This window comes from Camelina sativa, chromosome 11 (assembly GCF_030686135.1).
Source record: "Camelina sativa cultivar CO46 ecotype springtype chromosome 11, ASM3068613v1".
NCBI classification, from domain to species: domain Eukaryota; kingdom Viridiplantae; phylum Streptophyta; class Magnoliopsida; order Brassicales; family Brassicaceae; genus Camelina; species Camelina sativa.
Window position 1 is genome coordinate 43,549,341 of NC_141890.1, and position 101,604 is coordinate 43,650,944.

Sequence of the window (101,604 nt, forward strand, 5' to 3'; positions counted from 1 at the left end):
GAACACCTTTTGGGTGCGGAAATGTCTAAGACCTAGTTCCAATTGATCATAGAGAAACTAGTATTTCTAACTCTAGTCCAGAAGGGATCATACAAATCAAAGCTTAAACACTCTACATCCTAAGATCCCCCACCTAATCTATCCCATCCTCAAGAACTACTACACTACTCAGATCCGAAAATCATCATCAAGGATGCAAACCCAGAAAACATTGAAACAAGCATTCTTAGATAGATAAAAATTAGATGAACAAGTTTGTAGAAGAAATCAAATGCAAAAACTCAATGAATTAAAAGATATTTGTATACAAAGTCTGAGAACGTTTTTGGAGGCTAGGTAAAACCTTAAGAACAAAATGAGATAAAAGATAAGATGTCTTAGCAAAGACTTAACAAAATGTATATATAGTAGTCCAACATGGAAAACCCTAAAACTTAAAACGACAAGGTAAAGCGTCGGTTCGGTAATCTCCTGAAGAGTGTGAAACCAAACGTCTTTCTTCCTGACATGTGCGATCGAGTTCGTGCGCATCGAATGGAATGCAATGTCATCATGGCTCGGACGGACGCTAGGGAGCATGGCTCGGACGGACGCGCTGGGGAGCATGGCTCGGACGGACGCGCTGGGGAGCATGGCTCGGACGGACACGCTGGGGAGCATGGCTCGGACGGATGCGCTGGGGAGCATGGCTCGGACGGACGCGCTAGGGAGCATGGATCAAACGGATGCGCTGGGGAGCATGGCTCGGACGGATGCGCTTCCAACGTCTCCTCAATACCTGAAATACTCCGAAATGCACAATGTATGCAAAGATGATGCAAAAACTACCGAGAAATGCAAAATGAAAGAAAAGAGTAGAAAATGATGCAAACCAATGAGTTATCCTAGCTAAATGAATGATAAATATATGCTAAGGAGAGACAAAATATAGACATATCAGTACTTTTCCTTCAAACATCATGGATAATCCTAACTCAACAATATGTTTATGCTTTCTTTTTGCTAACCCATTTTGATGTCGTGTGTGTGGACAAGATATAAGCTGTTGGATTCTGTTTGCATGCAGATGAGTCATAAACTGCTTGCTAGTGAACTCACCACCACCATAACACTGAAAGGTACCAATCTTGCGTTGATATAAATTTTCCACAAGAGCTTGAAAACCATAGAATGTTTGTAGAAAATATGACTTGAGTTTGAGAGGATGGAGCCAACAAAATCTTGAATAGTTATCAATAAAGATCACATAATATTTGAAACCTTGAACTGACATTATTGGTGAAGGACCCCATAGATCACAATGAATTCTTTCCAGGAGTCTAGTTGATACAAAAGTTGAAGCAGAAAAAGGTAATTTAGCACTTTTCCCAAGTTGACAGGCTTCACAGATCTTGGTAGTACTCTTATTGTTGATAACTATAGCCTTTATTGCAGATAATTGCTGGAGAACTTGCATATGTGGATGCCCCAATCGCTTATGCCAAATATCTCCGGTAGTTGTTTGTTGTCTTGACGAGAAATTGACTTGGAATGAAGCTCCACCACGTAAGTTTCCCAGTGTATAAAGCCCATTACTGTGTCTGCCCTTTGTTAACAACCCCCTTGTTGCCTTATCATAGATACACATATCATCATAGTCAAATTGAAAGCTACAAGGATAATTGGTGCAGATGATAAGGAGAACTGGTCACATGAGAGGTCGCACCAGTATCAGACACCCATTCACTTCCATTTTGATCAGTGACATCTGTTATCCGAAGAGCAGCTAACGCTTGAGGCAGATTGTCAAACTGATAGCTGTTATCGAACCTATGCTAACACTTTGAAGCAGGGTGGCCTGGTTTACCACAGATTTGACAGATCACCTTGGTAAGTCCGCTTACGTCTTGAGAAATCTGCTGGTGAATCCCACGACCTTTTGTTGTAAAGTTGTTTCTTCCACGATTACCACCATTTCTTGAGTTTCCCCTTCGTCTGTTGTTGTTGTTGTTGTATCCGGAGGAACATGGGGCGATTGGGTTGAAAGCCATGTGTGGAGAAACCTCTGAACCACTACTGTAACTTGCAAGACGGTCAGAGTAGCTGGTAAGGCGTGAGACCACATCATCTAAAGTCAGGGAAGGTTGAGTATCCATGGACCCTTCCACTGAGGTCTTGATAGGTTCATACTCTCTACCTAGACCTTTCAAAGATCTTCATTTGTTCACTAACCGGACTACCTATTGAGGCAAGTTGTTCGCAAACTCTCTTTACCTCCCTAAGATAATCATCCATTGATTTGTCTAACTTTTCGACAGTTTGAAGCTTATGTTACAATTCAAAATGTCGTGAAGCTGATACCTTATTGAAATGTTGTGCTAGAGCTGACCAGAGATCTCTTGCAGTGGTGGTATGAACGACATCACGAAGAATATCTTCAGAGAGAGATCCAAGCAACCATGCTCGGACAACCTGATCTTCTCTATCCCATGACAGGAAGTCAGGGTTTGGGACATAACCGACTTGACCGTCGATAGCAGGGACTGGTATGGACGCTAGCGGTTGAATGAAATCACCATTGACGAAGCCGAGAATATTTTAACCTGAGAAGAAGGACTCGAACTGAGTTTTCCAAAGAAGGTATTTCTTCTCCGTTAGTTGCACAGTAACACAATTTGAGATATGAAGTGCAAGAGGTGAATAAAGTTGGATAACTTGATCCATGGCTCTGATACCATAAAGAATGAGCTCAGCGGCTCTTTAGGTAAGAAATATTTTACACTTTATTTCCTTGACTTGATAAGTTACATCACTTGTTCTTTTATAGTCATTACAGTCCTAGGGTTTTCTCTAGAGACACATCATCAATCCAATCATTAGTCACATGAGTCCAAACACTGAAATTTGTTCTGCAGTAGTATTGGCTCTGTTACGGTCCATCGTTCCTTTTGTTTTGTTGACTGTTTTGTCTATATGCACATGTGGAGTTAGCCGTTGGAACCTTGGAGAAGATGGAACCGAAGTGAGCTTTTCTCTGTTGGACTAATTTGGGGAAGCCTTGTTGATCTTGACGTTAATGGGCTTTTTAATGGGTTTGTGAGAGATAGAGCCCATTAACCCTTTAATTTCTTCATTCTTCGAAGAAGCCTTTTCATCTTTTTTCTTCAGCGTGTTGCTTCGATTTCTTTCCTGGTCCAATTCACTTGCGATCTTGACGGAGGAAGTCGGAGCTGTTGGATTCCTCCTGATAGTAACTACGTCACCTTAGCTTTTATTCCGTTCTCGATCAGTTTAGAAACCGATCCATTGGTTCCTCTATTGAAAGCTAAATCAATAATGGATCGAATGAAGCACTCTTTTTTTGCGGCTGTGCATTATTCAATCATCAACGTCATCCTTAATATTTTCGGACCTGATGCTAAGGTATATATTGTGATAACAGAACTCAAGGTTTGTTTGCGTTTCAATGTAAGGACGACATTATTTCCTCATACGACACTCATGGCATTGTAGGTAGTCAAACGAACATTTTCGAACACAACAACAATCTTATCAAACATCGTTGGCCCTGTTGAAAAAGTTAGTTTACACGGCAATCATATAACTTACATCGCTCTAAGTGCCTATGGACACTCGCAAGTACGTGTTTCTTCACAATAATTGAATTGATAAGTTTTGAAATTAGTATTCGTGGAGAGAGCTCTTTTCTATATTTCTTCTTACTAGTTAATATCCATATATGTAATGTGTTTGGTAGGCATTGGGGATACATTTCATAAGTTAACGCTGAGAAGATGGTAATTTCGATAGCCGTTGATCCTGCGGTCATACCAGATCCTCACAATATTTGTGATAAAATGGAGGAGTCTTTGAAAGCTATGAAAGACGCTCTATAGTGATATGATCGAATTGTATAGTACATAACTGAAGCTACTAATCTCCATCTGTTAAAATTTGATATATGCATGGGTGATTGTGTAATTAAGTGTGAAATAAATTTATGTGTAAAAGTTTATATTGTGTGTGCAAACCTATAAATATCGGTATATTGTAACAAAAGCTTTCATCTTTTCATTTTCTCTTCTTCCCACAAAGTTTATTCTCGTTCTGATTTGTTGCTGAGTACGTTCTCACAAACTTATTCAAAGATGAAATTCGCTTTCGGAAGTGAATTAGTATCTATTAAAATGTCTAGTGAAATCTACCAAGTAACTAAAAAAATATCATCTTAACCTAACAAAGTCATCGACCTGCTCAAGAAAACTTATAGTCTTACAATTTTCATATATATGTATCGATATGTCTAATTGTTATAATAACATCGTAAGGTATTAATTCAGAGTAATTATGGAGGGACCATAGTACATAAAAGAAATGGAAGAATCCACAGTGTGACAAAACATAAGAGTTTTAACTAGACCTCAATCTCATATAAACCTCTTTCTAGGACAGCGGATTTAATTATCTTGAGAGACTCCACCAAATCGTCACACATCTTGTGAGGGTCAGGAATGACCGTTGGATCCGCCGTTACTGATATTATGACCTTGTTCGCATAGCTCTGGAAATGTATAGTAAGAGCCTTCAAACACATACAAAGAACATAATTAAAAACAGGATAGTCAGAAGATTCTATATGATGAAGTTTCTCTATTGTATATATACTTACATGTGGGTGGCCAAAAACACAAGGGGCGATATAAGATAGTGGGTGACCATGGAATGTAATTTCTTCCTTTGGACCGACCACATTTGAAAACGTCAAAGTCGTGCTATGGATCACTTTCCTTACAAGAATTACACTTGCCTGTATTTTGTTTCTCCATTAGACAATATTCAACCATGTGTTTATAAATAAACAAAACCTATGCATGATTAAACTCTGTATAAAATCGAATTTGGATGTCACCTTGAGACCAAGAACTTTTAATATCAATTTAAAGAATGCCATGGAGAATACAGCTTCGAGAGAGTGTTTTTTGCGGTCGATCGTGGCTTTAGCTCGGCGGACGTATTCTAGAGGATCAGTTTCTAGTCCAACAGAGAACGGGAGGAGAATGTAGCCGAAGAGATTCCCCCATCTGCATTTTGATTTCTTGGCCATCATATCCGCTAGAGCCTATATTGCATCATTGAACAATAAATGAAACCACACAATCTGTTTAAAAATTCTTTGGTCTCAAAATCTTCCTAGGCTAAGTATATAAATTAAAACCTCAATTCCTGCGTTTGGTCTCAAGTTAATCATAATCGCTGAACGAAGTCGGATTCTCCTCATCGACTCTTTCAATTTCGGTGTTGCTTCTTGATCTATTTCAAAACATATGAAAGTATAGTTTCTTTAGATGAGACTGAGCTCTAAATTAATATGTATAACACTGTGAAGTAAAAACAACTTTTACCATATCTTCGGCTAAGATACCGTGAAAGTCCGGCTTCTGTTACTCCAAGAAGAACATCATTTACCGTCTAACAAAAATAGATTAAAAATGTCATTGATTATTATACATGAAAAAAAAAAAATCAAAAGAATTCTAGTAAAATTAGGAAAATAGAACAAATTTACCATTTTCAATGCGTTTTTCACCAGCTTAACATCGTCAAAGCTGATAATCCTGTGTACGAACCGCTTAGGGTTAAGTTCACTACCGGGTTTGGCCAAGAGAGGAGTCTCCGTATCCCTCACCAAAAATATTGTAAGAGCAAACATTAAGATATCAACAAAAGTGTTGAATAGCAATCTTATGATGAACCAGAGCCCTACACATAACCACCAAATCTTGTTGAAAAATCCACTGTTGCAGCTCGGTCCAAAGCGCTTCTTCTGAACCGCTACAGTAGGCAAGGCCTCGGGGTTTGATGTTTTGCGGGTGCAAGCCAGGAAAAGAGACATGAGAGACATACCATCACCCAAAGAATGATGGATCTTGAGAAGAGCAATGGATTCAGCGTTTGATGTTTTGAGGTGTATTATGTGAATTTCCCATAATGGTTTAGACAAATCCATAGGAATGGTTGTTAACTTAGAGATATAGTCTTCAAGATACTGATCAGGATTTTCGATTTTGGGATCTATTTCAGGCACAATCACATGATCTTCTACTTTAACTTTTGTCCGAACCCAACACGGTTTCCCTTTCTTCCCATTGTTCATCTCCTGAGTTCATCATGACGAGAAAAGATTAAAGAATCATATACATAAATAACAAAAGGTAAAATTAAACTAGATGATTGTTTCACCTTTTTCAGAGTTATTATAACTCTAATGATACAAACACGATAAGAGAACACGTTTTTACTATTGGAAAATTCTGAACTTAGTGGTGGTATATATAGAATCCAAAGCTTTGGTATAATTAATATTCTTCTTCTAACTCCCTTTCATTTTTACTGTGTAAGTTGTGTGTGTGTGTGTTTGGACTTACTAAAATGAAAATATATAATATGGTTTTTATAAATATGTGTGTTTGGGACTTACTAAAATGCTGGAGAAGCGAGGGTGGTTTACAAGGGTGCGTTTAAGGCCGTCGATAATGGCAGGTGTGTTTCCTTTGACTCGACATCCCATTGTGACAATTATCGCACAGTTAAAATCCGGCGAATTGAACAGCCGTGAACATGGACTGAGCGGCTCCTCCTCCACCACCGTCTCCATCACGGTGTTCTTCTTCTTCTCTCCACCCATTCTTTGACTTATTTGTGGCTCTTTCCAAGTTTTGTGGGGGTGTTTTTTTTTCTTCACTCACAGTCACTTTATGCTCTATCCTCCCTCTCTCTCTATATATATAATAAATAAGTTACACGATTTTAGTTATGAACTCATGGTCCCTTTAGTTAACATAGCTACTACATGCTCATGTCAGTATATTTTATGGGGCTTTTTAATGACATCATCAGATGGACATTATGCGTTATACATTGTTCTATCGTGTGCATAAGCATTTTTTTTTTTACTGAAGACAAATATTTTTAGAACCCAAAATCTAAAGTTATCTCAGAAGTTGCCACTATTATGCAAATACTGTAGTGGTCAAATCATCAGAATAGAAATCAACTCCTCGGGACACGAGAATTTTAAATACTAACTTCTCCAACAGAATTTAATTACTGAGACTACACTTCTTTCTTTTGTGTTGTGCTCCCTGACACTCTGTAATTTATGTTAGAATTATATTTCAAATTTTGAAAGATAAATTAAGTAAGACTAGTGAATATATAGTGAGTGCAATTTGATATCCAAGAGGATGTATATCAGTATATGTGCACTATTGTTATATATATCTCTAGTGTTAAATTGTCAACTAATTTTACAATTCTTCATGAGAGATCAATGGTTTATCACTTGCCTTAATTCTTTTTTTTTTTATCTTTTATTTTCTTTGGTTAATGTCCTTACATATATCATTCTTTCACCAATCCTAGTCCTTTTATATCCATAGACGTAATAATCATTGATCACTCCAAATGTCAGGAATACATTGGGTAGGTACTACCCAATTTATTTGGGCGGCCAACCATATCGACCAGAGATTTTATTTGTACTAATTCATTTAATGTTACCTTTTAACGTAAACCTAATATAAATTATCATTTTACTAAACGTAGAAGTTGTTCTGACCATCTTTTTGACCATTCAATCAAATAATGAGCCTCTTCTATGTTACAAAAAGACGAGAAATGAAGTCAATGTCGATCAATACACAAGTACAATTTATTGCATGTATGCAGAAAGAGACAAAACCTTTTCTTCTTATTCTTCTTTTGTTGGTTATAAATCTTGATCTTTTTTTTTTTTAATAATTAAACGGGTTTATTCTGCAAATGTATACATCTTAGTTGAATATTCACACAGCTTCTTTCGATTAATAAATGACTGGTGTGTGCACTTTTATTACTCTCTCTGTGGGAACGGCAAACTTAACTTTTATCTTTCAATGAATATGTTGTTTGTAACAACCAACTACACGGTTCGGGACTAGCCTATTTTATTGATTACTAATCGTAAAATTTAATGTGCATGTGAAATAGTTGGAAAATTACAACAGCAAAAAAAACAAAAACAAAAAAACAGTTACCACCATTTTTTCGTCTGATTAGAAAACGACTTGTAAAATTAGACGTCGAACCAACTTGATTTTATTGATTCTCCAACTAGAGTATTTATACAAGAGACTCTATACACATGATAGACTTTAGACCCAAAAATACAGGACAACAAGTTCTTATCAACTTGAAGAAGATAAACATAACACATGATACGAGTCTATCCGCAATACTCCCCTTCACGATAGAGTATGAAGCTCAAGAACGCCTAACGTGGACAGGATGTAATGAAACTGATCACGACCAAGCGCCTTAATAAAAATATCGGCGAACTGCTCAGTTGTACGAACATGTTGTGTGACAATACTGTCACGAACCGCATCACGAACGGTATGACAATTGTTTTTAATATGCTTGTTGCACTCATGAAAAACTGGATTTGTAGCAATATGAATAACATCTTTACCTTCGCAAAACAATCAAGCTGGCGCATCTTGGATAATCAAAGTGATTTGATAATCGTTTACAAAAGGGATGGATACATTAGATATGGATACACATTGTTTTGTCTTTTCCTGCTTTTTTATAGAATAAATATTTATTGTATTGTCTAAATCGTGAAATATCTACCACGCCACATAAAAAGTTGTTTATCAATCGGAACCGTAACACAAAAAAAAAAAAAAAAAAAAAAAAAAAAAAAAAAACAAATACAACTACTATCTGAACATGAATTTATCGTTCACAGAAAAATATTGAGATAAATTAGGGTCAGTTTAGACCAAAACTTGAATATTTTGATTCCTCTCTTCCCTAATTAACTGTTGGCACCAGTTCTACATTTGGTCTATGTAGCGGAGTTGTAAAATAGTTCCATGTTTATGAGAATTCATCATTTGCTATAGAGTACTCTAGACCAACATGATGACCTTTTAGTTAAAGTCTTTAATAAAAATCAGAAATACAACTTAGTTATATTTTATGATTTCTACACATGAAATGATATAAATATCAGAAATATTATGTTCTGTAACTGATTTTCTTATAATGTTAAAAAGTTTTGAATCTTGGGTGTATAAACTGAAAACTAGTGTAGGGAGCCAATGCGATCGAATGTAATATATTCACGGCTTAGTAGCTCACATAGAGTGGTACCCATTTATCTGATCTTTAGGTGAAGAATCTTCGTTTAGTTCAAAATCTGATGCAATTATGGCTCTCCTCTCATTGCCATTCTCAACCTGCTTGGTTACCGGGAGATATATAGTACGAGAGATTGATTCCGTGGTTGCACCTATTACTCATTCTTATTCTGAGTAACATTTAATATCAACTTAGTTTGTATCTGTTCTAGGTGGTGGGCCTTTTTGCCCTCGCTTTTTGTTCTTTTGTTTTTTATAATTTACCTAAAAGTTCTAACGACACGAAATGGCTTTGTTTCTTTTTAATATCAAGTTCTCTCATGTTACAATTTACCGTACAAACCTATTTAACTAATATATGAAATATGCTTAGCTTTTGCTTGAGGGGTGATATTGGATATAGAGACCGGTCTAGTCCTATAGTGTCATACCGGTTTAATAACAATTGCTAATGAAACTAACAAATCGTATGTACCAGGGCTGGCCCAGTGAAATTTGTGGCCCAATACAAAACAATTACTTTTTAATGGATTTTATAGATAAAAAAATAAAACTGAAACTAAATCTTAAAATTTCGGAAAATGAGGCATATATTTACAATAAAAAAGTAGATAAATTTAAAACTTGAGGCCAAATCTATAACTTTCATAAAATTGAGACCTATTTTTGCAGTAAAAATATTTTTTGAGGCCTATTTTTGTTACTAAAAATCTCAAAAAATATGGAGGTCCAACACCCATGTATCATAAGAATGGATGAAGGGCCGGATATGTACACTGACTGCATCATATGTTCACAAACTGTGTGTAGATAACGGAATCGATTTTTTGTCACAGTGGGGAAATGACATAATGAATAAGACAAAAGTGTAAATAAACTTCGTTGGGCCTTATTGGGCTATGCTGGTTTGATCATTCTAAATATTTGGTCTGTGCCAAACTTTAGCGCAACCCCATGTCCCCAAAGAGAGGAAAGATATGGAGCTTAGTAAATTGCTAAGTTTTGTAATTTTGTTTTATTGATTTACTTTTACACTAATACATTTTCATTTAAAGATTTTTTTTTGAAAAATAAAATTTAAAGATATTTTTATTTTTGTGTTTTTAAACTATGGTCAATAACATCAATTTAAAGACTTATCATCAGAACAAGATCAATTCCACATTTAACGGAAGGTTTGAAAGGTAACATATCTTATGTTAGATGTTGGAATAAATTATTCTTGAACAGTAACAAATGAGACGAATATTGTCCATTTTATTTCCTGCAATGTTAGATTTAGGAATTATGACTAGGTTTGACCACGTGGTACACCACGGACAATTTAAAAAAAAAAACTTTTGAATATATTATAAATAGATCAAGTTTCTTTGAGTTTTAATATAAATGTTACATTGTTATATATGTGTGTTCTCACAGTAATTAATGAAAAGGTTAAGATAGATATTCATTATATATTAAAATAACTCAAATGTGAAATAATCTATATCCGAATATACTTGTTTGGTTACAAAAAACCTAAAACGATTTTTAAAATATATATCCGTTTATAAAAATTCAAATTACATCATATGCTGAAAAAAATCTAAAATTTTATTAACTTTATGTATTAAATAATAATTTAAATAATTAAATATAAGATTAAATAAAAGTGAAAAGAGAATTATATTTTAATCTAACATATTGCTTTAAATTAGGTAGATAGATTTTTGGAAATTAATATTATCAAATAAGGAAATCATTGTGTTTGGTTGTAATGATTGTAGAGAATTTAGTTGAAACTTGTTTGGATACAAAGATAAGAGAGGATGACACAAAAATGTACTCCAAAAATGTTAAGATATATTTAATCAATGGCTGCATCAAATCTTAAAATCTCACAAAATATCAACAATCAAAGTAAAATTATTATCTTCGTAGAGTGGTGTGGTTCTAAATCAAATGTTACTGAAAATTAAATATCAAACATTGCAACACAATTTTCGAGTTTTTGTGAATTGGGGTTTAGATTTTATAAATAAACGAATTTATATACTAGTTTATAAAAGTAAGTTAAAGTTGAGATTTTATAACTAAATGAGATTATGTGTCGGTTTGGATTTATTTAAATTAATATATTTTAATTTTTGGTTAATGGTTTTTTAAAATATTTTTAATGTATATTTTATTTAATATGATATAATATTGTTTAATTGGTTTAAAATAAGAGAAGTGAACGAACAAGTTTATCTCTAAAGGTCAACTCAGTATCGTCCTATTGAAAAAGTCTTTAGGTGTGAATAGTTATAGCGGGTGAAATGGACAAATTCATCTGTGCATTAAATCTTTTTATTTACCATCTATTAAATATTCGCAGTAGTGCGATATTAGGATATAGAGACAAAACTGCAGCGGACCAACTGTGTACCGCTTTTGCTTACAAATAAAGCGGATCATCAGATATTTCAGTATTAATTTGAAAATATCTGATATCATAATATTGTATAATTACATCAAAAATAAACAAACAAATAAGTCACTTCTTCTCGAACCTTCTCGATTTCATTTTCCCAAATCAAACAAAGTGAACAACTTTCATCTCCAGAATCGAATCTTGTAACAACATCTCCATTCCACAAATTCCCTCTCTTCTGTATCTCAAACCCCAACAAAAGTAGACCAAAACCCTCACAGCCCCCCCCCCCCATGGCGATTATCTCTGAGGTAGAAGAAGAAAGCAGTAGCAGCCGACCCACGATGCTACCGTTTAGGGCGACCTTCGATTCTTCAAACCCTTTAGGGTTTTTGGAGAAAGTTTTCGACTTTCTTGGAGAACAGAGCGATTTTCTCAAGAAACCTAAAGTAGAGGATGAGATCGCCGCCGCGGTTAGGGCTGCCAAGGAGAAGTTGATGAAGGCTGAGAAGAAGAAAGCTGAGAAAGAGAGTGTTAAGACTGCGGAGAAGGAGAGTGTTAAGCCTGTGGAGAAGAAGGCTGAGAAGGAGACTGTGAAGTCGTCTGTGGCTGCTTCAAGTGCTGAGCCTATGGAAGTTGAGAAGCCTAAGGAAGAGGAGAAGAAGAAGGGATCTGGTCCCATTGGTAAAAATCGAGTCTTTTTCTTTTAACTAACTTTGATGATATTGAATCTGGAAACTTGGCATGTCGTTGACCTTAGGGTATGGTTTAAGGTTGGAAAGTTTTGATCTTGATCAAGTTTGAAGATTTGGTTTAGGGTATGTGTTCTCTTAGGATTGGAAACTTTTTGATCTTTTATCAAGGTTTGTATCCTTTTGTTTAACTTAGTATAAAGACCTATGATAATCGAGAGGAGTTTTTAGACTTTGAATCAGTGACGGTTCTTAGATACGTGTTCTATGAGGTATTAAGCATCAATGCGTTCTGTTAGTGTTCACTCAACACCAATTTCAACATCAACTTTGTTGGATTAGAGTTGTAGAACTTGATGTCACTCTAGTGAAAACAAAACATCATGAATTCTATACTTGATTGTAGATTTGCTTTTTTATCTTATACTCTATAAAATCCTTTGGTGTTCTCTTGTTATCTCTGAGTTAACTTTGTGTATGTTTATTTGCAGTTCCCAACAAAGGTAATGGAACTGATCTTGAGAACTACTCATGGGTCCAAACTCTCCAGGAGGTTACTGTTAACATTCCAGTGCCTAGTGGGACTAAAGCAAGGTCTGTTGTATGTGAGATTAAGAAAAACCGTCTCAAGGTTGGTATCAAAGGCCAGGATCCGATCATCGATGTAAGTTTCATCCTCTGCTATTGTTTAGAATAAACTATTCTAATTTCACACTAGTATCCTTCTAATAGTCTTACTAAATTTGCAAACTTCTAATTATTATAGGGGGAGCTTTCCCGATCTGTGAAACCTGATGACTGCTACTGGAATATCGGTATTTACCTAATTCCAAACTGAACAGTTATCAATATAATCTGAACTTCTTTGTTGGTTAAGAAGAGAGTGCTTATTGTTGTTATATAACGCTCAAAATGATACTTTGCAGAGGACCAAAAGGTGATTTCAATTCTCTTGACTAAGCATGATCAGATGGAGTGGTGGAAGTGTTGTGTGAAAGGTGAGCCTGAAATAGATACTCAGAAAGTTGAACCAGAGAGCAGCAAATTAGGTGACCTTGACCCAGAAACTCGTCAGACTGTTGAGAAAATGATGGTACTTTGTCTTCTTAGAATCCTTTTGCTTTGCATCCAAGTTGCTCAAATCATCAGCTTTTCTTGTTTGTTGTGACATTTAAGTGATTTTGTTATCGTTGTCTTTTTATCTACAGTTTGATCAAAGGCAAAAGCAGATGGGTCTTCCAACAAGTGACGAGCTACAGAAGCAAGAGATTCTCAAGAAATTCATGTCTGAGGTAAACATTATATGCCTCCTATAGCATCTCTATTTTCAATTCTTATCACTTTGTTTTCTTATATTGAACGAGTCTCTTCTTCTTTCGTTCTTTTCACGCAGCATCCAGAGATGGACTTCTCAAACGCAAAGTTTAACTGATGCTCATGTCCTCTGGTCTCCCCTGCCAAGAAAAAAAACATTTTTGCGTCTTCACCAACTTGTTTTTCGTTGCATCTTTTAAAAAACTTATTCTCTTGTTACTGCCTCTGTTTTGTCTACTTTGAAAGCAAGTTTCATCCTTTTAGCTTTATGGTTCCTTAGATACATGTTCGGTTTAACGTCCTTAGGTTTATGGTTTTGTTTTTGTTGATTGGTACTATTTTAAAAACTGGTTATCGTTAATTCGTATGTGTCAGACTTGACCCGGACCAAAAATTGGTATCATTGTACTTCTCCTTTGTTCGATTACGTCCTGTCTAAGAGTGATTGGTCTTAGTGGTCTTAGTCACGTGACCGTGTGGTTGACACATGAGGTCTTCTTCAATTCGTCATTGTAGCAGCCGTTTTCAGTAAAAAGATAAACCGGGACCACGAGACACCTTTGTGGTCCAGACCGGTTAAGTTGGGAGTGTGGTCCACTTTGTAGTTGCTCGACAACCTTCTTTCTTCAACTTCACATAAGGAATCAATCTTAGTTACGTAAATGCAAACCCAACGTCCCTCATTTGTGTAAATGCATTTCACTTCGAAAGTAAACGATTCTCTCCGCTCATTGTTGTTGACATGACCTGTGTTCAATTTTTTACTGCAAGGTTTACGCCGCTGCAAATGGTTTTTTATGTGTTATGCGGTTGTGCTGCTCTAAGATTTATAAGTGAAATCATGGATAGTGTTTTTTCTAGTGGGTTAAATGGGAGAGACATTTCATATCATTTTAGTGTAAGCAGGAATATAGTGGCTAGAGCCTAATTGGCTATATATGGCCTTGTCGATATTCATCAATTATTTGATAGAGACAAACCCAGTATACACACCTAGTCAGTCTTATTGTTGATTATTAATTTCATCAACCATTTATAACCCAATGTTAGAGCTCCCTTTAGTAAGATCCATCAGTCTCAGTCTCCTTCCAAAAAAAAAAAATGTTGCAGATATAACCAAAGATATGTATATAGACTGATTCGATTAGCCATGTGAATTGTAGCAGTCCCCCATTTTGAGGATGACACTAGTGTACACTGAGACCAATGAACGAAAACATGTTTCGCATAATAATTGGTTCGTTACATCCTTTAATCACATCGTCGTAATAAGTTAATAACATGTACAATATTACTAGAACTTTTTTATACATAAGATTTCAACATTTTGCTTCATTTCCTATCCGGGTTGATGACAAATTGCTGATCGTACTTACCAAGTCATAGTAGTTGGCTTATATATGTCTTTTAAAAAATAAGTTCATTAAAGAAAATTTTATTATAACGTTATTAGAAAAGAATTATTTTATAATAAAGATTAGTTACTATTTATGATATTTAGATGACCACTATATATATAGTACTAGAGCGATAAGAACTATGACATATATATTCATAAACCACATTATATTAGACTTAATTTGTTTGTCGAGATATAAGACATACGATGATTGGTAAGTACAACTTTATTATAAATCAGTTATCAAATCACTAGCTCTCTATATAATTCAACAAAACAAAAGGTACCATTGAATCGTCTATTCGTCTTTATAGTAATAATACATTGTTACAATAATGGCATTAGAGAGAGAGTGATTGTAACTATGAATTCTTAGCCAAAAAAAAAAATTGTAACTACGAATGTATGTTTTGGTAAAAATTTATACAATAATCAATAGTGAGATGCAATTTACGTCTGTCTAAGTCAAAATATATCGTGGAGATTGACTAACTTGATCATGTTGGTCTATTATTTTTTGTGTGAAAATATATTTTTTAATGGATATATATAATTTTATTCAATGAAAAATATATATTTTTACAATATATGCAAAATCAAAACATGGTGTTCTATTGATAGTTTAGACTTTAGAGTCTGAGATTTTAGTCTTGGTTTGTCACTTTACACACACTTACTACTTAACAAAGATCAAAATTCTTCTATTGGCTCTAGTAATTAGTTTTTTTCTTCTAAATTATCATCATATCTTAAATAGGATAAGCTAGGTCTTTAATATATTATAAATAAGATTTTATATTATATAGTTACATGGTTTAAGAAAAAAAAACATCTAACATCTTTTCATTATTATTTAGTACTCCATTCCACTTTTGAATTAACAATACTAAAGCATGTTATATATAAAATGAATTATTTCTTCATATTTTTCATTTTTTCTTATTTTTACGGAAATCAGCCTATGAAAAAATTAATCATATTATTTAACTAAAAATATTAATCATTCTGATCGCAAGCTTATAGTATAAAATAAGAATAACGAAGATTGTGAATGAGTTGATGTGGTTGGACCCAATAGGCCAACACCAATGACCAACAACACACCTTGGTTTCATTCTTGTTTAGTATGATGATGTGGTAGTCAAATCGGAAAGAAAATAAAAATAAAGAAATAGATTATTGTAAGTATACAATTTTTAAATTATATATGTATCCCATATTTTAATATATTTTATTTAAATTTTTTTTGAAGAAAAGACGTATATCCCTCCATATTCCGGAAATGAATGTAAAAATAGAGACCCTATTCTGAAAATTACCGAGTGGGTTGATGAGTCTCGTAGGAACAAAGTAAAAAAGAGGCATCCATTGATTGTATCAGAAACGCCAAATGTAGCAAATATTCATTATCGTGAAATGAAGAAACGACAAGACTCAATAAATTTATAAATAAAAAAAGAAAGGAAAATGATAAAAGTGTCCATGTTAATAAGAAACTAAAAGACCCAACATGATGGGGGCTCAAACTCAAACCATGAGTCAAAGCAAAAAAAACAAAAACCAAATACACCCACTTGCCACTTAAATAAAAGAAATAAAAATGATCATTTCCACATACTCAACAAATTTGGACCAAGGACCATCTATATATATAATTATGTCAAAATAAATATATAGCTAATGTCAATTTGTCTACATTCATATAGCGAGAAGAAATCATGGCTCTTCTTTTAAAGAGTTAAATGAAAATAATTTCTAGAAGGAAAAAAACTAAATAATAATGGCTGATAATGGCTTTTCTTAATCCTCTTTTCATTACTACAACATGTACAAGTTTAAGATAATGGTTGGGGCCTTGGGGGGTATAGCTGTGCCTTGTCATAAGTATAACTCTAACGGTAAATTCTAAAAACAAAGATATATTTTCTTGGTAAATTGAAAGTCTTTACATTGGTGTATAACTAGAATTTGTGTGTTAAAGTCACTGCACAAAACAATATTGTGTATTTTTTGTTTCTTTTATCCTCAAACAATATTGTGTATAGATATGTATAATCCAAATTTTAACCATCTAACTAACTTCTTTATGGTGAGTTGTAATCATCCATTAGTTTACTTATGGAGATTTAAAACATGATACTATTTTTAATTAGCCAAAAATTAAGAGTAGTTATATGTCGAAGAAAAATTGACTGCTGACTAAAATTTACGAGACAATTTCTATACAAATGAAATCACTAAAGATTTTGAGCTTTTAACATACAACTACAGTTTTTTGCCAAAAAAAACACACATACAACTACAGTTATTAATTTGTGTACTTTTATGGAGTTGTAAAATAAGTTTTTTTTTTTTTTTTTTTTTGGCAAACGGAGTTGTAAAATAAGTAGGAAGACAATTCCAGAAAAAAATAATATATATATATATATATATATATATATATATATCAATAACGATGTATGTCAAAGTGCAAATATTATGCACTGAATTATTGTGAGAAATATCCCTATCAATATTATTATTATTTCTGTTCGTTTAATTGCACTCACACTCACACTATATATATAGTACAAGTTAAACAGATACAATTTTTATTTATAATGTTCAAAATTTCAGATACATCTTTTTCTAATTTGTTCATAATAAAACATTATTTATTTTTGGGCCATTTTCAAAAATACTTTTTTGTCTATGTTATTTTTCAGAAATACCCTTTTATGTTATCTATTTTCAAAAATATTCATTTTCTATGTATAAAATAATTAAACTAAGTCCTAAACTCCAAATACTAAATCATACCTCCTCAAAACTATATCCTAGATGTAAAATAGAGAATCCAAACATTAAAAAAATACTAAAAATTAATTTTCCATATTGTATTGTGTAAAAAAGGGTAAAAATAGAAATATTCAAAAAATGGTATTTTTGAAAAAAGGTATTTCTAACAAATTCGATTTATTTGACTGAATATTACAAAATATCAAATATTCTTTTCCATTTATATTGCCTTGTTTCTTTTTCCCCTTTTAACTATTCTGTCCAAACAAAATCTATATCTTTTCCTTTCCATTTTTCTGTTAACCATACTTTATTTTTTTAATTTTTTTTTGTATGAAATTTTGTGAAATAAATTCTTTTATTTTTTAAATCGTTGGATTGACAAGATCCGAATGAAGATGTTAGATTTGTAGGTACAAAACATTACTCCCTCTGTATTAGAAAAGATAATTTTTAAAAATTTCATATAAATTAAGAAAACAGTTAATCTTTAGATATAAATACAACTTTTATTTATAATAACATATTTCTCATACCTATTAACCAATAGAAATTCATTAAAGTACTAAATTCTCAATTAATAAATTTTAAAATCTATAATCTCCTAGCATTTATTGAATAAAAATAACAGAAAATCAATCATTTTGATACAAAAAAAATTCTAAAAATCATCAATTGTAATAGAGAGAGAGTAATATATATATATATATATATATATTATCAATTGTAGCTGAATATATTTATTTTTTGTAAGAAAAATATTGAGTAAGTAAATCAGAAGAAAAAAAGTAGGTTAACTGAACTCATTCTTCTTCTTTCTCGACAAAAGGTAGAACTTACTTTGGGTTTTGGACATTCGAATAATTAAATTCCGACAAAATCAAATGGCCAATGAGTGGCCGGAGAACACTTTTGTTCTTTGTAGTGTGTTTGTCTCATCTCTTCTCTCACTGAAATGCGTCTTGGAACTAGTGGAAAGTTGCAAATTCGGGTTGCTTTTAACAAATAAATTAATTTAGTATTATCGTTGTGGTGTGCTATATGTATAGTGAGTTTCTGAAATGAAAGAATTAATACTCCATATGTGTAGTTGTGTATCAATAAGAAAATTCTATGTAGTATATCACAAAATTGTCCCCATTCATTTCACCTTATCATCACGTATGACGTCTCTTCGTCAAGCTGGTTGGTGGGTGATCGAAGAACTCAATCATCCTCATAAATTTGGGTGTATCATAAATTTACATTTTTTACAAAACACGTCAATTAAAACAAGATTCAAAGTTTGAAAACAATGGGTCTCAACTCTCATGTTGGTTCGCGATCGGGAAGTGATTAGATGTATTTCGATTTAAAAGAAGATATATTCCCATCTGTTTACATACTTACATATACAATATGAACAAGAAAAAGGTCTGGAAACCGTAAAGCGAGTGGCTAGGCAAGAAGGTCGTATCTGGCATGAACTTTTTAGCTTTATTCGCAGATTTATTTAGTATATATTTCTATTTTTTTATATAATTTTATTTCCAGAATAGGGAATGTTAAGGTTTTAGTGTTGCACTTTGCCTTTATTCACCCAAATTCAGCTTTCTGATGATTGTTTTATTTTTATTTTTCTTCCACGGGAGGCAATTAAACTAGGAAGAGTCTAGGACCTCTATTGATGGAGATAAGAATATCAAAAAAGTAAATAAATATATTTGTTTTGGGTTTTAAGAAATATATTCTACGTCACAAGTAGGAACAAAAAAAGAATTATAGATCACAAGTAGAAAAAAACAATATATACGTCATAAGTAGAAAATATTATTTGTTGACAAAGAAAAAAGTAGAACGCGTATAATATTTTTTTCCTTCTTGTGACTGCAAATTCTCTTTGTTAAATAGTTTTATAGAGTTGAGATTCTCTCCATAACTTGATTGAAAGCTATTGTATATTTTGTCCATTACCTCGTAAATGCATTGGTTAGAGACAAATACAAAACAGAATTATTCGACAAAGCTGGTTTTCATAACTAATGTAACCCATGGATTCCTCCTATTTTCAACATTTTGTTGAATAGTCTTTTAGATTCCTACATAGTTTTTCATGTAGTTTTTTTCTAGCACCAACATATATACGTAGATTGTTTTACATAGTATATAGCTAATTTTCCGAATTAGAATAAACTAGGAAAATATTATTTGTGTTTAGTTATACCAAGCGATAGGATGGTCGAAGTCATTTTTATTTGTTCTGAAATTACGAAGTTATGTTTCTTCAATCCAAAGGTTCTCGTAACTAAACATATACATTCTAATTAATAGAATAGTATTTTGACATTTTTACACATATTAATTAGAAAATATTACAATTTTATTTATGAATCAATTTATAATTACTATTTGGTAGAAAAAAAATATAAACTGATAATATGTGAGAAAAAAACATAAAATGAAAAAATTTTATTTTAGTTTTTTAATCTACAAAATCGAAATTTTAAAAAGAAAATAAATCCCAAAACATGGAGTATTCCGGATCCAGTGTACGTATATGTTGTTTAATTTTAAAATTTCTAGTATAAGTAATGTTAGTTTCTTGGTAATTGAGTGTTTTCATTAGCTTCAAAGCCCATAATTATTAGCTTATATATGGTTTTACAGTACTGTAGTTCAGTACTATATAAAAGTAGTTATAGTCTTTTTTTTTTTTTCTTTTCCGATAAAAGTAGTTATAGTCTTATAGAGACTGTTTTGAACGAATCCATTATTGGAACCACTTTTGGGTGAACGTGTATGCGCGTGGATACCTCAATACACTCACACAGGCACACACGTAAATTGCATACAATTCTATAATTATAAATGTATAAATTGTTTTTCTTTTTTATTAACAAAGACTACGACGTCGTTGTTCCATATTCATTAATCAATCGTGAATGAAAACTAGGTATGGGCAAATAAACCGAATCCGAGGGACCGATCCGAACCCAATCTTAAAATACCTGAACCCGACCTGAACTAATTCTATCTAAATAATCAATAGGTTTTCGTTTTCAAATAATTACAGGTATCAGATATTATCCGAACTGAACCCGAGGAACCAAGATACATGTTTATACCCAAGAACAGTTATACATGATATCACACTATCACATATGAATTGTTTTGCGAGACAGAATATGCTCAGTTTCATTTGTTTAAGATTTCATGGTATGCTTAGTTTCATTTGTTTAAGATTTAGTTCATTGTTTCTTGTTGAATTTGTTAGATTATACAACTGTTTGTACAGTTATATTTCAGGTTTTTTGGGTTTTGTAAGTACATTTCAGGTTTTTGTGGGTACTTTGGATATGTTCGAGTAGGTATTATCCATAACCAAATATATTTTGGATACATTACAAGTTTCTTAAAGTTAATATCCAAATAATCTGAACCCGATAGGAACTGAACCTGAACCCGACCCGAAATTATATGAACACTTGTTCGGATCCTATTTTAGTAAACCCGAAAAATCCGAACCCAAATTACCCGAACCTGAACCCGACCCAAACACCCAAATGCCCATGCCTAATGAAAACTGTATTTTAATACTCCTAAAAGTATTTTACGAGACTTGATTATATCTACAGTTTGACATACGACTTAATTTTATGTCAACTAACGTGGAAGTTTTATCAATAGCCAGACCAAATTTAGGGTTTTGTTAAACTTACATAACATGTACAAGTTAATAAAAATGGCTTTGTTTTAATAAAACAGGTCATGACTCATAGACAGTAAAAGACACAATTTTTTTATTTATTCGGCTCCATTTTCTAATACCACGATATTGTTGTGTATCAAATCCGATCGAATTTCTTATTCTTAAATGACGAACACATAGATTAATGAAATTCCATAAACTTTAGTTGTTGTTTTTTTTTTTTTTTTTTTTTTTGGTTAAATAACTTTAGTTGTTTATAATTATAGGTATCAGTTATAATCTCTTGATACTTAATTAGCTGCACTAAGCTCTGTACTATCCAGACACTTTCCGATAACTAAAATCATACAATTATTAATTAAGAACACCCAATATTTTATGACAAAAAAAAAGTTGTATCATGTAGGTGCATGTGTTAAAGTTATATTTTCTTGTTAAAAATTACACATATATATATATTATATTATTAAGAGATTTGATTGTGAATTATCATCACATTTGGTTGCCATGACTAAGATCGTGACGAAAGAACAACAAAACAAAACTGTGTCTGCATCGGGAAATAAGTGAACAAAGACAAAAATATCTCTGTCGTCTTTTATCATCAGTGTGTTATTGTGCTATCTTCGATTCGAATATAATAGAGAGCCAATAAATCATTTTTTATTCCTACTGTCATAATATATTAGTATATTTTATGTCACTGATATTTATTTATTTTAAACCACGTAATCATTGTACTTCTTTCACAAATTAATTGAACGATTAAGAACCTTAATTTTTGGAAATGCGTAAAGAATGTAATGTAGTGATTAGTGAACTTAACTCACTTTCAATTGGTTATAATATGGAAGTTTATTAACCATTCAAAATGTTACCAGCAGGAGTAAACAATACTATTATTAATATTTTGTTAATATTATTTTCTTCTTTCATGCAAAAATACAATTTTTTTTTTTTTAGAATATTTCATGGTTCACATGCTCACTCGCGAGCGTGGAAAAGTAACTGAGGAAGTGGCAGAGGAACAGAGCTATGCAGAGCCCACACGAACATGTGCTTCGTGTTTTGTGTAACAGTCAGCTACACAAGTTGCAGCCGTACCACACCATCGTCTATTTTAATCCAACCTAATTATTCTTTTAATAATCCTCTCTTATTGCTTAGTTTCCAAAAGCAAAAAAAAACTGGTTTTAAAGTCTAATAATCCCAAAATAAAAGCAAAACAAAGATTGACAAAAATCTAACCTAATCAACATCAGTCACTTGTTTAATGTTAATTTCAAATTGCCAATTCTTATCTATCTTAATCTCATATGATATATCATAATTCTTTTGTCCTTTTTATAACTATATGTGTATTTTATCTAGATTGAACTAGATTCTTGAAATGATGTACTCGTAAAAATATCTATATCTAATGTCAAGAATTTTGGGAGTAAATTAAAATTTATTTGAAAGAAACAGATTTAGGAGATAAAATTTAGATTTAGATTTTATTTTATTTTTTCTGTAAAATTTTCATTAAATAAAATCAATTTTAATTCTAAAAACAATAATTCAAGGCATGATTTTTCACATATTATTTTTAACAATTTTAAAACTTCAAAAGTCGATGTTGTTGGCAAAGTATATAATACGTAAGCGCGTATTAGAATAAAAATACAGTTGTAACAGTGTTTTTTTTTTGTTATAAAGAAGAAAAGGAACCATATGATTGAAACAATCAATGGAATATATATAAAAAGGACATGTGAAAAAATAAATAAAATAGGAAATATATACGACAAGAAAGCTTAATGGATTTTTTTCTTTCTTGCAAGTCGTCATGCACCTGTTCTAATTGCATGCTTACATATCTTACTTTTTAGTCTTTATATAAAATAAATAAATCAGAACTCAGATATTAAAACTTTTTGGATAAAAAATTTAACAGGTTTACTTCCATAAACTTGCTAAAATTCAGTGGAAATGTCATAATCAAGAAATTAATTTTATTATATTTTAAAATAATATTAATTGTTATAAGTAATAAATACAATACCAAAAACTATGATTCTTATAAGGAAAGATGGAATCAAAACTAATGTTCAAATTTCAAAATTTATTAGAAGGAGGTATTCAACTTAGATTTAAAAAGATTTGGTAGGATTTTAACATTTTAAGATTTTGGAAGATTTAGGTGCTAATGTAAAATCAACAAGAGATGAATTGGAGAATTTTTTCCTTTTCCTTTTTTTTTTCTTTTTTTTTTACTATGTTTAGCTATAGCTAGATTTATAAGATAATTAATCACTTATAGACAAAATCATTGAGTTCCTGTTTTAGCATACTGATATTTTAACCAATTTAGCCAAAATTAATACGTTTGAATGATTTTGATTGTGTTAAGATTTATTCCAATTTTTTTTCGTTTTTTCTCCAACATACAATATGTAAGGGGTGTATTGAACTGATGATTTTAGGAGATTAGCTGAAATTTTAATATTTCAGAATTTTAGGAGATTTGGGTGTACTTTTAAGAGATTTGATTAGAGTTTATAGAATTTTGAGCTTTGGATTTTGGAATTTGGTGAGATTTAATTATTGAATTTTATTTTAGAATATAAAATTAAAAGAACAACTTGATTCAACGTAATGTGAAGAAGCTTGATCTCTTGTTTCAGTTGTCGGCTCCTTCAACTGATTCTTCCACAAGAAGATGATGATAAAGCTCATCTGTCCATGTATTTGATTCTTGGTTGTGTTGTTTAACGTGTTAAACAAGATCCAGCAAGAACAAGATCAAGTTGTTGGCAAAGTCAATACAATTAAACAATCACGTTTACTGAAACTTCACTCACACTTCCGTTCATGCACTGTGACTAACTTTAATACATATTGGCTTAAAAAAAGTAAAATACTTTCATAAAAATCATAACTTTTGTCTCTTTGGAATCAACTATAACGTTTTCCAAGCTTCTTCAAAGCCCAACAAAAACAATTACTTCACATCAACAAATTAGACACCACTAAAGGGTACATGGTTCATAAACAATTTCATCGTCCAAAAGACTTGAGGGTTGACAAAAAAGGCAGTCACTAATTAGACTTGAAAGTTGTTCACTTGTAAGGTATTTGATAGTGAGCACACCAGAAGCTACATATGCAGTTAGGCTAGGAGCTACATATGCAGCTGGGTAATGAATGAATGATAAGTGGGTGTGTTGTGTAAAGTATGGCGATGGTAACAAACTATTATCTCACATAACTATCTGCGTTTCTATTCTGATTTCATTAACACAATTCGATACGAATGATGCAATCTGTTTTCTCGAAGATTCCTTTTTAACTAAAAAAAACTGGAAAATAACATTAGAAACAAAAGCAAAGAGAGACTTTCGATCAAGTTTTTTTTTTTGGTTTTTTGATATAAAAAACAGAGTTTGCAAAATCAAAAGTACCTAAAGAAATAGAGTTTGCAAGTGAAATTGAGCCCTAGTGTGAACGGATCAGCAGATTTGCTCTGCCATGAAAGGAGGACATAAAACAATTGAGCTTTTGAAAGTAAAAAATATCAAGAATCCTTCACTGAGCTCCTGAAAGTAAAAAAATTGAATCCAACTTTCAATTATCTCGAAGCTAATATAGGATTTAGGGGATGATAAAAGAAAAGGGGAAATTATTGCCCGAGAGAAATAGATGGAGAAGTTTGAGATTTTTCCAGAAAGAGAGAAGAGAGAAAGAGAGAAAGAGAGAGAGAGAGTTGAAAATAAAAATTGCAACCACTGTAGAAAAAATCTGTTTAACAAATATTTTAAAATTTCACTTTTAAAAGTGTGATTTTGTAAGACATATTTTTGAACTAAAAATGTTGAAAAAGTTCCCTAAAATCCCATTCAGTAGATTTTTTCATAAAAGTGGTGATTTTTTAAATAACAGTAGGTTTAAAGTGAGATTTATAAATTACTGATTGAATAACAAGAGATTGTAATTGATTTTTATAAATTTCACATGATTTTTAAAAATCACCAATTAAATAACAGAAGATTTAAGAATACTCCAAAATATCTTAAAATCCTCATTTCAATACACCTCCGGTATAGATTTAAAATTTACACGGTAAAAAATTTACGATATTAACACAAACCATTTTGCTAAAGTTCTAGTCGGTGTGTAACGTATATAAATATGAAAAGGATAAATTATTGAATAATTAATTATACACAACAAAAAGACATTTCTATGCACTTGGACACTTTTTTCCTTTACATTTTTAGTTTTTATTATGTTGGAATATATATATATATATATATATAATATAATAGCAAAGGCCTTATGGGCTTTTTAACTCCATCGTGTCCACAATAAACAAATAACTGTAGTGACTCTCTTTCATAAAAAGGCAAGAGGAGAGCTAAGTACCAAACTTTTCCCCTCAGGGTTTCTCCTCTCAAATCACCAACTTGGCCTCTCTGATTGTTTTGCTTTCTTATGTTCTTCATCCATTTCTCCTCCTCTTCTCCCAAGAAACCAATTTCTTACTTCCAAACTACTTCTTCTCTCCCAAAGATCAAAAAGTACTCAAAATGTATCAAGATTCTGGATTAATGCTCCGTTACATGCAAAATTGTTCCACTGATATCCAACAATTCGAAGACCTCTTCAAATCATACAAAATCCCCGATGAAAAGGTTTGATTTTTTTTTTTGTCCATTCACTCTTTATCTCACTTAGAATACAGATCTTTTCTTGAGATGAGTTTTTCTAATTTCTTGGCTGATTTTATAAAACTCACTTTCTTGGTTTTGGGGTTCCTCTAAAGATTCTGATAGGTTCTTTTTTTTTTGTCTTGTGATGATGTAATTAGTCTTCTTTTTTTTTTTTTTTTCTCTTGGGGTTAAAAAATTGAAGTGTGAAGTGTTTTTTTTCGTGGTGTTTGTGTGAAGTAGCTAACTTGATTTCTTTGGAAAATTTTTGTGGCCACTAGATGAGATATTTTGGTTCCGCTGACCTTACCAAAATGTGTTTTTGGCTGCTGAGAAAGTTGAGTAAGAAAAAAATTAGGTTTTATTTTTTTTTCTTTGTCCTATGGAATGGAAAGGAATAAAAACGGAATCTTTTCTTCTGCCTGCAAGAAGCCAAAATTTTATTTTTTTCCATTGAGAAAGTAACAAAGGAGTTTTCTCGGGAACCCAAAAGAAAAGTCTCTTTTTTTTATTTGTGGGTTTTGATTTGTGGTAATGGGAATTTGCCTCTTTTTTCACATGAGATTCCGTGTTCTTCAAGACTTGTTCTGTTCTGATTTTAATTACTCTTAAAACTAGAATTTTTTTGCTTTTGTGTTGTTGATTTCATTGGCTCTCTCTCTCTCTCTCTTTGTTTACAATATCAAAAACCTCCACTAGTGAAAAAAAAAAACAAGAATCTCTCTTTTTCTTTGCACGCTTTTTTGAACGAATCCACTCAACAAAAAAAGATTTGTGTTTCACTGTCTGAATGTCTCGAACTATGTTCTGTCTTGTGTGTGGTCTTTGATTCGATGTTACTTATGATTGTGATATTTTCTTTCTTTTCTTTTTGGTTGCAGAACAACACTTTTGTTGAGTCATCTAACATATCTGAGTATGATATTGGAGAAGAAAGTGATCTTTTCAAAGCTCCTGATCCAGTTCTTGAAGAGCCACTCTTAGCCGTTGATCCACTCTCTGCTGCTTTGACTATGATCTCTTGCGGTGAAGACACTTCACAAGGGCTTTGTGAGCTTCCTGATCTTGGATCATTGCAGAGTGGTCAACAGCTTCTGGACAAAGCTTTCTATGAATGTGAGCAAGATCTTTTGATGAAATCAGCTATGGAGTCTCCGTTCTCTGATGTTTTAGACATCAAGAACATCTCTGTGGTGACGACGATCGACGAGAACCAGGATATGCAGAAGAGCGTAAGCTCGGGGAATTTGAGCTCTATGGATTGGTCACATGCACAGCAAGAGACTGTAATGATTCAGAACTTCCCTGATTTCGATTTTGGTTATGGGATGCGAAGAGCCTTTAGTGAAGGCGACATACAGGTTCGACAATCCGAAAAGAAAAGAACAAAAAAAAGACATAAACATTTGAACTCAACTGAAATGTTTGAAACAAAGAGTTGTGTGTCCTATCAAGATTCTTGAGATGATGAATATAAATTTGTTGATTTTGAGTATATTTTTGTTTGTTTTTTTGATGAGCAGAAACTAGGGACAGGTCTTGTTCAATCTCCATTGGATAGGATTATTGTGAGCTGTACTTCAGAGGATCGCCGAGAGAAGCTTTCTCGATACAGGAACAAGAAGAGCAGGCGCAATTTCGGGCGTAAAATCAAGGTATATATACAAACAAAACACTTCAAGATCCTGATCTTAATGATTGAGTATCAAGTCTTTTAGGCTAAAAAGTGACTGAATTCTCATTATGTTGTTTGGTTTTGGTTTCAGTATGCTTGTAGGAAAGCTCTTGCAGATAGCCAACCAAGGGTCCGAGGAAGGTTTGCGAAAACAGAGGAGAGGAAATAGAATGGTTCATTAAAAAAGGGCTCTAAGGAAGGAGTAGACTGAGCAAAAAGGAAGAATAAAGGAGACAAAGCCCATCTCATTAGAAGAAGCTAGTTTTGTTTTATAATATCATCTATGTATAAAACTTAAAAATCTTTATAAGCATCCAAATTAGTTGTTGTATATAAAGGGGGTTTCTCTGAATAAGCTTTTAAGGAAAGAAATTGTAGCTAAGAAAAAAAGTTATATGTATTATTGTAGTTTAAGTAGTAATGTACTTGTTGTGAGAGAGAGATGTAGATACATAATCTATATAAATTCTACATATTTATAAATATATTAGATCATGTGATCATTAAAAAAGGTGTTTGATGTTTCTTTGCTTGTAAGCACTGCAACAGGTTTTGTTATTTTCTAAAATGCTGAAACGTCATGTCATGTAACTACTGGTTCATACCCTTAATGATTTGGTTTCTATGTTGGCCATCCATAGTAACGAATGCACAAACATTCCCCAAATTAAGAAGTAAGAAGTACGGTGCTTTCCTAGTTCTGATCAAAACCCATTTTTTCGACCTTCTTTCTTGAAGAAAAGAAACCAAATCGGTCCTTCGCAGAAATATCCTCGGAAAAAGCTGCCTCACGGCAGCGCTAGGCCTCAGCTCGGAGTCGGAAGGTGTGGACAATGATAAACACTACACTCCGGGTGAAAGATCACTAAATGATACTGCAGCTTCTTTAACACCCGGCTATTCTATCATGCATTGGACTTGGGACAAAAACTAATTTAATACTAGAAAATGTTATTCTTGTGTTTATTAACAAGTTGCACATGTTTCTTGTTTAATAACTACTTTTAGCAAATATTCTAGGTGTGAAAGAAACAGTGAAACTGTTATAAGTGCTTTTTTTACTTTATCTAGAACCTACATAACATAAAACAAAAGGCAGTGAAACACATGACACATCAGTTTCACCTTTCTTCAAAAAAAGGCATTCTTTTGGTGTTTTCAAACTACTCATCTCTTTTTACTTTGTACGAGTCAATTGAACTGTTGTATATCTTTCTCAAACTCTAATATTCAATCTATTTGGTATAAATCTATTAAAAAAAAACACTGAAAAAGAGTAACGAATTCGAGGAAATAACTGTACCTACCAAAAAAAAGTTGACTTCAATAAGATCATGAAATGAAATAAAATAATAAAGAAAAATATATGAATGAATGAATGACCAAACAAAACACAAAAGAGCTCTGTGTCGTAATCGTACCCAAGTAAAACTTCCAGTTCCAGAGTTCCATGGTTCTTGGAGCTTATTACATATATATCAACTACAAAAAAAAACCAAAACACACAGGAAAACAAAAAGAAGTTCGATTTCGAAATCGAAAGAAAGAAAAATTAAAACAAAAACATGAAGAGAATAATAATAATATGTCTTGAATTGAAACTCAAAACCAGAAGACACACGAAACAAAGCAAGGAAGAGAGAAAGGATAAAGCGCAAGTTAGCTCATTTACATCATTCGCCGGTATAATGTGCACACGTCCGAGAACACACACACACATAACCAAAAACAAAAAAAAACGATCTTTTTTTTATTTTATTTGTCTCTTCCTTCATCGTCGTCGTCTTCTCTCTCTCTTAAAAACTCTGTCACGCTCTTCTCTCTCTAAAATTTTCCTCACCGAAGCAGAAAAAAAAAAGGTTTCGTCTCTGGATTAAACAAAATTCAGCATTCTGTTTTTTTTTTTTTTTTTTTTTCCCTTATCCAAAATCAAAAAACAAAAGTACGCAATTTTTGTTTCTTATAACTTTTAAGACACACAGAGAGAGAAAAGTTTGGATTTTTTTTTTTTTGTTTTGTTTGAACAGATCTCTTTTTCATCTGTCTCTCTCTCTGTGTGGCTCTGTTCTTGATTTGTTTACAAAAGAAACAAGCTTTCTTCAACAATTCTGCTACTTTACTACGATCTCTCGACAAAAGTGGGTCAAACCCAACCGAGGATTGTTCGGTTTTGTGTTCGTTCAAGAACCTGGAATTGGGGGAAAGATTAGGGTTTGTGGAATTTGAAAGAGAAAAAGGTTTGTTTTTTTTTTCTTCTTCCAAGTGTTGTGTGATGCAGTGATTTGGGTAACTCGAATCAGAAGATATGATAATCAAACGGAATTTGAAAACTCGAATGCCGAGTTTGAAACGATGCAACTCTGTAACTGAGGAAGATGATAGAGCTCCTAAGAAGAAGAAGAAGAGAAAGGTCAACAACTTCAATGGTGGTGATTACTATTACCCTCTTAATCTTCTTGGAGAGATTGGTGCTGGGATTGTTCCTGGTAAACTCAATGGCTGGTGTAAGGAGCTCTCATGTTCTCCTCAAGTTGAGGTTGAGGAAGAGGAGCAGGAAGAGGAAGAGGAGTTAGAGTCAAAGAGGTTAGTTTCTGATTCTAGCCACCGTGGGAGGGAGGATAGGACAGCTGAGGTTTCTCGTCCACCGGTAGTGAGGACATCAAGAGGTAGAGTTCAGGTGCTTCCTTCTCGGTTTAATGACTCGGTTATCGAGAATTGGAGGAAAGATAGTAAAAGTAGTGGCGAAGAACGCGAGGAAGAGATTCAAGAAGAAGCATGCAGGAAGGAGAAAGTCAAAGCTAGTTTTAACCATAGTTTCAAGACAAAGCAACAGGACCCTAGGAACTATAAGTATGGTAGTGCATTGTTTGAAGAAGAAGAAGAGAGAGATGATGATGAGGATAAATGTGAAGAGATTGTTAGATATAATAATAGTAAGATGAGTTCGAGGACCTCGCTTGAAGATGAGTCTCGTCCTAAGAAGGAAGGTGTTTATGGACCAGAGGATTTTTACTCTGGTGATTTGGTTTGGGGTAAATCTGGGAGGAAGGAGCCGTTTTGGCCGGCTATTGTTATCGATCCAATGACGCAAGCACCTGAGCTTGTGTTGCGTTCTTGTATACCTGATGCAGCTTGTGTCATGTTCTTTGGTCACTCTGGGACAGAGAATGAAAGGGTATATTGTATACTATATTGTCTTCTTATTTGATTCGAAAAGCTGTTTTGTTAGAGTTTTGACTGTTGTTAACTTGATCATGTAAGCAGGATTATGCATGGGTTAGAAGAGGGATGATTTTTCCTTTTGTGGATTATGTAGACAGGTGGGTCGCCGTTGGATCTTACTATACGAAATTTTGTGTTTTTTTTTTTCTCTTATATGTTTGCTTAATAGTGTAGTTGTTATGTTAGGTTTCAAGAACAGTCTGAACTGCGTGGATGCAACCCTGGGGATTTCCAGAAGGCACTTGAAGAAGCTCTTATGGCTGACCAAGGATTCACAGAGAAACTGATGCAGGATATCCACATGGCCGCAGGTAACCAGACGTTTGATGATTCTGTCTACAGATGGATTGAAGAAGCTGCAGGCTCGAGCCAATATCTTGATCATGTTGCTCCAAATCAGGCAAGTTTCTCTTTGTTTTGGAGTTCCTTTTTGAGCATGTTTAGTTTATTCTTTCATGGTCATAGAAATTTGAGTTTGTATAATTCAGAACGTGATGAAGAAATATAGAAATCCAAGAGCCTGTGTAGGATGTGGAATGGTTCTTTCTTTTAAGACGGCAGAGAAAATGAAAGCTCTGATTCCTGGAGATCAATTATTGTGTAAACCTTGTTCAAGGGTATGTTAAAGTTTTTGCTATGCTCCTTGTTCAGTTTCAGTTCGATGAAGTCTAACTAATTATCGTTGCAGCTGACAAAACCAAAACAGGTTTGTGGGATATGCAAGAAGATATGGAATCATATGGATAGTCAGAGCTGGGTAATAAAGCATACAAATTTATGTTATATTTGTAGTGTAGAGTTACATAATGTTTTTTTTGTAACTTTACTGTTTGATTACATACGGTGATTCAGGTGCGTTGTGATGGGTGTAAAGTGTGGGTTCACTCAGCGTGCGATCAAATATCACATAAGCATTTTAAGGTAACATGTTCGTGTTGCTCGTTGTCAAGGTTATCATTCCCAATTACTCTCATGTATTAAAATAAATTTTTATTTGTTAATCTGAAGGATTTGGGGGAAACAGATTACTACTGTCCCACATGCAGAACAAAGTTTAACTTTGACCTATCAGATTCTGAAAAACAAGACTCAAAATCCAAGTAGGTTCTCTTCCCTCCAACTGTTATTTTTTAATTCTTACTAACAATTGAATTGTGAGCAAATTATAAATTGAAAGTTTTCTGGTATAGACTTGGCAAAAACAATTCCCCGATGGTGCTTCCTGATAAGGTTATCGTTGTATGCTCTGGAGTTGAAGGCATATATTTTCCAAGTCTTCATTTGTAAGCTGTCACTGTTTTATCTCTGTTTTCACTTATATTGCCTCGTAATTATCCTAGACTTTGTGAAGCAAAAGCCTTTTGACCTCTTAACTTATCCAGACTTTTAGGTATATTTGTTTAAATATATATAGAGTATTCTTATTCCCTTTGGTTTATATACAGAGTCGTATGTAAATGTGGATCTTGTGGCCCTGAAAGGAAAGCACTTAGTGAATGGGAAAGGCATACTGGTTCAAAAGCAAAAAATTGGAGGACTAGTGTTAAAGTGAAAAGCTCCAAGTTGCCTCTAGAAGAATGGGTTTGTTCAAAATTTTCATAGTTTCTCTTTAGGGATATGATCTCTTTCTTTTAAGTCTCTCTGATCATTGAATGCCATATTCCTTCACACTGCAGATGATGAAATTAGCAGAGTTTCACGCAAATGCTACTGCAGCAAAACCTCCTAAACGACCTTCTATAAAGCAGAGAAAGCAGAGGTTACTTTCCTTTCTTAGAGGTAGTAAGCAATTCGGATCTCAGAACCTATCTAAAAGTTTCTACTTCCTTAAAAGCTGCTTATGCTGGTTTGTTCTTTTCTTTCACTATTGGCAGAAAAGTATGAGCCTGTCAACGTGAAATGGACAACCGAGCGATGTGCAGTTTGCAGATGGGTTGAAGATTGGGACTACAACAAGATCATCATTTGCAACAGGTGCTGTTCTAAAATGCGTAGTTTCTCTACATTTTAACGACAAATCATAGATTTTGATTGATAAGTATTACTTAGTTCCCATAGTAAACTTTGTGCATGCTTGATCTTACGTTTGCTGCAAACGGTTTGCATTATCTTCTATCTTTGGATCTCTCGTAATATTGAAGTTCATCGCTATTATTATTAACAATAGTTATTTCTTGAAATATCTAGAGGAAAAGTATCTGAGGTGTGAATATTTTTGTCTTTTGTTGCTTTTACTCTTCAGATGTCAAATAGCAGTTCATCAGGAATGCTATGGGACGAGAAACGTTCGTGACTTCACATCATGGGTCTGCAAAGCCTGCGAGACACCTGAGATCAAACGAGAGTGTTGCCTCTGTCCTGTAAAAGGTATGTCTAATTCCTTTTTGCGTTTCTTATTTGGTGAAGCATATTTAACATGGTCTTGTCTTATTTATCTGTTACAACTACTGCAATTAGTAACAGGTGTTCTTCTCCATATTACTTAAAAGAGTTTATTTGACTATACATACCCCTCCGAAATTTTAGTTTCATCCAGAATTTCACAATTTTGTCCGTCAACTAAACTTGCCAATTTTTGTTTACTGATAAAAAGGAGGTGCATTGAAGCCAACTGATGTGGAGACACTGTGGGTTCACGTGACATGTGCTTGGTTTCAGCCTGAAGTATGTTTTGCAAGTGAAGAAAAAATGGAACCAGCTTTGGGTATTTTGAGTATTCCATCAAGTAATTTTGTGAAGGTACATAACCTGATTCCTGTTCCTAACCTTTTGGGAAGTTTCACTATGTGCAAAACTAAAAAAAGCCGGAAACCTTATGCTGTTTTTGATATATTCCAGAATTGTGTAATATGCAAGCAAATACATGGCTCATGTACTCAGTGTTGCAAGTGCTCTACATATTATCATGCCATGTGTGCTTCCCGAGCTGGGTATAGAATGGAGGTAAGCCATATTATTTCTGAGTTTTCCTCGTTTCATATTTGACCAGTATGGAATCAAATTGCTGTAACAAATTGTATTTGAACTGGTATTTAGTAAACTATGTTCAATCTCTACGATATCATAAATTTATTTTGATAATATATGCACATTTTGACTGTAGTTGCACTGCTTGGAGAAAAATGGTCGACAGATAACAAAGATGGTGTCGTATTGTTCTTATCACAGGTAAATTATTCTCAATACCTTTTGCTTGCAAAGTCCTTTCCATCTGATTTTGGTTAATGATTTTGTTTTTCTATGCTGTTTTTGGTGTAGGGTTCCGAATCCAGATACCGTGTTAATTATACAAACGCCTTCAGGGGTCTTTTCTGCAAAAAGTCTTGTTCAAAACAAGAAGAAAGCGGGTTCGAGGCTTATTTTAGCAAATAGAGAAGAAGTTGAAGAGTCCGCAGCAGAGGATACCATTCCAGTTGATCCATTTTCTTCTGCTCGTTGTCGACTATATAAAAGAAAGGTTAATAGCAAGAAGGTATCTTCAAAAGTTCTGTATGCATTGGTTAAAATCCCTTCTGTTTGGTAGACTGATCCCATAATGTGTGTGTTTGTGATTAATAGAGGACAAAACAAGAAGGTATTCCTCACTACACAGGAGGACCTCATCATCATCCTTTAGCAGCGATCCAAACTCTGAACGCATTCAGGGTAAGAAAAAATCATTATGTAGGGTCAATAAGCAGAATGTACCAGGAAACGCAACTTGGGACTGAGTCTTTTTTGTTAAATATAATGTGTAGCATGTGGCAGAAGAACCGAAATCATTTTCCTCGTTCAGGGAACGGCTTCACTACTTGCAGGTAAGCATCCCCAATATGTTGGAAAGAGATTGTAATGTATGTAGTTGTATCAAATATCTGATGAGTTTTTGTCTTGTGGCAGAGGACAGAAATGGATCGGGTTTGCTTTGGTCGATCTGGTATACATGGATGGGGCCTTTTTGCGAGAAGAAATATTCAAGAAGGAGATATGGTAAGCAGAGCCTTCTGAGCATACTCCTTTCCTCTGTCGTGTTGAAGAATGTTGAAATATAATTTCTTTTCAGGTTCTTGAATACCGTGGGGAACAAGTGAGAGGAACAATTGCAGACTTGAGGGAAGCAAGATATCGTAAGGAAGGGAAGGATTGCTATGTGAGTTGAAATCATTTTCTCCCTTGTGACAGTCTTTTTAGCTTCGGTTGTGTAAATCGATTTGTTAAACTTTATATTTGTTTAAATTTGTTGCAGCTGTTTAAGATTAGCGAGGAAGTAGTGGTGGATGCTACAGAAAAAGGAAATATCGCTCGACTAATAAACCATTCGGTAAGCAATCCATCATGTATATAAATTGAGTGTTTACCGACAGAGAGAGAGTCTTATGTCCAAAACCTTGGTGTGTTGTGTGATGCAGTGTATGCCAAATTGCTATGCAAGGATTATGAGTGTAGGAGATGACGAAAGTAGGATTGTTCTGATTGCCAAGACCACTGTAGCCTCTGGGGAGGAGTTAACGTATACACATCACTCTCTTGAACATGATTCAAGTATCACCCTTCGATTCATTGATTATGACATGGTTGTGTGTTTTTGCAGATATGATTATTTGTTTGATCCAGATGAGGCAGATGAATTCAAAGTGCCATGTCTATGCAAATCTAGCAATTGCAGAAAGTTCATGAATTAGAGAAAGTTGTATGTAGCTGCTCTTACACATAAGAAGAAGAAGAAGAAGAAGAAAGCAGGGCAATGTTTGTCCTCAATTACAACTAACCCAGGAAGCTTGAATAGGAAACGTATGGAGCTTAAAGCTGATGTAACTTCTGAATAAGACACTTCTAAGCTCCAAGGCATTTGTTTTGTAGGGTATAGAGACTGAGAGTAGTTTGTAGCGAAGTCCTTATTTTATGTATAGCTAATTTCCAAACATTTTCCGTTTTAGGGTTTCAATAACTCAAAAGTTAAGAAAGCAAAAAAAACGAAAAACACTGCAAAGCATTTTTTGTTTCTCTAATGATATTTCTTTTATTATTTCTTTCGGCACGAAATTGGTAAATATTGCACAAAACAAAAGGAACATGAGAAGAAAATAAAGATATGAATTTTGAGAAGGAAAAAAAATTGCATTGGAAGTAAAGATTTTGAAAAAAACAAAACAGATATGAGATGGAAATATAGAAATGTCTTAATGTGTACTTTGAGGAGAATCATGTATCCGACTTATTACTGACTCATCAGATTCATGAACTAATGGTTCTGTTACCTTTGGAGATACATCCCCAACAACTACATCACCAGCTTCCTTCTTCTCTTCTGCTTCTTCCATGTTCTCGTCTACATACAAATCTTTCCGCTCATCGACATCCATAGCCACGCGTGCCGGTGAATCTACTGACAAGGTAACTGGATCATCTTCTGGAACACCATCATGCTCGGGAGCCGGTGAAGCTACTGACAAGTAGGTAACTGGATCATCTTCTGGACCACCATCATGCTCGGGAGCTGTCTCCATTGTTTGGTCTACACCAGCTCCATCATCTGGCTTCGGCTTCGTCTCTTGCTCATCACCTTCAATGTTGTCTGAAGCCACAGCTTGCACATAACCTTCAATGTCATCTGACGCCACAGCTTTTAGGGACTCAGGTGACTTGTCTGGGTTGGGAGACAAAGATCCTGCGTCTAGTGTTTCTATCTCCATTTCTGTACCAACATGTGACGACACTTTTTGCAGTTCATTTTGGGATGTGTCTGAATCTGACACATCCGCAATTTTCACATCTGATGTCTCCGTTGAACTAATTACTTTCACTTCATCATTAAGATCATCAGTGTTTTCGACTTTAACCAGATTGGAAGGAGAGACTTGAGAAGGCCCGTGACTTTTGACATTTGGAAGACCCTTTATTTCAAATCGTTGCTCCTTATAGAAGTCCATAGCTATCTGCAAGTGGGAAAGCTCACATTAATGTATCGAAGTCTCAAACTGCCAGGAGCTACTACCAGAGTTCCTTGTCTTAGTTAGGGTATTACCTGAAATACTGAAAAGTTCTGAGATGGTAACAGTGAAAGAGCCGCCAAGGAAGTACTGTTACTTTTGGGCACTCTCTTCCCACCTTCCTGTCATTTAGAGAATGTAGAGATATAAGAAAAAAAATCTCTTAAGTTACAAACAAATGATTGATGTCTTCTAGAAGCTTTTGCTTCATCAGTTTAATATCAGAGCTTCATCTCTTTGATATCATGTCTGAGGATAGAAAATTTTACCTTGAGATTTACAAACACGGCAGTTCCATCGTCAGCTGTTAGATGTTCTTCACCTATCAATAAGCTAATGCATTTACGCAGCTCGGAATCAGTAAGTCCTGCTGATATATCAAGCTTTGAGAGATAATGCCGGCGATAACGTTCAGTGTTATCAATTGTTTCTGAAACAAGATCTTCAGCTGCAACTTCCGCCATCACTTTGGGAGAACTTGCATGCACTTCTTTTGCTGGAGATGTTAGATTTGACCCAGCTTCAACGCTTTTTGCCCTGTTATTATCAGAGTGACTTGTTTGGCCACCAAGAGACTCATCATCAGCAACCTGAGCTGAGTTATCATCTTTAACAGACATTGATGAGACTTCCATGCTCGCATCTCCATTTCGAGTTTTCCATTCATCTGCACCAGATTCCCAGCCCCGGCCTTGCATCCGCCTGTTATGGTCCCACTCAGATCCCCCATACATGTTTGATTCATCCCTGAAACCACTATTACTCATATCCCCAAAAAATCCATGCATGTGAGAAGCGCTTGAGGCATCCATCATATTCTGCCACCCGAGTGGACGCATGTGACCAGAGAACCTGTCAGCATCAGGTATATGGTAAGAGATTCCCTGATGGTTCATTTCCATTGAAGGCCTCACCCCAAAGAGAGATGGAGATGGGAATTGCGGCATCATAGTTTGGAAACCTCCATGAGGTGGAACGTGTTGAAATGGAATATATCCATTTGGAAGTGTAGATGGCCAGCTTGGGACACCTCTCCACATATTACCTTGCCCTCTGCCCATCATCCCATCAACGCCTCTCTTATAACGTCCACCGGTGTTGACCCTGTTATCTTCTTCTCGAGGACCCACTCTAGGACTACTAATGCCACTCCTAGATTCAGGTCGTGGAGGGAAAGAAGAATGGTTCTGGTTGGTTTTATTGCTAAACGATAGTTCTGCCTGTGACGTCTCATCAACCAGAAGCCTTTCCTCCTCAGTTGCTGAATAATCCCTACCATTGTTCCTATGACCTGATTCTTCAACCTCAAGACTCCGTCTTGTACCACCCCGATTATTGTATCTCCGGTCAAGACTAGTCGCAGAGGGAGATCTTTCAACCATTGGTCGCGGTGAAGCTTTGGCGGCAGAGGACCTTTCAGCCGGAAACTCGCCCAAAACACCATCTTCCATCTTTGAAGTTTTCTCAGAAACTTTATGTCTTATACCTCTCTCTGATCCGCCAGACAGCTCAGCCGCCTCCCTTGAAGAACCACCTTTGGTTATCTGATCCGACACATTCCTGTTTCACCATAACAAAAGCTTTGATCAATCTCAACTTTCAATTGTCTTCAAAAGCTTACCACACACTATTAAATCTGAAGTTCAGGCCGTAACCCAAATCTACATTAGAATAAATAAGAACACACAGAACCAATCACAACACACTAAAATAGACAAATCATACCCATTTTCATCTTGAACCACCGCACTGGAAAGTTGGCGCTCTGATCTTATCATATCACCATCAGGCTCTGCTCTGTTGCTTCTAGAGCCTAAGGTTACCTCCTGATAATCCTGATAATCTGGAGACCTCCTACCTTCCCTCCTCTCCTTATACCGACCACTCTGATCATCTAGACGAGACACATCACGATCATTATCCCTTTCACGGTCGCTTTTACTTCGTTTCCCATCATGATAATAGTCACGACTACCACGGTCTTTTTCTCTGTCATGGGTCCTGTCCCTATCATGATCCCGGTCCCGATCTCTACTCCTATCACGGTCCCAATCACGTTCATGGTAACGATCATGCTCATAATCTCGACGATCGCGATCACGTTCCCGATCCCTATCACGGTGGTCCCTATCTCTTTGGTAGTCACGATCACGATCACGAACTCGTTCGCGGTCCCGATCATTTCGATCACTTTCTCTCTCATAGTCTCTATGGCGTTCACGGTCATGATATCCTTCAAGTTCACTGTCAGGCTCATGACCATGGTCAGTATCCTGAATTTTAGATTTTTTTTTACTTTCATCTCGGAGGAGCTTTTCATCAGACTTAGGATGCTCTTTGGTAGGTCGGTCATCTCTCTGCTTGTCACCTTTCTGTTTGATGTCTTCTTCCTTGTCTTCCGGATACTTATCTCTTTTCTCTCCCTTTTGCTTTCCATCTTTAATGTAGTCATCAAGCCTATCACCAACATCATCACTGTTATCTTGATGCTTGTCTCCAGCACCATGATCATCCTTCTTACGCCTTGATCGCTTCTCAGTATAATTTTCCGTACCAGGACTCCTTGCATGATCCTGAGCTTTTGATTCTGAATCCAAAAGAAAGAGAAAGATTAGCAAACCCAATGCAAAAACAATTTTGCAGCTTTCTAAACTATCCAATTGATCTACGAGCAATCTTTACCAAATACAACAACGATTGGCGAATTAACATAAATTTTCCCAGTTAAATGCAGCCTCGAACACTAATACAATAGCAAGCAAAGCAGCACTAACTCCATCTATCTTGTAAAAGGCAGAAGAATACAAGCAACTTGTATAAATACTGCAAATGTTATTGACAATAACTACTTCAAAAGTCTACACTTATAAATACAAAAATGCTAGATCCCCATTCCAAGGAGAAGACATGTAAGTTCGTCTTCGAGAAAGCTTTATACTTCATTTCCAAATCCAACAATGGGCAACGAGAAACATGTTTTGGCATGGAATCAAGTCAATTTAAAACCAAAAGAGCAGTCTTTTCAAAACAACGCTAGTAAAGGCAATGTGTTCATTATCAAGGCTCCTACGAAAATCAAATCATTTGAAGATATCTTACCAGTTTTATCAGAACCACCTTTAGATTTATGATGATCATCACCATCATAAAGCTTGTCACTTTTCCCTTCTTTATACTTCCTATCTTTCTCCCTCTCCCTCTCCTTCTCAGACTCCTTACTCTCCCTTCTACTAGACTCCCTATGCTTCCCATCACTCTTACCACTACTCTTCTTCGTCTCCTCACCATCCCCATCATCTCTCCTCCTACTACTCTTCTCACTAGACGACTTCACCTTCTTCGAACTCTCACCTTTCTCATCATCTTTCCCATTCCACCTATCACTACCACCACTATCACCACTCTTCCCTTTCCTCCGCTTCGACGAAGAAGAAGTATACTCCTCATAATACTCACCATTAACCGAATCATAATACTCTTTACGCTTATTATCACCAGAACCAGACTCTTTCGAAACCCTAACACTAGAAGCAATCTCTTCTTTACTCTTCTTCTCCTTCAAACTCGACTCTTTCTCCGAATCAGAATACTCCTTCGCCACCGCCGCATCCTTATGCTTACTCGATTTATGCCTCGTACTCCTCGGCATCTTCTTCCCCCCTCACAAGTCTCTCACAAAAACCCCCAAAAAAAACGATTTCAAACCCTAAAATCGAGAAATAAGAAGAAAAAAAAAAAAAAAAAAAAAACACCAGGACGGAGGTTTTTAGGGGACTTTGGATTTTTGATTTGATCTTACACCGTATATAATACAAAAATAAAAGACTCCGATTAGGTTGATCGCCGCCGCCGGCGAGATTTATAATTGGAGAAATTTACGAAAGAACCACGGAGCGGGAGATATAGAGATAGAGAAGGGGGAGAGAGAGAGAGAGGCTTAATGCCCTTTCAATGTTGAAGAAAACGAGAAACTTTTTTTTTTTTTTTTTCTCTTCGGACAAGGGGAAGACTAAAGGGATAATTTAGTTAATGACTATCTTAGCCTTTAATCGTGTGTGTTATTTACGGTTTTATGCCACTGGGGGGTTATCAGATCGAATTTTGCTTTCTTCGTCCGGTTCTTTTTAGTGTGCGCTTCGGTTATTTCCACGTCACACGGTTAAAACAAAAACTGGATACAGCTGGAGCTCATAAGGCCCAGTATAGGCCCAATAGCTATTAAGGCGCAATTTTGAGAGTTTTTTTTGTTAAATGACTATTTTAACTTTTCATCGTGGGTAATAATTACGGTTTATGTAGTTAAGAACTGACAACTAGATCCCCATCAAGGCCCATTAAGGAGGTTGTGGGTTCAATAAGGCCCAAAGGGTGTTTTTTTTTGGTTGGGGATGAGGGAGAGAGATATTTGTAGGAGAAATGGAGTGGCGGAGGTAGACGTGGGTCGACCTCGAGGCGCGATGCCTCAGGCGTACTTCATCACGCAACTCTCACGAGCCACTTTGTATTTGTATACAATTTTATACTGATTTAAGAAAGACCAAATTTTTTTGAATGTGAAAGTTGCCTTCTTCTTTCGTCTCACCACCAGATCCCTCTCTGTTTTTGATCGGTAAGTTTTTGATTCGTGTATAATGATTGTTTGAGGGAGTTATGATGTTCACGTAATCTCTATTTGTATAAAGGTACTGAATTTAATGATTAATTGGGATATAGTATTGGTGGATTTGAGTTTCCTGTAATAGTAATGTCAAACTAGCTGTGTTTGATTTTGGTTTGTGTGTTTGTATTTGATATAAAGTTGATTACTTTTGGATTTTTATGTAGAGGGTTTTTGTGTTGATGGCACTCTGTGGTGTTTGTTCGACTCCAAATCTGCCGAATTTGCAAGTATTGCGTAGCTCCAGCATTGTTGGTTTGAAACGTAACCGTAGTCTATGGCAGCCCACAAGTTCGTTTCGTGCAAAGCCTGTCAAGTTTCGTTGTTCATCTTCCTTAAAACCTTCATCATCTGATGTGGAGGAGACAGACGAGGATGTTGGGAATACTAGTTCTACGGTTTCTGTGGATGATGGATCAGCACATGTGAAGCAGTTCATGTGGTCTGATTTTAAGATTCTTGATCGTGTTAGCATTGGTCATGGCGGCAGGGTATTTAAACCAAGTCTATGTTTTCTTTCTATGTTGGTTTTTTTATTTGTCCCTATGTTTTCAACTGATTGGCTTTACTTCCTTTTTGCAGGCGGATGAGCTTGTGTTTGAAGCTATAGTTCAGGTTCCAGATAGGTCAGTATCTACTTCATATGTATTTCAAGATTTCAAGATGATGATTTCAGTTCAGGGCTTCATCTGTGGTGCTTCAATTTCACAGCCCTTTGTTTAACCAAGGAGTTGTCCTTCGGAAATTGAATACCACTCGAGCTCAAAAAAGGGGAAGAAGAGCCATTGAAGTTCGTCCCTCCCATTTCAGTTTCTTTTGTTGCTTATTGCAATCTTTTCAGTATGTTAACCAATTTTTTACTACTCTTTCAGGTATTGAAAAAGCTAGTTCGTCGTAGGCTTTTGTACCATTCTTACTCAATGCAAGTTCACGGTTATATCTTCAATACCTTGAGCGATGATCCGTACTCATTTACCCTCGTACATGGGGTAAGTGCCTCAAAATGGTGCAGGTATACGGTTTGGTTTAGTCAAAGGTTTCTACCATTCATTAATCTTTATCTCTTCTTGTAGTGCCATGGAAGTTTCTCGATTAGGCACTGGCTTCAACAATCTGATTGGCTTCCAACATTAGAAGCTACTCTTGCATTGGATGAAGAATCCTACAGAAGGGTGGGAGATGATACAACTGGAGGGCCTGCAGTTTCAAGGCAATTAAGACTAATCCGTATACTAATGAGAGATATTTTAATCGGAGTATGCATTGTCTCCTTCAAACAAGCATAGTACTTATTTCTTTTTGTCATGATTTTCTTAACATTTCTCTATTGGTGGTCTTTTACTTGAAGGTCAATTACTTGCACAGCCATGGTCTTGCTCACACAGAACTGAGACTGGAAAATGTGCACATTAGTCCTGTGGATAGACATATCAAAGTTAGTATATACTTTCAGTAGTGAAGTTTAAGCTAGCTTATTGCTTAGTTACAGTATGTTTCAGTTCTGTCAATTAATTTCAAGTTTGTTTTTTCAAACTTATAGGTAGGGATTCTCGGAAATGCTGCTGACTTTTACGGGGATGGTGCAAGTACTAGCAGCGCTTACGGTACAATGGACAGAAGACAAATGATGATAGCATTCGACATGAGGTATTTTGAGAGAGATGGTAATTATAGTTCTGTTTGTTTACATTACTAAGCCTAATTTTACATTTTCTTTATGGTCAAAGATGTGTAGGATTCATGATGGCAAAAATGGTACTTCAAGAACTGATGGATCCATTAATCTTTGCGAAATTGAAGTCCTTCCTGGCAAAGGTATTTAACTGGGCTGCAGAGTGATGAGTTTGATGTTATAAACTTATGTTGATTTCCTAATATCCTTCTAAATGTATATCTAGGGGAATGATCCTTCCTCGCTACGGGAATTCTTTGTGACAACGCTCAATACAAACTCCGAATCTGGAAATACCGGAGTTCAAGTAAGTACTCAGAGCTATGTGCTATCTTCTCAGTATAATTGCTAGTTCGTTCACTCGTCTCAAGATAAAACAGTTGCTTACCATCACCCCGTATTTGCTGTCAGATACTTGATAGAAACTGGGGAGCAGGGTGGCACCTTTTATCTTCATTAATTGCAACCAGACCTTCTAAAAGAATAAGGTAACATAAATAATATTACCAATCTATGGAGGCGTTAAATGGGGTAAGAACTAAGTAGTTACATTGACATAATCTGTTGGTGTTTGGTGCAGTTGCTTGGATGCTCTTAAGCATCCCTTTCTATGTGGACCAAGATGGCGCGTTGCCCCATCAATGGATATCATCAGATGGGGTCTTGGATCAACCGCTGTAAAGATTTCAGAAGAATACATTTACCGCATGCCTCAGGTATATATGAGATATTTTGCTGTTAGTTTAAGAAGTTTGAACCTTTACTCTCAGTCTCCGAACTAAAAGACTATCTTTTGCAGCGCCAAAGACTTGCCCACTTCATTGGACTAATGGAGATGCTAAATCCTTATCCAAAACCAAACGTACGAATTACCACCTCTAATGATCCTTTAGCTTTGATATATTGCACATTTAATTTGTTATAACTAGTGATATCTTGTGTAAACACAGTGTTGGTTGGAGCTTTTACCGGGGCGATGGCGTCTGTTATACTCAACGGGAAAGCACATAGGTCTAACTTTGCGCCAGCCCTCTACACGAGCCTTAATAGGCAATGTTCACTTAACAATAACCCAAGCTTCAGAAGCAGCAAACAACACTTCACTTTCCTTTACCTCTGATATTGGTTTCACTGCCATAACCAGCAAAGACTGGCCACACAACAAAACCGGCGCCACTGGAAAATTACAAACGCTCTCCCAATTCAGACTAGTGGCCGGAAAAAGACTTTATCTCAAAGAAGAAAAAAAGAACATTGGTAAGTTCTCAATGGGCGAACCAGACGCTGAAGAAGGTTTAGCCGAGAAGCTTGAAACCGAGAAATGGAAAAAAGTAGTGCCCTTTAAAAAGTTTCCGTCGAGTCTTCCTGTAGCGAAACTCGTCTCTGGAGAGATTGAAGTCACAATGAGCATGAATGATCGTATAGAATCACCTGAGAACGTGATTGGAGAAGTTAGAAAGCAGATTCCGCAGGAAATGTTTGATCTTTCTAAGCTTGTGTGTGGGACTTATATAGACGGTAGGTTACTTGTACTTAGGTGTGTGAATGGTTCAGCATTGTTGTTTACAAGGTCTAGCTTCAACGATAAGTCTATGTAGCCACTTGCCTCGGTTCTTTATGTATATAACAAAGGATCATTCTTTTTAGAACTAAGACCCTGTAGTCAGTCTCTCTGTGTATGTTGTGGTAATGTTTGCTTCTTGATTGAGATTGTAATAAGAGCCTTATTAGTAAAAACAAAAACAAAAAAAGCCCAAGATTTTAATATGGTATCATCAAATCATGAAGATACCATTTCATGATTGAAACAGAAACACAATGATTTGCAAGACATCTGTCGACTGTCTAAAGATTCGTCCTGAAGTATCATTTATATTCTAATAGAAATGGTATTTCGTACATTTTTATTCATTTTGTAAAGATGAGCATCCACAAAAACAAAGTATCATAAGAATTTTTTAGGTTGGATCGAATTTTTATTTTCTTTATAATATGCTTTAACTTTTTCGTCCATATCCTAATGAGGTTTGGAGATTTAAGATAGAAATGATACAATGATTTCGAATATTTTGGGAGTATATATATGTTATTACTTTTACTGTTTAAAATTTGATAAGCTTATCAAATTTTCAAAAAGGAGAATATGTTTTGTCTTTTACAGTGAGCAGTAAAGAAACACGTGTTGTAGAAGTCCACCTAACATGGCCGAGGGGACATGATTCTTGATTTCTTTTATAGTATCGAATAGGCCTAAATAATAATACCTGAATTCGTTTTACTATATGTATTTAAATGGACAAACAAAATTAACCTTAAATCATACTATAATAAATCAAATGCAAAGTTTTAAATACAGCCCTAAAACTAAACCAACATAAAACAGAGTACTAGTAATAAACAAGAAAAAATACACAATAACAAAGACACAAAGTTCCAAGAAATGCAGTTTATATAGTTAAATTATAAGACCAAGGGCCCTATAGGGAGAGAGCTTTTGACCCTTTGAATCTGTGAAAGGAGAGGAAAGACTCTTTTAACATGTGGCCATTGATTGATACAAAGACTCCTCAACTATCCAAATGGCCACATTTGACTCTTCTCCCCATTCTTACTCCAAAAACAAAAACAATACCTTCCAAAACAAGAAAAAAAAAATCATTTTTATTGCCAAATGGCTCGTCATGGTCTCCACCATCCCCGACACATTGACATGACAATGGTTCGATTCCACTTCTTTCACTAAACGTGGCAAAAACTACACTTTCTCTTGTTTGGCCTCGTTCTGATACGTATGTTATTGAATGCATTATTCCATTGAGACAGGATTTGATGTCCATGACTTGACAAAAATAAAAGTAACACTTTTGTTTAATTTGAATAAAGTTCAAATTTTTTTATTCCTTCTCATCTAGCTAATGTGTTTATCTTGAACTTAGACACGATTGAGACATGATTCTAGTTCGCATTAGTATCATCACTAATTTTGATTTTGAATTAGCATGAAATGTGATCAAATGTTTATTCATTCTCATTCCACATTTTCATTGTTTAATTTGTCCACCTCTATCTTTTCCATGGCTTAATATGTAAGATGCTAAAATTGTGTAAGATGTGCTAAAATTGAATAATCACCTAGTGATGATAGTGGAGCTAAAATCTTAACAAAATCATTGGACTACAATCATTTGGATTAAGCAAATAATTAACTAACGAGAATAATATATAGTTTAATGATCAGTACCTAATGGGTAGTGTAAGATAGTCCAAAAACATGAGAGTAACCTAAATAATTAAAAAAGGATTTGGTATATAAGATTACGCCGCACACATGTGATGCGGAAGCACATGGACGCACAAAATGGTTCGTTGGCCTCGATCTGCTCCGAGAAGTCGCGTCTCTTCTCTTACTTTCTCTTTCTTTGTATTTAAGTCTATTCTATAGGCAAGTGCTAATTTGCTTCTGTTGTCTACTTGTCATTATAACTACACTAATGTTCGATTTTTTCTATCTTGTTGTTTTAATAAATCTTGTAAAATCAAATTTGTAATACTTGCTGAGTAGATATTATGCAGTTAGTGATACTAAGCTGCGTTGACGTTTGAGCTGAAAACCCAACTTAGTATCAGCAAAATGGTGTAATAATTGCTAAGTTTTGTTGGTGTGAAAGAGATTTTATGGTTTGAATTCTCATTTTCTTCATAAAGTTATCAATCAATGAAAAGGTATGAAAAAGACAGCTAACATAGCAAGAAGGCGACAGAGTTTACAGCAGCAAGTCCGTTGCATGTATTTTTTAGGCTTACATACTCTTTTTTTTTTTTTACTCAATCTTACATAAAAAAAAAAAAAAGCTTACATACTCTTTTTATTTGTAATTTTTTGGTCTGCTATTATGATTATGTGAATCACTAGTATTTTAATATTAATGTAAACTAAATTAACTACTCTAACCGCTAGAAGACTCGAAATATCACCGATCACAATTATTATTGAGGTTTTTTTTTTGGGTTGGATCGACGTAAATATTTTTACCATCTCATCATTTCTTAGGTCTTACTGTGGTTATCATCGGGCTGTACTACAACTGTTTTTTTAATCATGCCGTTGAAAGTTTGGTCACCTCCATCCATATATTTTCAAATGACTGATAAACTTTATGGACGGCAAAATTATTGTTATTTTACATATTTTGACAACTTCGAAAAAGGAAAACAAATAGTATGAACTCTCGTTGAATTTTTACATGTTAGCCTAATTAATGTGGCATTACATTAGAAGGCTTTTATGAAATATTTTTATTGGACTCAAAACTTATATTTTAAGCAAAGACGAGTTTGTGTACTTTGCTTTGTTTAAAATTTTAAAATAAATCATATTATTATACTAGTTTAAAGAAATGAATTAAGAATCAAATATTAAATGGTGCAGCACGAGACGCTGCATAGCGTCAAAACGACAGTTGATCAGTTTGAAGTTGTGCATTGGGAATAATTAACAAAGAGGAAAATAAAAACTGTGCTGTCCACGCTCACTAATAGCCAAACTCAACCAACCGTTTTTAGTACTTCTATATAAACTCCTGCATTAATTTATTCAACTTTTCTAAAATTATTTAAACAGAAACTACTTTTCATTTATTACGTTTAATCCTGTCAAACGCATTGTTTTTTGTTGATGCGAATTTATTTTCTTATTTATTGCTACTTGGACTTGATGACAGTTATAAAAGTGAATTGATCGTGTTTATTTTTATTGGTCATTATTCATTAATTATGATCTGTTTATCGTAAACATGGAAGCGTATTACTATAGGCACAACTCATAACCATTGGATGCATGTTGTTCAAACAAAAAAAAAGAGAAAAAACCATTGGATGCATTAAACAAAAAGGAAAAAAGAGAGAAACGGAAATCATTTTAAAAAAAAAGTACAGAATGTTTCTCTGTTAAATTACAAGAATTTCAAGAAAGGCATGATGTTTAGTAGCATGCATTAGCAAATTCTATTTTGCAATTTTGTCTAGGATCATATAGTTTAAAATTGATAAGTCTCCTATTATTATTTGTATTTTCGAAGTGCCTAATTTTAGACTCCTCTAACTTATCTTGTATGATTCATTTTGAGTAATTATGTCTTCTTAAGTTCATACTATACTTTACTGTTTCAAACAAAAAAAGGTTCATACTATAATTTTGCTAAATGTAGTCATATTAATTAGTCATGTGAACTACACAATTACCAAATGAATGTATCTCATCAGATCCCGATTAAATAGAAAATAAAACATTGACTTTTGGTTTAGACATTTTGATACGACTTGAAAAAAAAATTATACTGACACTTAGTGTAATTGGTTTAAAATATAAGTATACTTTAAGTGTGTGCATTCCACTTTCACGAGAAAAAAAAAATAGAAGTAGAAAAGTCTATTAAGACTACCTCTTACCAACCATCATGATGCATATGTATTGTGTTTTTGTGGCCTTCTGTTAGTGGAATTGGAATCTTTTAAAAAATATAAACGATTAATCAAACGAACAACTCATTAGATTCACTTCTCCATGATGGGTTATTGTATCATTAGCTCTGACTTTATTAAAAGTGTTAATTATAAGATTAGAGAAAGAAAAACAAAACTTAATTGTATATTAAAATGTTTGGATTGTGCGTTTCCCTTGGGTGCGAGAGTACCTGTTTCGTCTGGTCTTATGCTGAATGGTCAAATAATCTGAAACCCTAATTGTAGAAAAAGTGATGTTTTAAAGATTACTCCTGTGACTCTGAAGGCTGTTTACAATTTTAGATTTCTATCACACAAAATAATAATAATAAATAAATAAAGAGAGATCTCAACTATACAAGTCATAGCATACATATGATTCATATATATTTGATAAGATTCTATTTTTTCTAGAAAACAGTATATGTTGTCAAGTGGACCAAGTGGTTACAATAAAGGTCAAAATTTATGTACATAGAGAGACTAGAAGATATATTGTAAACAAAAAATTGATTCGAGCTTTTGGAAAGGTTCAACATGCTTATAATCTATTCATTTAAATGTCATCTTGTATTTTTACTGATTTAATTGTTTGTCCCATTAAATGTTATATTATCGATAAAATATATATTTTTTTTTTATGGTGATGTCATTGTTTTGAATTAGATTGTCTACCACAAATGATTATAAGATTTAAGTTTTTTTACAAATATGCAGAAATAAGAGGTGATGTAGTTGTCAAACTGTGTGCTTAGGCCATCTGATTTTAAAATAATTATAATAATATATAATTAGATAATAATATTATAATGAAGTAAGAGAGAGAAAGAGAGAAAGAGAAAAAAATATATATATAAGTCAAGATCAATGTTTAAGACCAGATCTTACTCAACACCGTTCCTCCGCTTGTTACTGTTTGAGTTTTTTCTATTTTTTATACTCAAGATCAGTGTAAAAGATGCTGGGTTGCATATGGCCTTAGTGGCTGCTTATTAAAAAACCAAAAAAAAACAGTTCGCAGCTTTTTGCTTATTTGTTTCGAGTTTTGTTTGCTCGTCTAGTACGCTTTACCATAAAGTAAAAATATAGTACTTGGTGAATTTAGCTTCTGACAAAACAGAATAGAACCAAACCAGTTTAGTTACTTATCGCACGTTTCTTTCACCTTTTTAGAAAAATATAAAAATTTGCCAATTACTTTTGAAATAGAATAGTCGGTGTCAGGAAAGCATAATTAATAGAACAAAAAAATGTGTTTCTTTTCATTAGAAAGAAGGGGAATTGCCCTATAACCAACAAAAAACTATAATTCAATAAATAACTATTTAAATTATATATAAGTAATATATTTTATATAAATTATAATATATAATATTATCCATATCCTTATTATCACCACCTTCCTACTACCACCATCTCTATCTCTCTACCACCACCCTCTCCACCCCCTAAAACCACTATTCTCACCTCCTACAATCACTTCTGGTGGCCACCATTACCACTATCTCCGGCGACCACCACTGCCGGTGACCACCACCTCCGGCCACCATCTCCAACCGCCATTTCCGTCCATCCTCTCCAGTCGCCATCTCCGGCTACTTTCTCCGATCGCCGGCTTCCGGCCGTCACCTCCGACAACATTCTCCGGTCGTTGGCCTCCAGCCGCCACTTCCGGCGACCACCACCTCCGGCCACTCTCTCCAGCCGCCACCTCCAGCCTCCCTTTCCGACCACTACCCCTTAAACACTAAAACAGTAATTTTGTATAACCTTCATCCTATTTATCAAATTTATTCAAATATACTGCTATATTCTTAATTATATTACTGATTTTGGTTATACAGCTAATTCACCTTAAAAAGAACGACTAATTCTTATTATTATTTTAAAATTAAATTGTTGCCATGGAAAAACAATTTATTTAAATTATGCATCTACTAATATACAATTTTAAAATATACCTTTTTATTAGTGTTTTTTGATAGAATTTTAATTTTTACGGATTAAATAAATAACTATTTTTATCTTTTTATATCTGTTTCGTCAGAAATATCTGAACTACGGATGTGACTAATAAAAACTGTACTACTGTAGAATATATAATTTATACTTTACAGCTTTTTATAATTTATTTCTGCCAATTTTACAGCCTTACCTTTCCGTCAAATTATGCGCGTGTTCAACGAAACCTTTTTTTGTGTGTTGGTCGTCCAAACGCAACATTTATCGATTGTAATTTTTTACTTTAATTGCTCATTTTTTGTCATTGTTTACTTTGTGAAAATAAAAAATAAAGAGCGGAGTGGAGACGAGTATGTTGAAAATGACGTCATAAATAAAGTTGTCGTTTTAATTGGTGAGGTGGACAGATTCGTAGGAATGGTCACATTGATATGTTTTGCCCATATGATGGTGAGTTGGACAGATTCCGAGATTCGTTTTCGTAGTTAGGCCACACTCTCCTCTCTTCTCTTCAATAACTCTTTTGAGTTGCCTAACCTCTTCGGTCTCTTCGTCAACTGCTTGTCGGAGTTTTTTTTTTGTTAATCATGTGTTTATGTATTATTATACTGTTATTTTGTTTACTTGTGTTTGGTCACCCATAGATATGTTTTAAGTGGCCAAATTACCTATAAATTTCGTATTACAAACATTAAACATCTTTGGAACAAATCCCTTAACAAAATGCTAATAATATTGTAACGATTAATGGATCTCATGGAAAACAATCATATATTTATACGTTCTAATACAAATGACATAAACTAGTTACCTTTAATTTATTGTATATTTGTATATATTAGTTTTTTTTTTTTGGTTTTCAGCTTTCACCATTTGTTCTACCTACCTAACATAGAAATGACATGTGGTTGGTGGCAGAATTGATATAAAGCTTTATTTTGGTTAGAGATATACGTTGTATGATCTAGTTAACTTTGGGATAGACATACCATGTCCATTCATTCTAGTTAACAAAATTGTTTATAATTAGCTTATTAATTACTGGTGGTAAATCACTTGTTCATATTTTTAAACGTGATTTTAATATCTTTTTACAATTCAAATTATTCCATTAGTTTTTACACTTTCACGCTTTGAAAACCTGAGTTTGTTCAGTTGACAATTATTATTTTTTTTTTTTTGGGCAAACGACCATTATTAAAATAATAATTACATTATTCGACTATTTTCTGACATATACCAGTTGTAATTAAGAAATTTAAAATTAATAAATCTAAATTGTTTGTCGAAAACATGGTGATAGATAGTTCAAGAGGGAGGACATGACATCCAAGAGCCATAACTGATAAATTGACGAGAATAAGAACACCTTAAAAGAAGAATTGTATTAGATTCTTGTAATCATAATGTTATAATTTATGTTCTCTTATATACACAAAGTATTTTTTAAACTAAGATAATATAAATGTAAATAATATATTTAGATAAATGTAAATATTCCTAAACTATATCTTGAAGATTCTTCTCAAGCTTCATCATTTACATATCTTTGGGTTTGTCATCACGACCTTCGATCTCAGTGTTAGTTAGGTAGTTAAGATCTTATGTGATTTTGCACAGATGTCAATATAATATATCTCTAGAATATCCCTCTAGCATATATATGATTTTGGATTCAATCTAATTTGTATATTGTAACCTATATATACTTTGCTATCGTGAATAACATTCCCCACGGAGTTCCAATCATAATATGCTATTAGAGCTTGCTTACTCGATCCATCTCCGCTCTTGTTTTTGATTTCTCTTCTCTCCTCTTTCGAAGCTCTCTTCTCTCATTTTCTCTTCTCTCTGTTCTTCTATTTCCTTTCTCCGCATTTATAGTTTCTCCACCTTGTTTGCGCACCGTGCCTCACTATGGCCGACGCAACTCAAAAATCCAACAAACCGTTTGGTATCTTACAGATCAAGGCGTACATTCCCATTACCCTTGACATGACCAAACTCAATTATGACGTGTGGAGAGAACTGTTTGAGACTCACTGTCTCAGCTTTGGTGTTCTCGGCCATCTCGACGGCACATCCCCTGCAACTCCGGCGACTCAACAACAGTGGAAAGAACATGATGGCCTCGTTAAAATGTGGATATACGGCACAATCTCTGAATCAATCCTCGACACCGTTTTCAAAACAAAATCCACCGCCCATGATTTATGGCTTACCATTGAAGAACTTTTCCATAATAACAGAGGCACGAGCAATGGAATATGACACCGAAATCCGAATCCTCACCATCTATTGTTGATGTCCAAATCGGTCACAATTAGAATGTTTTAGTTCGGTAAAAAGGAGGCCGAAGTTCTCTTTTATTGATCGGTGTCGGGGCACGAAAGGACGGGTTACAACGTGAATTTGACGAGAGACCTCCTCGGACTCTAACGATGTCGATAGGCCGAGTCATGGTGGGCCGAGTTCGTCGCCGTGCCCCCATTCCGATACGTCTTCGGACTCTTCCTTTTTGGACGAACTTTAACGTCGGGCTTTCTCCCATGCGGCGGCTACGAGTTCGTCCCAACTCCCTTGCGCAATCCCCTCCTTGATTGATGAGGACCTGGACGACTCTGATATCCCCGAGAACCATATCGTTGTTCGTGGGTCGTTGCCAATTATCTCTCGTGTTTCCGGGGCGAGGAGGCACATCCTCTCACATGCTCCTCAAACGAGTATTAAGCTTGATTCGGCTGAGAGAGCGGTTAGGATCGGCGGATTATCCCCTCTTCCTCCTATTATTATTCCGGACGCGAGTCAACATACTTAGGATGTTTCGGACGGTTACATCTGTCTCTCGGAGAAGCTCTTCACCGAGTGTGCGATTACATTTCCCCTTCCCGCTTTCTTAATGTTGTACTTTGCTAAACGCGAGATGGCAATATCTCAATTTGCGATGGCGACCTTTCGGAATGCAGTTGGCATTTCTATCCTAGTCGAGTCAGCGGGGATCAATCTTTCGGTCGAACTCCTCGAGGAACTTACTCTATTTATTCCCATAAATCGAAACAAGACTCCGGGCACCTATTATGTTGGTTCGAGGAGGCCAATACTTGTTGAGGGGACAAAGAGGAAGACTTATAACTGGGCCGGATCGTATTTCTTTATGAAAGTAGTTCCAGGGGTCGTTGAAGATCCTTCAATTCCCTTATACTCTGGGTGGGATATTTCTCCCGGTAGACGACTTGCTCTGTATCCTCTTGCATTGGTTTTCTGTTATCGTAATTAACCCTATTTTTTTTGTCTTGCAGTTTCTGTGCCGAGGTGTTCGCTCCGCTATCCTGCTGCTTTTCGTGCCGAAGTTGACAAGATCAAGTCGTCTGGTTTTTACGTTTGGCCAGGGACGACTCCTGCAACGGGGAAGAAGACCTCAGTGAAGAATACTTCATCGTCGAGAGCAAAAACTTCCAAACCATCAAGTGAGTGTCTGAGCGAGTTACAGGTGGCCGAGCTCATCTTTTTCTTTTTTTTTGTTTTTTTTAAAGAGTCTCGTCGATTGGCAGGGATGGAACGTCTAAAATTGGAGGTTCCTGATGTGTCCGCTCGCTTTTGTTGACCTACTGGGGCGCCGACCACTCCGCTTTTTGACCTTCCTTGTCCACGTGATCACTCGAAGGAGCCGATGCCTGAGCCGCTAGCGGGTAAGAAGGCTGCTTCGTCATAAGACACCCGTCTCGCCAAAGCACGTGCTGGGAAGAAGGCCGTTGTTCTTCCTCCGCCTCCTAAGCGTCAAGTCGGCTCCGCCAGAACTCTGTCTCTAGGGAAAAAGAACGATTTGTCTGGGCGTTCAGATGCCGTTGGACGAGTTGGGGCAATTACTCCGCAGAAGAGGAAGGATGGTGTGGGCTCGTTTGCTCCTGACTCGTCCAAAAGGCAAAAGGTGTCGGACTACGAGTGGGATTCACGTTATTCCACCGCAGCTCACGCTTTCCTGAACGACACTCTCTCTTGTGCTGAGTTATTCCGCAAGATTCGCTTCAGCACATGGCTCCTCATACCGGTCGATCGGTTGAGGGAGAAGGATTCGGTCACAGACGTCGCGAAGACGTCGTTCGACCTGTTCTTTGGACGTGTCTGATGTTTTCATCCTGTAGAATATTTTGACTGAGTTTTTTTTTTTTTGGTCTGCAGCTTATTGCGATAATCAATTGGGGTGTGTCCCGTTACGAGCGCAACATCCGCGAACTAGAGGCTGCTGCTGCCGAGCGTCCTGACCCTTCTGCTGACAAAGTCAATTGGCTCACAGATCAATTGTCGGCGGCTTTGAGTTTGAACCGAAAGCTGAAGGAATAGGCCTTGAAACTCGAACATGGTTATGGCGGGTTATTGGCTGAGAGGGACGAGCTACGTGCCCAGCTGAGAGCTGGAGTCCGAAACGAAAACATTGCAGGATCATTACGTGAAAATCTCTGTCTATCGCCATCTCACCGGTCGTGTTCAGAGGCTCTTATCGAAGCATAAGAGTTATGCTGATGCGTTCGAGTCGTCTCGTCCGAAGTTCTTAGAGTATAATCAGGCCATCGGAAATAAAGTATGCGGACTGCCAAATCTCTCTCCTAGCTGATGGGGTTATCGAGAGGGTCTAGAATGTGGCTGGTCAGCTTAAGGATGAGGTTGAACAGGTCTTCATTCCTGATATCATCGACGACGATTTTGACATGTCCACATGCTTCGCTACTTCCCTCCCAGAGGCGGAATGGGTCAAGTCGTCGGGTTTTAATGAAACTCGGCATGAGTGTGAGGGTGGGGCGTCCAGCGATGAGGAGGAGGTGCAGAATGACGAGCCTGTCGCCCAGGAGGAAGGACAAAACGTACAAGTCGTCAGCCAGGCAGAAGGGGAAGATGGTCAGGTCGTTGCTCAGGCGGAAGGGGAAGGTGGTCAGGTCGTCGTTCGGGGGAAGAGCAAAACGAGCCAGTCTCCGAGATCGTTGGTTTGGTTTGATTAAGTTGTAGCCGTATTGGGGTCGGCTCCCAAAATTATCTTGTTGCCGTGTTCGGGGTCGGCTCCCTTTTGTTATTTGTTTTGGATTGCCGTATTTGGGGGTTGGCTCCCTTTGTTGTTTGCTTTGCTACAAGTCGCCATCTTCAGGGGGCGGCTCCTTGTGAACTTTATCGGTTTATTGCATTAGTCTCTTTATCGGATAATCTCTATGATTCGTGTTGATCATTTAATGGGTGCAATTTCCGACGTCCCTCTAAATGGTCGCTTGTCTTCGGAAATTGTGTCTTTCATTTTATAAATAAGCCTCCAAACTCTGCACATCTCATTCTATGTTTTTTTTTGAATAATTCATTATTTTAGAACGACGAAGTTGCTTTGATGCCTGTAACAAGGAGGTCGACATGGCTACGAAGGGCGCGAGAGCGACTTGCTGTGAGATCTGACGAAGTAATTCGTTCGGAACTCGAATACTACCACGCTCGTATCCAGAGGCTGAGGGCTTACATCATTGCCACTCGTCGTTCGTGCGAGCCCTATTTCCAATTCTGCCGCATAGATAGAACCGTGGAGTGTCTCAAAATGTTGATCGATGGAGGGCTCTTTTTCCCGAAGTAGAGGTGGGATCGATTGCTAGAGGAGCACTTTTATCGCGAGGCGTCATTTGCTGAAGTGGGGATTCTCAACCTTGAACAAGGCGACCTTGAGGTTATTGGTCGAATACCGTGCAGAGATTGGTGTCTGCCGAGTTCGTATCGACGTGTTGCATCGTTACATCAATCAGCTGGAAAGCACGAGTCACTACTTCTGCGAGAGCTGTCGTGCTGAAGGGATTTGTGCGTATCTCGAGGAGATAGTTGCTGGGGGTGCTCATGTTCCGATGAACGTGCTAAAAGATGTGAAGAAGTTGTGCTGTTACTGGCAGGCAATGCTCGGCGAGTGGGAGTTTAACGAGCCTTCCAATGCCGATCTGGGAATTGAATGATGAGCTCGTCGAGTTTTACCTTTTGTTTCCTCCCTTCCCCCTTATTTTTCTTTTTGGTATGTGCCGTAATGGGGTCAGCTCCCGAATCGAACTATTGTCGAGCTAAGGATCAATATATTTTGTTGATTTAACCAAGCTTCTCCCCCCCCCCCCCTTATTATTATTTTTGTTTTTGTCGTTGTTTAAACTGCTCAGGTACAACGCGTGATGGTTGGTTTATCCTTATACTCGATTAATTTTTCTGTAAACTCAGGTGTGACTCGTGATGATCGGCTTACCCCTATTATACGAGTTGCGACTCGGTTTTTTTGTTTTAAAATCAGGTGCAACTCGTGATGATCGGCTTACACCTATTATGCGAGGTGTGAGTCGGCTTTTTTTGTAAGATCAGGTGCGACTCGTGTTGATCGGTTTACCCCTATTATGCGAGTTGCGACTCAGCTTTCAGATAATATGTCGGAACATTGAGTCGTTATCGGGTCAGGATAACGATTTATATAGTTTGTGAAGTCATTTGCGAATCATAACAATTCAAACTTGATAAGATAAAAGATAGGAAAAATATATTACTGGCAGCTGTGTCCCGTCTAACGAGACTGCCTACGTACCTTCCGATCATGAGGGAGCAAGCCGCTCGTAGTTCACATTACATGATTGTTCAAAATTGGAAAGAACGAGCTAGACATAGCCGAGCTCGTTGTTGTTTTTTTTAGTAGTAACGCTTTAGATGCATGGAGTTCCAAGATCTGGGTACTGGCTCGCCATTCATTGTTAAAAGCTCGTACACACCAGGGTAGACGACCTTGGACACCTGATATGGACCTTCCTAGTTGGCCTCCAATTTTCCAGCGTTTGGCTCGGCGGTGTTTTCGAAGACCTTCCGGAGAACGAGGTCCCCTTCGTCAAAGTGTTGATTGTGGACTTTCTTGTTGTCGTATTTGGCCGCGGCGAGCTCGTAATTCTGGATTCGTAGAACTGCCCTATCTCGTTCCTCTTCCAACTCGTTAAGTCTGTTTAGAAGCATTTGACTGTTAAGTGTGGTATCGTGGACGAGGATTGCTCGTCGAAAGCTCTTACTGCCGTCCTCGGCAGGGCCATTGCTTCCATCCCATAGGCCAAGGAGAACGGAGTTTGGTTGGTGGCCTGTCGTGGGGTCGTCCGGTAGGACCAGAGCACTCCATCGAACTCGTTGGCCCATGCACCCTTCTTGGCATCCATTCTTTTTTTCAGGGAGTCGAGTATTGTTTTATTCGTCGCCTCAGCTTGCCCGTTCCCCTGGGGGTATCGCGGCGTTGATTTCTTTAGCTTGATTCTCCACGTAGCGCAGAAGTCTTCGAACTGGAGGGAGATGAACTACGAGCCGCTATCAGTAACTATTTCGTATGGCAATCCGTGTCGGCAGATAATGAATTTCCAGACGAACATTTGCACATCCTTGGCTTTGATCATAGCGTAGGACTCGGCTTCGACCCATTTTGTGAAATAATCGGTGAGGACAAGGATGTAGCGCTTCTGTTTTGACCTGGGTAGCGGCCCAATAATATCCATTGCCCAATGCATGAATGGGTACGGGACTATTCCGGCTCATAGCAGTTCGGTTGGCTGGTAGATGGTCGTAGCATGACGCTGGCATTTCTCATATTTGGCGACGAATTTCTCACAGTCGGATATCATTGTTGGCTAGTAGTGGCCGTGCTTCTTGATTTACAGTGCCAATGTTCGGCCTCCTGAATGGTTGCCTCTGGCTCCTTCGTGGGTTTCCATCATGACTCGCTCGGTGTCGTCGCCGTGTAAACATAGCAAGAGGGCGCTAGATGCGGTATATCAGAGCACGTCGGCATCTGCGAGATATGCGCGAATCTCGACTCGCCAGTCTGTCTTGTCGTCGTCCGAAGGTGGCTCGAACTGTCGTCGCGAAGTCACCGTTCTCCAGGTGGTTCTGATTCCGTTGGGCTGGTGAAGGGCAAGGCAGGTCACTGCTCGAGTTTCTTCTATGCTCGGAGTGTCGATACTTTCCACTGAAATAATCCGTCGTAGGTCGGGTTCTGATGTCGAAGCGAGGGTTACTAAGCCGTCGGCTGGAGCGTTGTCCCCTATGGGGATCTTGATGAATTCGAACTTGTCGAAGCGTTTGGATAAGATCCTGACGACGTCGAGGTATGCGGCCATTGGCTTGCTCTTTGTGTCGTATTCGCCGCTAAACTGATTGGCGACAAGTTGAGAATCGTAGAAAGCTCGGATTCGCTTGAATTGCATTCCACCGGGGAGCCTGAGTCCGGCGATAAGTGCCTCGTACTCGGTGACATTGTTGGTCGCCTGGAACCGAAGACGGAAGGACTGCTCCAAGATTTCTCTGGTTGGAGAAGTTAGTGGGATTCCTATGCTGGAGGATGCATCGTCAACATGTAGGGTCCATTGGTCGTTTAATGGATCGGTTGGTGTTGGCTCGGCTTCGCCCAATGGTAGTTCAATTAAAAAATCGGCCAATACTTGGGACTTGGCAGCTGGGCGGATGCGGTATTTGATGTCGTACTCGCTAAGCTCGATTGCCCACTTCGTCAACCGGCCAGATTGATTCGGACTGTGCAATATGGATCGCAAGGGCAGGTTGGATAGGACGGCGATGGTGTGTGACTAAAAATACGGTCGGAGCTTCCTTGCCCATGTGACGACTACCAGGGCGACCTTCTCGACTGCTGGGTAACGAGTTACTGCGTCATCAAGGGACTTGCTCACATAAAAAATAGGTCGCTGCTCTCTTCGGTCGTCCTTGACGAGCACTCCACTGATCGCCGACTCGGAGACCGCGATGTAAAGGAGCAAGACCTCTCCGAATTCTGGCATGGCGAGGATCGGGGGCGTTGATAAGTAACTCTTCAATTTATTGAATGCGTCATGGCAAGCTTCGTTCCATTCGAACTTCCCTTTGGTCTTGAGGAGTTGGTAAAATGGCAAACACTTATCTGTTGACCTTGATATAAAGCGATTCAGGGCGGCAATTCGTCCAATCAGCCGCTGCACCTCTCTGGCATTGCTTGGTGATGGCAGGTCGACGATTGCCTTGATTTGTTTTGGATTCACTTCAATGCCTCGCCGAGTTACCAGATAGCCGAGAAACTCCCCCGATTTGACAGCAAAGGTGCATTTGACTGGGTTTTAATTTCATCCTGTACTTGTTTAGAGTATCAAAGCACTGTCGGAGATGGGTGATATGGTCGTCCGCACGTTGTGATTTGACGAGCATGTCGTCTATGTATACCTTCATGGTCCTGCCGAGGTGCTCCCGCATTCTTTAAGCCAAAGGGCATGGCCTTGTAATAATAGATTCCACTATCTGTAATGAATGACTTCTTCTCCTGGTCGTCCTTGTGCATTAGGATTTGGTTATACCCTGAGAAAGCGTCCATAAAGGTCAGGAGTTCGTTCCCTGCAATTGCTTCGAAGAGCTGATCGATCCGTGGTAATGGGAAGCTGTCTTTTGGACTCGCCATTTCCCGTTCTTCTTTTTGACGACTACCGGGTTAGCTAACCACTCGGGATACTTGACTTCTATAATGGATCAGGCGCCGAGGAGTTTTCAGGGCCTAGGTTGCGTCATTTCTGTTTGACTGGCTTATGCGTTGGATCGGCGTTGAGCTCGTGGGTACGGTCGGATCGATTCCTTTTATGTCATTCAACGTCCATGCGAATGCCAAGATGTTTGTTTTGAGAAAAAGGATCAGCTTGTTGCGCATGGCCGGAGTTATCTCCGTTCCGATGTTCACACATCGCTTCTTATCGGTTTCGTCAAGGCTTACCTCTTCTGTTGCGGTGATGCCCTGCTGGATCGGAGTTAGTTTTCCTTCGGTCGGTGACGAGCTGTTTTCGTCGTCCCGCTGCTTTGGTTGCTATAACTTCTTTGATGTGCGAATCTTGTGTTCAATCAGGAAGCAGGTCCTCACAGTCTGTTGGTTGCCGCGCAACGTAAACAGATCTTTTTGGGATGGAAACTTGATGCACTGATGGTACGTCGATGGGAATGCCTTTATCTTATGAAGCCACAGGGTGCCAAGGATGACGATATAAATAGTTGGCTTGTTGATGATGGCGAATCGGGAATACCTCGCCATTCCCCCGACGAATATTGGCAGATCAATGGTGCCGACTGACATGATATGATCTCCGTCGAAATCGGTTAAGGAGTGACACTTTGGCTTGATATCACTCTCGCTGACCTCCATCTGTGCCAGGACGTTCCTGAAGATCACATTTACCGAGCTTCCGGTGTCGACCAGGATTCTCGTAATTTCGCTTTTGCCGATCAAGAGTTCGACGACCAAGGGATCGTTATGTGGAAGATCCAAACCTTCCAGATCGCTATCGTCGAAGACTATCAACGTGTTTTCGAAACTGATCCTCGATGGCCAAGATTTCTTCATCTAGGCTTTCTTGGTGTAGTCTCTTATTGATCTGACCGAATCGTTGCACCCTGCTAGCCCACCCATGATCATGTTTATTCGTCTCATTACTTGGGGACGGTTGTCGGGCTGATGATCTGTGCGCGGTCTTTTTTCATGATTGACGTCATTTGGAACTTCTATCTCATCCTCATTTTGGTCAGCAAGTGTCTTGGAGTCTTTTACAAACTTCCGGGCGATATTTTCAGCTCGTTTGGTATTGTTTTTTCTGGGTCGGTGTGTCTTGCTGCTGTCGGACTCGACGACTATTGCCCCCTTTTTGTATCGCTCCATCAGGATCGTTTGGAGGTAATGACACTCTTCGGTTGCGTGGGTTGTACTTTGATAGAAATCACAGTATTGAGTTGCACTATTTTCACCCATTTCCTTCCTGATGTACTTATTCTTGCCGATCGCGAATGTTCGATGAGTTCGATCTTGGTTCCAGGAGAAGTGTTGTCGTGGCTCGACGTGTTCAACTTTTGGAGCTACGACTATTGGTTGTTTGGTCGTGACGCTTGTTTCTGCGGCATGCTTCCTAGCGTTGACCACATTTTCTTCTTCGACTCTATATGCTTCGCAGCTCGCAACAACGCGTTGGCTATGGTTTCTACATGAGTCAAGGACAGTTCTTCTTTAAATCGAGATTCGTACTATAGCGCATTTTTGAGTGCGACGATAGCTGCAGCGTCTGGAATCGAGACGTTAACGACGACTTCTTTAAAATGTCCAATAAAGGATCGAAGCGATTCGTTACGTTCCTGAGTTAGTGCGTACAAATTAGCATGGGAGTTCTTGTTTTCCATCAGAACGGAGAATTGCGTCAAAAACTCGATTATCAGATCCTTGATACTGTCAATCGATTCGGATGGGAGTCATGAAAACCAACTCAAAGCGGCACCCATCAAGTTGTCGGCAAAGACTTGACATGCCCCAGCATCATATTCTACTGTGCTGAACTGCAAGGGACCGAGAGCTACCCCAAAGGTAAGTAAAAAGTCCCGTGGGTCGGCTGTTCCGTCGTAGTAGCCCAGCCTCGGCTTGACTGCTCGTTTCACTGGTGTGGTTGTGAGCCTTCTAGAGAATGGGGTTCGTTACGTCGCTTCGAGCATGAGATCTACCTCAGGTGCTTTACTCGTTGCTTTATGGAATATCGTTTCCATTTCTTGCATTTTCTCTCTAATTTGCTTCAGCTCGGCATCTTTCACGTCGTCGCTTTGCTCTTCAACGCGTGAGATGCGGTTACACTCGAACCTCCCAGTTTGCGCATGCGATCTTGGCATCGGTCCTGCTGAGAGGAAAGTTCCCGGGCCTTGTCGGACGGTTTGGAGATGGTTGATTTCTTCCTGAGAGCCGATCTGTGCTGCGGTAAGTGCGTCCAACCAAGTATTGGTTCGTTGTTCTTGCTGGTCAAGGCGTGTTAAGATCCCGCGGAATAGCTCGTCTATAGTGGAGATGGGCTGGCTGTTGAGCAAGGTGAGTTGCGCAGGGTTTTGCGTCAGCTCTGTGGTCGTCGGGCTTGCTAGGTTTGTCGCGATGACGAACTTTTCTGGGCTTTCTGCTGTTACAGCCTTCCTTGGAGCGTCCGGGGTTGGAAGGACTGCTTGTTCCACTTGATCCGTTGTCAGAGTTATTGTTCCCCCCGACGAACCGACTTCCTTGCTTCCTTCTCTGGTGATTATAGTCATCTCGTCTAGCTGTTGTAGGTCTGTTCTTCAAACTTTCAAAGAAAATTTCGACTTGGCTCCCCCTACCTGGCGCGTCAAATTGTTGATGTCCAAATCGGTCACAATTAGAATGTTTTAGTTCGGTGAAAAGGAGATTGAAGTTCTCTTTTATTGATCGGTGCCGGGACACGAAAGGACGGGTTACAACGTGACTTTGACGAGTTACAAATAATATACGAGAAACAATAGACGAGCCGTGAACTCATTCTAGTTCCGAGTGAGTGAACGCTTGTACTTGTTATCCGTATTCTTTCCCTTTTCGTGCAACCCCTTTCTCGAACGCCGTACGCCCGTTCTTATAGGGAACTGTGTCGGTTCGTCCCCAAAAAGATCAAAATACCCCTCCTTCGTTGAAGGTTTATTTGAACCTTTTCTGGGCGAGGCTTTTTGTTGGGGTGAGGACCTACCCCTAACATCGGTGACACCACCGTCGCCGACTACTGCAAGCGTCTCAAGACACTTGTCAACATTGATTCTCCAGTGTCCGACCGTCAACTTGTCATGTACATGTTGAATGGTCTCAACGATAAGTTCAACTCGATCATCAACGTCATCAAGCACAAAATTCCATACCCTTCATTCAATGTCGCCCGATCCATGCTGCAACTGGAAGAGCCCCGCCTGTCCAAACATGTGAAACCCGCTCCCAACCCACCGTCAGATATGTCTTCTCCAAATATCTTGTATACCATGTCGGACCACCAATCTTCGAGAGGTCATCCGTCTGGTCAATTTTCAAAAATGCTCCAAATCACTTTAAATAGATAATCTTTTGATTGTTTTCGCAAGGATGATTATCTTTTGTGATTTATTACGGTTGGCCGCATATGGAAATTTAAAATATAAACTTGATGCGGTTCAGTTCAACAAAATGATTCATCATCCATGGCCTGTCCAATAATTCACTTCACATTACTACTTTACAGTTATTCCTTTTTATAACCAAAAAGCTTTGACCATGAACCAATTATATTTACTAATTTAGCCTTTTGACTAATTTTATGGTTTAGCCTGATATCAAAAATGAAAGATTGATCATGCCCATAGCCTTTGGCAGCTGTTTAGACATTTAAGTTGAAGCTCCCACAGTAAGCAGTTTTCTCGTTTCACATATATATGTAGTCTTCAATACTTCAACCCCACATATATAGATATCCAAAGATGTATCCACTTGTAAAATGGTCTTTTTTTCAAAAAAAAAATGTTTTAGTTCAATGCATTTAGAAATTTCTTTCTATGAAACTGTTAATTTTTTATATGATTTTATATGTATATTCGTTTACCAAGATTTTAAGGCTAAATATTTCATAATGTCTATAATTTAATAACTTGAACTTTTTTTCAAAGTTAATAACATGAATTATAAGTTAGATGTTTTTAACCAGGATTATTTTTTTTAATCATAATTTGTGGTAGATAGTAGACTATAATGGTTAAAAAGATCTTGTACTTGATTATATGAAGATTTTTTTTTTGGTTATCATAGACCAAAACCAATCTCTCTCTCATTTGTAAATATATATGCCTTGGTTCCTAATAGAAACAAATAAAACTCACATATATTTCCAGTCTATGATCAAAATCAAATTAACTCAAATAAAATTAAATGATTTTGAAAAAGAATAAAAACTATTTTAAGGAAATTACATAATATTTAACAATTTTTAGAATATATTATATTTACATACAATTAATTACTAATCATGTAAAGAGTTAACTAAGGAAAAGAAACTGTAAAGAGTTAAAGAAAGAAATTATAAAGATTATTAAAATATATAATTTAGTTGTATTTGCTTTAAAGATGGTTAAACTATAACATTACTTTTTATTTCAACAAAAAACTAGAACATTAATTTAAAAGTTAAATAAGACAAAGTTTTGTCTTGTTTACATGAAAAATACACAAATTAGAGAACACATGTTAAAAAACTTAAAATACATGAAAAACACACAAATTAGATAAATGTTTGAATTAAAATGATGAAATATATAAAATGTACAAAACACACACTTAACTACCAATATTTAAGAAAATAATTTGTTTTTTTCTAAAAAATTTCTAAACAGTTGAAGTGTACCTTACCACTGATACTAAGTATAAAAAGAAATAAAGAATGATCATGCCCATTAGTTTCAACAATTTAGATATATTACCTTTTCAATTTTAGATATTTTACCTTTTTAACTGCGTATCAACAATTTAGATATATTATCTTTTCAATTTTAGATATCTTGCTCAGAAACTATTAATTATTGTATTATTAAGAAAAAAATCCTAAATTATACATATACGTTAGTTCAATGTATTTGGATTTTTTTCTGTCTATGAAATTCTTTAGTAAGATTTTTCTGTATTCAACATATGAAGATTCTTTGACCAAAGTTTTTTTAGGCTAAAAATTTAATAGCTTGAATAAATTTAGTGACAACCAATAACATTAATTAGTCAAACATTTTTTTACTTCATTTTTTATTTACACTTTATACATGATTATATGGAAACTCTAATAACAATAAAAATATGAATGATAAAGATCATAAGAATGATACAAACTGGTAAAACAAATTAATTCCAATAAAATGAAATAATTTTTTCTTAGTTTTTTTTTTAAATTATAAAAATAAATATTTTTTAATAACGTAAAAAGATCTGCCAAAAAATAAAATTCTCAGCTTCAATAGTTTTATGGGCTAAGACCTAAGACTTAAAAACAATAATACTCAAATTTACATATTCATTAAATAAGCCAATGGCTAAGTAATACTAATAAAAGATTAAAGTGAAAAAGTAAAAAAATGAAGTTATTTATTTCTATTAAAGCTCTCTCCTATTTAGATATAAACGCACACGCCAAAGACAAACAATTCTCAGATACCTATTTACCATATATATTATGCATTTATTCGCCGCTTCAGTCTGCCACACGCTTTTCTTTCTTTCGTTTAAAATTGTTATTGTTGTTTATCCAAATATGAAATTTTCATATCAAAGATTTAAGGCTACATATTTAGTAATGTGAATAGAAATAAAATTGGATTCTAATATTAAAGAAGATTTTGTATTTGATTATATGAATATTTTAATAAAAATATATGAAATTTTTTGATTTAGAATTTATTTTAAACAACGTAGATCTGACAACAAATGATTTTTCGTAGCTCTCATATTTTCATGGGGTAAGAGTTAACAACAAACCACTAATACTCAAATTTACAATAGTGCGGTGGATAAAATAACAAATAATAAGAATAAAAATGAGAAAATGAAAACATAAAAAAAAAAAAATTCTCTATCTACAAAGAAAGCGAACAACAAGATTTTCTCTCTTTCCTAAAGCCTATCTCTCTCCTCTCTATATAAGTAAACATCTCGCATCTGATGTAAAACATATAAACTCTTTACTCTCGTAGTCGCCACACGCCCCACTGCCTCTTTTTTTGCTCGGTCCGCCACGCTCTTTCTCCTTCGGTCCGCCATGCTCTTTCTCCTTCGGTCCGCCACGCTCTTTTATCTTTTGTTGTTTATACAAATAATTTCTTATTTAAATGACGTAGATCTAACAACAAATAATTCTTTTTAGCTCTCATATTTTTATGGGGTAAGAGCGATGTTTTAGAAATCGTTAGGTGCTAGTCGGATGGTCAGAGTGGGCCTAGAGCCTAGCAAGAAAATCGGAGATTAAACGGGGACTAGTTTTATGGTTATTTTATTAAATTAATAATAAAATAAAAATCTATAGTACTAAATATATATAATTATATTTATGTTAAAAGAAAACATCAAATAAAATATAAATATAGTATTGTCTTCAAAATCACGGTAAATACAGAAAGACATAATTTTAAAATAAAATTTTATGATTTTCATTATAAGTTTATACATTAGTTATTGTAAAATATCACAAAATCTTAATTTAAATGTCTAAATAACAAAAATAATAATTTATTGGCTAAAAATAAAAAATAATCAGATTAGACGAATTATAATCAAATTCAATATATATAATTAGATAATCGATGCTAGGTGGAAATTAGTCATTAATCAAGACGGAAGTGAACCTAGCAATTTTAGGAAATGGAATCGGTGCTAGCCGATGATTTTTTAAACAAGGGTAAGAGTTAACAAGAAACCAATACTCAAATTTACAATATTAATTAAAGAAAAAGTCTTGGGTTCACTTCTAGGGGTGAACCTCTTTTATTCACCCATATTAATTAACAAATCAAAATACAACAAAACGCCATGTCATATCATGTTTATAAAATAAATCAAAATTAAAATAAAAAGACAAAACATATTAAGGAAAAAAATTATGTAGATTTTTAATAAGAAAATTATGTCGGTTTGGTTTATAAAGGAATGCTTAGAGTGTAGTTTTTACAATTAAACAAAATTATATGTCGGTTTGGGTTTACAAAATAGTGATTAAGGTTTAGATTTTATAATTAAACGAAATTATATGTCGGTTTGGGTTTACAAAAAAGTGGTTATTGTTTAGGGTTTAGATTTTATAATGAAACGAAATTATATGTCGGTTTGGGTTTACAAAAGAGTGGTTAGGGTTTAGGGTTTAGATTTTATAATTAAATGAAATTATATGTCGGTTTGGTTTATAAAAGAGTGATTAGGGTTTAGGGTTTAGATTTTGCAATCAAAGAAATTTATATGTCGGTTTGGGTTTATAAAATAGTGGTTAGGGTTTAGATTTTACAATTAAAGAAAATTATATGTCGGTTTGGATTTATAAAAGAGTGGTTAGGGTTTAGATTTTACAATTAAACAAAATTGTATTTCAATTTGGGTTAATAAAAGAGTGGTTAGGGTTTAAATTACACAATTAAACAAAATTATATCTCGGTTTGAATTTATAAAAATGTAATTTAGATTTAGATGTTATAATTAAAAACTATAATATAATTTTTATAATTAAAATTGAATTATAAACAGATTTTGTTTCTTTAATTAATAATTTATTTCCTTAATTAAGAGGGGTGAATAAGAGAGGGTGAATCCAAAAATTGTCTTTAATTAAAATAGCGAGGGTATAAAATAGGGAAAAATGTCAATTAAATCATGAACTTACACAAAAATGCCAATTAAACCCTAAACTTTCCCTAAGGCCATTTAAATCATCAAATTGCGTTGCCAAATCTAATTAAACATCACATTTTATTTTAAACGCCGAAATATACTTCGCGTAAAATTGGGTGACGGAGTAAATAAACTCCGTTTAACGCCCGTTCACGTCTGTTAGAGCCACCCGTTAGAATAAAAAAAAACTCGAAAACCCCAAATTATATCGATCTCTAACCCTAAATCCCCAAATTCAAATTGGACAATCCCTAAATCGATTTCATCTTCTCTTCACCTTTTCTTCTTTACGATTTTGAGATATGAGTTGCAAGTTTGGACAATCAAGTTCTGAGAACAGAGGACGGGGTTGCCATGGTTTTCCGGCAAAGTGTCATTGCGGCTTAGATGTTGCCATCTACACATCAAGTACGAAGCAAAACCCAGGAAGACCTTACTTTCGTTGTCCAACCAGAGGAGATGTAAGTAACTAATTTTGTTATGAATTTGTGTTTTTTAGATTTGTTGATAATAGTTTATCAATTTACGACTGTAGGAGCATTTGTTTAAGTGGGTGGAAGAAGGTGTGTACGAAGAGGTTGTAGAAGCATTACCGAAAATGTCCATAATTAACAATGAGATAAGCAATGCAAGATATGAGGTTGTTGTAGAAATTGATGGGTTAAAGACTCGGATTGAAGAATTGAAGGAAGATGCAATATGGAGCAAAAGAGAACTTAACAAATGGAAATTGATGTTATTGTGCTTGGTATGCCTTTGTGTTACTGTAATTGTCATGGTAATTGTAATTCTAATGTGTAAAACCTCAAAAGGAACATTTGTTCTTGGTTACTAGTGTCTTTGTGTTCTGTCTTTGGTGTTGGATCATCGTTTGTGTCTTTGTTGTGTGTCTTTGGTAATGAAAATTTTTGGCACTCGTTATGAGTTAAACCCAAAAAAAAGGGAGGTAGAAAACAAAAATCATTCATAATGAAAAACATTTGGTCCACACAACTAGCTGAACCATAACATCCATCCACGTTCAACACACTGAACCAAAGAAGACAAAAAACAAACAAACCTAATGAAAAACATTTGGTCCACACAACAACAAAGCACTCATGAACACTCAAACCAAACAAAGTAACGATTCATTCATAAAGGTAATCTAGGAGGAACACTCAAACCATGATGAAAATCGACCAAGTCCTTGCTCATCTTGTCCTTGTGACCCAACCGCTGGTCCTTGGGATCCTTGTTGAGCTTGTGACCCAACCGCTGGTCCTTGGGATCCTTGTTGAGCTTGTGGTTCTTGGTTTTTCCTTGGTCGACCTCTTGGTCTCTTTGGGACACTAGCAACCACAGTAGGATTTTTGCAGCCATGCTTGTTGTGGCCTTGTTGGAAGCAGTTAGAGCATGTCATGACTCTCTTTTCCCGTGACATCTTATTTGACGAAGATGAAGATTCATTTCTTCCTTTCCTCCTTGCATAGTTAGACGGCCTTCCTGGGTTCCCTCTTCTCCATGGTGGTGGCAATACAGCCAGCCTATTCAATCTAGGCCACACTTGCATCCCTTCGACCTCAGCCTCCGAAGCTCCAAATCCTTTGATTACCTCAACCTCTACAGCTCCGACTCCTTCGACATCAGCCTCCGAAGCACCAAATCCTTCTCTAACCTCAACCTCTACAGCTCCAACTCCTCCGATTACCTCAACCTCTGCAGCTTCATACATAATTACACTATTCGATTCGTCTTTCGGTGGATCTTCAACTCTTTCTCCAACAAACGAAATCACGCCCTTGTTTTTTACTTTTGGCATCGAATCGAAAACAGGGTTTCATGAAAATGATTTGAATTTGAGGATTTAAGGTTAGAGATTGATATAATTTGGGGTTTTCGAGTTTTTTTTTATCCTAACACAAACGTGAACGGGCGTTAAACAAAGTTTATTTACTCCGTCACCCAATTTTACGCGATGTATATTTCGGCGTTTAAAATAAAATGTGATGTTTAATTAGATTTGGCAACGCAATTTGATGATTTAAATGGGCTTAGGGAAAGTTCAGAGTTTAATTGGCGTTTTTGTGTAAGTTCATGATTTAATTGACATTTTTCCCGTATACAATAATAAATAATAAAATTAAAAAATGAGAAATGAAAATATAAATAAATAAAAATTTCTCTATCTAAAACAACGAAAGCAACAAGATTTTCTCTCTCCCAAAGCCTATCTCTCTCCTCTATATAAGTAAACGTCTAGCATCTGATGTAAAACGTATAAACTCTCTCGCAGCCGCCACACGCCCCGCCGCCTCCTTCCGTCCTCCACGCTTTTTTTGTTGTTGTTGTTGTTTATACAGATCAGATCGTGATTCCTTGTCTCACTTTTTTCTTTCTGAATAGACAAAAAAAAAACCAAATCTGTTAACCTGATCATTCACTGTTGATTCCTTGAGAAAAAAAAAAAATGGCGGCAGCTTCGTCTAGCTCCGTTCTTCACCTCCGAACCAACCAACAATTGTTATCACTCCGATCTCTGAAAAACTCCACCGTCCCGGCATCCCAATTGGCCGTCGCGCCAGGTGTCGGCCGTAGAAGGACGTGTACGACGGCGCGATGCTCTGTGAAGAAATCGTTGGCGACGACGACTCCTGAGAGTCCTTTCCTAGGGACTCGTGTGAGGAGATCCGGATCCGAGACGCTTCAGTTCTGGAGATCGGACGGTCCTGGACGGTCTGCGAAGCTTAGAACGGTGGTTAAGTCGTCATTTTCCGGTGTTCCGGAGAAGCCTCTCGGTCTTTATGATCCTTCCTATGATAAAGACTCTTGTGGTGTCGGCTTTGTAGCAGAGTTGTCCGGCGAGACCAGCCGCAAAACGGTACTACTCGTTCTGTTCATCATACATGTATAATTTAAATTGCTCATGTGTGTGATGTGATCAGTGACATGGTTTTTGATTTTGAAATTTTCAGGTGACTGATTCGTTGGAGATGTTGATACGGATGACTCATAGAGGTGCTTGTGGTTGTGAGAGCAACACTGGTGACGGCGCTGGGATTCTTGTTGGTCTGCCTCACGATTTCTATGCTGAGGTTTGTTTTTTTTTTTTTTTTATTCTCCATGCAAACAGATTTTGAATCGGTTGGTAAAAATATAAAAAGATCTGACAAGATCTAAACCGTTGTAAATCTTTTTTTTTTTCTTTTTTTTTTTCCTGGTAATGTTTCAGAGTAGTTATTATTGGTTCTGTTAAGTGAATTGATGTGTTTTTTTTGTCTATCAGGCTGCGACAGAGCTTGGCTTTGTACTTCCTCCTGCTGGAGAGTATGCTGTTGGTATGTTCTTCTTGCCAACCTCTGAAAGCCGGAGAGAAGAAAGCAGAAATGTTTTCACTAAGGTTCGTTTGACGTTTTTTTTTCCTTATATTTTTTTGAATAAGTTTCATGAACATGGATTTTAATGGAGAAGAGTTTCTATCTTTTTTTTTCGTGTAGGTTGCTGAATCACTTGGACATTCAGTTCTTGGATGGAGATCAGTGCCTACTGATAACTCTGGATTGGGAAAGTCAGCTTTGCAGACTGAACCAATTATTGAGCAAGTTTTCCTTACCCCTACTGCTAATTCTAAAGCTGACTTTGAGCAACAGGTAATTTGCTTGCATTTAAATTTAGTCATGTATGTGTATCATTGGCATGCTCTTGGATATGATGTTAATGATACTCTTATATGTGACAGATGTATATTCTTCGAAGAGTATCTATGGTTGCTATTCGGGCTGCGTTGAACCTCGAACACGGTGCAATGAAGGACTTTTACATTTGTTCTTTATCTTCTAGGTATTTAGCTGTTTTGTGAAGAATTGTATTTTTTTCTTAAAGGAATGAAATTATTTAATCTAATGAATTATTTTTTTTTTGGTGATTTAGGACTATTGTTTACAAAGGACAACTAAAGCCTGATCAACTGAAAGATTATTACTACGCGGATCTTGGGAGTGAAAGGTTTACGAGCTACATGGCCCTGGTAAATAATTTTTCTATTCACAATCTCTTTTTTTATGCTGACTCCATGCTCCACCAAACAGCATGTGAACCAACGGGGTAACCGAGGAGATGCGAGGTTGAGGGGAATGACTTCTGAGAGGCATTGAAGTTTGAATGATCTCTTAAGTTCCTCCAAACCCTCTTGATAAGTATTTTAAATATTGGATGCTGGTGAGTTGGTAACGTCAAGTGAGTCCAGAAACTCGTTTGCCTTGATATGTATCATTAGTTATCTTAGGGTTGAGTAATCACAAATCTAAGATTTTGTTGGTCAAGGTAGTTAGCACAATTCAGCAACATTAGAAACTTGCTCCCAACTATAATGCTGTTGAAGTATTGTCTAAGACCAAGTGGTAAAGTTTTCAGTTGCATACATACACATTTTCATATTTTAATAACTTATGATTGACTTTACTCGGTTAAATGTTATTGATGGTTTAGGTTCACTCTCGGTTCTCTACCAATACATTTCCCAGCTGGGATCGTGCTCAGCCAATGCGCGTTTTGGGACACAATGGAGAAATCAATACTCTGAGGGGAAACGTGAACTGGTGTGTTGTCAGAAATATAATACATTAAGCTGTCATGTAATTTAAGTAACCTGTTTGGTTCATTTTTAATTAGTGCGTCATCTAATGATTTCTGATTTTATATTCCTCACAGGATGAGGGCACGTGAGGGTCTTCTGAAGTGCAAGGAACTTGGATTATCAAAGAAGGAGCTGAAGAAGCTTCTGCCTATTGTGGATGTTAGCTCTTCTGACTCAGGTAACTTTTTATCTCGGTTATATGCCTGTACGATGTTCAACTACATGTGGATCAGAGCTTTGCTTAGATTTTATGGACCTTGACACGTTTCTGTATTGTCTTGCTAACCTTGCTAGGTGCTTTTGATGGTGTTCTTGAGTTGCTTGTCCGAGCTGGCAGAAGTCTTCCTGAAGCTGTTATGATGATGATCCCTGAAGCATGGCAGAATGACAAAAACATAGATCCAAGCAGGAAATCGTTTTATGAATACTTATCTGCACTAATGGAGCCATGGGATGGACCTGCTCTCATATCATGTAAGTTTTATTCCTTAGTTATGCACAAACTTCCCAACCCATTTCTTTATATGTGGTTTTGAAATTTTGATGTAACTCTCCATCGGATGTCTTGCAGTTACTGATGGTCGCTACTTGGGTGCCACATTGGACCGTAATGGACTTCGTCCTGGTAGGTTCTACATAACCCACAGTGGAAGAGTTATCATGGCTAGTGAAGTCGGGGTAGTGGACGTACCACCTGAAGATGTGATGAGGAAAGGAAGACTTAACCCGGGTATGATGCTTCTTGTTGATTTCGAGAAGCATATTGTTGTTGATGACGACGCCTTGAAGCAGCAGTATTCACTGGCAAGACCCTATGGTGAGTGGCTTCAAAGGCAAAAGATTGAACTTAAAGACATCATTGAGTCAGTTCCAGAGGCTGAACGGATTGCTCCTTCAATTTCTGGTGTTGTACCGGTAAGCTGTCGCTAAAGAATCCCCATTTCCTCTAATAGATTGTACTCTTCAGTCATCTTTACAATGGTTAGTTGACTTTTTTTCTTTGAAACCTAGGCCTCAAATGATGATGACTCAATGGAGAGCATGGGAATTCATGGTTTATTGTCTCCACTTAAGGCCTTTGGGTATGTTTGTTTTTTAACTTGCTAATGTGTATTCCTCTGTTTTTTCTTTGAAATTTGCCTCACGCTTCCTTATGACTTATGCATGCAGTTATACAGTTGAGGCGTTGGAGATGCTTCTGCTTCCGATGGCTAAAGATGGCTCTGAAGCACTTGGTTCTATGGGAAATGATACCCCTCTGGCTGTTATGTCAAACCGAGAGAAGTTATGCTTTGAGTATTTCAAGCAAATGTTTGCTCAAGTAACAAATCCGCCAATCGATCCTATTCGTGAGAAGATTGTTACTTCGATGGAGTGCATGATAGGTCCAGAAGGTGATCTAACTGAAACAACTGAAGAGCAATGTCACCGTCTCTCCCTAAAAGGTCCTCTTTTGAAAGTCGAAGAGATGGAAGCAATCAAGAAAATGAATTACAGAGGCTGGCGGACTAAAGTTCTTGATATAACTTATCCTAAAGAACGAGGTACAAAAGGGTTAGAGGAGACCTTGGACCGAATCTGTGATGAAGCTAATGAAGCGATAAAGGAGGGCTACACATTACTTGTTTTGTCTGATCGAGGTAATCATTTGGCATCCTTAGATGATCTGTAAGCGTATTTTAATTTTTGACCACTTTTGCCATGTTCTTACTTTTTTTTATCAAATGTTCTCACATTTCAGCTTTCTCTGCAACGCGTGTTGCTGTGAGCTCTCTCTTGGCCGTTGGTGCCGTTCATCATCATCTGGTTAAGACACTTGCGCGCACTCAAGTTGGTTTGGTAGTGGAATCTGCTGAACCACGTGAAGTGCATCATTTCTGCACTCTTGTCGGATTCGGAGCAGATGCTATTTGTCCATATTTGGCGGTAGAGGCTGTTTATAGATTACAAGTTGACGGCAAGATACCACCAAAATCTAACGGGGAGTTCCATTCTAAAGAAGAGCTGGTCAAGAAGTATTACAAGGCAAGTAACTATGGAATGATGAAAGTTCTTGCCAAAATGGGAATTTCAACTCTGGCCTCATACAAGGGTGCTCAGATATTTGAAGCTCTTGGACTTTCATCTGAAGTGATTCAGAAATGTTTTGCGGGAACCCCAAGCAGAGTGGAAGGAGCGACATTTGAGATGCTTGCACGAGATGGTCTTCAATTGCATGAGATGGCCTTTCCAGCCCGTGGCTATGCACCTGGAAGTGCAGAAGCCTCGGCACTTCTCAACCCTGGAAACTATCATTGGAGGAAGAATGGGGAAATTCATCTCAACGACCCTCTTGCGATTGCAAAATTGCAAGAGGCTGCACGGACCAATAGTGTAGCTGCATACAAGGAATATTCGAAACGCATCAACGAATTGAACAAGCAAAGTAATTTGCGCGGGCTCATGAAGTTCAAAGAAGCAGATGTAACCATTCCACTAGATCAAGTAGAGCCTGCAAGTGAAATTGTTAAGCGGTTTTGTACGGGCGCTATGAGTTATGGATCTATATCACTAGAGGCACATACAACCTTAGCAATGGCCATGAATAAACTTGGAGGAAAATCAAATACTGGTATATTTCTTTTTCTCGATGATTTTTGTATATTTTCTTGTTCTTTGCAAAGAATACTAAGACATTATTTTATGATCTGCTTAAGGTGAGGGAGGGGAACTGCCATCCCGTATGGAGCCCCTTGCAGATGGTTCAAGGAACCCTAAAAGAAGCTCCATCAAACAAATTGCTAGTGGAAGATTTGGAGTTTCAAGCTACTATCTTACAAATGCTGACGAGCTGCAGATAAAGATGGCTCAGGTGACTTCAAATTTGGCTTTGCATAATGTTTTCTCATTCTCGTACCTTTTGCACGTCTTTGGGTTTCTACATACTACAGTCCCTATGATTTTTATGCTCGTAGCAGATAATGCTTTTTACACAGTATTTATAGGTGCCTCGTCAAAAGTTTTTTGAATGTTGGATCTTAATACTGGTCTATGTTTCTAACTAGTATCTCTAATACCATACAGGGTGCCAAACCTGGGGAAGGTGGGGAGCTACCAGGCCACAAGGTTATAGGAGACATTGCTATCACCAGAAATTCCACCGCTGGTGTAGGGCTAATCAGTCCACCTCCTCATCATGACATCTACTCTATCGAGGATCTTGCCCAGCTAATTCACGATCTTAAGGTATCCATAAAGTCTTATTTCATCTTGTCTAGGCATTTCTAATCGTCACTCCTCCATTTAGTGTAACATTTGTTTCTGTTATCTCGTGTAGAATGCCAATCCTGGGGCCCGTATCAGTGTTAAACTTGTATCTGAAGCTGGTGTCGGAGTTATTGCTAGCGGTGTGGTGAAGGGCCATGCTGACCATGTTCTGATAGCAGGTCATGATGGAGGTACTGGTGCATCTCGCTGGACCGGTATTAAAAACGCTGGTCTTCCGTGGGAACTTGGTCTAGCTGAGACACACCAAACTCTTGTTGCTAATGACCTTCGCGGCCGTACTGTTCTTCAGACTGATGGTCAGTTAAAAACTGGCAGAGACGTTGCAATTGCAGCGCTTCTTGGTGCTGAAGAGTTTGGTTTCAGTACTGCTCCCCTTATTACACTTGGGTGTATCATGATGAGAAAGTGCCACAAGAACACATGCCCTGTGGGAATTGCTACTCAAGATCCAGTTCTCCGTGAAAAATTTGCTGGGGAGCCTGAACATGTTATTAATTTCTTCTTTATGCTTGCTGAGGAAGTTAGGGAGATCATGGCTGGACTTGGTTTCAGAACTGTCACTGAGATGATTGGTCGTGCAGATATGCTTGAACTTGACAGGGAAGTTGTCAAGAACAATGATAAGTTGGAGAACATTGATCTCTCTCTTTTGCTCAGACCTGCTGCTGAGATTCGTCCTGGGGCTGCTCAGTACTGTGTCCAGAAACAAGATCACGGGTTAGACATGGCTCTGGATCAAGAGCTGATTGCTTTGTCAAAATCTGCTCTGGAGAAAGCTCTTCCGGTTTACATTGAGACTCCTATCTGCAACGTTAACCGCGCTGTTGGGACAATGTTGAGCCATGAGGTAACCAAACGTTACCACTTGGCTGGGCTTCCAAAGGATACAATTCATATTAAGTTCACAGGAAGTGCTGGTCAGAGTCTTGGAGCTTTCTTGTGTCCGGGAATTATGTTAGAACTTGAGGGCGATAGCAACGACTATGTTGGAAAAGGTCTCTCCGGAGGTAAAGTTGTTGTCTACCCTCCAAAAGGAAGCAGCTTTGATCCAAAGGAAAATATTGTTATTGGTAATGTAGCACTTTACGGGGCCACTAGTGGTGAAGCATATTTCAATGGGATGGCTGCTGAAAGGTTCTCTGTTCGTAATTCTGGTGCTAAAGCCGTAGTTGAAGGTGTTGGTGATCACGGCTGTGAATACATGACTGGTGGTACTGTTGTGGTTCTTGGAAAGACTGGTAGAAACTTTGCTGCTGGTATGAGTGGAGGGATTGCTTATGTCCTTGATGTGGACGGAAAGTTTCACACCAGATGCAATCCTGAACTAGTTGATCTGGATAAAGTGGAAGATGAGGAGGACAAAATGACACTCAAAATGATGATCCAGCAACATCAACGACACACCAACAGCCAACTTGCTCAAGACGTTCTTGCAGACTTTGAGAATTTGCTACTCAAGTTTATCAAGGTCTTCCCAAGAGATTACAAACGTGTTTTGTCGGCCATGAAACATGAAGAAGTATCCAAGCAAGCAATAGAGCGTGCTTCTGAGGAAGCTGATGAGATGGAAGAGAAAGAACTCGAGGAGAAAGACGCCTTTGTTGAGCTGAAGAACATGGCAGCTGCTTCTTCTAAAGAGAAGATGTCAGGAAACGGAGTGGCAGCTGAAGCTCCGAAGAAACCTTCTAAGGTAGATGATGCTGTTAAACACCGTGGTTTCATTGCTTATGAGCGTGAAGGAGTTAAGTACAGAGATCCCAATGTTCGTCTTAATGACTGGAACGAAGTCATGGAGGAATCAAAACCTGGACCGCTCCTTACAACTCAGTCAGCACGATGTATGGATTGTGGAACTCCATTCTGCCACCAGGTGAATATCTGTTAGCCTCTCTTTTTTTCCTTTCTAAGTTGTCTTCTTACAGCTTATATTTTAGTAATTTATGCGCATGGTTTCTTTTTTAAAAAGCTTATTGTATTTGCTTTCTTTTTTTGCCTGATTTTTGGTTTGTTTTTTATTTACATGACCCGCAATTTTTTTTTAAAAAGCTCATTATTTTAAAGATATCTAGTAACTGAATATCATCATCGATGGTAATTTGGTATTCAAATTATATGTAAACACAAACTTATTTTTAAAAGTAAAATGCAACTTGGCATTTTATAAATGGATGCTCTCTAACATTTTTTGTTTTTGAAAATTTACAGGAGACCTCTGGATGCCCTCTTGGTAACAAGATTCCTGAATTCAATGAACTTGTCTACCAGAACAGATGGCAAGAAGCGTTGAATCGTCTACTTGAGACAAACAACTTCCCGGAATTTACTGGGCGGGTTTGCCCTGCACCATGTGAAGGTTCTTGTGTTCTTGGAATAATCGAGAATCCTGTTTCCATCAAAAGCATTGAATGTTCTATTATAGATAAAGCTTTTGAGGAAGGATGGATGATACCAAGACCTCCTCTCAAGAGAACAGGGTATACTTCTTGAGTCTATTATCTTACCAAACACTTTTATCTTTTACTGTTGTGAGTCTTGATTTTACATATTTTGCTTATTGATTTGCAGGAAAAAAGTAGCTATTATTGGAAGTGGACCGGCTGGATTGGCTGCGGCTGACCAGCTGAACAAAATGGGCCACTCAGTAACAGTGTATGAGCGCTCTGACAGAATTGGTGGGCTTATGATGTATGGAGTCCCAAACATGAAGACCGACAAAATTGACATTGTTCAAAGGCGGGTTGATCTTATGACCAAAGAAGGTATCAACTTTGTGGTCAATGCAAATATTGGAAAAGACCCGTCTTACTCACTTGATGGGCTTAAGGAAGAGAATGATGCAATTGTTCTTGCTGTTGGTTCCACAAAACCAAGGTACTTTTCTTTTTAAAGATTGGAAATTCCTATTTGTATGACCAGAAATATAAACAGATTATAATCTAACTGAGACATTGTTGGGTTTCAATTTTGCAGAGATCTTCCAGTGCCTGGTCGTGATCTATCTGGTGTTCACTTTGCCATGGAGTTTCTTCATGCAAACACCAAAAGCTTGCTTGATAGTAATCTTGAGGATGGCAATTACATTTCTGCAAAGGGCAAAAAGGTTGTTGTAATTGGTGGAGGTGATACCGGCACAGATTGTATCGGAACATCTATCCGCCATGGATGCAGCAACATTGTAAACCTAGAGCTTCTTCCTCAGCCACCTGTCACGAGAGCTCCTGGAAATCCTTGGCCACAGGTTTGTTTCAGATTTCTATACTCGAATCATTTTAGCAACTTTTTCATAGGTCAGAAAACTTTTGAGTTGGTATGGATATTGTGTTTTTACTGAGCTTCCTTGTATTGGTTATGACTACAGTGGCCTCGTGTATTCCGTATTGACTACGGACATCAAGAAGCTGCCACCAAATTTGGAAAAGATCCTAGAACTTATGAGGTCTTAACCAAGCGGTTCATTGGAGATGACAATGGAAACGTCAAAGGGCTTGAAATTGTGAGAGTGAGTTGGGAGAAGGATGAAACCGGGAGGTTCCAATTCAAGGAGATCGAAGGTTCCGAGGAAATAATTGAAGCGGACCTCGTCTTCTTGGCCATGGGTTTCCTTGGACCTGAGCCAGTAAGTGATTGTCATTGTCTTTACCCTCTTCTTCTACATTGTGGTAATGATTGTGAACCAATGGCTTTGTTTTTTTTTTGTTCTTACAGACACTGGCTGAGAAGCTAGGACTCGAATGCGACAACAGGTCGAACTTTAAGGCAGAGTATGGCCGGTTCTCAACAACCGTGGAAGGTGTTTTTGCAGCAGGAGATTGTCGCAGAGGCCAGTCTTTGGTTGTTTGGGCCATCTCTGAAGGACGTCAAGCTGCATCTCAGGTTGACAAATTCCTCAGCAAAAACGATGATGACGAAGACGCCAAGTTACGGCAAGGACTTAACCAAATGAAGCACAATATCAGTAACTGAGGTAAAAGAAGCCTTTACTCATCTGAAGCAAAAGTCGAGAGGAAAGACCACAGATTTTGCTCTCATTGAGACAGAGAGGCGAAAAGGACCGACTTATGGCAGAGATGATGAAGGGAGAAGAGTTGCAAAAAAAACCGAATTTGATGGTTTAGAAAGCTTAGGTTGTTTTTGTTTATTATCGTCCATAAAAGTAATAATGATTTCTAAGTACATTATTCTCTTAGTAGGATTTTTTCAGTAGCTTTGTTTTGGTAAAGCTTTCTGAATTGAAGGCCCTTTGGCTTTTTTTGTTCTACGGCTGTTTCTGAGTTTGAATTTTAAAGAATGGTAATGCATAGTTCCTTTTTCTTGCATTTGCTCTCTTTGTTTTCATTTCGTGTTATTATGGTGTGGAGGATACTGTAAAAAAAGTATGCAACTATTCAACTTAAACATAGCAAGCGTAATTTAACACAGCTGAGGTTAAGAAAACGATCAAGATACGTAAATACAAAAAGTGAAACTTTTATAAGTCAACAATTTAAGGTCTGGGTTTGGGCAAATGGGTCTAAAAATCTTACGTGTGGTTCCTCTTTTGTTGTATCTCGTCTTCAACAAAAGACAATCCCAGAAAGAGAAAACCAAAAAGTGTAATTAAAAAAAAAACAAACAAACAAATTGAGGAGTGAAGCGGTGAAAACAAGAGGAAAAGGTGGCTCCTTTTTGTTTCTGGAGATGCGTTTTGCAGTGACTCTTCATTGATTTGTAGGGCTTCTCTACTCAGATTTCGAGTTGGGTTTGTTTGAATCTCAGTAAAGTTTTCATCTTTATTAGAAATTTTCCGATTTGGGGGAAATGGATGATTGGTATCAGCTTGCACAGTCTGGAATCATAGGTTTGATCTTCGCTTACCTTCTCGCTAAGCTAATCTCTATCCTCGTCGCGTTTAAAGGCGAGAATCTCTCACTCACTCGCGACCACACGACTGAATCGGAGTATGAGAGCTTGCGCAAGGTCGAATCTTCAACCGGGATTGGCGGCGAGACAGAGTCTCTTGTGGCTGAGCAAGGTAGTTTGAGAGGTGATGATGAAGACGAAGATGATGATTGGGAAGGTGTTGAAAGTACAGAACTTGATGAGGCATTTAGTGCTGCTACGGCTTTTGTCGCTGCTGCTGCATCTGACAGGCTTTCTCAGAAAGTATCAAATGAGTTGCAGCTTCAGCTTTATGGATTCTATAAGATTGCTACTGAAGGACCTTGTACTGCTCCTCAACCATCAGCTCTCAAAATGACTGCTCGGGCCAAGTGGTTTGTCTCAGACACACTCTCATTTCTATGTTTTGACTGCGAACTTGATTGATTGTCATGTTCACTTGTGATGTACTGATGATTCATTATCTATCTTGATGTCACCAAGTTCGTATCTTGCATTCCCTAAGTGTCGAAAAGGATTGCTTTTGTTGTTGTATTGATTGGTAATCTGATTTATATTTCTTGACTTGTGATGTACTGATGATTCTCCATCGTAGGTGTATCTTGCATTGTGAAAGCATAGAAAAGGATTGCTTTTGTTGTTGTTACTGATTGGTAATTTATGGGTTATGCTGCAGATTTGGTCATAGAAATGCATTTTTGATTGACTGAGACCTGTTGTGTTTTAGGCAAGCATGGAAGAAATTGGGTGCTATGCCTCCTGAAGAAGCAATGGAGAAGTATATCGATCTTGTTACTCAATTGTATCCAGCTTGGGTAGAAGGTGGCTCGGTTAGTTTGTCTTTACCCTTTTGTTACATTTCGTCAAACTGTTTGTGAATGATCTGTTTCATTTCTTGAATATTTGAATATCTATCTTGATTTCCTGGCTTGTTCTGCTTTGTTGCGGAATTTTAGAAAAAAAGAAATCGTAGTGGTGATGCTGCAGCAGGCCCAATGGGACCGGTGTTTAGCTCATTGGTGTACGAAGAGGAATCCGAAAATGAGTTGTAAGGTTTCTAAGCAATTTAGTTACAATTTTCTGATATCTTTGAACTTTTATTTCCGTAAAGATCACTAGAGACTAGATCAGAGAAGGATTGTATATATCATAACACTCACCTTAGGTAGATCAAAGAATCATATGGTAATTTTAATCATAGTCAAAACTCTGGTCATTTTTGCGTCTTTAACTCTTATGTCTTTTATGTTCCAGGAAGATTGATGCCATACACGGCTTTGCTAGAGAAGGAGAAGTCGAGAATCTATTGAAGTGCTTAGAAAATGGCATACCTGTAAATGCAAGAGGTTAGTAGTCGCTAATTTATAGTATCATTTTCACAAATGTGTAGATTTGCTTTGGAAAATTCACGGTAACTCCATCCTTGAGTTATGTCAGATAGTGAAGGTCGAACACCGCTTCATTGGGCTATAGACCGTGGCCATCTGAACGTTGCTAAAGCTCTAATTGATCAGAATGCTGATGTGAATGCTAAAGTAAATAAACCCCTGAACCATTTCATTCCTTCAAAAATACAGTTCTGTGGGATGTGTTTTAAATTTGACAAACGTTTGTGTAGGACAATGAAGGCCAAACCTCTCTACACTACGCTGTTGTCTGCGAAAGAGAAGCAATCGCCGAGTTCTTAGTGAAGCAGAAAGCTGATACAACCATTAAAGATGACGAAGGAAACTCGCCTCTTGATCTCTGTGAATCAGAGTGGCCTTGGATGCGAGAGAAGATAGATTCCAATTAATGTGTGTCAAATCAATGTCTCAAAAACTAGATGCTTTGTTTTTCTTCTGAATCTTTGCTTCCTCCTAAATCAATGTTATGACAAAACAAGTACAACAACACACATTAACATATACACACAAGTAACTAAGTTTTATTGGTTACTATATTACAACACACAGAGAAGAAGAGATCATCATCATAGCACAATAATAATAAAGAAAGCTGTTTTATGTGACAGCAATGCTAAAAAGTTTAAAATGATGGTTCGTGGCCCTTCTCTGATTTTTTTTTTCCAGCTATCTTAATCATTATGAATTTTCATATCTGTAAAATTAATTTTTGTTGATTGCTTCTCAAATTTAGTATTTTTCTTATAAATAAATAAATGTATTATTTTTGTACCTTTGGAAGAAAAAGAAAGAAAGAAACAACCAAAAAACAATCTGGACCGTTGATGTCAGGAAATCGAAAAGATGAGAATATTTGAAGGTGGGGGTTCAGATAAGGACCACCCAACACACGATGTACGACATAACCTCTCCAGATATTACAAAATTCTTTTTCCTAATTACCAAAAAAATATTATATTTTTTATTTCATATATTGGTAATTTCCTATATCGTTTTTAAAATAAAATAAAAATTAGGATACCGATACACTGAACAATCCCTAAATATACGATTGGAAACAAATTTTCAAATTTAAAAGATTTACACAATTATTTTAAAAAAAGATTTATACAGTTTTTTATATTGGATAATTTAGGGAAAAAAGTCTTTGGTATATATATTTAAAATTTAATATAATACACTTAAACAAACTCTAAATCTTTGATTAAGATTAAAAATATACATTTATATAATGGAAAATAAATTTAAAATTTAAATGATTAACATAATTATAAAAAAAGAAGAAGATTTACATAATAAATACAGTAATTGTTTTTAAAAAAAGTTGAATACTTATAATAATACATCTTCACATCTTATTCTTCTCTCTCTCTCTCTCTCTTACCTTTTTCGCTGGAACTGTTTTTTTTTTTTCCTTCTCTCTCTCTCTCTCTCTTCCGTCTCTGGGCTTCTAGGGTTTGTCCTCACAGTCTTCGATTTGCCGCTTTATCCGATCACCGCCGCCGATATTTTAGGTAAAAAATCCTTCTTCCTTCACTTCATCTATTCAACTTTCTCCTAAAAGATCCCATCTCCTGATTCATTACTTCCCAATTCGCTTTTTATGATTCGATCTCGATTTCATTTAGTCATTGATTTTTTTTTTTTTTTGAAGTTCGTTTCGATTTGTTCATTGTGTTTTTTGTTAGGATTTTGAACTCGTTCGTATCTGAGATTAAGCAGCTTCTAGATTTTATTGATTTATTTGTTCTTAAGTTGATTTGGTCTTTGTTAGTAAAACTTGGTTGATTTCTTTGTATATTCGATTTCGTGCTCGGATCTGTTGTTTTTGCTGTTTCAATCGACTTTTGTAGTCTTTTAACTCTGTGCATAGCTCTTCTTTGTAGTTTGATTGATCCATGACGTTTTTGTTTGTTTAGTTTAGTCGTCGGCGATAGTGATTTAGGCAGTTTTGGGTTTTTTTTGATTCGAGCGAGTCTCTTGTTGTTCTTGGGAATTAGGTATGATGAGGAAGTTATTTTCAGTTTTAGCTAATTCTGTTGTGTTGGTTTTGCAGATTAAAAACATATGGCAATGGAGGTTACCCAGTTGCTCATTAATGCTCAGTCGATTGATGGAACTGTACGTAAACACGCTGAAGAAAGTCTCAAACAGTTTCAAGAGCAAAACCTTGCAGGTTTCTTGTTGTCTCTTGCTGGAGAGCTTGCGAATGATGAGAAGCCAGTTGATAGCAGGAAATTAGCCGGTTTAGTCCTAAAAAATGCTCTTGATGCTAAGGAACAACACAGGAAGTATGAGCTTGTTCAGAGATGGTTGGCTCTAGACATGTCAACAAAGTCCCAGATCAGAGCTTTCTTGTTGAAGACACTTTCGTCCCCTGTACCCGATGTTCGCTCAACTGCATCTCAGGTCATCGCCAAGGTTGCAGGTATTGAGTTGCCGCAGAAGCAGTGGCCTGAGCTCGTAGTATCTCTTCTCTCCAATATTCACCAGTTACCAGCTCATGTCAAGCAAGCCACTTTGGAGACTCTTGGATACCTTTGTGAGGAAGTGTCACCTGACGTTGTCGAACAGGAGCATGTAAATAAGATACTCACGGCTGTTGTTCAGGGTATGAATGCTGCTGAAGGTAATAATGATGTTAGACTTGCTGCAACCCGTGCTTTATACATGGCTCTGGGATTCGCTCAAGCAAATTTCAACAATGACATGGAGCGTGATTATATCATGAGAGTTGTGTGTGAAGCAACCCTGTCCCCTGAGGTGAAAATTAGGCAGGCGGCTTTTGAGTGTTTGGTATCTATTGCTTCCACATACTATGAAAAGTTGGCGCATTACATTCAAGATATATTCAACATCACAGCTAAGGCTGTAAGAGAAGATGACGAGTCTGTTGCTCTACAGGCAATTGAATTCTGGAGTTCCATTTGTGACGAAGAGATTGACATCTTAGAAGAATATGGTGGTGAGTTCGCTGGGGATTCTGATGTTCCATGCTTTTATTTTACCAAGCAGGCTCTCCCTGGGCTTGTGCCTCTACTGCTGGAAACTCTTCTTAAGCAAGAAGAAGATCAAGATTTGGATGAAGGGGCTTGGAATATTGCTATGGCAGGTGGGACATGCCTCGGTTTGGTTGCTAAGGCAGTTGGTGATGACATTGTACCACATGTCATGCCGTTTATTGAAGAGAAAATATCAAAGCCTGATTGGAGAGAGCGGGAAGCTGCAACCTATGCTTTCGGTTCCATTTTGGAAGGCCCTTCGGCAGATAGGTTGATGGCGATTGTTAACGCAGCGTTAACATTTATGCTCAATGCTCTAACAAATGACCCAAGCAACCATGTGAAAGACACAACTGCATGGACCCTTGGTCGGATATTTGAGTTCCTTCATGGTTCAACAATCGAGACACCAATAATTACCCAGGCAAACTGCCAGCAGATTATCACAGTACTGATCCAGACCATGAAGGATGCGCCCAATGTTGCCGAGAAGGCTTGTGGGGCTCTATACTTCCTTGCTCAAGGCTATGAGGATATTGGCCCCAATTCTCCATTAACACCATACTTCCAGGAAATTATTCAGTCACTTCTTTCTGTTGCACACAGAGATGATGCAACTGAATCACGCTTGCGGACTGCAGCTTATGAGGCGTTGAATGAAGTTGTCAGGTGTTCGACTGATGAAACGTCGACCATGGTTCTGCAATTAGTACCTGTGATAATGTTGGAGCTTCACAATACTTTGGAAGGGGAAAAACTTTCTATGGACGAGAGGGAGAAACAAAACGAGCTGCAGGGACTTCTATGCGGATGCTTGCAGGTCATCATACAGAAATTGGGATCTGAACCAACCAAGTATATGTTCATGCAGTCTGCAGACCAAATGATGGGACTTTTCCTGAGGGTGTTTGGCTGTAGAAGTGCAACTGCACATGAGGAAGCCATGCTTGCCATCGGCGCTCTTGCTTATGCAGCAGGTCCTGATTTCGCCAAATACATGCCTGAGTTTTACAAGTACCTGGAAATGGGTCTTCAAAACTTTGAAGAATACCAAGTATGTGCTGTTACTGTGGGTGTTGTTGGAGATGTCTGCAGAGCATTGGAGGACAAGGTTTTTCCTTATTGCGACGGGATTATGACGCAGCTTCTGAAAGATTTGTCGAGCAACCAGTTGCACCGATCGGTGAAACCACCGATATTTTCCTGTTTTGGTGACATAGCACTTGCCATCGGTGAGGATTTTGAGAAGTACCTGAGGTATTCAATGCCGATGCTTCAGAGCGCCGCAGAATTATCTGCTCACTCATCTGGAGCTGATGATGAAATGATGGAGTACACAAACTCATTGAGAAACGGGATCCTTGAGGCTTATTCAGGAATATTTCAAGGTTTCAAAAATTCTCCCAAAACCCAGCTCCTGATTCCTTTTGCACCCCATATCCTCCAATTTTTGGACAGTATATACATGGAGAAAGACATGTAAGTTTTTTTCAACCCAACTGAATTATATAGTAGTAGTGGTAAGTTGGTAACAGTTGTTTAATTTTGTTATAAATGTTGTGTGACAGGGACGAGGTGGTGATGAAGACAGCGATTGGGGTCTTAGGAGATTTAGCGGATACACTAGGGAGTCATGTGGGTGGTTTGATACAACAGTCAGTGTCAAGTAAAGAGTTCTTAAACGAATGTTTGTCTTCTGACGACCACACAATTAAAGAAGCAGCTGAATGGGCGAAGCATGCCATTACCCGTGCCATTTCTGTTTGAAGGCTCTTCTTTGCCTATAAGAAAGAAAAAAAGAAAATTCCTTTTGCTTTTTTAGTAAAGTCTGCATGCATCTCTGGGTGGGTTGAGTCGGTCGGGGAGGGGTAGAGCTGCAACAGCCGAGTCACATCAGCATCATCATCATCATCATCATCAGTTTCATTTGCATCATCAGCATTACTGGGGTCAGTCAGGGAATCATTGAGTCGAGGATGGGGGAATGATGAGTTTTGGGTAAATAATGAAACTGGAGGAGTCGCGGGTGAAACTTTCCCGGGTTAGGAAAGCCCCGGGAGTAGGAAGAAGAGGAGTTGTGGTCGTTTTCTGGTGGGTTTGGGGACAAAGTTATACCAAAAAAAGGTTTCATCGAACATCATAATACATTCAGCAAAATTGTTTTTCTTTTTCTCTCATATGTTCGTTCTTCAACCCCTTGAGGAGGGAAGGTCTCATGTTTTTATCAAGTGGGGGCATTATTAGAGGACAATCCCTTGATTTTTTTTTTTTTCTTCTTCTTCTTCTTTATTATTTGGTTAGTTGCAGTCTTTGCATCATCATTTTGTCTTTTGGGGGTTTGTATGTTTGATTAAAAGCATTATTTACATTTTATTTTTATATGAAAAAGTTTCACATGTCTATATCTTCCCTTGCTATATGCAGTTTAGGGGTTTTGCATACACACTGTTTTTGTTTATATATGATGTCACATACAGGAACGTTATATTACTATATGGTGTCATGTCTTAGGGTCTTCAAGAAGAGGTCCACATATATTTGAATACAATGAACTGTTTTCAATCTTTTAGATTCCATCATTTGATTGGCTCGAACTATATGGGAAAGGTCACATGTTAATAGGAGAAAATGTCCTGCCTTACTCTGCTTCCAAAGAGTCAAGTTAAGAAGAAGAAATCACGCTGCTTTCAAAAGTTTATGATACCTCAATTTTGATTGTTTGTATTAAGATTTTACGTTTTCAAATGATCCTTTTATTAGTCGTTCTAAACAAAGGCCAAATGCAACACATAAATCAGTGTTCGAAACAAACTAAACCATAAGTTATGGTTTAGATTTTATGTTTTGCATGTTAAGATTCGATATTGTTTAAATTAGTTTCTGAAGTCTCGAACACTATTATGATGTGAAAGTCATTACACAAATCTTCTTCTAAATTGATCAAGGTGAGGAACGATAGTTCGACTTCATTGCGATGACATACTCATCAAGATCAACATCCAAGAGAAATAGGACACGCCACTCTCACTGGAAGAAAAGATCGGTGGTAATTAGAAAAAGGTATTTTCTATTGTCAAAAGACTGTCCAGCAGTACACACAAGAAAAAACGAATATGAGAAAAATACATTTATGTCGTCCGCTGCGATTTTTTTCATATTCATATAATATCATTTACGGCGTGAATACTTTATGTTGAGACTTTAAACTCAATACCACCCAAAGATACACGATATGACTTATGGGAGTCGTCAGCTGGAAACTAACAAAATATGTGAAAGATCTTTGACGGTCCATATCTCCCGAAAATGCTTTACCAAAAGAAACAATTACTATCAATAAATCCATGAACTTTTTTTTTTTTTTTTGTCGTCTGATAAAATCAAAGTCTGGATAGTTTTAATTCTATCAATAAATCCATGAACATTTTGTGAGAAAAATGAGCTCCAATTTTTATGATAAGGTTCTGTTGATAGAATTAAAACTACACTTAATTATGAGGTGGAGTTATTTAAAACTACATTTAAAACGAAGGAAATATTTAAGAAACTAGTGAAAACTGTGAAATTATTAGTTTTATATTTAAACTTTAGACGTACATTTTCGTCGTCTGAATTTCAGAGTAGTCGACGACATTGGACAACAAACATACATTATTACCCAATAAAACACATTTAGTGGTTCATTAGTTTAATTATTAATCACTCTTTTTAAACGCAACATATGATTGCCGACACATTGATTTTGTTTTCCTACTCATGTTTTCCCTTTATTCCCATTTTCTTTGTGAATTCATGCATATTCTTAAACTATCTTTATACATAATCTGTGTGGCTTCGGACGGAAGGGTTATTGTGTATGTACATTGTGTTAATTAGCTTGTTAGGTAAAGACTATAATAGTCCCAAACTCCCAACGATTTTGTTTACGCAATTTAGTAGTTTTGTTGGATGTGTGTAGTCTATTTTAGTTTTATGACTTTAATCACATATATACGTATACAAGTAATATAACCTGTTGAGAAAGTAGAGAGCCACACCATTTTCTTTTATGAAACATCTAGAAGGGATGATTTATTTAAGATAAGGATAACTAAATAAAAATAATAAGAGAGTGGAAAATGTAGATTAAAAGACTTCTTCATGAATCCAAGAATGTGATGGTGTCTATAAAAGTTTGTTAGGAATGTGAGACCATATGTTCTATAACCATTGATATTGTGAGTTTATTTTTTAGGGTAAATGCTCTTCGATTATCTGAGATGTAGTAGAAATGTAGAATTATGGGATTTATCATTTAGGTCATAAATAATATGAGAAACGATGCTTATTAGTATAAAATAAGATTTTGGGGGATAGTGGTCTCTCACTGTAATGGGTCACTTAAAAAGGAGCACTTCTCTGATGCATTTACAGGCCACTCGCTATGTCTGTCTCAATCTTTAGTTGACTTCTTATAAAGTTGTTGAAGGCCGCAATGGAAGGATTAGTTCCACTATTTCTCTTTATCTGTATCAAATCAATTTAGTAGTGTTTGGTACCACGGATTTTTAAATCTGCCCTAACCATCTTTTGTTGACTTCTTAATTAATTATTTACCAAAATCCACTTGGGAAATACTAGTTTATTTCTCTGTCTAGAAGTTGTGTCTACCATGTTGGTTTAAGCAAGTGATTTTTTTTTACTAATTTAGTCTACATTTATTTACCGCAAAGAAAATATATATGTTTCTTTATATATGAATTTTAACTTATAATTCCTTATTCCATATGCATGTCTACTATGCTGATCATCCATGTTCAAGTATTTAACTGTATGATCAGTGTTCCAAAATCATCCGTCACAAAAAGGTTTTACAAATAATTAACGCATTGTGTGTTCAAAGTTTGGGTATTTGTAAGGACTTTGTCTGAAAAGCATGTACCCTTGATACAAAACTTCGCTTTCGTTTAAATGCATTAACAGCATTAAAACTAACAATAATTACGTACGAGTTTGGTATGATTCCATCTTGCTTTTCGATAATGGACCCTATTATCTTAGCAGAATTCAATTTCCAATAAAACTTTGCGTCGATAAGTAGACTTATGATCACACGTGGTACACTCATCGAATACATTACAGCTGTGTGGGAAAAAGTAGTGAAAACAATGGGCTTAAAAGTTAAATCATGTAGATAAAAATTGTCATGTAACCAAATGAAACTTTTTATTTTACAACAAATATTGGTTTTGACTAAATTCATCTAGAATAAAACAGCACTAATTAGAAATACGAACTATCATAGAGATAGTGTTTAGAGAACCCGGTTTGATTAGCAGCAACAACCGATTTGAATGGTATAAGGAAAAACGATTTTAGAAGAAAATAAAAATAAGAGAGAATGATTTGAAATTTTCAAGTAAAATAAAACCTACATATAAATAAATTTTACCAATATTATATATATATATATATAGATATTCAAAGTAAAACAATACTAGGATCATATGTGAAAGAAATACTTATAAGGCCATCTTTAACGGGAGAACATTATGGGTGTTCTAAGCCCAATAAAATAATAAATAAACTGAACAGTGGTCTTAGAACAGATTTTTGGGTTTTCAATTAAAACAGATTTTAGCCCAGTTCTGTGATCACATGGCAGTACGTGAATGGTTGAGTTTTTTTTGCAATTGAGACAATTTTTCATTTCTCTTCCTCTTCCAAATAGCATCTAGGTTTTCGAAGAGAAAGAGACAAAACGGCGAAAGCTTCGATTTCTACATCTTCGCCGACTAAGGTTAGTATTCCGGCCAAAAGTGTCTCTGCTTTGCTCTCAGTTCTCTGTTATGCTGAGTTTGGAGTTGAGATTCCTGTCGCTGGAGGCTCTTTCTCTTATCTTAGGGTTGAATTAGGGGATTTTATAGCCTTTATTGCTGCTGGGAATATATTGCTTGAGGCTATTGTTGGTGTTGCTGGATTAGGAAGGTCATGGTCTTCGTATCTACCTAGTTTGGTCAAGAATGATTCTGATTATTTCCGGATTAAAGTCGATTCCTTTGCTAAAGGGTTTGATCTTCTTGATCCGGTTGTTGTTGCTGTGCTTTTAGTTGCTAATGGTATTGCCATGAGTGGAACAAAGAGGACTTCTTTGGTTCCTTTTTTCCCTTACGGAGCCAAAGGTGTGGTTCAATCAGCTGCATTTGTGTACTGGTCATACATTGGGTTTGATATGGTGTCGAACATGGCTGAGGAAACAGAGAAACCTTCCAGAGATATACCTATTGGTTTGGTTGGCTCGATGTTTATGATCACTGTGGTTTATTGTTTGATGGCTTTGGCTTTGACTATGATGGTGAAATACACTGAAATCGATGTGAATGCAGCTTATTCTGTTGCTTTTACTCAGATTGGGATGAAATGGGCAAAGTACTTGGTTGGTATATGCGCTTTAAAGGGAATGACCACAAGCCTGCTTGTTGGATCTCTAGGTCAAGCTCGGTACACCACTCAGATTGCTCGGTATCATATGATTCCTCCATGATTTGCTTTGGTTCATCCTAAACAGGAACCCCTATCAATGCTTCTTCCATCGGAGTATCAGCGCTTTGGAACGCAGGCGTTAGAGGTTGGATAGCTTATGCTGTTATTGGAGTTATTTGGTTCATAGGCACTTTGGGATTGGCGTTGCTACCAAAATCCCGTGTTCCTAAGGTTTAGGGAGTCCCGCATGTTCCATGGCTGCCATCGTTTTCAATCGCCATGAACCTTTTCCTTATTGGATCACTCGGATATGTAGCATTCTTGAGATTCATTATCTGTACCATGGTGATGCTAGTGTACTATTTGTTCGTTGGTCTTCATGCAACTTATGATGTAGCTCATCAGCCACCAGAGCAAGCAAAGTTTGAGGAAGAGAAATGATATAAGAATCGATCACAACGCTTTAGTATGGTTGGTAAATTGTATAAACTTCCATGTTTTTTCTTATGTAACTTCAATATTCATGTATCAAATGTACAATAAAAATTGATTATTATATTATTAAATCTTATGATCCTAAACATACTCTCCCAATAACCAATTTCTTAACAAAAGATCTAAACTAATGATCTTACATTATTTTCATAATATTTTTACTCTAAGAACACCCAAAATTGTTCTCCCAATGCAGATGCCTTAAGAAGTTGGTTATTGGGAGAACATGTTTAAGATCATAAGATTTAATAATATAATAATCTTAAACATATTACAATTTTAAAAACTTTAAAAAATAACATTTAAATTGCAAACTTAAAAAACTTATACTAAAATTCAAAATACAATACCAAATTTTTATGAAAAAAAAAAACATTAAAGATATAAATAAAAAAATACAAACAAAACTTCCTCCAAACAAATAAATGTTTTCTCCTTTGCAAAAAATTGTATCCATTCACGTTGCCACATCACCCAAGAACTGGCCCAAAATCAGTTCTACATCAAGAACCAACAACATGTTCTTCACCCATTGTTCTCTATATTTTTGATTTTAAAAATGCTTAGAACACCCAAGGTGTTCTCCCAATGCAGATGGCCTAACTGAAATGTTAGACCATCTCCAACCCATCTTCATTTCCATTTTTATAATGGAGTTTGGAGTCAATTTTGTTCCTATCCATCTCCATTTCTATCTCCAAAATAAAAATCTCTATTTTTCTCTGTATTTGTAAATCTTCATTTCTATTTAACACTAAAATTTGGAGATTTCTATTTTTTATTCCAAATTAGAGTAGGGTTGGAGTAAAATCCAACTCTAAAATAGAGTTACTCCATTTGGAAGAAAAGTGGAAAAATGGGTTGGAGATGCTCTGAAGTGAATAAGAGTGATAAACAAAGTTGGGCAGCTAAGATGAACCAATAAAATTTGGTCCTATAGTATATATGGATGGTCAAGACAGGAACTTCCACTTAAGTTAATGAATTAGGTCACTTTTCTTGCATATAAAAAAAACTATTTTTTCAATTATGAATTTGAACCACATGAATAACTTTATCGGATGGCTTGTCTTGGATTCAACTTCAATACAATTAGTAAATTTTTGGGCTGCCTTAAATCTTGGGCATTGATAGAGTAGTTGGCCAAATAATCCAAATCTTGCACCCTAGAAGGTAGAAATCTTACTGTGTTAGCAAATATTTAAGGAAATTTTCAGTGTGTTTTAACTTTTAAGCCATCTCAGGTGTGCCTAGCAAAATAGATTTGTAATTCAAATGGTTAGCTTCATACGATATAAGACGATATCTCGTTATTCATAAAATGTTAAGATGATCATATAAATATGTTGATGTTGTAATGTAATATCTAAGAGAGGTACGGTAATTAGCTATACGTTTTTTTGTCCATAAGCATAATAAGAGAGGTAAACCGTAAGCTTTAAGTGTTCCTTTATGGGAGATGTAACACGATCAACAGTTGAGTTGACTTTTTTTTTATCAACTTTTTCTAGGGTTTGTGGGTTCATTGCGTTAACCCAATATCTTCTTATTCATCTCTTTCATTTTTTTTTTCATGCTACTATCATCACCATTTTGATGTTAGCCTCACCACTGATTTAAACTTCTTTATAAAAAAATGAGATAAAAACAAATTATTGATATTCACGTGATATTCTTATTTTAAAAAGGTTAGTTTGATAAGGGCTTTACATGTTTTGATCATTATCATAAACAGAACCAACCATCTTAGTCATGGTCATCATCATTGTCATAGTCATCATCATCACCATTACGACTATATGCTATCTGGACCAAAACAGCTTCCACCACATAAACTTGACCGTTTATAAAATGGAAACTAGCCTTCTCCCCTCTTCTCATATGAAACCCATTTTCTCCTAATTTCCATTGAGTAATTACATTCTCCCTTACATAAACAAAGGGTAATCATCAAAAACCACACAATATGCCTCTTAGGATTAAACCCCTATCTCTCCTCTTCCTCGTACTCATTGTTTGCTCTTCATCACTAGGTAAGCATATTCCTATTCCATCCTTTCTTATTTAGTTTTTTTTTTTTTTTTTTTTTTTTGTTTACTTTGTTTAAAGGGTTAACTATATCGAATTTACGTCCCAATACAATCCATCTCAATCCGAAATCAGCTTATGATATTAGAATTTAGTATCTTCGTCTTTTCTTGATCGTTGAGCTGAGTGCCTCAGTGATCTACCTTAATACACTTCGTTATTTTACTGTTTATTGGTAGCTAGAGTCACACGATCGGAAATACTATTTCATTTCTGCCTTTTATATTAGAACATATCTAAGTATCTAACTAACCTTTTTCGCGTTGCAATAAATATGAATCCGTTTTAACTAGAACATGTATACTCCGCTGATACAATGTTTTCTGTTAGCCATAGTGGAAGGCTCTATCCAGATCGGAGGCTCAAAGATTCATGAGATAAGTTTCAAGCTCTACAAGGTATATACATGTTTATATATGCTTATAATTTTAAGGAATGTTATGTTTTGCGCGCGTCCAAATATTGACAAGATCCATACTGGTTTGTTATTATAAAGAGTGAGGAAGTGGGAGCGAAGAAGATGAGCCATAGGAAGTTGATGTTCCACTCCACAGCGGACTACGACGATGCAGGACCCAACCCTAAACACGACCCAAGAAGAAGGCCCGGAGGCAAAGGTTGAATCATCAACAACAATCGTCTCTCTGTCTCTCTCTCTCTCTCTATCTATCTATATATATATAAGTTAGCATATAAATATATAAGCACATGCACTACTAATATCTATAATATGAATGTATGTATGTTATGTTTTGTCTCCTCCTTCTCTGACTCTTTTTGTTAGAAGATGAGATATCAGTGTACAATACCCTTCGGAAACGCGTTCGTCAAAGGAGGATTAATGCCAAGACATACTAAATCCTATTTATTTAACATATATATATATATATATATATATATATATATAGAATCATATTCTGTGTACTTCGTTGTATCAGAAAATAAATAAAGAGTGTTATGGTTATTTTTAGTATCACACAGCGAATAATCATGATCTCTACAGCATATAACGACAACGTAATCCAAAAATCAGAATTCTAAAAAAATATATAGTATTTTATATAATTGATCATTTCAATCCCAAACATATAATATATAAAAAAATTGTAAGTTGAACTAATTAAAACAAAAAAAAAGGTGCGCATCCAGGGAATCGAACCCTGGTCAGTACCGTGGGAGGGTACTATGATACCACTACACCAGATGCGCTCCTGCTTACTCCTCTTCTATTATATATTTTTATATTACATAATTACTATGTCCATCAGTCCATGAATGAACACAAAGCACTTGGGTTTGGTTGTAAACTTACACTTGTTTTGCAGAAATACACATAATTTACACACAGTATTAACACATAGATTATGTGTATGTAAATTATTGAAGAATGAAGAACATAGAAAAATGCATTTTGTTTGTTACAGAATTTACAAGAATTGATTATACAACCTCATAACTCTCCTCCTCAGTCCTATCCTTCAACCTTTACGTACTTTGTTTTCATACATCTTTGTGTCAAATCTCAATTCTTACATTTATATAATACATTCAAAACAAATATTTCTCTCTTCTCTCTATCGGCAACCCAACACAAGTCTTCCTTCTTCGTTTATTGTCGCGTTCCTACATATTTTCTGAAGGTCTATGTAACCAATGATAGTGTCCTCAAACACCACATCCTCCAGATTTGCCTCTTCGAATGTCGAACCTGATAACACCGTGTTCCTGAACACCGCACCTTTCAGATTCGATTTCCCAAAATTAACCCGATCGATAACAGCATTCGAGAAATTCACCCCTGCGCAAGGATCAAAACTAAGCATTACTTACCACACATGCTTTCCAAGTTTCAAGATTGAAGTGTTACATGTAACAAATTAAGATACCTTTGAAGCTTGCTTCAACGGCATAAGCTTTTGACATAACAACCTCAGTCATGTCAGCACCATCAAACTTGGCACCAACCATCAAGGCAGCAGAGAGAGTCTTCCCTTTAAGATTAGTTTGATCATTTGTGTAATCACAGAACCTAAGATCCAGCGGTTTGTCATAGACACCATTAGCTTGACCTATCGTGTTACCAACGAATGCTTTTTCACACCGGTCTGGTTCTGTTGATAGCGGAGGAAGTCTCTGAAAAAAAATAACAAACCCATTCTTCATCACTTCAAAACATTACCATCCTTTAACATTCTTCCATAAAGCTTTAGAATTAAAATTTGGTTTCAGTGGACAGAACCTGGTTAGCAGCAATTACAGGAGAAGCTATTGTAAGAGTACAAGCACAAAGAGCAGCGCAAGCGATACATCCAAGCTCCTTTATAGACAACAAACTCTTCTTGATTCCTACACCATTCTCTCCTCTGTTTTCTCCGACTGAGAGAGACCATTATGCAAAATTTAGGGTCTGATTAGAGTTTTGAACTACAAAGCTACATATATAATGCTTCAAATCGAAGAACCAAGAAGAAACATATAGAAGAAGAAAAAAAACAAATAAATGCAGAGGAAAAAGAAAAGAAGATGCGTTTATACCGGAGCAATGTACTGTTGTTACTAAAGATCTCGGCTCACGGCGGAGTTTTAGGGAGAAACACGGCGAAGATAGATTATTCCTGGTGAACTGAACAGGAAGCGAAGCCATTTGAGAAAATGGGATCGGATGTTTCAGATTTTTTTGTGTTTGTTCGAACTCTTACGGACAACCGTAGAGTTTTATCAATTCGTTATGGATCATGCCTATGACGTGGCATGACAGATCATAATATCACAAACTATCATGCCTATGACGTGGCATGACAGATCATAATATCACAAACTATTAAGCCCATTGGGCCGATTACTATTTTGGTCCAGTTAAAAACTACTTTATGTTGGCTTTATAACCACGCATATGTATGATTTACATTTACAAAAACCGGAATATATTTGTTTCTATAAGTTTATTGGATCCTTCTAGGTCAATTGAAACCCTATGTTTAGAGTTTTTTTTATTTTTTATACTAAAGAATCAGCTCAGACGAGCCAATTATGAAGAAAATTGTCTACAAACAAAACATGATGCAGAAACACACGCACTTGGCGTGCTAAAAAATCCGCTCGTACATTAGCATTACGAGAAACATAAATCAAAGAGAAAGAAGAAAACTCCTCCATGTCGATCCGAATGTCATCTAAATATATTGCAAAAGCTGGCCAATCAGTTGGGGAAGACACCATCTTCACCAAGTCGGAGCAGTCGGTAAGAAAAGCCACATCCCGGAAGTCATGTCCAATCATACATTGCATCGCCCAGATGAAGGCTTCAACTTCTGCATGTAACGGGATAAACTTCGCCGGAAATTTGTCGCTCCAAGCACTGGGGGCGATCCTTCTGATGAAATACATCACCATCCTGCACCAGCAAAAACATATGTCGCTTTCCAAGAGCCGTCAACATAACATCTCTGTCCCATAAAAATCGTAGAAAGATATAAACCCCTTCTATACCCAGGTGTTAGACCCGTAGTAGTGGAGGGAAACTCCTCCCCCTCGACATCTACCTGAGCCTCCTGCCAGGACAAAGCCTCACCCTCCGCCACCCGGACAACCTCATCAGGGCGTTCAGCCTGGTTTTCAAAAACACGGGCGTTTCGAGCTTTCCAAATATACCACATCATCCAAGGAAAAATCTGAACCTGTGGACCCAGACTTATGGGATCTAGAAAATGATCAACATTAGCATATACAGAGTTCGTCGGAAAGAGTTGCGGCCCCACTGGTACATGAGCTAAAGCCCAGGCTTGTCGGGCCGGCGGGTATAGAAAGATGGCATGATTTATATCCTCCTCCTCCATCCCGCACCGTGTACAAACGACATCACAACTCAATCCCCGATCACGCAAATTAGTCGATACCGAAATACAACCCGATAAAACTTGCCACATAAAATGTTATAGTTTTGGTGGACATTTTACTTGCCACATAAAATGTTGTAGGTTTAGAGCCTTATATATATATATAGCTTTTAGTTCCTTAATGCGTACGTACCTTAACCATGGCTCCTTGGTCTTCGAGAGACGGTGAACTCAAACGTGTACAAGAACAGATCCAGCAGTTGACGACGGAGGTGCAAGCTCTCGCCTTCAAGCTGGATAGTTACATCAATTTCCATCGGCCACAAGAAAAACCCGATGAAGAAAACTGTCAAATTCATGGCAGACGATCGGGTCAAGAGCTTCTCGACTGGATGGTCACCATCAGAGAGATGGTTGCGATGAGATTCCGAACTTGGTGGTCGCAACTAGTAACGTTGCGGACACGTTTCGATAATAAACCTAAAATCTCTTCGTGGGATCAGTTGAAGAAGAAGATGAGTGAAACGTTCTTACCACCCAACTATGATCCAGAGACGCCCCAAGACTTACACATGTTGCTAGAAGAATTTTATAAAGAGTCGCTGTCCACGCGCGTTGATGACATGAATGAGTCAGACCAACAACATCAACATGAGGGCTTGTGGCAAAAGTTCCGACACCAACTCAACTTGAATCCCTTCACTTCTCTTGCAGAAGCACATCGACAGGCCCGCATCGCGGAAGCTAAGAAGAATATGGAATTTATCATAAATGTGTTTGGGTTTTTCTTTGTGTGGTGGTGTGCGGTGACATTGGCGACTGTTATATTGTTATACTGTTTTGGACTGTTGTTTTAAGAACTATTTCATTGAGATCTTACTTTTTTCTCAAAACCTTGAGTCGATACTCGATATTAACACATTGCACACGCTACCTTTTTTTTTGTTTTTGGACACAACACAAACTCGTAATTACATTAACTGTATACAATTGGGGGAAAGAAAAAAAACAGAAGTTTTACTGTATACTACAAAATAGTATACAACTACAATGCCCCGGAACCTCCTCTGAGGTGGAGAGTAAGGTCCTTAAGATAAGTGCAAAACAAAATCTAAACATAGCTATATATAATAATGAACTCATTTACACGTTAGAAAAATCAGATTACACTATAAATCAACGAATCAATAATCACTACGTTAGATATTTATCAAATCAAAATCCTAATTTAAGAAAAAGGATCTAAGGAGAAGCCATTGGAAGATCTTTCTTGTGGAAGTAACGTCAACATCTTTCTCTTTCAGCCACTACTTTCCATGATCACTTGCCTCTTCTTTTATTAGGACCCTACGTACACTCGCCTGTCAATTTTTTCAGAAAAATCCGCACTGTCTAAAAAACTCTCTCCAACCGCCACTAATTGCCAAAAACAGAAACATCTGTTCGTTATCATCCCCGGCGTCTACATCAACTGATTGTCAAATCTTCCACTGAAACCACTTCTTGAAAGATTTTCTACAGGATCATCATAATCTTGAGAGGAAGTAACACTTTTTGACTAATTGATATCTCCAGAAATCTGAGAGTGGATCTGGTTTTGGACCCACCATATAAGCTTCAAGATCTGCCAGAACCATGTGCTTGTGCCTATCAAGAAAGGAACAATCGCATCTGATTGTTTTTTTTCTTCTTCCAAAGTTAGGAAAACGAAACCGGTTTTCTCAAGTAGTCACAGGCAAACCATAGTTCTGAAATGTTCTGATCCGTCCATCCCACCCGCCTGTGACTATAACCATACCCCATAATAGAGAGCTAGATGCTCTCTGGTAAGAGGATTTGAGAAACTTGTAATGTGATGCATTCATTGCGGATGTAGACAGAGGATTTACGGGTAGGTTTTCCTCTGGCCATGTCGCACTTCCTTTGGATATTGATCCGGGGACATATCCTTCGTTGAGAGATAAACAAGAGGGAGAAGAGAACGGGAGAGTTGTGTTATGATCTGAGAATCCACACCAGGTTGCTGCAACGGATGCATTGGTGGAGAAACGTTCAAAAGATCGAATCTTTTTGCTTTGAGAAGAACAATCTGACTCATCATTACTCCATATATATACATTGGAGTCTTCACAAGCTGAAACAATGTGTTTTCCATCAGATGTAAGAGACGCTGATATGAGGCTTCTCGTCTTGCAAACACCTAGAGAATAAAAAACAAAAAAACAGAGATGAGCTTAGTTTAGAATCAATCATAGAGATATTGAAAAGAAACTGAACGTTGTAGGTAGCATAAGAAGCAACATACCTTTGTATTTTCTGACGACATTGTTGCCTTGAAGAATTCTGACTTTGGAATCCGCGGAAACAACCAGGACTTTGTTTGGCTCTTGTGGTAAATACTGGAAAGAAACATGTATATCGATTTGTTAACATCTCACAATGTCAAGAGAAGTAAACAAAGTATCAAGACCAGGTGAAAAAAGAAGACATTACCTGAAATCCAGTTATCCGTTTATTGGAAGACTTCTTTTTGCTATGCACATGTATCTGAGAGTCCAGTTCTAAATATTCTCCTGACATGCTAAAGAATCTGCAGCTTCCGGTAAGACAACCAATAATTCCTCCCTGTCCATCCGCACGATAACACACTGCGGATATAATGTCTTTGAGATCGGCCCAATCAGTAACGTTGCAACCAGAAATGCTCCAGATTCGAACTTTTCCATCAATTGAACCACTCATGAAATAATTCTCGTTCACGGGGTTGAACTGAACAGATGTTACTGCAGAAAAAAAGAAAGTTGCAGCTAAAGTCAGATCAATATGGTAACTGAGATTTGTTCTTTAAATGTAATCACTAAGAGGAAGAAGAAGAAGCATACCATAACTATTGTGAGGGAAAACTCCAAGACAATCATTGCTACCGACTTTCCAAAGCCGGACAGTTTTATCCATTGACGCCGACAGAAGATACTACATTAGGAAATTACATAACAAATGCCTCAGTTTTTAAAACTTCCATCTAAGCAATAGTTGCATGGTAGTATGAAAAATGTAAAAGAATTTGGAAGCTTACATTATCTTTTGACCATGAGATGTCCAAGACTTCACCCGTGTGCCCGCGGAATTCATATAACGGTTTATCCATTATCCGGAAAACTTTAGGAGGGAAGACAACGCAAGCCGAATCAGATGTTTTCCTGAAACTTTCTGTAGCCTTCTCTGATTTTTCCTCATCCACCAAAACCGGTTTCAACTGAGAAAGATCATTTACCTCAAAGTACATAGACGAAGGATCTATCTCATTCAGGCCATCCCTTCGTAGTCTAGATCTCTTATCCTCCACGACTTTCCACACGCGCACAATCCCATCTTCACCAGAACTTGCAAGAAACTTCCCATCGCCGCTAAACTTCATCGCCAAAATGGCACCATCATGAGCTTTAATGTCTTGACTCTGATAAAGAGCTGAAAGCTCCTTCGCCTGTTTCTTACATTGCTTAACCTTAACTCTTGAAATCACATCACCAAAACCAGAAGAAGCTCTGATTTTA

At 36.8% G+C, this 101,604-nt stretch overlaps 16 protein-coding genes, 2 long non-coding RNA genes, 1 other non-coding gene and 1 pseudogene across 31 annotated transcripts in view; 12 read left to right on the top strand and 8 right to left on the bottom strand.

The window, feature by feature from the left end:
- Positions 1 to 4,207: 4,207 nt before the first annotated feature.
- Positions 4,208 to 6,818, bottom strand: LOC104725856 (wax ester synthase/diacylglycerol acyltransferase 11-like). Its single transcript, XM_010444598.3, has 7 exons — positions 6,458 to 6,818; positions 5,546 to 6,136; positions 5,382 to 5,448; positions 5,195 to 5,289; positions 4,889 to 5,098; positions 4,649 to 4,786; positions 4,208 to 4,561 (listed from the first exon to the last, which is right to left on the bottom strand). Exons 1-7 carry the CDS (start codon positions 6,662 to 6,664, stop codon positions 4,394 to 4,396), a joined length of 1,476 nt encoding a protein of 491 aa, XP_010442900.1. The 5' UTR covers positions 6,665 to 6,818; the 3' UTR covers positions 4,208 to 4,393.
- Positions 6,819 to 11,566: 4,748 nt separating this feature from the next.
- Positions 11,567 to 13,956, top strand: LOC104725857 (protein BOBBER 1). Its single transcript, XM_087473011.1, has 6 exons — positions 11,567 to 12,240; positions 12,740 to 12,912; positions 13,015 to 13,063; positions 13,175 to 13,341; positions 13,457 to 13,540; positions 13,642 to 13,956. Exons 1-6 carry the CDS (start codon positions 11,850 to 11,852, stop codon positions 13,678 to 13,680), a joined length of 903 nt encoding a protein of 300 aa, XP_087329137.1. The 5' UTR covers positions 11,567 to 11,849; the 3' UTR covers positions 13,681 to 13,956.
- Positions 13,957 to 24,312: 10,356 nt separating this feature from the next.
- LOC147935388 (uncharacterized) lies at positions 24,313 to 25,196 on the bottom strand. Its single transcript, XR_015570431.1, has 2 exons — positions 24,871 to 25,196; positions 24,313 to 24,768 (listed from the first exon to the last, which is right to left on the bottom strand). It is a non-coding gene; the product is annotated as an uncharacterized LOC147935388 (long non-coding RNA).
- Positions 25,197 to 25,727: 531 nt separating this feature from the next.
- Positions 25,728 to 28,008, top strand: LOC104725858 (CCT motif family protein). 4 transcript variants are annotated; one of them, XM_010444600.3, is made up of 4 exons: positions 25,728 to 26,100; positions 26,997 to 27,476; positions 27,639 to 27,770; positions 27,882 to 28,008. In XM_010444600.3, the coding sequence occupies exons 1-4, from the start codon at positions 25,996 to 25,998 to the stop codon at positions 27,957 to 27,959; spliced, it is 795 nt and encodes a 264-aa protein (XP_010442902.1). In that variant the 5' UTR covers positions 25,728 to 25,995; the 3' UTR covers positions 27,960 to 28,008. The 4 variants fall into 4 exon arrangements, with proteins under 4 accessions (XP_010442902.1, XP_087329138.1, XP_010442903.1 ...); XM_087473012.1 differs by having other exon boundaries at positions 25,733 to 26,100; positions 26,997 to 27,401; XM_010444601.3 differs by lacking the exon at positions 25,728 to 26,100 and adding an exon at positions 26,453 to 26,646.
- Positions 28,009 to 29,292: 1,284 nt separating this feature from the next.
- On the top strand, positions 29,293 to 36,017 carry LOC104725861 (histone-lysine N-methyltransferase ATX5). Of its 2 annotated transcripts, none has more exons than XM_010444604.3 (23): positions 29,293 to 30,965; positions 31,055 to 31,110; positions 31,199 to 31,412; positions 31,501 to 31,629; positions 31,701 to 31,769; positions 31,865 to 31,933; positions 32,021 to 32,112; positions 32,203 to 32,295; positions 32,458 to 32,593; positions 32,689 to 32,791; positions 32,887 to 32,986; positions 33,255 to 33,379; positions 33,606 to 33,751; positions 33,851 to 33,955; positions 34,116 to 34,180; positions 34,271 to 34,484; positions 34,571 to 34,657; positions 34,750 to 34,809; positions 34,892 to 34,981; positions 35,055 to 35,141; positions 35,238 to 35,312; positions 35,401 to 35,501; positions 35,583 to 36,017. In XM_010444604.3, exons 1-23 carry the CDS (start codon positions 30,096 to 30,098, stop codon positions 35,671 to 35,673), a joined length of 3,177 nt encoding a protein of 1,058 aa, XP_010442906.2. In that variant the 5' UTR covers positions 29,293 to 30,095; the 3' UTR covers positions 35,674 to 36,017. The 2 variants fall into 2 exon arrangements, with proteins under 2 accessions (XP_010442906.2, XP_087329142.1); XM_087473016.1 differs by having other exon boundaries at positions 29,447 to 30,965; positions 34,271 to 34,469.
- Positions 36,018 to 36,088: 71 nt separating this feature from the next.
- LOC104725860 (uncharacterized) lies at positions 36,089 to 41,022 on the bottom strand. Its single transcript, XM_087473015.1, has 5 exons — positions 40,081 to 41,022; positions 38,707 to 39,568; positions 37,251 to 38,541; positions 37,017 to 37,103; positions 36,089 to 36,927 (listed from the first exon to the last, which is right to left on the bottom strand). Exons 1-5 carry the CDS (start codon positions 40,628 to 40,630, stop codon positions 36,172 to 36,174), a joined length of 3,546 nt encoding a protein of 1,181 aa, XP_087329141.1. The 5' UTR covers positions 40,631 to 41,022; the 3' UTR covers positions 36,089 to 36,171.
- A 142-nt stretch (positions 41,023 to 41,164) lies between these two features.
- LOC104725862 (putative plastid-lipid-associated protein 14, chloroplastic) lies at positions 41,165 to 45,139 on the top strand. 3 transcript variants are annotated; one of them, XM_010444606.3, is made up of 14 exons: positions 41,165 to 41,590; positions 41,806 to 42,129; positions 42,221 to 42,264; positions 42,350 to 42,428; positions 42,511 to 42,627; positions 42,712 to 42,894; positions 42,987 to 43,073; positions 43,179 to 43,285; positions 43,366 to 43,453; positions 43,537 to 43,617; positions 43,722 to 43,798; positions 43,891 to 44,026; positions 44,110 to 44,172; positions 44,261 to 45,139. In XM_010444606.3, the coding sequence occupies exons 2-14, from the start codon at positions 41,821 to 41,823 to the stop codon at positions 44,906 to 44,908; spliced, it is 2,019 nt and encodes a 672-aa protein (XP_010442908.1). In that variant the 5' UTR covers positions 41,165 to 41,590; positions 41,806 to 41,820; the 3' UTR covers positions 44,909 to 45,139. The 3 variants fall into 3 exon arrangements, with proteins under 3 accessions (XP_010442908.1, XP_087329084.1, XP_087329083.1); XM_087472958.1 differs by having other exon boundaries at positions 41,362 to 41,607; XM_087472957.1 differs by having other exon boundaries at positions 41,366 to 41,663.
- Positions 45,140 to 50,206: 5,067 nt separating this feature from the next.
- LOC147935389 (uncharacterized) lies at positions 50,207 to 51,498 on the top strand. The gene is made up of 2 exons (XR_015573048.1): positions 50,207 to 50,567; positions 51,109 to 51,498. It is a non-coding gene; the product is annotated as an uncharacterized LOC147935389 (long non-coding RNA).
- A 1,010-nt stretch (positions 51,499 to 52,508) lies between these two features.
- Positions 52,509 to 55,964, top strand: LOC147935390 (uncharacterized). Its single transcript, XM_087473018.1, has 3 exons — positions 52,509 to 53,998; positions 54,074 to 54,241; positions 54,326 to 55,964. Exons 1-3 carry the CDS (start codon positions 53,674 to 53,676, stop codon positions 54,376 to 54,378), a joined length of 546 nt encoding a protein of 181 aa, XP_087329144.1. The 5' UTR covers positions 52,509 to 53,673; the 3' UTR covers positions 54,379 to 55,964.
- A 4,669-nt stretch (positions 55,965 to 60,633) lies between these two features.
- LOC147935391 (uncharacterized) lies at positions 60,634 to 61,164 on the bottom strand. The gene has a single exon (XM_087472963.1). The coding sequence runs from the start codon at positions 61,162 to 61,164 to the stop codon at positions 60,634 to 60,636; it is 531 nt and encodes a 176-aa protein (XP_087329089.1).
- A 7,139-nt stretch (positions 61,165 to 68,303) lies between these two features.
- On the top strand, positions 68,304 to 68,836 carry LOC147935392 (uncharacterized protein At1g43920, Chloroplastic-like). Its single transcript, XM_087472964.1, has 2 exons — positions 68,304 to 68,462; positions 68,537 to 68,836. Exons 1-2 carry the CDS (start codon positions 68,304 to 68,306, stop codon positions 68,834 to 68,836), a joined length of 459 nt encoding a protein of 152 aa, XP_087329090.1.
- Positions 68,837 to 70,176: 1,340 nt separating this feature from the next.
- Positions 70,177 to 80,199, top strand: LOC104725863 (glutamate synthase 1 [NADH], chloroplastic). 4 transcript variants are annotated; one of them, XM_087471610.1, is made up of 21 exons: positions 70,177 to 70,861; positions 70,956 to 71,075; positions 71,267 to 71,380; positions 71,478 to 71,630; positions 71,720 to 71,820; positions 71,911 to 72,007; positions 72,469 to 72,578; positions 72,691 to 72,794; positions 72,911 to 73,090; positions 73,188 to 73,531; positions 73,628 to 73,698; positions 73,787 to 74,256; positions 74,358 to 75,227; positions 75,313 to 75,467; positions 75,680 to 75,841; positions 75,933 to 77,753; positions 78,089 to 78,357; positions 78,449 to 78,754; positions 78,854 to 79,121; positions 79,242 to 79,499; positions 79,589 to 80,199. In XM_087471610.1, exons 1-21 carry the CDS (start codon positions 70,451 to 70,453, stop codon positions 79,844 to 79,846), a joined length of 6,642 nt encoding a protein of 2,213 aa, XP_087327736.1. In that variant the 5' UTR covers positions 70,177 to 70,450; the 3' UTR covers positions 79,847 to 80,199. The 4 variants fall into 4 exon arrangements, with proteins under 4 accessions (XP_087327736.1, XP_087327738.1, XP_087327739.1 ...); XM_087471612.1 differs by lacking the exons at positions 70,177 to 70,861; positions 70,956 to 71,075; positions 71,267 to 71,380; ... (1 more) ...; positions 71,720 to 71,820; positions 71,911 to 72,007 and adding an exon at positions 72,067 to 72,198; XM_087471613.1 differs by lacking the exons at positions 70,177 to 70,861; positions 70,956 to 71,075; positions 71,267 to 71,380; ... (1 more) ...; positions 71,720 to 71,820; positions 71,911 to 72,007 and adding an exon at positions 72,069 to 72,380.
- Positions 80,200 to 80,344: 145 nt separating this feature from the next.
- LOC104725864 (acyl-CoA-binding domain-containing protein 1) lies at positions 80,345 to 82,642 on the top strand. Of its 2 annotated transcripts, none has more exons than XM_010444609.3 (6): positions 80,345 to 81,135; positions 81,489 to 81,591; positions 81,718 to 81,809; positions 82,016 to 82,107; positions 82,199 to 82,296; positions 82,380 to 82,642. In XM_010444609.3, exons 1-6 carry the CDS (start codon positions 80,681 to 80,683, stop codon positions 82,554 to 82,556), a joined length of 1,017 nt encoding a protein of 338 aa, XP_010442911.1. In that variant the 5' UTR covers positions 80,345 to 80,680; the 3' UTR covers positions 82,557 to 82,642. The 2 variants fall into 2 exon arrangements, 1 of the variants encoding a protein (XP_010442911.1); XR_015572318.1 differs by having other exon boundaries at positions 80,380 to 81,135; positions 81,718 to 81,814.
- A 782-nt stretch (positions 82,643 to 83,424) lies between these two features.
- LOC104725865 (importin subunit beta-1) lies at positions 83,425 to 87,571 on the top strand. The gene is made up of 3 exons (XM_010444610.3): positions 83,425 to 83,681; positions 84,224 to 86,648; positions 86,738 to 87,571. The coding sequence occupies exons 2-3, from the start codon at positions 84,235 to 84,237 to the stop codon at positions 86,934 to 86,936; spliced, it is 2,613 nt and encodes an 870-aa protein (XP_010442912.1). The 5' UTR covers positions 83,425 to 83,681; positions 84,224 to 84,234; the 3' UTR covers positions 86,937 to 87,571.
- A 3,235-nt stretch (positions 87,572 to 90,806) lies between these two features.
- LOC147935393 (cationic amino acid transporter 8, vacuolar pseudogene) lies at positions 90,807 to 92,206 on the top strand (annotated as a pseudogene).
- A 1,781-nt stretch (positions 92,207 to 93,987) lies between these two features.
- Positions 93,988 to 95,187, top strand: LOC104725866 (uncharacterized). 2 transcript variants are annotated; one of them, XM_010444612.3, is made up of 3 exons: positions 93,988 to 94,159; positions 94,551 to 94,612; positions 94,711 to 95,187. In XM_010444612.3, the coding sequence occupies exons 1-3, from the start codon at positions 94,093 to 94,095 to the stop codon at positions 94,834 to 94,836; spliced, it is 255 nt and encodes an 84-aa protein (XP_010442914.1). In that variant the 5' UTR covers positions 93,988 to 94,092; the 3' UTR covers positions 94,837 to 95,187. The 2 variants fall into 2 exon arrangements, with proteins under 2 accessions (XP_010442914.1, XP_010442913.1); XM_010444611.3 differs by having other exon boundaries at positions 93,991 to 94,159; positions 94,545 to 94,612.
- Positions 95,188 to 95,352: 165 nt separating this feature from the next.
- On the bottom strand, positions 95,353 to 95,423 carry TRNAG-CCC (transfer RNA glycine (anticodon CCC)). Its single transcript has one exon. It is a non-coding gene; the product is annotated as a tRNA-Gly (tRNA).
- A 179-nt stretch (positions 95,424 to 95,602) lies between these two features.
- On the bottom strand, positions 95,603 to 99,149 carry LOC104725867 (thylakoid lumenal 17.4 kDa protein, chloroplastic). Its single transcript, XM_010444613.3, has 4 exons — positions 96,750 to 99,149; positions 96,454 to 96,590; positions 96,101 to 96,347; positions 95,603 to 96,012 (listed from the first exon to the last, which is right to left on the bottom strand). The coding sequence occupies exons 1-4, from the start codon at positions 96,856 to 96,858 to the stop codon at positions 95,789 to 95,791; spliced, it is 717 nt and encodes a 238-aa protein (XP_010442915.1). The 5' UTR covers positions 96,859 to 99,149; the 3' UTR covers positions 95,603 to 95,788.
- Positions 97,230 to 98,050, bottom strand: LOC104725869 (uncharacterized). The gene is made up of 2 exons (XM_087472965.1): positions 97,704 to 98,050; positions 97,230 to 97,608 (listed from the first exon to the last, which is right to left on the bottom strand). The coding sequence occupies exons 1-2, from the start codon at positions 98,048 to 98,050 to the stop codon at positions 97,230 to 97,232; spliced, it is 726 nt and encodes a 241-aa protein (XP_087329091.1).
- Positions 99,149 to 101,604, bottom strand: part of LOC104725870 (uncharacterized) — a 3,931-nt gene continuing 1,475 nt past the window's right edge. For both annotated transcript variants that reach the window (XM_010444614.3, XM_010444615.3), the window contains exons 2-6: positions 101,127 to 101,604; positions 100,933 to 101,023; positions 100,544 to 100,833; positions 100,356 to 100,449; positions 99,149 to 100,250 (exon numbers count right to left, since the gene is read on the bottom strand). The exon at positions 101,127 to 101,604 is cut by the window's right edge. In XM_010444614.3, coding sequence (XP_010442916.2) covers positions 99,772 to 100,250; positions 100,356 to 100,449; positions 100,544 to 100,833; positions 100,933 to 101,023; positions 101,127 to 101,604 — 1,432 coding nt within the window. In that variant the 3' untranslated portion in view covers positions 99,149 to 99,771. The remainder of the gene's footprint in view (positions 100,251 to 100,355; positions 100,450 to 100,543; positions 100,834 to 100,932; positions 101,024 to 101,126) is intronic.

What these genes read in the sequence shown, in the direction of transcription:
- LOC104725862 (XM_010444606.3), top strand. Translation starts at nt 41,821, where the DNA reads ATGGCACTCTGTGGTGTTTGTTCGACTCCAAATCTGCCGAATTTGCAA. An exon ending in ACATTTACCGCATGCCTCAG is followed by an intron (nt 44,027 to 44,109) that starts GTATATATGAGA and finishes TATCTTTTGCAG; the next exon opens with CGCCAAAGACTTGCCCACTT. An exon ending in ATCCTTATCCAAAACCAAAC is followed by an intron (nt 44,173 to 44,260) that starts GTACGAATTACC and finishes GTGTAAACACAG; the next exon opens with TGTTGGTTGGAGCTTTTACC.
- LOC104725869 (XM_087472965.1), bottom strand. Translation starts at nt 98,050, where the DNA reads ATGGAGGAGGAGGATATAAATCATGCCATCTTTCTATACCCGCCGGCC. An exon ending in ACTACGGGTCTAACACCTGG is followed by an intron (nt 97,609 to 97,703) that starts GTATAGAAGGGG and finishes TTGCTGGTGCAG; the next exon opens with GATGGTGATGTATTTCATCA.
- LOC147935392 (XM_087472964.1), top strand. Translation starts at nt 68,304, where the DNA reads ATGAGTTGCAAGTTTGGACAATCAAGTTCTGAGAACAGAGGACGGGGT. An exon ending in GTTGTCCAACCAGAGGAGAT is followed by an intron (nt 68,463 to 68,536) that starts GTAAGTAACTAA and finishes TTACGACTGTAG; the next exon opens with GAGCATTTGTTTAAGTGGGT.
- LOC104725865 (XM_010444610.3), top strand. Translation starts at nt 84,235, where the DNA reads ATGGCAATGGAGGTTACCCAGTTGCTCATTAATGCTCAGTCGATTGAT. An exon ending in ATATACATGGAGAAAGACAT is followed by an intron (nt 86,649 to 86,737) that starts GTAAGTTTTTTT and finishes GTTGTGTGACAG; the next exon opens with GGACGAGGTGGTGATGAAGA.
- LOC104725867 (XM_010444613.3), bottom strand. Translation starts at nt 96,858, where the DNA reads ATGGCTTCGCTTCCTGTTCAGTTCACCAGGAATAATCTATCTTCGCCG. An exon ending in AACAACAGTACATTGCTCCG is followed by an intron (nt 96,591 to 96,749) that starts GTATAAACGCAT and finishes GGTCTCTCTCAG; the next exon opens with TCGGAGAAAACAGAGGAGAG. An exon ending in CGTTGAAGCAAGCTTCAAAG is followed by an intron (nt 96,013 to 96,100) that starts GTATCTTAATTT and finishes ATCCTTGCGCAG; the next exon opens with GGGTGAATTTCTCGAATGCT.
- LOC104725860 (XM_087473015.1), bottom strand. Translation starts at nt 40,630, where the DNA reads ATGCCGAGGAGTACGAGGCATAAATCGAGTAAGCATAAGGATGCGGCG. An exon ending in AGGTGGTTCTGATAAAACTG is followed by an intron (nt 39,569 to 40,080) that starts GTAAGATATCTT and finishes TTTTGGATTCAG; the next exon opens with AATCAAAAGCTCAGGATCAT. An exon ending in CCGTGTTTGTAAATCTCAAG is followed by an intron (nt 37,104 to 37,250) that starts GTAAAATTTTCT and finishes TCTAAATGACAG; the next exon opens with GAAGGTGGGAAGAGAGTGCC.
- LOC104725861 (XM_010444604.3), top strand. Translation starts at nt 30,096, where the DNA reads ATGATAATCAAACGGAATTTGAAAACTCGAATGCCGAGTTTGAAACGA. An exon ending in GTTACTTTCCTTTCTTAGAG is followed by an intron (nt 32,792 to 32,886) that starts GTAGTAAGCAAT and finishes CACTATTGGCAG; the next exon opens with AAAAGTATGAGCCTGTCAAC. An exon ending in AACGGCTTCACTACTTGCAG is followed by an intron (nt 34,810 to 34,891) that starts GTAAGCATCCCC and finishes GTCTTGTGGCAG; the next exon opens with AGGACAGAAATGGATCGGGT.
- LOC147935391 (XM_087472963.1), bottom strand. Translation starts at nt 61,164, where the DNA reads ATGAAGAAATCTTGGCCATCGAGGATCAGTTTCGAAAACACGTTGATA.
- LOC104725866 (XM_010444611.3), top strand. Translation starts at nt 94,093, where the DNA reads ATGCCTCTTAGGATTAAACCCCTATCTCTCCTCTTCCTCGTACTCATT. An exon ending in TGTTTGCTCTTCATCACTAG is followed by an intron (nt 94,160 to 94,544) that starts GTAAGCATATTC and finishes GTTTTCTGTTAG; the next exon opens with CCATAGTGGAAGGCTCTATC. An exon ending in TAAGTTTCAAGCTCTACAAG is followed by an intron (nt 94,613 to 94,710) that starts GTATATACATGT and finishes GTTATTATAAAG; the next exon opens with AGTGAGGAAGTGGGAGCGAA.
- LOC104725856 (XM_010444598.3), bottom strand. Translation starts at nt 6,664, where the DNA reads ATGGGTGGAGAGAAGAAGAAGAACACCGTGATGGAGACGGTGGTGGAG. An exon ending in GTATCTTAGCCGAAGATATG is followed by an intron (nt 5,290 to 5,381) that starts GTAAAAGTTGTT and finishes GTTTTGAAATAG; the next exon opens with ATCAAGAAGCAACACCGAAA. An exon ending in TAAAAGTTCTTGGTCTCAAG is followed by an intron (nt 4,787 to 4,888) that starts GTGACATCCAAA and finishes AACAAAATACAG; the next exon opens with GCAAGTGTAATTCTTGTAAG.
- LOC104725857 (XM_087473011.1), top strand. Translation starts at nt 11,850, where the DNA reads ATGGCGATTATCTCTGAGGTAGAAGAAGAAAGCAGTAGCAGCCGACCC. An exon ending in GAAGGGATCTGGTCCCATTG is followed by an intron (nt 12,241 to 12,739) that starts GTAAAAATCGAG and finishes GTTTATTTGCAG; the next exon opens with TTCCCAACAAAGGTAATGGA. An exon ending in TGACTGCTACTGGAATATCG is followed by an intron (nt 13,064 to 13,174) that starts GTATTTACCTAA and finishes GATACTTTGCAG; the next exon opens with AGGACCAAAAGGTGATTTCA.
- LOC104725863 (XM_087471610.1), top strand. Translation starts at nt 70,451, where the DNA reads ATGGCGGCAGCTTCGTCTAGCTCCGTTCTTCACCTCCGAACCAACCAA. An exon ending in TTACGAGCTACATGGCCCTG is followed by an intron (nt 72,008 to 72,468) that starts GTAAATAATTTT and finishes TTGATGGTTTAG; the next exon opens with GTTCACTCTCGGTTCTCTAC. An exon ending in ACTTGTTTTGTCTGATCGAG is followed by an intron (nt 74,257 to 74,357) that starts GTAATCATTTGG and finishes CTCACATTTCAG; the next exon opens with CTTTCTCTGCAACGCGTGTT.
- LOC147935390 (XM_087473018.1), top strand. Translation starts at nt 53,674, where the DNA reads ATGTTGTACTTTGCTAAACGCGAGATGGCAATATCTCAATTTGCGATG. An exon ending in TGGGTGGGATATTTCTCCCG is followed by an intron (nt 53,999 to 54,073) that starts GTAGACGACTTG and finishes TTTGTCTTGCAG; the next exon opens with TTTCTGTGCCGAGGTGTTCG. An exon ending in AAAAACTTCCAAACCATCAA is followed by an intron (nt 54,242 to 54,325) that starts GTGAGTGTCTGA and finishes GTCGATTGGCAG; the next exon opens with GGATGGAACGTCTAAAATTG.
- LOC104725864 (XM_010444609.3), top strand. Translation starts at nt 80,681, where the DNA reads ATGGATGATTGGTATCAGCTTGCACAGTCTGGAATCATAGGTTTGATC. An exon ending in GAGGAATCCGAAAATGAGTT is followed by an intron (nt 81,810 to 82,015) that starts GTAAGGTTTCTA and finishes TTTATGTTCCAG; the next exon opens with GAAGATTGATGCCATACACG. An exon ending in ATGCTGATGTGAATGCTAAA is followed by an intron (nt 82,297 to 82,379) that starts GTAAATAAACCC and finishes ACGTTTGTGTAG; the next exon opens with GACAATGAAGGCCAAACCTC.
- LOC104725858 (XM_010444600.3), top strand. Translation starts at nt 25,996, where the DNA reads ATGTATCAAGATTCTGGATTAATGCTCCGTTACATGCAAAATTGTTCC. An exon ending in TTAGTGAAGGCGACATACAG is followed by an intron (nt 27,477 to 27,638) that starts GTTCGACAATCC and finishes TTTGATGAGCAG; the next exon opens with AAACTAGGGACAGGTCTTGT. An exon ending in ATTTCGGGCGTAAAATCAAG is followed by an intron (nt 27,771 to 27,881) that starts GTATATATACAA and finishes TTTTGGTTTCAG; the next exon opens with TATGCTTGTAGGAAAGCTCT.